Source organism: Canis lupus, chromosome 8, assembly GCF_011100685.1.
Source record: "Canis lupus familiaris isolate Mischka breed German Shepherd chromosome 8, alternate assembly UU_Cfam_GSD_1.0, whole genome shotgun sequence".
In the NCBI taxonomy this organism is placed as follows: domain Eukaryota; kingdom Metazoa; phylum Chordata; class Mammalia; order Carnivora; family Canidae; genus Canis; species Canis lupus.
The window spans coordinates 69,858,288-70,002,466 of record NC_049229.1 but is presented as its reverse complement, the minus strand read 5'-3'; the positions used below and the strand labels follow the sequence as shown (position 1 = coordinate 70,002,466).

At 44.9% G+C, this 144,179-nt stretch overlaps 3 long non-coding RNA genes across 6 annotated transcripts; 2 read left to right on the top strand and 1 right to left on the bottom strand.

Annotated features, from left to right (window-relative positions):
- The first annotated feature begins 37,753 nt into the window (after positions 1 to 37,753).
- Positions 37,754 to 39,334, top strand: LOC111097251. The gene is made up of 2 exons (XR_005362971.1): positions 37,754 to 38,026; positions 38,613 to 39,334. It is a non-coding gene; the product is annotated as an uncharacterized LOC111097251 (long non-coding RNA).
- A 1,348-nt stretch (positions 39,335 to 40,682) lies between these two features.
- On the bottom strand, positions 40,683 to 41,847 carry LOC111097250. Its single transcript, XR_005362970.1, has 2 exons — positions 41,647 to 41,847; positions 40,683 to 40,917 (listed from the first exon to the last, which is right to left on the bottom strand). It is a non-coding gene; the product is annotated as an uncharacterized LOC111097250 (long non-coding RNA).
- Positions 41,848 to 70,064: 28,217 nt separating this feature from the next.
- Positions 70,065 to 124,346, top strand: LOC102152551. 4 transcript variants are annotated; one of them, XR_005363795.1, is made up of 5 exons: positions 70,065 to 70,185; positions 91,932 to 92,040; positions 95,292 to 95,435; positions 96,078 to 96,307; positions 102,091 to 104,783. It is a non-coding gene; the product is annotated as an uncharacterized LOC102152551 (long non-coding RNA). The 4 variants fall into 4 exon arrangements; XR_005363796.1 differs by lacking the exons at positions 70,065 to 70,185; positions 91,932 to 92,040; positions 102,091 to 104,783 and adding an exon at positions 123,646 to 124,346 and having other exon boundaries at positions 95,207 to 95,435; XR_005363793.1 differs by lacking the exons at positions 70,065 to 70,185; positions 91,932 to 92,040 and having other exon boundaries at positions 95,207 to 95,435.
- Positions 124,347 to 144,179: the final 19,833 nt, after the last annotated feature.

Sequence of the window (144,179 nt, the reverse complement as noted above, 5' to 3'; positions counted from 1 at the left end):
CACAACGTTACATTAATATGCAGAGTAGCGATTGGACAACTGTGTATGTTAGGCTGTGCCCACCGTGCGACATCATTATGGTATCAATGACCATGTTCCCTGTGCTGGGCCTTTCACTCTTATCACTAGGTGCCTACATCTCCCACTCTCCTTCACCCATTTTTGTCCCCTCCCCACTCCTACCCTTTGGCAACCATCAGTCTATTCTCTGCATTTATGGGTCTGATTCTACTTGTTGTTTGCTTACTCGTTTGTTTTTCTGGAATCCACATAGGAGTGAAATCATACGGTGTTGGTCTTTCTCAGCCTGATTTATCTTACTTAGCGTGATGCCATCTAGGTCCGTCTACATTGCCTCAAATGGCAAGATCTCATCCTTTTTAGGGCTGTGTGGTATTCCACTGTATCTATCCACCACATCTTCCTTATCCATTTGTCTACCGGTGGACACCTGGGCTGCTTGCACATCTCGGCTACTGTAAATAATGCTGCAATAAACGCGGGGGTGTGCATATCTTTTCACATCAGTGTTTTCATTTTCTCTGGTAAATACCCAGTAGTGCAAGTAGTGGATTGTATGGTATTTCCATTTTTAATTTTTGGAGACAGGTCCATCCTCTTTTCCACTGGGGCTATAATCTATGACAAAAGAGACAGCAACATACAGTGAGGGGAAAGACAGTCTCTTCAAGAAATGGTGCTGGGAGCCCTCAAAAGCTGCATGCAGAAGAATGCATGTGGACCAATTTCTTACACCATGCATCAAAGTAAACCCAAAATGGATTAGAGACCTAAATGTGAGACCTGAAATCATAAAATTCATAGAAGAGAGCACAAGCCATAATCTCTCTGTCATGGGCCATAGCAACATTTTTCTAGGTATGTCTCCCCAAAATCCAATTTTAATTAAAGAAAAATTATTCTGTGTATCGCGTGTCCCTCACAGGCCAGGTGCCGAGGCTTCTTTGAGGAGCTCCCAGGCTGGTCTGGCGGGAGGGAGAACCACACGAGGAGCGGACAGAAGCATCTGGATAGACGTGAAGACCGGCAAATGTAAAAGTGATACCCTAGAGGCCTAAAAAGTGGCCGTTTCCAAATAACAGCCTCTGTTCCTTAAGAAGACCAGTAGTTTCAGAGGTAACCGCTGCACATCTGCGAGGGGAGCGCGAGTGCAGGGGAGTGACGCTCCATGGAGCATTCATTGGTGACTGCATGCTTTCGAAACTGGGATGGCTCCCAGGGGCTCCGTTGCACAACCCGGGACCCAGGCCGCCCAGCAGGCCGTCCAGTGAGTAGCGGGGCACTGCGTTTCTGGCATTCGCGTATGTCAGCACATTTGATTTATTGGGTAAGTGAGTCACAGACGATCAGATGTCCTGGAAGGGACCCCACCCCCATTCCTCTGCCTTGGAGAGTCCCAGGAGCCTGCGAGGACGGAGGGTGGAGATGCAGTGCGTTCAGAGCCCCGGTCTGGCTCATCAGGGGATCAAACGAGTCTGTGCTCATTTCAAAGCAGAAGAAACACACTTTCAGAGGAAGAAGAGAAACCCAGCTCCAATCCTGCCCACTGGAGCCCATGGCATAACTTCCAGATGGTGATATTCAAATTCTTTTGATATTCCTCCAGCTAGGAATATGAAATACATATGAGGAAAAAAAAACTTATGCCCTGGAAGAAATGATAAACACATCCTGACTACTGACAATCTCTGGTGTGTATTTCATGAAATGATCACCTTGTGGTGGGAATGGCACGAAGTCAGCTGTGGGTGATATTAGAGTATAAACTGCCTACGGTCCCTCATGGATCCGTGACCTGCCTGTAGGCTCAGCGTCCTTCGTGTCCCCGAAGAAGGTCTGGGGTGTCGCAGATGCTCAGAGATGTTGATGCCCAAGTGGCTTAATGGTTGGCAGGGGTAAATCTCGAGTGGGAGGCTTTCGATGGAGAAGTGCATTTTTGGGCAATCAGTTTAATCATTGAGAACTTCATGGCAGGGTCGGATGGTGCAATGCCCTCGAGCCCTTCCCTAGGCTCTCAAACAACTGAAGACGAACGAGGGCGACCTGGGGAGGCAGCAGCAAGAGCGAGGCAGCATGGTGCAGAACTCCGGCAGCGCTAGAGACCGCGGGAGCCCAAAAACAAATCAGGAAGTGGGCTCCCCGCGAGCACGCAAGCGGCATTTGTATTTCAGAAGTCGTTGTGGAGAGTTAATTTTGGGAGGGAAGAAGGATTTTCCTTTACTTTCTTATGCAAGATGGTTCTCCATCATGAACTGTTTTAACAACTAAAGAGTTTGTTTGGCACAAATTGGCTGAAAACTCAAAGGAAGGAAAAAAAAAAAAGCAAAGTCGCCTTAAGGATGTCAGCCCCAGACTACCGGAGTCAGTTGGAAATATCTTAGTTTCAAGAAGGTGGAAGAATTACATAATTATTTTCACAACTCATAAGAAATTAAAATACCTCTTCCAAATGTGAAGTTGTGAGATAACACAAGCCACAAATCCTAGACTCGCCGAGTGTGTGCATCTCTTACTCTCCCACACAGAAACCCACATCGGAGTGTCTGGGCTGAGAACACATGGCTGCGCGGCCGCACGTCCCTCGGCTCGGCCGGGGAGAGTCTCTGCGAGCCGCTCCCGCCAGCGCGGGCTTCAGGGGTCGGGGCGGCCGCCGCCACCCACAGCAAGCCTCCAGAGGAGGCAGAGCCGGGAGGGTCCTAAGACGAGGGTGCTGCGAGGTGGGAGGCAGTCGGGGCCTCTGGACAAATGGCCCAACGAGCCCAGGCAAGGTGGCATCCTGGCCGGGAGACCCCCCACTCCTCCTGCTTGGGAATATCTTTGAAAAGCATTTCGCGTGGCCTGACTTATTTGGAAGGCAAGCGTGTACTACCTGTTAAAAACCCAAGGGAGTTACTTTGGTATATACACAGGCGTCTCTCACTTAGTCCCATGTTAAGGACCCATCCTGCCTCTTGCCCTATACAAGGCCCTGGGCGGGGGGTGGGGGGAGCGGCTGGGTTACTTCCCTCAAGGCATTCATCACCAGCGGGCAGCCAGCTGAGTGCAAACGCCTGGTCGGGTGCAGCACACGGTGCCAAGGACTAGAGGAGAGGAAATGCAGGAGGGGGGACCCCCTGAAACAGGAGGGGGTGAGCCTGGAGTGCGAATGGGCATGAGCTCAGACCTCGAGGAAGCATCTTGAGCAGAGATGAACAGTTCGAGTGGGGGGGGGGGGGCGATCGAGGTTGCCATGGTCATGAGGTTGGGGGAAACCTCATGACCATGGGGGGCTTTGGGTGCAGTGCTGAGGAGCTGGCTGGCTGCAGGGAGGGGCGAGGACCCAGGATGCCTCCCAGGGAGCCACAGGTGTGTGGAGGCTCAAGGTGGGCCCCCTACTGGGGAAGGATGAATGGGCACCTGGGAGAAAGTTTGGAGACCCAGAGGTCAAGGCATCTGCACGCAGGCGGGAGCTGCGTCTGTGGAATTCTCTCACTTGGGAGGTCCTGGTAGGGGCCGCTGAAGGAATTTGTTGGAAACTGAAGCCTTACTGCCTTGGGCAGAGTGAGTGGGGGATGGAGGATGTGGATTCTTGAGGACGGAGCTGTGACTTACTCATCTTGGGGTCCACTGAGTTGCGCAAACTCTGTGCCCAATCAAGACATTTTAACCAGAAGTACTTGCCTCTCTTTCTAGAGACCTTCATGAGCAAGGCTCTTTCACCAACCTTATCTCACTCAATTTTTATAAAAGTACATCATCCTGACCATAGGAAACAGGCTTATGAACGTGACCAGGGAGGAGTAAGGGATGTACCCCCGTCTGTCCAGTTTGTGCTTTCACCCTGGTCCCAGCTGTCCTTCACAGAGTCCCCTCCCCTGCGAAAGAGTTCGTGTTAACCTAGGACACTAAATTCAAGCAATGACTTCCACCGAGCTGTACCGCGTCCCTACCGTCTACCTAAGCACATAGATGGTGTGTGGCTGCTGCCCTTCGGCGACCTGTGGTCTGGTTTCTTTGGTTGATTAAGGTGGTGGAGATTGGGCACGATCGAATTCTCTGAAAAAGTGATACCCACAGAGGAGTCGGGAGCAGAGAAGCATCAGTGGTGCTGCGTTTGGAAACCCTGTAGGAGACCCAGGAATGAGGGGAACCTGGGTTGGGACCACCATTCTAAGGAGCCCAAGAGAGCCGTCTCTAGTACCTCCTGCTCGCCTCGCCAGCGGCTGACAGCGAAGGGGTTAAAATAACAAATAAATGACTTTATTTAGACTTGAGCATTTCTGGCATTTTTTCTAGATTTTTTTTTTCCCCTGCAGTATTTGATGTGACAGCTTTTGTTTGCTCACACTTGTCTGTCTTTTAAATTTCTCATATCAGCGGTAAAAGCTATTTCTTTTTCCTGTAACATCTTGAGCTTGGTATCCAATGAAGGGAGAAATTGCTCTTGCATTACTTGAAATTATAATATTATACCTAATTTTTGGGGAGAAAAATTAGAGTAATTTAGATCTCAAGGCACTGAAGATTTTTGCAGATGGGTCATTTGCAGCATTATTGCTGATTAGCCATCCATAAAAGTGTTTTTTCCTGCGGGGGAGGCTCCATCATTTCTTGGTATTCTTTAGAAACGCTGATTTTGAGGCCCATCCAGGCAAGGGAAGGACGGTCACCATCCATTTTGAGGCGATGGCCTGGCTTTGATGGAGCTCTGGCTGGGGTGGGGGTGGGGGGTTGCAGAGCCTCTCAGTGGGATAATTTGTTCAAGTGGCTAATGAGAAATCTTAACTGACATCTCTTGGGGGGCAGGGAGAGGGTGAAATGCATCCTCATTTTCAGGGCAGAGGGGCCAATCACCGGATCTATGCGTTCTCCAGCAAGGGGCTGGTACTCCTCAACTTTTCTGTGCGTATCGCTGAAAGCACAGCCTTCGCCTCCAAAGAAGGACACGGAGGAGCCAAAATCCGTGGAATTCTGTAATGCGGGCTGCAGTGTAAACAGCGGTACAGTTGAACCGAGGGCTGCTCTCGCAAAGCCTGTAAGTAATTAAGCGCTCCCTCCAGCAAGGTAAAAGCCGAGACCGAAGTATATTAGTACAAAAAAAGAGTGAAACCTTGGTTAGTGGATGTACTATTTTTTTTTTTTTGCCTTTTTTTAATGTAAATAAATAAAGACTTCTGGCAAGACGGAAACCTCTCGGATCTCGTTACTGACCTAAGGAGAAGAAAACAAAGGATACAGACATTGTTGGTTGCGTGTTTTAAATTGCTGAGGTCAGAACAAACTTAGATTACCCTGCTTCAGCAGCTCCCAAGCCACGTTCCAGGGAAGAGAGGATACTTGGGCAAGCGGGGGGAGGGCCCGGGGTCCACTCGGGTTCAGAAAGCTCGCCCGTGTTTCCCTGCCCTGGAGTCACGGTGCGCGTCAGCCTGGTAAGAGAATCTTGGTTTCCTTTGCTTCCCCAACACTTGTCATCCTGGGTGACAGCCACAGAACCTTCGCAGAGGGGCACCGGCTAACATCCGTGGGAAACGCTGTGGATGTCCCCCAAGAAGGAATGGCCACCTGCGAGCAGCTGCTCTGCCGTCCACCCTCTCTGTCCTCAGGCCTTGCCCCGAGCCCTTGCTCCGTGTTGGTGGAACCAACAATCCTCTGGGATGTGTGTGGGTCCAGGTCTAGGGACAGACTGCACACTCCTCCTGTCTCATCCCCTGTATTCACAAAGTGCTCAGTGCAAGGAGGGGGGTCCCCCTGCCGCCTGTTGACGCCCACCCGACGATGGACCACGGAAGGACCTAGGCCCTGTTAGGACCTGCTGGTGGCGATGGAGGTTAGAAAGAAGAGCTTGAGAAGCAGGGAAGCAGTGGAAGTAAAGACACAGAGCTGGCCCACATCCAGTGCTCCCCACTTTTGGATTCTGTTTCCTTGGGTTGGGGAGCCGGGTGGAGGTGCTGGGCAGACATCTTTCCCGGAGTCTTGATCGGTATTTGAACTCGCAAGAATAAAAGCATAAAGAAAACTTTTTGGGGGCGCCTGGGCAGCTCAGCGGTTGAGCATCCCCCTTTGGCTCAGGGCATGATCCCGGGGTCCTGGGACTGAGTCCTGTATCGGCCTCCCCGCAGGAAGCCTGCTTCTCCTTCTGCCTATGTCTCTGCCTCTCTCTCTCTCTGTCTCTCATTAATAAATAAATAAAATCTTTAAAAAAAAGAAAGCTTTTTGTTGTAAAATTAGGAAGAGAACTAATGTGGTGCACTAAGACCCAGAGCAGATGCAAATTAAGTTCACTGGTGAGGTTGAGTGGGGAGCACCAGGTTTTCACAAAGGCTCTGAGCAGAGAGCACAGGCCCTGACCACTTGAGTCTCCACTTCCACGAGCCGTCAGAATGGGTGACAGTCCCCTGGAAGGAGACTCAGGGCTGTCACCAAGAAGGAGGCAGAGAGACAGTGCAGCGACCGTGGCTCAGCGTCCTGGGAAAAGTGTGGGCTCTGCAGTCTGACAGTCTTGGCTCCGAATACCAACAGCTCCACTTCCTTGTCACATGAGATCTTGAACCAGGGTTTCTGTTTCTTTATTTTTAAATATTTAAAAACCCTTATTTTAAATTTTATGAACTTTCTATAAATTAAAGATGTATTAAATGCTTAAAAATATTTAAAATTTGAGTGTTACTAATACCTATCTCGTAAGTCGTCTGCATAGGTACATCATGTCTCTATTTGTACATGTTCATATAAGCGTGGAACAAAAAAGAGAAGGTTGTTAACACGAGTGATCTGGGGAGGTGGCCCTTGCAGGAGGCGGTGATCGAGGGCCCACTGTCCAGGAAGGCCTCTGGGGAGCCTCCAGCATTCACACCTTGGTACAGCCCCTACGTACAGTGAACAGGGCTGACCCGGGTACCCAGTAGTGCAGCACAAAAATGAAGATGGGTGACTTCCGAGGCTGGCTCATGAAAGACATCACAGCTTCCACTGTGTTCTCCCCTTTTGCCAAGAGAGAAACCACCTACCATGTTGTGAGGACACTCAAGCAGCCTTCTAGAAAGGCCCATGTGGTGAGGGACACAGGCCTCCTGTCACCAGCTAGCACCCGCCTGCCAACCACATGGGCTCTCCAAGCTCCTGGCCCCAGTCAAGCCTTCAGATGACAGCAGCCCCGCCCAACCTCCGGACCACAACCCGATGAGAGACTCGCCACCCGGAACCATCCAGCTCAGCACTCCCAGACTCCTGACCTCCTGAAGCTCTGAGACAATAAACGTGTTGTTTTAAGCTGCTGGGGTCGGAGTTATCTTGTTATGTAGTGAAGGGTAAGTAAGACAAGTTGGAGAGACGAGGAGGCGGACAAGAGGGGACGGCTGTGCCAAAGCACCATGACGTGCACGATGTGAGTTCATTCACATACGATTTTATAGAAAAGCATATAAAGAAACTGGAAAAACATGTAGTCACAGACTTGTAGGAATGTCTGTGTTGCAGTGTCAATTGCCAAGTGACAAATATAAATTACGGAATAATGTGTGTAGAATGATTCTATTTTGGTATAAAGCAAGCAATAAATCAGCCCTCGTGTGTTTGTAGAAGCAAGGGGAAGGGTGTGGTGGGTTTCTTCAGGGCATAGACGATGAGGGGCATGGAGGAGGTAACTGTATCGACTTCTGTGTCATCTTTTTGCCTTGTTTCACTGGTTCACGTAGCCTTAAGTTATTCTTGTAATTTGAGTATATGTAAATAAATATATATATTTTTTAAAGCAAAAGGGGAAAGTGGTTGAAAATGAGAAGAAATAAGAAATAAACACAACTAATGGCGTTACAGAGGTGTTCATCGGAGGTCCTTGTCTAGGCCACGGGCCTGTTTGCTGGCCCACGTCGTTGCTCTGGGGAAGCCTACAGACCCAGCTCACTCACGTTTTTAAATGAGTAAATTTTATGTAGGCTTACAAAGGAAATTCATTCTATTGAAATAAAGTTGCAATATATTAAAAGGCAGACTTGTGATGTAGTCATATATGTGCTTTTTTTAAAAAAAAAGATTTTATTTATGAGAGAGAGAGAGAGAGAGAGAGAATGAGCAGTGGGGAGGGGCAGAGGGAGAGGGAGAGAGACGCAGACTCTCTGCTGAGCAGGGAGCCGGATGTGGGGCTTGATCCCAGGATCCCAGGATCATGACCTGAGCCAAAGGCAGATGCTTCACCGACTGAGCCACCCAGGTGCCCTTCAGATGTGTGCTTTTATTTTTAATAAGATCTGGTGGTCAATGTAGCCACTACCACAATTTCAAGGCAGCAATGAGCGTAAGTGGTATTTTGAGATGCCTGCGACACCGAATGCGGTAAGAGACCACTCGTGGTTTCCGTTGATGACGGGGTCACCAGGCCTGTCGTGCTCTGGAGATTTGCTGCCTGCCCTCCCACTGGAAGGGAGCACAGGGGTGTCTGTCAGAGGAGCGAACCGGAAGCTGTAACTTCTCCCAACTCAGGTTCACAGCCTCCTTGGTAGTCAACTGTAATTACAAGTAGGTCAAGGTCCAGGTTGCTTCATCTGGGGAATGTTGGTTGATAATATGGGAAATCAAGTGTCCGTGGGTGATGGGGTCACGGAGGGGCAGACCCAGAGATGCTCAGGTTTATCGCTGGGGCTGGGCCCAGCTGCGATGCAGTTGGAAGGTGGTGGGTGGTGGGTGGTAGGTGGTGGGTGGCGGGTGGCGGGTGGCAGGCAGGATGAAGGGCAGCGGCCTGCGGCTCGGCAGTGGGCCCAGCACACAGCTCTCCTGCCGCCGTTCTATGCTGTTCTTTCCTCTTTCTTTTTAGAATCTTGCAAAGCCACCACAGTTGGAAAAAAGCACGCGGACCACCACATTGGACCCGAGTCCCCTATTTCCACCGTCACCCAGGAGCCCTTGGATTTGGGAGGGATCACGCACTGGCCCAGCTAATAATGAAGTAGCTCCTTCCCTCATTTATGTATTTATTTATTTTTAATGTGTGTGTCTTCTTCAGGAGCCCACAGAGAGGACCAGTGCTTTCCAGATGACGCTTGGCAGCCTGACATCCTAGAGTGATGGCATCAAACGCTCTCACCGCCTTCTTTGCCGCTTTACATTTTTATTTATTTATTTATTTTTAAAATTTTTCCGCTTCCGTTCATGACTCCCCTTTTACTCACTTGCAACCTCTTTTGGCGGTTGTTCTCTGGAGGTAATACTTTGTGCTAATTTCTGGTCTTTGCTGGCCTTCTTGAATTTGTCACCATTTCTCTATTTCTAAAACTACAAGACTTGTTGAGGAGCACACACACCATCAAGGGCCCTGTGGATTGGCCCCTGCCCCTCCCAGAATCCCCCAAGGGGCCTCACCATCTGTGAAGGTAAATCATGGAACTTCCCAGGAAGTCTAACAAATTGGAAAGATCCGAAGACCCAGAGCCAAAGGTCAAGGCCTTTCCAGACTGTTAGTTGGATATTCTCATAACCAGCCAATCGCTTAATCATTCATAAAATATTTATGGAGTACCTCTTATGTGTGAGTCACTTTGCTAAGCGTTGCAGACAGCGTTTTTCAAACTGTATGTCATGCACATTACTGAGTTAGTAAAATTAATTTAGGGAGTCGTGACCAACTGATTTTTTAGGTTTTATTTAAATTCAAGTTAGTTAATATATACTGTCTTATTAGTTTTAAAGGTACAATTTAGAAATTCATCAGTTGCATATAACACCCAGTGCTCATTCCATGACATGTCCTTCATGCCCGTCACCCAGTTACTCCATCACCCCACCACCCCCTCCCCTCCAGCAATCCTCAGGTTGTTCCCTAGAGCTAAGAGTCTCTTACAGTTTGCCTCCCTGTCTGTTTTTATCTTAGTGACCAACATTTTAAAAATGAAATGGAAAGCAGTAGTAGTAAAGGTAGATACTACTTCATGAAATGAACATCTGAGATGTGCACACACGCACGCAGGTGTATACTAGATTATAACATACAGCACATTGATTTCTTGTTTTGAGTCATTGTCAAAAAATCGGAAAGTCCTAGCTGTAGGGGATATTCAGTAAACATTACATATTAGAGTGTTCCTGTCCTTGAAGTCATGGTCAGGTGGAGTTATTATTTCTTTTAAAGATTTATTTATTTATTCGTGTGAGACACAGAGAGAGAGGTAGAGACATAGCCAGAGGGAGAAGAAGGTTCCCTGTGGGGAGCCCAATTCGGGACTCAATCCCAGGACCCGGGGGTCACGACTTGAGCCAAAGGCAGATGCTCAACCACTGAGCCATTCAAGGGCCCCTCAAGTGGAGTTATAAACACATGAAGTGTGTATACGAGAAAAGCTAAGAGCACAGGGCAGCTGCATGATTCTGTTTAACTCCGGGGGGAGCACCTACCATGGGTAGGCATGCAGCCAACCTCAGGGTTGGTCTTGCCTGGAGGTAAGGGAGGAATCTCTCAAATCCCAGTATTGGTCTGTCTTTGGACAGCCTCTGGGGAGGGGCATTACCTCTCAGATGTATGTCTCCTGTGTGGTGGATGGAGGAGACTCTCGGGAGAAGGGGGCAGCGGGGGGACGGGTCCACTGACCTGGTAAATGAATCTGGGTGGGTCACCAGCAGCGTCCGCTTCCTGGAGCTCAGACTTCATAACAAAGGTTCCAGCTCTCTTGGAGGATGCAATGAGATCCCTAAATAAATTCCATTGGAAGATCCAAGGATTTAAGGTATGTTATTGGAGGAGGGGAGGCTGCTCCCTATTTCTTTTCTTAGTTATCTGCTGCCAGCTCTTAATAGGCCGGATATGACACAGTGCCACACAAATGTTACCTTCTATGTGCAATCTGGCAAGAGAGCCAATTTGTTGTCTATTGCCTGATAGAATTTCAGACTTATTTCTGGGAATAGGTTATGTCCTAGTTCAGCCAAATGGAGAGGCTGTCTCTTGGTACCTTCCGGTGGTGTTGAGGAGGGCTGTCCCTGGGCCTCTGGTTGGCTGGCACACATCCTTGGCCAGCAGGTGTTGTCAGAACATTGAGGTTACTATGGCTCATGAACTTGCCTTTGTTAAATATTTGCAGGCTCTGTGTGTTTGAAGTCATTTTGCCTCTCTAGGACCTATGGGGAGGCAGTGGCATTCCAGGGAAGGTTTCTACTGAAAACGGAATGTGAACAGAAATGGCTTTTGACATTGGAGGAGCTGGAGAGGAGCTCTCCTGAATGAAAACACCCTGATTCTCTGTGTGCTCAGCCTCTGCCACCCTGGGTGTAATAAAAACACTGAGATTCTGTGCCCTCTGAGCATAAACGTGTGTTGGTTTTCACTGTGATTTGTACCCAGTCTTGCTGTGTGTAACGTAACCCATGGTTGTGAGGAAAGTGTGACAGAAAAAGCAAGGCCAGCCTAGGAAAATCTGGGGCTGGACAGTCTGTCTTTTTGGAGGAGTTCAAAGTTCTGGTGTGCAGAGCACGGTACATGCTGTCCCAAACTGTCCCAGGCCAAACTGGGTAGATCCCATCACTTGGGTGCTACGTGCTGTGTGTCCATTGATGAGACTCTTTGGAATCCAGGGTGCCAGTGTCTTGCCATCTCTAATGTGGGACACCGCCAGTTGAATGTCAGGGTCATTGCACTGCGCCCAGAGCAGTGCAATTTGTCATTTGTCTAATTAATTGGTCAGTTATCTGATTAATTTTTCAGTCATCCGATAATGAAGACTGCTTACATGAAAATCACTACAGGCTATCAGTGTTCTGGTTCATCAATTTCTAGAGAAAAACAAAGCAAGAAAAGGGTAGTTACAAAATCCTCATTTTCATTTATTTCTTTTTGACAGTGTAAGAAGTACCTAGTGAAGAACACTAACCATTGCAGGCAAACGCAGTCCTGTTACTTAGCGGGGTGGAGAGTAGACCGTTGCCATCCATCTGTAGAGGGGAAGCTCATTTTGAGCAAAGAGGGGATTTTTCCTTATTTGTTTGCAGGAGAAATCAAGGAAGGATGTGTGCTCTTCGAGAGAGGTGAGGGGTGGAATGGAGAAAATATTGTTCAGAGCAGTATTCTCAATCCTGCCTGACCCAATGTCCCTTTTTATAACGTGTATTTTGCAATGCTCTTTGATTAATTACGAAATATGGCTACAAATTCCCCCATCTGTGCATGTACTCCCTTTGCAATGGGATGTTGCCGCTGCTCTCATCAAGAAGTGGTATCTATTTTTCTATCTCCTTAAATCCCAGCTAGCCTTGTGATTAACTGTGACCAATAAAACAAAGCATAGGTGATGTGTGGCTTCAGAGCCAAGGTCTTGAAAGGCCTTGCCGTTTCTACCTTCTCCCTCTTGGGAACAAATCACCATGTGGGGAAGCCTGACCCTGCCCCCTGGAGAGGCCACATGAAGGAGAACCTAGCTGCCATAGCTGGCAGTCCTGGCCAACCATCAGACATATTGCTGTCCAGGACTAGCCAGTCCCGGGATAATCAGCCAACTCATCCCAAAGGCACAGTGCACTCAGCCAGCATGCTGTGGCTGAGCTTTCCCCAGATTGCCAGCCCACAGAATTGTCAGCAAAGAAATAATTGTTGCTTGAAGCCACTAAGTTTGGGGTAGCTTGTTAGGCACCAATAGAGAACTGGTACTGACCCTTCATTATCTTTGAAATTCATAGGTTATATAGACGACCACACATATAATTAAAAAGAAAAATGTCCTACCTTAACTGTAATACAAAAGAAAACAATAGAAAAGTAATTAATCATAAATAACATGCGAATGCTGGAGCACATGTGCACAGAAGTCATAATGAGGCAGCAGCAGGTACCAGGAGTCATGTGAACCTATCTCTGTCAGATGCGCCACTGTGCAGATGAGAGTCAGATGCATAGAGCTGGTGCTACCATCAGTGATGTGGTTTTCTGAAATGGTGATCAATTCTTGGCTGAGTTCAGAAAAACAAAAAAATAATATTTCACCTCAATTGACCTAGCAGTCAGATTCCTAGAGAATTAACTTTATGTTAAACTGTACCCCATGCCCTCTTTGTGCTTATCCATTAAATGGAGTTACATTCTAGATTCAAGATAAATATACACACAATAAAAAGCTGAAAGAATTCATCACCAATAAACTTGCACCACAAGAATGGTTATAGGAAGTCCTTCAGGCAGAAGGCTACTGAAATCATATAGAAATATGGATTACATGCATGAATGAGTGGTCCCAGAAATGGGAACTACATGGGCAAATATTTAATATACAATTTTTAATTATTTGGATCTCTTTGAAAGACAGTTGAGTGTTTAAAAAAATGTAGCATGAGCTTTATAACAAATGTAAAAGTAAAATGCATGACCACAGTAGCACAAAAAGTTGGTGGGAAACAGAGAGGTATACTATTTTAAGATTCATATCCTGTATGCAAAGTGATATAATACCTGTTGAAGGTAGACTGTGAGAAGGTAGAAATGCATACTGTACATTCCAAAGCCACCACTGAAATAGCAAAACAAAGACATATTGCTCATAAGCTAACAAAAAAGATAAAATAGAATCATAAAAAAGTATACAATCAATTTAAAAGAAGAGAAAAAGAACAGATGGAATGAATAGAAAACAATGAGTTTATAGATTTAAACCTAACCATACCAATAATCACATTAAATGTAAATATAAAATACCCCAATTAAAAGTTAGAGATTGTTAGAGGACAAAAAAAGCAATACTCAACTGTATGCTGCCTGCAAAAAATAAAGCAAAACAAAATGCAGCTTAACTACAAAGACACAAAGAGATGGGAAAAGATTTACTGTGATAATAATAATCAAGAGAAAATTGGACTGGCTATATTAATATCAGAAAAAGAATATATCAGAGTAAAGGGATAAAGGAGGTCATTTTGTAAGGATATTGAAGTCAATTCAGCAAGAGGACATCTTAACAATTTATGCACCTAATAAAAGAACTTCAAAACAAATAAAGCAAAATCTGATAGACCTGCAACAGAAATGGAAAAATCCACAATTATGGTCAGGGATTTCAATGCCCTCTCTTCATAATTGATAAGACTTGAACAACTTGACCATTTAATTGACATTTGTAGAGTACTCCATTCAGCAAGAGAAGAATGCACATTCTTTGAATTGGACATGACCTATTTACCAAAATAGATCATATTCTGGGCCATAAAACAAGTCTCAATAAATTAAAGAGGTTTTAGGTTATATGAAGAGCATTCTCTGACCACAATGGAGCCAAATTAGAAATTAACAACAGAAGGCTATAGAGACAATCCCCAAGTACTTGGAAACTGAAAAGCACACTTATAAATAACCCATGGGTTAAAGAAAAAAAATCAGGATAGAGCTCAGAAAGTGTTGTGAACTGAATTAAAACCAAAATACTACACATCAGAATTTGTGGATGTGCTCTGATGGAGAACTGCAGGGGATGAGATGCATGAAACTTCTATGTTAGAATAGAAGATCAACCTCAAATCAATGATTTCAGGCTCCACCATAAGAAGCACGAAGAAGAGGGACACCTGGGTGGCTCAGTGGTTGAGCATCTGCCTTCGGCTCAGGTCGTGATCCTGGGGTCCTGGGATCGAGTCCCACACTGGGCTCCTTGCAGGGAGTCTGCTTCTCCCTCTGCCTGTGTCTCTGCCTCTCTCTGTGTCTCTCATGAATAAATAAATAAAATCTTAAAAAAAAAGCATGAAGAAGAGGGACAAAGTAAACCTAAATTAAGTAGAAGAAAGGAAAAAGAAAAGATCAGAGTAGAAATCCATTAAACACACACAAAAACCTCAAAAAGGCAATAGAGAAAATCACTGAAACCAAAAGCTGATTCTTTAATAGGTCAATAATACTGATAACCCCTATATGGACAAAAAGAGAGAAGCAACAAATAACTGGGGTCAGAAATGAGTAAGATGACATCACCGTGGGTTATACCATCATATAAAATAAGGAAATAATGTGAAAAACTATGCCAGTAAATTTGAAACTTGATGAATGAACACTTTGAAAGACAGCAGTGCTCACTCATTACAAATGAAGTAATCTAAATAACCCTATATCTATTGACAAAAATGAGTTTGTGGTCAAATACGTTTTCACAAAGAAAATGTCAACCTTAAAGGACTTTGCTGGTCAATTCTACCAAACATTCAAAGAGGAAATCATACCAATTATATAGAAACATTTAAAAAATGTTTAAACAATTAAAAATTTATTTAAAAACAAGACAAAGGCATTATAAAAAAGAATTCTAGAGCAATGTCCTTTATGACCATAGATGCAAAAATTCTAAAGATTTTAGCAAAGTGTTCAAACAATCTATAAAAAAGGATCGTGCATAATGACTGTGTGTGGTTTATCTCAGGAATGCACAGTTGATTTAATATTATAAAATGAATCAATGCATTATATTATACTAAACAGAAAAAAGAACCGCACAGTCATTCAAATAGAGGGCATCCTCCTTTCCCATCAAAAAGCATTGAACAAAATCCAGTATCCATTCCTAATAAATACTATTGGCAAACAGGAATTGAAAGGATTTCCACAGTGTTTTATAGGGCATCTGCAAAAAACCTTCAGCTAACATCAAAGACTGTTTTTCCTCCAGGATCAGGAGGACCAGGACCAGGGTGTGTTCTCTCACCACTTTGGTTCTTATACTGGGAGTTCTAGCCAGGGCAATCAGGAAAGAAAAAAGCAATAAAAGGCGACTAGTTTGGAAAAGAAGATGTAAAACTGACCTTATTCACAAAGGATGAGAATGTCTATAATAGAAATCCGATGGAATCTACAAAAAAGCTGCCAGAACTGATGCGTTAGCTTAACAAGGTTGTAGGATACAAAATCAATGAGCAAATAGTAATTATATTTCTATAGATTAACGATGAAAAACCACAGAAGTTTAAAGATCTCCTTTACAACAGCATCAGAAATATGAAATATGTTAAGGATAAATTTACCAAACGATGTGTGGTTTCTGCAACCTACAGAAATTACTGAGAGAAATCAAGGGAGACAACTGGAAAGATGTACTCTGTCCGCATGTCCGAAGAGTCTACGAGTTGCATGTGAAATCTCCCACATTGACTATATGGCTTTAATGCAATCCCAGCCAAAGATCCCAGCCCGAAGCCTCTTTTGCAGCATTCGACAAACTGACCCGAAGAGTCCTATGGAAATGTAAAGGGCCTAGAATAGCCAAAACAACTCTGAAAATGAAGATGAACATTTTAAAATCTCAGTGTCGTAAAATAACAGTAATCAAGGCAGGGGATGTACTAGCTTTAAAAACGCCATCAGTGTGTTTAGAACAAAGGACAAAGGACAAAGTTTAAGAACAAACCTACACATGTATAAATGGCTCCACAGAGGCTCAAAGGCAAGTCAACAGAGAAAGGGTAATCTTGTTGATAGTTGGTGCTGGGGCTTTGACACAAGCATGTACAAAACATTAATGCATGTGAATGCTAGTCCTCATCATAAAACTAAACTTACAGAACCTGGAGGAGAAAAGTGGAAAAAACTAACTTTTTTGAGTTTGGATTAGCTGAGGATTTCTTTGGTACAATTAAAAAAAAAAAAGCATGATCCGCAAAAGAGCAAGTTGGTAAACTGGATGTGATCAGAACTTAAAACTGCTCTTCACAAGACATTCTTAGGAGAATGAGCCACTGGAGGAGATGATGTATCCGATAAAAGATGTAAGCAGATTATATAAAGAATTTTAAAGGCTCGGTGATAAGAAAATAAATAATCTCACTAAAAACTAGGCAAACGGTTTGAACAGACAGACGCCTGGCTAAAGAGGATACATGGATGTAAACACGGGCATATGGAAAGATGCTCAACACCATCAGTCATTAGGGAACGATACATTAAAAACAATGAGCTGCCACCACACACCCATTAAAATGGATAAATTGAAAAAACCCATCATAGCAAGTGCTGGCAAGAATGGGGGGCATTTGAAACTCTCATCCCCTGCAAGTGGGATGTTCGACTGGGGAAGCCACTTTGAAAAGAGAATAGTTTGATGGCCATTCCACTCCACCCAGGAGAAATGACAGATGCATGGGACATATGTCTATACAAAGACTCCTACACGAATGTTCATAGCAGCTTTATTTGTTAATTGCCAATATCTAGAAACAACCCAAATGTCATCCATGGGTGAATGGATAAACTGTAGTATATCCATATGGTGGAATCGATCAATCAATCATTAATAAAAAGACATTATTAACATGTGCTAGGTATGGATAAATTTCAGATTGATTACACTGAGTGAGAGAAGCCAGACAAACAGAGTACATGCAGTATGAGCTCATTTACATGAAGCTCTGGAAAACGGAAACTAATCTATAGTGACAGAAAGCAGATCAGTATTTGCTAAAGGTTGGTGGGGTGGGGAGTGGCTCAGAGGAGCACAAGGAAACTTGTGTGGCTGCGTGATGGTGATGAATCATTTTATTATCTTGATTGCGGTAATAGTTTCAATGATTGATATATGTAAAGACACCAGCTTGCACACTTTAAATATATGCAGATTTTTGTATTTCCTTTTTATGTTGATAGGGTTATTAAAAGTTCAAATAGCATCTCCCAAACAGATTGTTTGCAAAATTTATCAGCAAAATTTCCCCCTGCCCCATTTTTCACAATGCCCCTAAAACTTTTCATGGAGAATGCTGGTTGCGAGCAAGGAAATCATCGCTGATGGTTTACCTTTTTGTTCTTAATCCTCATCACATTGGCCATATCCTAAGAGACATTTTCCTCTAAAACCCCATGCTGTAGTTCGAGTTTGTTCTCTATCTTGGAAGCAGCCAGATTATTATTAAAATCTCAAACAATATCATTGTTATTGCTGTTGGTTTCTTTACCCCCAAACTAAAGATGATATTTAAGGCTATTTCTTTGTTTTCCTTATGCCAATGCAAAACCAACCCACCGTTCAAGGGTCTTAGCTTTCTTGTCCATGAATATTTACCATCTGTGTAAACTCATTGATTTTTCTAGTCTGTTTTAGTGCAGCAGACAATTAGTGGGGATCTCTGTCTCGCCTTTGTTCTGTGTAGTACCAAGAGCTCTTTAAGGCAAGAGTAATGGCTTACTTTTGTGCTTCCAGGGTCTAGCCTAACAAATGCTGAATTAAATTATTAGTTATTCTAGCATGTTACATACTGTATTGTATTATTTGCTAATGATTTTGTGTATTTATGCTCTTCTCTTTTTCTATATTCTAGCCTCTAGCACAGACTTAACACAGAGGAAGTGACTAATGCTTATAGATCAAATGATTTTGCAGGGAGCATAGACAATCCATTAACAGCCAATAAGTAGCCTTAGAACTTTCTTCCATGTGTCAAGACCCACTTATTTAATATGAATGCCTTAATAATGTGCTTGGCTGGATGGAACCATTTCCTCTTGTAAAAAAAGAAAATGAAAAAGGTAATGTCTACTAGGCCTGTGTACACCAATTACTTCATTCCCCAAACATCTGTTGTTGGTATTGGCTGTGGTATGACATGTTTTAAATAATACTGACTAATTAATTTACCTGCAACAGAATCACACTAATAGGTACTCCGAGGTATGTGGTTTATGAGTCCTAGGCACTCCAGATTTACATAGTTGTTTTTATGATATAATCTGAATCACTAAGATTAGCCAGACTTAGATTTATTTACCAAATTCAGAAATACTAGAATCAGAGAGAAGAACTGAGATGGTTTTAGGGTATGTAAAAAAATAGCTGTACTTCACCTGTGGTGCTATTATTATGACACTGTTATGCCCAAGAGACAATGCATCCTAAAATCATGAGATCTCAAAGGGCTTAGGTGAATTTGCTAATGATCCACCTTTAGCTGGGTACTAAGGAGGTTAAAAAATGTTTGAGATCACGTCCTGATCTCTTGGAGAACGATGCCTGGGGAGGCAATGATGCTACTGGAGATAAGTACTGGACTGGAGAGGTCTTTGGCTTATATATTAGCTCCATTATCAATTAAAATTTCCTAACTCCTGATTACACACAAAATTCATGCTTATTGCAGTAAAGTGAGAAAATGCTCGAAAGTATGAAGAAATAGAAAAGACTCATTCTTGTTACTTGATGATGATTGCTATGTCTATGCTCTTTTTAATAGGTGTACATTGATTTTTCTATTTTATTATGAAAAATTTCAAGTGTATAGCAAACATTTTCACTAAATGCTCATATATCCACACATAGATTTGGTCATTGACATTTTGCTATAGTTGCTTTATTATATTTTAATCCATCTATCTGTCCCTCTATACCTTTATCAATCCATCTTATTTTATTGATGCTTTTCAATAATTCTGCATGCATATATAGAGTTCATTCTATTTTTCATTTTGATGTAAGATGCCCAAATCTTAAATCTTCTTTCTCTGGGTGTGTTGGGTACACAGTGAGACTCACCTGGCATTCACACTTTGCATAATCCCCTGTAAACTTGCTTATAACCAATAGCATATGGCAAGGATGCTAAGATGTCACTCCTGTGACTATGTTGTATTATTTAAGAGTCCATCATGCTGGTAGACTGGAGCTGGACTTCTTGTGGGCTTGATGAAGTAGGAGCCCTATTGGAGGAGCCCACATCACAAGGAGGTGTGGGTGGCATCTAGAGTCTGAGAGTGGTCTCCAACCAAGCCCAGCAGAAACTTTGGGCCCTCAGCCATTCAACAAGGAAGTAATTCTTGAAACACCTATGAGAGTGAACTCAGAAATGAAGGAATGAATTCTTCATGGTCTTGCGGAACCCTGAACTGAGAACCTAGCTTAGCTCAAGCTTTTGACCTATAGAAACTATGAAATAATGAATGTGTGTTGTTTTAAGTTGCTAAGTTTGTGGCTATCTGTTATGTGGCAATAAAAAAACTAGCATAGGTATTGGTACCTGGAAGCAGGTGCTGTTGTAATGAATACCTAAAAATGTGGAATGGTTTTGGAGTTCACCAGTGGCTAGGGAAGCATGATAGTGAAAGCCTACATCTTCCCGAAAAGACTGTTATTAATAGAAACCTGGACTTTTAAGGGGCTGCTGGTGAGACCCATAAGGAAGTGAGAAATGTGAATTTAGAAATTAAAGGGAGGGAGTCCTTGACAGGTAATGGCAAGAAGTTAAGTGACCTTGCTTCCTGTGGCGATGCAGAAAGCAAGATTTGTAGGTCATGATCCTGGTTATATAGCTACGGAAATGCCAAGCAAAGTATTGAAGGCATCCCCTAGTTTCTTCTGGCTGCTTACTGGAAAATGTGGGAGGAGAGAGAATTGATGCAGGAACTGTCAAACAGAAAGGAAGCAGCCCTGGGAGATTTTAAAAATTCTGCACATCTCCAGATGACAGTAGATGCTTAAATCCAGACAGCATGGTCTACAGAAGATTCTGAGGGTGTGGCAGTACAACCTCTTGCTAAAACCCTCCAAAATCAAAAGATTAGATTATTCAGTCCAGGAGACTTTGAGAGGGTATGCCTCGCAGATCCTCTCCATCAAACCAGAACACCTTTGGAAGGTGTAAGCGCATGGACCCCCAGCATCTCCCTCTTGCTAGCAGACAGGACCAGAGTGTCTTCACGTGAGCTTGATGGAATAAGGGGCCGTGTTGCAGAATCCCACATAACAAGGAGCCCGGGGCACCTGGGAACTGTGGAAGTGTGGGACATAAGGCAGTCTCCAGGTGCTAGACAGCTAAAACTCACATCAGTCTAAGAGCTGCCAGGACGTGAATTCTGATAACAGCTCGAGTGAGCATGGAAGCAGCTTCTTCCCCGGGCAAACTTCACATGAGAACACAGCCTGGCTGGCCCATCGATTGCAGCTCCACGAGACCCTGAGAAGAATATCCAGTTATGTGTAGACCTCCAACTAACAAAAACTATGAGATAATAAATGTGTGTGGTTTCAAGCCTCAAAGTTTGTGGTAACTTGTTATGCAACACTAGAAAACAAATACGCTGAGTTTTGACAAATTCATACTCTGCAGTCCAAACTTCTGCCCAGTGAGAGAACATTACCATCACCCTAGAAAGTTTCCTGCTGCTACTTCCCAGTCTCCACCCTCAAACCCCAAGAGGCAGAAACTCTTCTGACATATTTTTACACTATGGATTAATTTTTCCTGTTCTATAATTTCATATAAATAGAACCATACTGTGTGTATTCTTCTGTTGTTTGGCTTCCTGCACTTAGCCTAATTTTTATTGTTTATCCATGTTGTATCGGGAGTTTTTCTGTTGTGGAATGTTATTCTGTGATGTGAATATATCACAATTTGTCCACATTTTTGTTGACGAACATAGGGATAGTTTCTGGTTTTAGGCCATTATGAATAAACCTGCTATAAACATTTTTTTTTGCATAAGTCTTTTTGTGAGTGAATATATATTTTTATTTCCTTAGGTAAACACCCACTTGTGGAATTGCTAAGTCATAGGATATGTGTATGATTAATTTATGGAAAAGTTACAGGTATGTTTCCAAAGTAGCTGTATTATTGTACATTCTCCCCGTCAATGTACAAGAGTTCCAGTTGCATTGCCTTCTCATCGACATTTGGTGTTTCTTCTTTTAAAATTTTATCTCTTCTAATGGATGTATAGTAGTATATCATTGTGATTTTAATTTAGAATTTCCTGATTTCTAATGATTTTGAGTGCTTTTTCTTGTGTTTATTGAAATTTTGCATATTTTCCTTTGGAAAATCTTTTTAAAACCTTTGCCTCCTGCTCCCTTTTTGAGCTGTTGTTTTTGCTTTACTATAATTGTTGAATTGTAGGGGTTTTTTATATATCCTGGATGCTGGTCCTGTTTCAGTTGTTTGTTTTACAAATATTTTCTCTCCTATGGCGGCTTGCCTATTAATTTTCCTTATGATGTCTTTTGACGAACACAAACATTTAATTTCATTAACTCTGATTTATCTTATGGTTATTGTTTTATGTGATTTGTTAGAGAAAACTTGCCTATCCTTAAGTCATGAACATATTATTCTTCTCTGTTTTTTTATGGAAATACCACAATATTTGGGTTACCACAATATCGGGTTATATAGCTTTATAGTAAGTTTTGAAATCAGGTAGTGAAAATCCTCTTATTTAATTTTTTTCAAAGTTACTTTGAATATTCAAGGTCACTGCTGACCAATAGAACTTTGTGCAGTGATAAAAATATATATCTACACTGTTTAAGGAAGTAACCACTAGCCACATGTGAGTATATAGCCCTTGAAATATGGCTAGTGCAACTAAGGAACAGAATTTTTAATTGTACTTAATTTTAATTAATCTAAATATAAATTTAAGTAGCCACATGTGGCAGGTGACTAATGTACAGTGAAGTTATTGGTCTTTTGAATTTCCATATACATTTTAGAATAAGCTTGCCAATTTCTATTGAAAAAAGGCATTCGCATTATAATTGGGATCACATTGAATCTAGAGATCAATTTGAGCAGAACTGACATTTCAGCAATGGTTAGTCTTTTGATCTATTATCATGGTATATTTCTCCATTTGTGTGTAAACTTCTTTAATTTCTCTCAAAATGTTTTGTAGTTTTCAGTGTACTGGTATTGCACATATCTTGTTAAATTTACCCTGAAGGAGCCCAGATGTCCATCTTCATCTAATGAATAAGGATGTAGGGGATGGATATATATATAGATATATCTATATCTATCTATATATATCTATATATAGATAGATAAATAGATGTATATATGTATATATATAAATAGTTATATATATGTATATATGTATGTATATATACATCCATATATATTTATATATATATATATAACTCAGTCATCAAAAAAGAAAGAAATCTTGCCATTTGCAATGATATGGATGGAACTAGAGTGTATTATGCTAAGTAAAATAAATCAATCAGAGAAAGACAAATACCATATGATTTCATTCATATGTGGAATTTAAGAAACAAAACAGATGATCATAGGGGAAGGGAAGGAAAAATAAAATAAGATAAAAACAGAGAGAGGGGCAAACCAGAAGGGACTTTTAACTATAGGGAACAAACTGAGGGTTGCTGGAGGGGAAGTGGATGGGGGATGGGGTAACTGGGTGATAGGCATTAAGAAGGGCATATGATGTGATGAGCACTGGGTGTTATTTTTTTTTAAGATTTTATTTTATTTATTCATGAGAGGCACAGAGAGAGAGAGAGAGGCAGAGACACAGAGAGAGGGAGAAGCAGACTCCATGCAGGGAACCGGACGCGGGACTCCATCCCAGGTCTCCAGGATCAGGCCCTGGCCGAAGGCAGCACTACACCACCGGGCCACCGGGGCTGCCCCACTCACTGGGTGTTATATAAGACTGATGAATCACTACACTCTACCCTGAAATTATAATACACTATAGGTTAACCATCTTGAATTAAAAAAAATAAATTTACCCTGATGTATGTTATGTTTTTGATGGTATTATAAATGGAATTATTTTTTAAACTTTTTTTTTCAAATGTTTGCTGCAATTAACTTTTGTATATTTACCTTCTATCCTTCAACATTGCTAAATTCACTAATGAGTTCTAGTAGCAGTTTTGTTGATTCCTTTGGATTTTCTGTGTAAACAATCATGTCATCTGAAAATAGAGACAATTTTACTTCTTCCTTTCCAATCTGGATGATATTTATTTATTTAATTCTTTATTTATTTTTATTGGCTTATTGTACTGGCTAGAACCTTAAGCACAGTGCTGAGTAAGAATAGTGAGAATAGATATTCTTGCCTTGTTCCTAACCTTAACAGGAAAAATTTCACTCTTTCATCATTAAATATATTAGCTATATATATGTGATCTTATTTATAGTTTTTGTCATGAATGAGTTTTGAGTTTTGTAAAATGCCTTTTAGGCATTTATTGAAATGATCATATGATTTATCTCCTTTAGTCTGTTAATATTATGAATTGCATTGATTGATTTTTCAATGTTAATAAAACCTTAAATTTCTGGGATAACTCCTACTTTGTCATGATGTATTATCCTTTTTATATTTTGTTGTATTCTTTTTGCTAATATTTTGTTAAGGATTTTTGCATCTATGTTCATGAGGCATATTATCTATATTATTATTTTACAATGTCTCTGTCAGACTTTGACTTTAGGGTTTCAGTGGCCTCATAAAATAAGCTGGGAAGTGTTTCCTCCTTCTCTATATTTTAAAATTTAATTTAAAAAATATTTTATTTATTTATTTGAGAAATAAAGGAAGAGAGAGAGTGACCCCTGAGCAGGGGGAGGGGCAGAAGGAGAGGGAGAAGTGGACTGCTGCTGCAGGGAGCCCCATGCTGGGCTCCATCTCAGGCTGAGGAGATCATGATCTGAGCTGAAGGCAAATGCTCACCTGACTAAGCCACCCAGGCACCCCTTCTTCTCTATTTTTAGAAAGAGTTTATATGTGGTTGGCGCTATTATTTCCTTAAATGTTGTGAACTATTGAAGAAGCTATCTAGGTCTGCAATTTTCTTTGTGGGCATGTGTTTGATAAAGAAACTATTTTCTTTTGTAGCTATATGACAGTTGAATATTCTGTTATAAAGGATTTGTCCATTTTATCTAAATTGTCATATTTGTTAAATTGGCATAATCTCTACTATCTGTAGGATCTGTCCTGATGTCCCCATGTCATTCTTTATATTATTACTTTGTTTCTCCTCTCTTCATTTTCTTGATCAGAATATCTAGAAGTGTATCAATCATATTTATTTTTCCAAGAACAGCTTTCAGTTACATTGATTTTTCTTTGCTTTTTGTTTTATATTCCATTGATTTCTGCTCTTATGTGTATCTCTCTGTGTATCTACTTTGGGTGTTCTTTGCTTCTTTTCTTAGTGTCTTAAGTTGGAACCTTGGATCATTGGTTTTAGATCTAATGTAAGTATTTTGAGCCTGTTTTTCCTCCAAGCACTGCTCTAGATCACTTCCACAAATTTTGATACGTATTTCCGTAATCATTTCCTATTTTCTCTTGTTCTTTATTGTTTGACTGATGACATTACTTAGCAATGTGTTATTTAACTTTCAAATATTGGAGATTTTCTAAATATTTTGTTTTTTATTTCTAATTCCATTGTGGTCAGAGATCATATTTTGTGTGGTTTTAGTGTGATTTATTTCATGTTTTGATGAATATATCATGTGCATTTGAAAAGAAAGTATTTTCCATGGATTTTGGGTGTGGCATTTTATAAATATCAGTTAGGTCATGGTAGTTGATAGTATTGTTCAAATCATCTGTGTCTTCACCAATTACATTTGTTTGTTCATTTGGTTGCTTTATTAATAGTTGAGTGAGGGGTGTTAAAATCTCCAACTATGATTTTGGAATTATATATTTCTTCTCAATTCTGTCAATATTTGCTTTATACACTTGAAGATCTGCTGTTAGATGCAAACATTTTATGGATTGTTATGTTGTTATGATGAGTTATAATTTTATCATTGTGAAATATATTCCTCCTTTATCTGTCAATATGCCACTTTTGAAATCTATTTTATCTGATTCATAAGAATGAATTTTAAGCAAAAACAAAAGAGCTGTACCCAACTATATTCCATCTACAAGAGGAGCACATTAAAAAAATAAATTTATTTATTCATGAGCGACAGAGCAGAGACAGGTGCAGAGGGAGAAGCAGGCTCCATGCAGGGAGCCCTATGTGGGACTCGATCGCGAGACTTCAGGATCTTGCTCTAGGCTGAAGGCAGATGCTCAACTGTTGAGCCACCCAGGGGTCCGAAAAGGGGCACATTTTAAGAAACGAAAGTAACCGAGTATAAAAATATGTATCGTGAAAACAGTAAGCATAAGAAGGCTGGCAGGACTATTCTCAGAATAGATTTCTTTTAATTAGATACTTAGTTTAGTGAACATTTAAAAAATTTTTTAAAAGATTATTAGAGTGAGAGAATGGGGGAGGGGCAGAGGGAGAGAGAGAATCCCAGGTCGACTCCCTGTTAAGCACAGAGAGTCCAAACTGGGGCTCAATCCCATCACCCAGGTGCCCCTAGTCAGTGTATTTTCTTGTATAGTTAGATTTAGGCTTACCATTGTATTATATGTTTTCTGTTTGTCCCAGATGTTTTTTGCTCATGTTTGCATTTTTTAGTGGTTTCTCCAAACATTGCAATATGTATCCTTCACTTATTATTGTCTACTTAGTGTTAATATTGTAGCTCATGGAAAATGTAGAAACTTTGCAATTGCATGCATTTCTTTACACTTCCCTTCCTTTTATGTTATAGTTGTTACATATTTTACATATGCATTGTAAATCCATCCAGACAATGCTATAGTTTTTCAATGAAATTGTTGTATTTTTTAAGCACATTGAGAAAATAGTTTTTTACAGTTATCTAGATATTTTGCATAGTTGTCATTTTCCCCAGGAGGTCTGAATTTCCATGGGGCATCATTTCCCTTCAGAATGAAGAAAAGGGCAGGTCTGTTGTCAGCAAGTTCTCAATTATCTTTTATTTGAAATTGTTATTATTTTGTCCTGATTCTTTGCTTTTAAAGAATTTATTTATTTATTCATGAGAGACATACAGAGAGAGGCAGAGACACAGGCAGAGGGAGAAGCAGGCGCTGTGTGGAAAGCCTGATGTGGGACTCTATCCCAGGACCCTGGGGTCATGACCTGAACTGAAGGCAGATGCTCATCCCCTGAGCCACCCGGTTCCCCCATTTTGTCTTGATTCTTAAAGGATATATTCATGGGGTATAGAATTCTGAGTGAGGGGGATCCCTGGGTGGCTCAGTGGTTTGGCGCCTGCCTTTGGCCCAGGGTGTGATCCTGGAGACCCGAGATCAAGTCCCACGTCGGGCTCCTGGCATGGAGCCTGCCTCTCCCTCCTCCTGTGTCTCTGCCTCTCTCTCTCTCTCTAGGCCTATCACAAATAAATAAATCTTTTAAAAAAAGAATTCTGAGTGAGCAGGTTTTTAATTTATTTTTTATTTAGGATTTTAAATATGTCATTCTCATGTATTCTGGACTGTCATGATAAATTAGATGTCATTTGAATTGTTTTTCTTCTGGATGTGACATTTGGCTTTTCTCTGATTCCTTTCATGTTTTTTTTTTTCCTATCTTTGATTTGGAACTATTGCCTCTGCATGCTTGGGTGTGGTTTTCTCAAAAGTTTTTCTTTTGGAGGCTCTCTGACTTCCTTATCTGTAAATGTGTATTTTTATCAAATATGGGACATTCTTGACCATTGTTTACAAAAAAATTTTTTACTACTCTCTCCTCTTCATTCCACCAATTTTGACATACTTGTTAGTATTGTCCCATAGATTCCTGGGAGTCTATTAATCTTTTTCTAATATTTTCTTTATATTTCTCAGATTGGGTAATTTTTGTTGGCACATCTCCAAGCTCACTGATGTTCTTCTCTCATATCCGTTGCACTGTTAAGCATATACAATGAGCATTTTATTTCATATATTGTATTTTGCTCCTTTAGAATTTGCATTTGATCATTTTTTATAGTTTTTATTTATCTGCTGGCATTTCCTATCTTTATGTGTGTGGAGAGCTATTTTCATTTTTGTCCTTGTTTTTAAATCCTTGTCTTATAATTTTGACATTTAGATAATTTTGGAATTGGTCTCCAAGCATTATTATTTTTTTCTCTTGAGAAGAGGTCACATTTTTTTGTTTCTTCTGTGTTGCATAATTTTGGAATAATCATGGACATTGTGAACGCCATCTGGATTCTGTTATATTTCTCTGAAGAAGGTTGATTTAAAAAAATCAGACTATTAACTTGATTGGACTTAAACTGCCAACTCTTTCTCTTGGAACAGCTAAAATCTCCATTCAGTTCTTTGTACTTAGTTTGGCTGCTTTGAATCCACCGGTCACACTATGGTTCAGGTGTCACCTAGAGAATTTGGAGTGGCTCTTCTCTGGTTCTCCTTCTCTCAGAATTACCCTCTCACTTTCCAGTGTCCCTGGTTGCCCTCAACTCTGTCCTTTTGTTCTTCAGGACAGAAAATTGGTTGGTTTTCTTCAGGGATTTAGTCACTTCTGTGGTGACAAGTTTGAGTTGCCTTCAGGCTGAAAACTATAAAAATGGGAATGTCATCTTATGCTATTTTTTTTTCTTCTGAATGTGGGTTTCCTCTAGAGTCTGCCTACATTTTGTTCATCTTCCAGTAAACAAAAGTCTTGTTTTATGTTCTTGTTCAGAGTTGATAGTTGTTATCTGCAGGACAATGGGGTCTAGGAGAAGTTTACTTAGCCATACTATGAGGAAAAAGTCCTCCCTCCCACTTTTTCTTGAAGGTATATGCATTTTATTTTTAGACAACCTACATGACATATGTATGTGTTTTTCTTAGGCTCCAAGTAAATCAAGGTCAAAATAGATGAGGAGCTCAAGATGACATCTGTCCATTTGTCTAATCCCTGGCGCACTTTTAATTTTATAAGAAAGATACTCGGTACCAATTTTGTTTCAAAACTTATAAAATGTTCTATTGCTGAGTAAATATTGAATGAATAAACATTATCATGTCACAGGCATGTTAAGTATCATAAAATCATTTTAAAAATATAGCTTTTAATATCTACATACCATTATATCACATATATACTATATTAACATATGTATTTATATATAATGTATATGTGTGTTTTTTGCACATTCATCATATGGATATATTGTATGTTTCCATATTTTTTGCCTGTATCAGTTACTATTCCAATAAACATTTTTGTACATAAATGTTTGATGACATATTTGACTATTGAAGAAATCTCTTCACTACCTCTCCACTTAATTGTTTGGCTAGATTAATTGATGTTTTCCATGCGTTCTGCAGGGCTGACGACACAGTGAACATGCACTTTTCTCCTGCTCCCACTGTTTGGGATGTGTGTCTACCAAGAATAATACTATTTGTTTCCAAACTTGTTTATGCCAGTTGCTGTTGTGATTTAGTTGATTGGAATACTAACTTACAAAATATGAATGAAAAATAGAAAGAGCATGGTCGCTTCGCCAAAAACTATAAAAATGAACTCGAATCCTTTGGGGAGGACTCAATGAAGTGAAATAATGAGATTGCTACCAAATAATGTTACGGGCAAGGCCCTGTAATCAATTGAGAAAGAATTGTAAACTACAGAAAGAGTCTGTTTTCATGCTGATACCCAAATATCTTTCTGTGTGTGCCCCATCTCATCAATAAGAACATGAATTACGCAGGTGTGGTTTGCGCAAGAAAGACATCACAGGATTCTAATCAGGGATCAAAACTCTGAGAAAGGCCTTGGTGTTTCCTTATAAGACTGATGAATGAATCCGCAGTGTATAACTTACAATAAAACTTTTATAGTGTGCTCTTGCCATTGTTTGTGATTTCCCCATTTAACTGACTTTTTAATGAACTGACCCAATTGTCCAGCTGCCGATCTCAAAAGCGTGAGAAAAGCAGACTTTGGTTGTATTTCCTCAGGACAGATTTTTCGAGCTGTAATTACTGTGTATTTTTTAGATTATCCATGTTACCTAATTGCCCATTAGAGAGATTATGTGGATGTACATTCCCACTTAGGGCTGGTTCCTAAGTTTGAAATTTCAGTCCAGTGATGTCTTTTCCCCAGCTCTGATCAGCCGTCATATGGTGGCCTTGAGTGTCTGTGGCCTGAAAAGCCTTGACAAATGTCCCAGGATTATCCTTTGCTATAATAAAACAGAATGTGATTCTTTCCTTATTAATACCAGATTTTTGTGACTCCTACCCTCAAAATGCCATAAAAGCATTGGGATTGTATGCCAAACACACCCCAAATTCTATCACTTATAATATTCAGACAATCACTTTTTTTTCCTGCTAGAAAGTTCACAGGGATCAGCTTATTAAACCCTTCCTTTTACAAATTGGGCCCTGGAACGGGTGACAGGAAAAGTGACTGAAGCTCAGTGGTATCTCGGCTGCGCTTAGAGCTCAAGTCTCTGGAGCCCGGGCTAATCCGGCTCTTTCACATGCATCACTTTGCTTCTGATTGCGAAGGGTAGCGATGCAAAACTTCACCACGCGGAACTCCGTATTATCAAGGGGGAGGTGTGCAGAGTGTTATCCGATTATGTCTATAATGTGAGCTAACATTTATTGAATGCTTACAGTGCCAGATCCTACTTTAAGTGCTTTAGTGGGATCAAATCATTTTATTATCCCACTTAAACTTCATAATGACTCTCCGAGGCCCCATTTTATAGATAAGGAAACTGAGCACAGAGCAGTGCCTGGGGTTTTACAGCCAGTAAGCGGTGGCGTCAGAATCTGATTACCTCCAGCCCTGCTTGGGCTCCTACCCTTCCTGCTAAATTGCCTCTCTATACGTAAGGAGAATGAAAAGTAAGTGGCATTTATCAGATGTCTGCCCCTAGCCTGGCAGTTTTAGATACTTTACATAAAAAGATTAATCTGGGGCACTGGGGCGGCTCAGTTGGTTAATCATCCGCCTCTTAATTCCCACTCAGGTCATGATCTCAGGGTCGTGGGATTGAGCCCTGCGTCATCAGGTTCTGTGCTCAGCGCAGAGTCTGCTTTTCTCTCTCCCTCTGTTCTCCACCCCCCCCATTTTCTCTCTCTCTCTCTCAAAATAAATAAATAAATAAAATCTTTAAAAAAAGATTAATCTAACATTTTCAAGTTGAAAAAGTAAGTATCAGGCAAATTACATGACTTGCCCGAGGACACGGTTAGCAGGTAGCAAAGCCAGAAATCAAACCAAGAGTTGACTGACCCTGAAGCCCATGATTCTGTTAGAAACCCTATTGCAGCAGCACAGAGATCAGTGGTTCTTGAGGCCTTTGCTGTACGCTGCAAACACCCAGGGGGCGTTAAAAAATACTCCTGTTTTGGTCTCACGTCCAGAGCTTCTGATTTAATTGGGTTAGGGTACAGATCAGGCCGGGGCACTTGCAGCAGACTGCGGGGGAGGATGCCACCCACTGCAGAAGATTCCGGATGGTTCTGGTCATACCATACGATTTCATTTCTTTGTCCAAATATGGGACCAGAGATAAATCACATCACTAAAAGACGTGTTTCGACAGCGTATTAGTTTCCTAGGCCTGCCGTGACAAATTACCACAAATCACCACAAATCGGGTGGCTTAGGACAAGAGGAACTTATTCTCACATGGTTCTGGAGGCCAGAAGTCTGGAGTTAAAGTAACAACAGGGCTGTGCTCCCTCGGAGGGCCCTAGGGAAGAATCCTTCTCTGCCTCTTGCAGCTTCTGGTGGTGGCAATGATCCTTGTCATTCCTTGGTGTGTAGACACGTCACTCCAACCTCTGCCTCCTTCCCTCTGTGGTCACGCAGCCCCATTCCCTCTGCGTGTCTGTGTTTCTCTGTCTGTCTCCTTGAGAAATAATCGAAAATACATACGTTGGTCTCTGCTCCTGGTTCCCAGCACACAGCTTCTAAAACCATTGGAATTTCCTACGTGATAAGAGCACCAGGAGCATCTTTTGTTCTAGTATTTGCTCTTTGACCCATCCTTGACCCAGGGCTCCTAAAACTCTTGGAATTTCCTGAGAGATAGGAGTGTGTTTTGTTGTAAGGAGGCGAGTCTGTGTGGGCTCCTGCATGGGGGCTGGTTGGCCAACCTGGAAGCTCTCCAAACCCCATACTGTTGGGATCTTTCTGGAGGCCATCTCACGTAGGCATGAACATGCACACGTACCGGGACGATGACGCACCCCAGCTCCATGGGAACAGAAGCGCTTGCACTTAGGACACCCCCCGGACCTTGCCCTATATGCCTCTGTGTCTGGATGTTCATCTGGATCCTTTATCACATACTTTAATTTGTAATCAATTGGTAAACATAACTGTTGCCTTGAGTTCTGAGAGCTGTTCTAGCAAACAGTCGAATCCAAGGAGAGGGTCTGTGGAACCTCTGATTTGTAGCTGAGGCGGGTACAGCTTGCGGGGAACCTGGAGAACCATTACTTTTGATTGGCATCGGGAGTGGGGGACTCTGGTGTGAGACTGAGCCTTTCACCCGGGGGGGTCTGCGCTCTCTCCAGATCGTGTCTGAATCGAGTTGAATTGTGGCTCGCTGGTGCCTCGGAGAATTGCGTGGTGTGGGAAAAACCGCACACACACCCCCGGTGTCCGGGGCGTTGGGCGTGTGGTAGTAGTGTGAGAGGTCCAAGGGGCACTCAGGAGACCTGGGCTCTCCACACTCACTTCTCCACTTACAAGGGCCCAGTCAAGTCCACTAGGACCTCATTTCAAATAATCACATCTGCAAAGACCCTAAACCCAAATCAGGTCACATTCTGAGGTTCCAGATGGGTGGACGTGAATTTGGGGGTGGGGGAGGTGGGAACGCTCTTCAACCCAGGACCAGTGGAAAATGAGCCAGCAACACATTCTTAAGGAAACATAAATCTCAGGACGCCTGGGTGGCTCAGCAGGTGAGTGCCTGCCTTTGGCTCAGGGCGTGATCCCGGGGTCCTGGTTTCGAGTCCCATATTGAGCTCCTTGTGTGGAGCCTGCTTCTCCCTCTGCCTGTGTCTCTGCCTCTCTCTGTGTGTCTCTCATGAATAAATAAATAAAATCTTAAAAAAAAAAAGGAAACATAAATCTCTAGGGATGGCAAATGAAATTCTGTGGCTTTTGGATCTCATTTTTTTGAAAGATATTTTAAATGTTCTTAAATATAGCATCCTCCCCCCTCCCCAAAAAGCACCCAGCCCTAGTAGGTGTATCACTAAATTATAGAAAGATCTGTATAGGCCGGGTCCCTGTAGCATGCTTGGAAGTATAGGGACACCAGAAGCCTCAGCTGATTTGTCCAGTGGTGTGTGGGTATGCACAGAAATTTCTGGAAAAGGTAGGTCGCTCCCATTGGGATCTTCCTTCCACTGTAAGCTGACACAACAGATGGACGGCACTTTGTGAGGCACCCAGGAGCCATCCACCATCTTTTCAAATATGGTTCATGGGATGTTATGAGCCAAAGCAACCAAAGCTTGGAGTTTGGTTCTGGGACCACTATTTTAATCAGACATTTCCTTTCTTTGTCTATAATGAAAACTGGGTAATAGGAAGGATCTTTAAGAATCAGAGTGCCAGATTTTCAATGACCATTTTGACCTCCCCCCACCAGCTTGAAAACAAATACCTTCACCCCTGTTGCCTTACTCTCGCAGTCTGTTGAGAAGACCAGCTACCCAATTATTTCTATCTTGGATTGATCTTGCTAGTCAGGTTCTATGACATTTTGACAAAAATCACAGTTTTCATTTTAGAAATAACAGAAAGGACGCAGTTGTAAGAAGAGGCAAATTTCCCTCTGAGGTTATCACTGAAACCCCCCAACCACTCCCCGCTGTCACCCTCCCTGGCATCCTGAGCACGCCAAAAGCTTTTTCCCAGATCCTGCTTATTTGTGATGCTTCTCCTGACCCTGGGCAGGGCCATGTAGACAGATATGACTCACAGATTGGTAATTTACCCAGGATAAACAGAATAATTGGTACAGAATCCATGGACTAGCCTTTTTCCCCCCTGTGAGACTTTATAAAGCCTCAATAGCGACATTAAGGCAATTTCTTAAATAATAAATCTCCATTTCCACTTGGAGAAAAGTCCTGGCTTTTCTGTCTCAATTTAGCCTTCCTTAAAAAGGTTATGCTTGGCTCTAACTTGTATTTAGCTGCATCCTAGGGCAAAAATTCAAGGAAAGTCAACAATTTATTCTTCAGTAAGTGCCACAGAATCAAATCCTTAAAGGCTACCGGGTGATGTTGTTGCGAACAAGTCGTCTGCTGTGTGTGTGATACTGCGAGGGTGAGGATTGGCTTATGCGCTTATGAACTGCTACCCGAGGATGGACTCGGTGGCTATTTGCACCGGGGAAGTGGAGATGCTGTTGTCACCGGCTGCATGCCTCCTCTTGATAGCATGCAGCATTATTAAGAGTAACCATAAATACCTAAAAAGCCACAATTTACGGGGGAGTTTCAAATTGCTTGCCCATATAAAAATGACATCATGTCATAGTTGTGGAGCATTCTCCTTCTGCGCCTCTGAGAAATCATGAAACAAACACCCATTCATTGCATTAGAGAAACAATTAGCCAATGTAATATGTAATAAAAAAAAACACAGAAAAATATATTTGTGTAGCTTTTCATTTAGTGAGTTCATTACAGACCTATGTTGGTGAGCTGGGGGAAATGAACTGGCTTTCTGTGTCTAAAATAGGACTCCTCGGAGTCTTTGGGGGCTCAGGCAAGTGCTGAGTCCCCTGCCTGCGTACGTGCACACACACACACGCGCTCGGTGCTTGGAAGACAGACACGAAGTGGATTGGAATTTGGCTGATTCCAACCAGCTCAAGGTCATTGCTGGCCAGTGGAATTGGTGAATACTAGCATTCTGGCATCCACAAACATGGTTTTGACGAAGTCCTAGGATGACCCTCAGAGGTGGTCCCTCGGACACCTGCAGGACACGCAAACACATGAACCTGAAGCAGCCGGGATCGGCAGCCGTCCCAGGCCTGACCCTGGCGGACTCGGGATGCTCTGAAAACACGGAGGCTGGACCCCAAAATAGCGATCCTCCTGAAAGTCTGGCTCTTTCTCTTCGACTGTGAAAAATAACATCCTATGGGGGTTGGGTGTCACACAGTTAAATTGTGGCAGATAAGCCTGTTGGCTGCTTCTAAAAACTTTGCTCTTGATGAGATGAACACTGGGTGTTATACTATATGTTGGCAAATTGAATTTAAATAAAATAAAATTTTTAAAAAATTGAGTTCAAAATAAAATCTTCACTCTTCAGGGTGACTTGCAGTACCCTGTGCAGCCAGCCGGTGAGGCCAGAGCGGGGGCTGTGGCTTCAGAGCAGTCACTGGCCGGTCATCCACTCTTCCTCTATGCCCTCACGCCCTGCTCACAGATCGGGGGCCGGGGCCTTGGTGAGCACCTGTGCCTGTCCGTTACCTTCTGGGCGGAACACCTGGTGGGCTGGGCCTTGCCCAGGGGTTAGGGCTGTGAGCACGAGGAGGGCTGCCTCCTTCCCAGGGAAACCAGTCCCCAAGAGGGGCTCCCTCACTTTGGTGGAACCAGCCTTCCTAACCTTGGTTTTAGTGACATTGCGGGATGTCTTCGGTCAAGTCCGAGCGGCTTACATATTCCTTTGGACTGACTTGTGAAAAAGCCTGCATTTCAGAAGAAGGATGCATGTCCTAAAACCAAACGACCCGTGTTGGCACGGTTGTAGGGAGTAGCGAGGGTGGGTGTGAGGAGCACGTGTTGCATGATGCTTTCTTTCTTTCTTTTCTTTTTTTTTTAAAGATTTTATTTATTTATTCATGAGACACACACACACACACACACACACACACATACACACACACAGAGAGAGAGAGAGAGAGAGAGAGAGACAGGCAGAGGGAGAAGCAGGCTCCATGTAGGGAGCTTGACATGGGACTCGATCCCAGGACTCCAGGATCAGGCCCTGGACTGGAGGCAGAAGGGTAACTGCTGAGCCACCCGGGCTGCCCCACATGATGCTTTCACCAGGGGCAGCTCGGAACTCCAGGACGGCCGGAAGCTCAGGGCTGAGTTCGAATCCCGGTCCTATCATTGCCTGTGATGGGGAGTATCCCGGGTACCTGCCAGAGTCTGGAGGATTGAATGAGGTAGGAGGACGCATGGGGCCCTAAACGCTGACCTTTATCTCTGTTGCTACCAGCCAATGACCACCTGCCCTAATGCCTGTCCTTAACTAGTCCTACGTATCTCGTGCAGATTCTGAAAACATTCTCTCATATACTCAACCAATTGGATAAGAACGCAGCCAACTGAATAAAGAAGAAACAGACCTGTAGACACAGACGCCCACAGACTGTCTGCCCGGACCGTAAAGGGGGAGTCTTCCAAGATTGCCCTGATCCCCCTCGACTCTAACCAGCCTGCCGGCTCCGCGGGGAGCACAGGGCCCTTTGAAGAGGGAGCAGGCCTCAGACGGGAAGTTAAGTGGATTTAAATGTAAGCAGGTCTAAAAAAGAAGACAAAATTCCACTTTAAAGACTTAGGAAAACAGCTTGAAATAAACGAGGCCAGAAATCAAAGTTTATAACGAGAGGATGGAGCGAGAAAAGAAAGCCCGCCCAGTCATTCTGACCCTGCCGTTGAATCCCTGGGCTCTCACAGCAACACATCCTTCCTCCTGCGGGAATTTTTCAAGTCGCCACTCCACGGAAATGTTTGCTCTGCCACCGAGCAGAAGATCCTTTCTCTGGTGGCCAGAGGGGGCCGGGGCCACTCGCCGTCCCTGCAGCTCTGCGGAGGTGCGAGGCCAGGACGCCGCTGTCACGTCTCATGAGCAGGATTCAGATACCACAAATATGTTTCTGTTTAAGCAGAAAGATGTGCATGATGCTGTCATTAGAGGCCAGGATGTCATTTTTCTGTCCTGATGGTGCGTGGGTGCCTGTCATCGCGCACCACCAGGTGAGCATCATGGCTCTGTTCTCGTGGAGAGCACATGCGGCAGGAAAAGGAAAGACGTGATGGAGAGCAGTTGGCTCTCTTTGGGGAGGCCTTGTTCTTGGGGCTGTCTCTTGGGTGGATTCAGGCACTCTCCTCTGGGTCCTGGGGCCCCTGGCGAGGTCCGTCGAGTACAGAGTGGTCATGTGCTGGCCACTCTGGAGCCTCGTTCCTGGCGTCGTCATCGGAAGTTGAGCCCCTCAAAGACGGGGACTGGATTTCAGGCACCAGCCGTGCCCCCAAGTAGAAACTCAATCACAATTCCTGACTGAATGTTGGAGGCATCTGGCTTCTCATTTCAAAAGGTTAGGAAAATGACCTTCTAGAAACTTCTGAGGAGTCGGAGAAGCGCAGGCAAGCCGGTTTCTCACCATACTCTTTTCTTGCCTTGTCCGTGTTTGTGGCTGTGGCTTTTCTGGCCGTGCCAGGAGAGGCCTCTGGAGGTCGGCGGAGGCCCTGGTGCCCTGGCCAGCTCCATGCTGCTGAGCAGAGTATGGCTTCTTCAGCCTCACATGAGTTCCCCACGTGTCACCCATGCCACGGATCTTGGCTCGTGGCTTTCCTAGTGGATCTCGTCTTCTGCTGCTCTTTGCCCGTGGAGTTGATCTAGGTCAACCAAGAGTGGGTAGGTGACCGTGACAGCCATCTGCTCCACATCCCCCAGGATCCTCCACCTGAGGATGACAAGGCGCTCTGCAAAAACCTATCGGTGTCTCCATTCAACGCAGGGGAGATCACGACGCAGACAAATGGGTTGGCGCCGGTCGTGCGGAGTAGCTCAGCAACTAGGCCAGGGGAATGATTGATGTCAGTGGCTCTCTGTTCTGGACTTTCTGCAGCACTCTGTGCTCTGGAGAAGGGGGAGAACCGGATCGCGCGGTTCCCCAGTCCAAGGCAGCTTTGTAGGACTGCCGCTCCATGACCCCTGACAAATGGTTATATTCATTACACCAAAGGCTGGAAGGAGCCACAACATGGGATACATATTTGAGGAAATATGCACACAACTCGGTTTATTTTTCTTATCTGATTTTTTTTTTCCTGGTGCAACATGAGTACTGTTGACCACTTGGCAGCCGCCTTTCCATACTTGAGTTGTTTGTCATTTCTGTTCATTTCCCTTTTGGGAGGAATTTACAGGCACATGTTGACCCAGCTGAATGGGAACAGGGAGCAACAGGAACCCCATTGAACAGGACCGCTGCAGAGCAGAGGCCCTTCTCGCCGCCGGGCCCGGAGCTGCTGCCCACGCCGGCGGGCCGGCCACCTAACGCGCCACGACTCCAGTCCGGAAAACCCAGGTCCTCTCATGGCCTGGCCTTGAAATAAACCCACTTTCCTTCCAACACTCTCTGGGACTGGTAGGCAGTTGGCGCTTCATTGTTGGAGTATCAGGAAGGCGCCCTCCATAGCAGCTGTTGCTAGGTGAGGCCTGGTTTCCCAGGGACCAGCTGGGAGGGGGGGTGATGGGGAGGCCTGCTGGTGGGGGGCCCGCCTTCTCCTCCCAGGCCCCCTCTGGGAGCCTCTGAGGCACCTCTCTCCCCCAGAGCCTGAGCCCGTGTCTCATTCCCACGGACCCATTTGCACCCTCACCCACCCCGTTTTCTGGACATTTCCAACCTGCCAGGCATTGGGATATATGAGATAAATTGGCAGCGGCGGCAGGCTCTGCCGTCCAGGAGCTCAGAGTCCTGCGGACAAGGCTGGCCCTGTGATCGGTGAACCACACCCCACCCCGTGTGGCTGAGGTCACTGCAGTCACGATGCATACTGCTGGCACCTGGCCTGCGTCCCTCTGGTCAGCTGCGGCGGGCGGGGGTGGTGGTGGTGCGAGGTGCACCTGCCGGGTGCAGTGACCACCTCCTCTTTGTACCTGAGAATGTCCTCTGGCCGCGGGAGTTAATACCCCAGGGAGGACCTTCAACCCCTGAAGCTTGAGAGTTGGTAGGACAATTCCTAAAATTGATAAAAATAGTAAAACTGCTGTTTTGTCCCTATTATCATGACTCAGCATGGGGCGAGGAGAGGGAGACGGCAACGGCTCTTGGAGGAAGCTGAGCGCACAGGCCTTGGCCACAGCCCTGCTGCTGACCTGTAGCCAAGGCTCGGCCTCCGGGGCCCCCACTCCGCCCCGGGGAGAGAGCCCCTGCGAGTGCCCCGCGTGGAGCTGCTGCCGAGGGGAAGTGGCTGGTTGCTGCAAAGCAGCTGGTGCGGTGCGCGGCACCTGTAAGTTTTGGGCAGAATGTCTCTGTTCCCCGTGGCTTCCCGATGCTTCCCTTCCTGTCTCTGCCAAGGGGTCCCGCATGCACCTCCCTTGATCTGAGCTGCCCAGATCTGAGCTGCTGGTGGGTGACTGCCCACGGCCATGTCACAGGTGTCCCCCAGGCCTCTAAGCCTCACGACACAGTGAGCTCCTCCGCTGGTGAGGAGGGAAGAGCAGAGCAGGGAAGCAGCACCAGACTGCCAGTCAGTGTGTGTCCCTCGGTCCCCCACCCCGCAGGCTCTTGGTCCCCTTCAGTGGGCAGCCCGTTGCTCCCAGCTGCTCTCGTAAGACAGGGAGGATGATTGTTGATTACTTTGCAGTGGCTTTTCTCGAACTTTCTCCTACTCTTTTTGCCTAAATGGATTATTTTCAGGAAATCTATGTTGTAAGACGGGACTCGGCAAACTATGGTCTTGCGGCCAAGTCCCTCCCACAGCTTGTCCTTGTAAATAAAGTTTTATTGGCACATAGCCAAGCCCATTCATTACTGCGTCACCGGCTGGCGGCTCTGAGCTTCCACAGCGGAGCCTGGTAGTTGCGACAGGGGTCATGTGACCTGCAAGGCCAAAAATATTTACTATCTGACTCTTTGCAGCAAACTCTGCCAACATCCTGTTGTAAGAGATACTCAAATGATATTCTTTAATTCTTGAGGATTGGGGCACATAATTAAGTTGCCCTTTTTTTAAAAAAAAAAATTCCAACATGTTAAAAGAAAGAAAATTGATTTGCTATAACATGTCCTGACATAGTCATGAAATAGTCTCATGAAGTCTCCTAGAGTAGTTCTTACTTTTTCGATGAGTCTCGGCCACATTTTAGGAAAACCTAAGAGAGGATCTAGAAAGAAGACAGTGAAATAGTCCATCAGATTTCTCCTGACCCAATGGCTGGGAGATAGTGGGAGATAGACTAGTATATGAAAACAATCACAAAAAAAAAAAAAAGAAAACAATCACATCAAAAGACCTTTGGCGATATTATCTGCAGCCCTAAAGGTTCATATGCAGACGTTTGTGGGGAGGGAATCTTTTTGCTTGGAAATTCTTGCTAAATTTAGACATAGGTATAATTAATTGTGCAGTTTTTGCCTTGTTCTTGTTTTAATTCTACCTGAAATGACATCATGAATCTGGAGCATCAGGAGGAATGAAGGAAACAGGTTTTATGTGCATTTAACTCCTAATGGGCATCTGTGGGCCGGGAGGATTCAAATGGAGCCCCTCCACTCCCTGTGGTTACAGATTAAAAATCTCACATGATTTCCGATCCACCGGACCAGAGTTTCTCAACTGCAGCACTACTGACCTGTGGGGATAATTGCTCATTGTAGGGCCTGACTTGTGCTCTGGGACTTCCAGCAGCATCCCTGGCCTCGCCCATCAGATGCCAGCAGTAAGCACTACCTCTCCCCACCTGCCCCGTCATGACAACCCACAGGGTCTCCAGACATTGCCAAATGTCCCCTAGGTGGCCACATCACCCTCAGTCGGGAACCACGGAATTCATCCAGGGAGAAGCAGCGTGGGTGCTGCTTCCGGGTGAGAGGCTCTCGCAGGTGCCTCTGGGGGAGGAGCCCAGAGCCCCTCTGCTCTGACAGCTCTGGACTTGAGCACTGAGGTCTGGCTCGGTGCTCTTACTCATCCTGAGCACATTCCTCCATCTGCCAGGTGAGCACTGCTCCTTTCCTGGCTGGGGCCCCCTCCAAAGCTCTGGGGAAAGAATGAGCATCTCTTCTGTTCAAACCCAGTGTGCTCGAATGTTCTTTCTGGAGGGGCATGTGGTTCTACCACAGTGCACACACACATACACACACACTTCTAAAATCATGGATATTTAAAAAGTTGGAAATACTTTCACAAGGAAGATGACAATCTGCGATACAAAGTGCATCAACTTCAGGGTGAAATATTTGGCGGGACAGGCCAGAGCTGAAAGGCTGGAGCGCCTAACGCTGCGGGGAGACTGGCAAGGATGCGACTCCGAAAAACTTCGCTCCCCTCCGAGTGCCATTTTATGTGATTCTCTGCCATCCACACAACAGCACTTCTCCCTGTTAAGAAAAAAAATCGGTCGCACCTCACAATCAACAGAATCATGGTTTCGACTAATCTCTATAATCAGCAGCTAATGTGCCTGAAGAATAGTAACAGAATATGCCCGTTATGAAAGAGCGTGCTTTTCTCATTTTATTTGCCTGTGATTATGTAAATTCCAGATATAGGGTGAAGGGAAGGGAAGCTGTGGGAGCCAGGGGGAGGTGCAGAGAAGGGCCTTCTGCTAACGAAGGGAGCCAGCTTTCACCCCCTGTGGAAGGAATGTATTTTCTGCAGATTGGCTGAAGCAGTTGATGGTTGAAATACGATGTGTTGGAAAGAGTGCAGAGCAGAGAGCCCTCTCCCGCTTTCTGATGTGGGGCGTCAGGGGGGTCCTCCCGAGCCTGGCGCCTGGCCGGAGGGGCCCCGCACCCTGAGGGTCTCAGGCCATCCATCCCTACCACGGCCCATAGCAGGGTGTTTCCCGGGGATCTCAACCTTTGCTCTCTCTCGACCTCCCTGTGTCACCCCCAGAAGGAGGAGGAGGAGGACCCCGAGGCTACTCTCCCGCATGCCTGGAGGGTGAGCCCCAGGGCCCAGGACACCCCCCTACCCCTGCCCCCCCTCCCCAGCCAGGGCACAGGTGGTCTGGTCTGCCTCTTAATTTTCCATGTGCAACTTTCACAGGAGGAGCGTTCAAAATGCACGTGGCTAAACTAATTGTGCAAATGGCTGTTCTCACTCACGGATGTCTCCTATTCCAAGGGCTCTGCAAATAGTTCTCTTGTGATGATGAGCTCTCTGGCTCTGGTGGACTCCTCGCTCTCCCGGCACAGATGTGTCCCGTCTGTGATCAGGACAGGTGGGCTGTGGACAGGTGAGCCGTTGCGTCTTGGCTCTGTGACTCCGGCTGTGTAGACAGGTTACTCAACACCTTTGTGTCTCCATTTGCTTCTCTGTGACATGGGAATAATCACCCTATTTCATGGGCGGTTTGTTGGCGGGGACGGGGGAGGGGAGGCCTCCATACACGCTAGCACCTGCCACTGTGGTGGGTCACTGCCAGGCCCAGGGGCCTATATGCCCAGGTGAAGGAATGCCAGTCCCATTCACCTCATTATTGCCTGATTCCAGGTCAACAACAGCTCTGAGGTCGTACTGAAGAGTGATTTACTGTGGGATTTCACCTCAAGTTGTGTGGACACTTGAATATTAAAGAGTGTTCTCTACATTCCAGCCACCGTTCCCAGCACTTTACCTGTATTACCTGGCTTGGTTGACAAAGAGGAGGCAGGATGCTGTTACTGGCTCCATTTTACAGATGAGGAAACAGAGACAGGCTCAGAGAGGGTCTCTGGTTGCTCGATGTCACACAGTCTTTAGCGGCCGGCAGAGCAGATCCCAGATGCGGAAGGAGCCTCCCTGTCCACCCCGGCGTGTCAGCCACAGTGGATTTGTGTGCTTGAGCCTTGAGTGTCCAAAAAGGCTGAGTTCTTCAGTTTTCCATAAATCCTCTCTATTTTGAGCCACTCTTCTATCAATGACAGAAAATTCTGGGTGTAGTTACATCAGAGATGGGGGCACATACATTTTATTTTATTTTTTTTTTTTTTTAAATTTTTATTTATATATGATAGTCTCACAGAGAGAGAGAGAGAGGCAGAGACACAGGCAGAGGGAGAAGCAGGCTCCATGCACCGGGAGCCCGACGTGGGATTCGATCCCGGGTCTTCCAGGATCGCGCCCTGGGCCAAAGGCAGGCGCCAAAGCGCTGCGCCACCCAGGGATCCCTACATTTTAGAACTAAATACCCCAGCTCAGCTTTTTGTTCCACCCAATCTTGTTTTAAATCTCTGGGGCCAGGTGCCTTTCTCTCCCCTTCTCTCCCCTTGGTACGTCACGCACCTGTTCTAGAGGTGAGACATCCTATCGCTCTGCTCATGTCCTAGTATCTCAAGAAAAAAAAAAAAACAGCCTGCACGCTTCCCTTTATTTGGTTGTTGGGCAGTTTGCACTGGTCCCTAAAATAGCTGAAGGACCAGATCATTCTTCGGACCTAGAGGTGAGGGTCCCGTGAATTCACTCTCGGCTTGGGTGTGTTTAAGTGCAGAGCTCAGCTGGCTGACTTTCCCAGCTGCTAGAAAACACTTCATGGAAGCAAATATTTGGCGAAACAGCACTTCACCAAAGACAACTCGAGCTCTCAAGACAATTTTCTTTGCGAAGGCTGAAAACCACATTTCCCCAAACCAAACGAAATGAAGGTAAACCGAAGAAGCCCCACTTTCGTTGCAAATTTGACTTCAGGGTATAATTTTGAAGTCGAGAGCAGTTTGAGAGTGTTTGGGGGAAAAAAAAATTTCTAATTACAGAAAACAGCATAGGCACAGAGGGAAATTTGTAAAAACCTGGACTGGCCAGCTAGAGAAGTCAAGCTACTGAATCACATCCCCAAAGCTGCAAGTTGCTCAAGGCTGGTGAGTTATCTCAGCGCGTTTTATCTTCCCTGGGGATTTTAGAGTAGTCGTAGGATGGTTCGAGTCCCTGCCCACTTATCAGAGCGGTCCCTCTGAAGGGGACTGTCATCTGCTAAGTGGACAAAGGGCGTCCGTTGGCTGTTTGTGCAGATGCACGGTGGGAAATGCAGCCACAGGTTTCTCGCAATCCCTGGGCGGCTGGAGGCTGGATTCTGAAGTTCGCTCGTGCGCACAGAGAGGCATTCAGGGACAGGAGTGCTGAGGATTACTCACGTTATCTTTAAGATACCGCCTCGCGCTGCTCTGCAATTAGGAGGAGCCTTCCCGAAGCTGGTCTGGGTTGGGAGAAAGCTGGATGGCAAAGCAACAAGATAATTAGGCACAATTGAATTAACTAAAGAGTCACTGTCAGCCTTAGCTGCGATCCCCCTCATTTCATGATCCCCAACTCTGGAAGGTCTTTGTTTTTGTTTCATTGCATCATTTTCAAGCAGTACCCACAACACCCAAGAAGGCAGCGCAAGCGTGAACATGAGTGGGGACAATGGATGCTCCGCTAGCTTGATCTGGAAAATATTTTGTTGGGTTGGCTTCGTCCACACGCCACTCAGGTGGGCTTGTTACCTTACACGCAGGTCACACGACGTGCCCTCGTGGCCGTCTTGCTCTTTTTCTCTCTCAGTTCTGCGTCTGACTTGGAGGGTGTGGAAAACGTGAGCAGAAGAGATTTTCTGCAAAGGGTGGAAGTCCACACCCGAGGGCGTCTTCTGGTGCTCAGGCTTTCCAGCAGGGACAAGAGCTGGACTTGGAAGAGACGTCAGGGGTGTCTAAGTTGGCGTGATCCGATCAGCCGTGCGCACAGGTGCCCAGCTGAGAGGCGATCCGGGGCTGAACCCCCCCACTCCGTCCCACTCGCCAGGCTGGGGTCTCACGCTGCCTCTGCCCAAGGAGGAAGCGCGAGTGTGCTTGGGTTATGGGGGCACAAGTCAAGGCCTTTGTCTGCTCGCTGAGCCCGTATGTGGGAGCCGTGGCCACCCAGAGAGGACACCATTTACTAACTCCCATGGAGGTGCTGTGACGGCCAACAGTGGCCCGGAGGGCAAGCGACGTGCTTCGGGACAGTTAGCATTTGCTCAGCGCCTTTGTGAGTGCCGGTGGGCACGCAGGGGCTTCAGGGATGTTTAGTCAAAGTGGGATCCCATGTTCTCAACTACCTGTCCCTCTCGTTCCCTCCCTATCTCCCCTCTCTTCCTTCCTTCCAATTCAGTTCTGTTTAAGGGACATTTATTAAGGTTTTCTTTGTACCAGGTCCTGTGCTGCTTGTTGGGAAAGAGTCAAATTCAGTGAGGCCCAACTCTCTGGGTTGTGAAAAGCCAAGTGGTGTAGAGTGGAGGTGCCCATTGAGGCTACAGCTTTATTTGGAAGTAGGCTCAGCAGACCCAGCAGACCAGTGTTCTTGAGAGTCTATGGCCAGCAAGGGGCTGTGGGGAATACAGACATTGTCCTGACATGTCCTTCTTTGAGTTTGCAGTGTTACCTGGAAAGCAATCTCTGGCTTCCCCGTGGGTGTTAGTGCTCCTTTGGCCTTACATATTTCTCAATGATTTTACTTTTTCAATACACAAACTTTTGTGTATTGTTTGGCAGGATGATGGCCCCAACTTTGAGGCAGGGTTGACAGATGCAGCGGAATAAACAGACAAAATTAAAATAATAACATACCCCCCTCCAAGGATGCCTGGTTAAATTTGAATGTTAAATAACCATAAATAATTTATTATTATTATTATTATTATTATTATTATTATTATTATTATTATTTAGTATAAGGAGGCCCCATGCAACATTTGGGATATACTGAAAAATCTTTTTCTGTTTATCTGCTATTTAAACTGAACTGGGGGACGCCTGGGTGGTTCAGTGGCTGAGAGTCTGCCTTCAGCTCAGGGCATGATCCCGGGCTCCTAGGATCGAGTCCCACATCGGGCTACCTGCATGGGGCCTGCTTCTCCCTCTGCCTGTGTCCCCGCCTCTCTCTCTGTGTGTCTCTCATGAATGAATGATTGAATGAATGAATTAAAAAAATAAATAAATAAAGTGAACTGAATGTCTGGTATATTATCTGGTGCCTCTTCTCTAAGGAACTCAGTAGACGTGACTTAAAGTCAGGTATGGGTAAAGAGCTAATTATGTTTTAGGCCACAGTCCTTAAAAAAACAAAGAGGCCAAAATACTTAATATTTGAACTTCTAAAATTAAAAGCAGTAGTGCAACCACAGAGTTTGTGTGGCAGAGTGGAAAGGACATAGGCTGTGAGCTCAGATAGACACAGATCCTACTTCTGGCTCTGAGATACGGTTTATCTAGTGGGGCGTCCTGGCTCGCTCGCGCTCTCTCAGGGCAAGGCACACGGTAGGATTGCCTTTCTTGGCCTGATCTTAATGGGCTGTGCCCAGTGGAATGGGATGACATCAGTCATTTCCAGGTGGCAGCAGGAAGAGCCAGGGCACCCCCGGCCAGGCTCTGTCTCTCTGCCGCGGTGACCCGCAGCACTCCACGTGGGGCTGCGCCTCGGTCCTAGGCTGGTACTCTGGAGAAAGAATGACACCAGCTCAGAGAAGAGCTCCCAGGCCACCTGCAAAGGGGCATCATTGTAAGTCTCCGGGACTGGGGATTGTTTTGTGCAGCAGGATCAAGCCTCTCCTACAGATGCCCGGTGTCGGGGTACCTTGGGCGAGCCTCTCACCTTCCATGACACTTGATGTCCATATTTGAAAAGATAATATAACCAATCCTTTTCTATACAAACTTTTAATTTTGAAGTAGTTTAAGACTCGCAAGAAGTTGCAAAAATAGCACCGTGTAGGCTGAGGCTCCAGTAAAGAGCACTTAACATAGTTTGTGGAAAATCCTGGTTTGGTCACCTGAGGCATAAATGTTCCCGGGAAGGAAGGGATACTCTTAAAGCCAAATGGCTGCAAGTTGATTCTGAGCGAAGTCCACGTAGTCATCCTGGGAAAACAGGCCGCCCTCTGACGGGGTAACCAGCCTGCTGCCTGGCCCACCATCCCTTGTCCGGCCTGGTAGAGAGGCGTTGGCTCTTCGTGAACCGCAGGCTGACAGTTAAGCTTTCTTCTCTCCTTAGGGAACTGGTCCAAAGGGTTATGTAAGTTTTCTCTCTTACACACATTCAAAAAAACATGTTAAAACAATACAAAATGTCTACTGTAACCACATGAGAGCTGAAAAAGCAGGCAGGAGCTCTTCTTTCCATTTATAACATGTCCTCCACGGGCCAAGGATTTTGGCTACGTCTTTTTAGAAAGTTTTGTCCTGTTTCTGGGGCTGCCTGATGGCAAGTCATCCTCTGCCACATTTTGGCCAAATGGGATTTGCTGATTCTCCTCCTGGTAAGAGGAGCTGTAAAGATAGGGACAGCTCAGCAGGGTCCCGGTGAGCTCAGGACAGAGCCTTAGACAGGGATGAGACCCTTCATACTCTCATTGGAGCCCACCTCCAGAAACAACCTCCTTGTCACCACACGTTTATTAAGCATCTGTCCATCTCTGACTGCAGACTTTAAAACGAAAGGTTGGGATGCTTTGCTTTCCAAGCTTCCTTCAAATTCAGGAGCTCTGTGTTTGCGGGTCCTTGTCGTTTGGAAAATCATCCCCATCTCCTCCCACCAAACCAGGTCTCTAACTGCGTACAAAGCCTTGTCAGGAATTGGTCACCTGCTACGTGGCCCTTAGGGAAGATTCGGGCTCTCTTAGGACCTGATTACCTTATCAGACTGATTTCACTGGCATTTAAATCATTTCAGTATTTAAGATTTTTGTTATTTAAAGATAAGGCCAGACCCTTGAACAAGAAAGAGGAAGAGAAACCGAGACGAGAATAATTTTTACTAGGAGCTGTGTGTTTAAAGTGACAAATGGAGTCCCTTACCATATTGGTTTACCTTTTAGCGACATTTCAGTGCCTGCAATGGATGGATTTATTGGTCCCCAGGCTTCGGTTCCCATGGCGCAGAGACCATAGCCCGTTTCTTGGACTAATTTCCATGTATTATATAATTTTTTTTTCTGGATACACTTATTTAATGCCATGTCTCAATTCAGAGCTTGGTCTCTGAAGCTGCCAACGATTGCTTGTTCTGCTCTTGGATTCATTTCAAGTTGCTGAGAGCAGGAATTTCTGAGGCTGCGTGAGGATTCTGACACAGGTAGTGGGGAGCGGAGGACAGAACCGGTAGGGATTGGAAACAAACCGTCTCCATGAAAACAGTCTGATATTTAATGCGATCCATTTAATGATCTGATGTGCTTGGGGCATGAGAAAGGAGGAGCTGGTGGATGGTCACGTTGTTCTTGAGAACCTTGGACTTGTACACTTAGATGTGACTGCACGGCCCCTCACCCCCAGCTCCTGGCAGGTTTTCATGGCAGCCCCACACGCCGAATGGCATTTTCTTCCTGTCTTAGTCAGTTTGGGCTGCTATAACAAAATACCATAGACTTGTGGCTTGAAACAAAACAAAACAAAACAAAACAAAACACATTTATTTCTCAGAGTTCTAGAGGCTAGAAAGTCTAAGATCAGGGTGCAGGCAGATCTGATGTCTGGGGAGAGTTCTCCTGGCTTTCAGGGGGTTCCCTTTTTGCCCTGTCCTCACATGATGGAAAAAGAGAGAGCTCCTGTCTTTTCATCTCTTTAGAAGGATGCCAGTCCCATCATGGGGGCCACACTCTCATGACAACTAAACCTCACTTCCCAAAGGCCTGCCCCCAGATCCCATCACATTGGAGATTAGGGCGTGAATATATGGCTTTGGGGGGCGAGGGACACACATTCAGTTCATAGTATTTCCCCCATTCCTCCCACATTAGCTGAGCACTGACTTTATGCCCAGCTGGAGGTGGAGGCTCCACATGCTGAGAAGACCTGATTCCTGCCCTCCTCTCATAGGGACAGATGGTAAACAAGTCTTCATGAATTGGTGCAGCAAGGGCTGAGCTGGAGGTATGTGCTGATTGCTAGTGGTCCATCTTGGAGGCATGAAACGAACCCTTGAGCTCTCTAGGAAGCAGGGAAATTAAAGGGGCCTCAGATGAAACCACAGAACTGTGAGAGAGCACGGTGTGTTCAAGGAAGCAAGACTGAACTGTGTTGGGTTACAGGGAAGGAGCAGCAGACGAACTGGGACATATCAACCAAAGTTTGGAGATGGGGATCCTTAAATGCTGAACCTGATCTGGGAGGCAAGGGGGGCAGCTCACTGGTTTTTTTCTCATATTATGTTTTTTGAGTGTGGAAGTAATGCATTTTTAGTTACATCTCAGGATGAATGCCTTGGTGTGTTGGGCTGCTGGAGAAGGGACCAGGTCACTGCTTGGCAAGGTGGTCAGCGTGACATTCCCTGAGATGAGCAGGACACACTGTGACCCCCTGGGAAGAAGCTCTAGTTGATCCAGCCTCTGACTAGCTTCTCAGGAGAGATGTGCTCTTTGGCTGTAGCACAAACAACTTGGGTGGCCATTCAAATCCAATCCAGCCCATTCTGTTAAGTGAGCATCTTTAATGTACTTCAAATACCCAGGGATGCTTATACTCACACGTGTTCTGTGAAAGGTAAATATACTTCTGTCTTGTTTTAGCTCTGTTATCCTGGGTTGTTTTTGGAGTGGCTGACTTCACATCCTAAATAAGCTCTCATCAGGTTTGCACTGCCCTTCACAGCCAGTCTTTTCCTGGGGTCTTCCCCAAAGCATCTGTCCACCACTGTCGAATTGCTCTCTTTGGTTGCCCAGGTATGGATCCACACCCACCCCCAGCTATCCATAGTTGGTCAAGCTCTCAAGGCCCAGCTCATACCATCTCTTCTTTCAGAAGGGAAATTCCAGCTGCGTTATTTGGCCAGGTTACCTGACCTGTCCAAGCTTGAGTTTTTCCATTGTGCAATGTGAATAACAATAGTGTGTTATTTTAGGCACTGGGTGAAATGATTGGCATGTATTCACACATTGCATTTAAACCCTATACCAACTCCATGGGTTGGGTTTTATTTTTATGCCCATTTCACAGGTGAGGTAATGGAAGCACAGAGAGGTAAAGTAAGGAGAAAATAGCTATACTGAGATGTGGAGAGAAAAAAAGAGGCAAGGAATAAAGAAAAAAGCATGAGATATTTGAGAAATGGCAAAAATGCCTCATACTTGGGTAATTTTCATCTGAGAAGAAGAGAGAGAATGGGGAATGGCAATATTTGTAGCTATAACAGCTACACACCTGTCAAAAAGCAATGAAAGATATTACACCACAGATTCAAGAATGCCTGGGAACTCCACAAAATACACACACAAGAAGACTCCATTGAGGCACAGTAAAAGTGCTGAAAAGCAGTGCCAAAGAGAAAACTCTAGGGAAGGCAGAGACATAAAAACACATTCCCTTCAAAGTAACAACAATATGATTGAACAGTTTAGTAAGATTTAATAACAGAGTTATCTTCAGAATTAAACATAGAGGTGAACGTTCCTTGTCGACGATAAAATGCCACATGCTTATTTATATTATGCACTTATGCAAAATAATACATATTTGTGCCACTGATAACAACTGACATAATTCTGAGCACATGACAGAAGCTCACCTTCTGAATGAAATGACATCTTCTCTATTTTCTTTCTGAAAGTCTGCTTCACATCTTGTATTGCTTTAAAGACTCTGACATCTGACTTTTGCCTCTATGAGGGAGTAATGTGTCTGAATTTAGACAAAATATGTGCAACAACCTTTCTATGCATTAGACATCAGTAAATAAGTAAATAGTCTCCTAGGACTATGATCCCAGGTGAAGAGGAGCACATGGAATGAGCCCCATGATTGCCCTGGCTTTCTGCATGGAAGCAATTTGGGGTCATGCTGCAGAGAGGGAGAATCTAAACAGTACCAGGTGGTCTTACTAAGTTGAGAGAGACATAACTGAGTTGGGGGAGGCAGATAGAATGTATGGGGAAGAGCACCAGAGAGGAGGGAGTTACACAGAGAAAGACTGCCAGAAATAGCACAGAAGTTCCTTGAGTATTTGGCTAACTGCTGTTCTGCACTTACATAAGGCTAAGCACCATGAGGCTGGGCTGAGAATGGCTTCTAGGAAAGGATACTTACTAGGGAGCTGTAAGGTGAACAGTCCCTGGATCTTATACAGGATCAGGAATGATCCAAGATCCTATCAACCAGAGGAGAGAGACCTCATTGGATATGAGTGACATTTCGTAAAGAACCAGAAAGGTCTTGCCATAGCAATGAAGCTAAACATGTCCTTGAAGAAAGGGATATTCTATACCACCTTAAAATAGCTTCAAAATTCACAGTTCTAGCATCTGATCAAGATTTATTAGATGTGCCAACAAGCAGGAAAATATGACCCATTAACAGGAGAAAAGTCAGACAGTATAAGCAGATCCAGAAATGACAAGGATGATGACATTGGTATAAAAAGACATTGGAACAGCCCTAATAAACATGGGCAAGATGTTTCAGGGTGTGAAAGAAAACATGAGTGTAATGGGAAGAAAACGGAAGATATATGCATATGAACCAAATGAAAGTTTAGATATGGGAAATACAATATTGGGAATAAAAAAATTCATGGGATAGAATAAACAGTAGATTTAATGTGATAGGGGGAAGAAAAGATGAGTTTGCTTGAATTTTTAGGAACATAAGCCATCTCAACTGAAAGACAGAAAGAAAAATAAACAGAGTATCAGTGACCTGTGGGAAAGTAGCAGCTGGTTTAGCATACATATAATTAAATTCCTAGGAGAAGAAGAGAAGGGACCAGAAAAACATTTGAGGTAATAATGGTTAAAAATTGTCAGCTTTGATAAAAATTATAAACACATTAGATACAAGGATCTTTACAAACCAACAAGGATAAACACACACACAAACTCAAAGGCACAAAAAAATCATAATCGAACTACTGAAAAGATATCTTAAAAGAAAACATCTTAAAAGCAGCTAAAGAGTGAGGACACGTTACATTTCAAGGAACAAAGTAACTATATTGAAGACTTCTTATCAGGAATTAGGCAAGTTAGAGACAGTGGAACGGCATCTTTATTTTATTTATTTTTTTATTTTTTATTTTTTTTAAATGTTTATTTATTTATGATAGTCACAGAGAGAGAAAGAGAGAGAGGCAGAGACACAGGCAGAGGGAGAAGCAGGCTCCATGCACCAGAAGCCCGATGTGGGATTCGATCCCGGGTCTCCAGGATCGCGCCCTGGGCCAAAGGCAGGCGCCAAACCGCTGCGCCACCCAGGGATCCCGGAACGGCATCTTTAAAGTGCCAAAAGAAAAGCCAGCAAAATACTGTTAACCCAGAACTGCATACCCAAAGAAAATATATCACAGAACTGAATATGAAATATGCACTTTTGCAGAAAAACAAAACTTGTATGAATTTGCTGCAAGTAGAAATAAGAAATGTTCCGCTGTATAGGAAATGTTAAAAGAAGGTCTTCAAGCAAAAGGATGATGATACCAGATAGAAACTTAGATCTACACAACTTAATGGGGAATGGTGGAAGTGGTAAATACACAAGAAGGTATAAAAATTTTCTTCTTGCTTTTAAATTTCTTTATGGACAAATTAATTACTTAGCTATTTGCTATGGATCACCCACGAGGCCACCTGAGTTGATGTTTTTGTGGGAAAGTATTTAATTAGAAACCCAACTTCAGTAATAGACAAGAGCTATGCAGTAGTTCTGTTTCTTCTTACATCAGCTTCGATTATTTGTGTTTTCCAGAAAATTTGTCCATTTCACCCAGGTTGTAGAATATTTAGCCTAAACTTATTGATTGTGGTGTTTTGTTATCTTTTTAATGTCTGTAAAATTTTTAGTGAAAGAAAAATTTTCTTTCATTTCTAATATTAGAAATCTGTACCTTTTCTTTATCAGTCTTATCAGATGTTTATTAATTGTATTGATCTTTTCAAAGAATTAACTTTTGGTTACATGGATTTTCTGTTTTTTTAATTTTGTTTTGTTTTGCTTTTGTTCCCATTTCATTTATTTGTGCTTTCCACTTTATTGTTTTCTCCTTTCTACTTACTTTGCTTATTTACTTTCTCTTTTCTACTTCAATTTGCTTTGTCCCTCTAGCTCAAAGTGCTAACTGGTTTAGCACCTCTCTGCTTCTCTAATATGAACATTTAGAGTGAGAACACCCGCTAGTCAGTATTTTAGTTGTCCTTGAGAGATTATAATGCATTATGGTTATAGTTTCACTCAGTTCAAAGTATTTTTTAACTGTCCCTGTGGACTTTTTTTTTTTTGGTCCTATAGATTATTTAAAACTGTGGCTTATATTTAAAATTCTGACATCTTGAAGATTTTAAAGATTTCTTTCTGTTACTGATATATAATATAATCTCACTTAGGTCAGAAAACATATTCTGTATGTTTTCCTTCCTTTTTTAAATTTAATTAAGTTTGCTTTATGACCCTGGTTACAGTCTATCATGCTGAATGCTCCTTGTGTATTTAATGAGAATATGTTCTACAGATTTGGGATAGAGTATTTTATAGATATCAGTTAGGTCAAGTTGGTCAATAGTATTCTTCAAGTCTTCTCTATCCCAATTAGTTTTCTGTATACTCCTTCTATCAATACTAAAAAAAAGCATGTTGAAATCTTCAGCAGGTTGTGAATCTGTTTCTCTTCCCAGTACTTTCAAGGTTTCCTTAATTTATGTTGAAGTTTTGTTATCAAGTTTTGAATAAGGATGTTGGAAGACTTTAGCTGGCTGATTTTAGGACTTAAGGTAAAGCTATAAGAATCAATGTAGTATAGTATTAGTGTGAGGACATATATAGATCAACAGAACAGAATAGAGAATGGACCAGGCATATTCAGTCAATTGCATTTTTGTAATAGTACCAACTTCAATGGGGAAGGGGATGACTTTTCAACAAGCAGTGCTCAAATAGCTGCTATCCATATGGGAAACTATGAAACTTGACTCTTGTCTCATGATATATTTAAAAACGTTAACTCCAAGAGGAGCATAGACTCACCCCTAAAATCTGAAAGAATAAACCTTCCAGAAGAAAACATTGGAAAAATCGTTTTGCCTTGGAGTAGGCAAAGTTTTCTTAGGTAGAACACATAAGTACAAATCAAAAACCTATGTGTCAACTATACTCAAAAAATTATAAACATTAATTTGGACTTTATTGAGTGAATAAAGTGAATAACTTGCTCTTCAGAGTACACTATTAAGAAAAGGAACAGGTAAGACAAAGAATGGGAGAAAGCATTTATCATACATACCTTATAAAACCCTATATCTGGAATATATAAAGAACTTTAAAAACTAGGTAATATGGAGGCAAATCCCATTAATATTGAGGAAACGTAAAACAGGCTTATTTTGTTGTATGTAAGTTACACTTTTAATCCCCAGAATGGATGCAAGTATTTCTTTTGACAGTTCTGTTCCCACACAAGATGGAATGAGTACTGGGGGCTAGATTTATCCCCTGAAACAACCACAAAACTACAAAATAAAAACCAGGCAAGAGATGTACAACAGTTTTCAAGGCACTGGGTACCAGGCAGCAGAGGACATGGATCCCTGGAAATGGGAAATGATCGAGTGAGCCCTAGGATTGCTCCAGTTCTTTTTTTTTTTTTTTTTTTTTTGACATTTTGTTTATTCATGAGAGACATACAGAGAGGCAGAGACATAGAGGGAGAAGCAGGGTCCCGGTAGGGAACCTGATGCAGGTCTCGATCCCAGGACCCCGAATCATGACCTGAGCCAAGGGTAGTCACTCAACCACTGAGCCACCCAGGTGTCCCTGCTCCAGTTTACTGATGTTTTAAGTTCCTGGACTGTAGCACAAGGAAGGGGAACCCAGATGGAGCCTAATTGGTTTGATGTGTCGAAGACAAGGATCGAGAGTCTGGGAAGACCATCATGGCAGAGGTTAGAGGAGCAGAATAGTGGAGAGCACAGAGCTACACAGAGTGAATCCAGAGAACTGCAGAAGTGCCTCCTGGAGTATTCAGTAGGGCATGATTAGTACATGCATGTGAGGAATTACCTGAAGTTGAGGAAAAATACATCCAGAGGGCACAGGATCGGGAATAGTGCCTGTTTGCACCTGCCAGACTGGAAAAACTCATAACTCACAGGCATTGGTGGTATTCTCAGGAGGGTCTTGCCACACTAGTGGGAAATAGTTAGACTGAACTATGTTCTAGACCCACCTAATTAGTCATAGAAACTATTCCTGAAAAATCAACTTTTTCCAAGTAACTTACTATCATCTTTACATTATGCCAAGAAAACCCAAAAATATTTATAGAAATAAAAGAAATCCAGTGCCCAACAGGGTAAAATTCACAATGTCTGGTATCTAATCACAAATTACCATATATGCAAAGGATCAGGAATATACAACCCAAAACGAGGAGAATAATCCATCAGATTTGACCTAGAACTCACACAGGTGTCGTATTTAGCAGACAAAAGCATCGATTGACATGGTTAGTATAACTGTATTCTGTATGTTAAAAAAATTAGGTGGAGACATGGAATATATAAAAATGACCCAAATTCAATTTGTAGAGACAGATATTGCACCATGTGAGATGAAAAATATGCTGGATTAGACAAGAGATTAGACACTCCAGAAAAAAAGATTAAGGACCTTTAAGACATAGCAATAGAAACTGTCCAAAAGGAAGTACACAGAGAAAAAAAATGTTAAAATGTCCAAAAGGAAGTACACAGAGAAAAAAAATGTTAAAAAAAAACAGCCTCAGTAATCTGTGAGAAAACTTCCAGTGACCTAATATAAGTGGAACTAGCAGCTCTGAAAATGGGGGAGGGAAAGAAGACAGGGAAGCCATACCCAGAAATAATAGACCCCAAATATCCAAATTCTATGAAAACTATGAATCTACAGATCCAAGAAGCTCAATGAACCTTAAATACAAGAAAATATGGGGCCACCAGGGTGGCTCAGTGGTTGAACATCTGTCTTCGGCTCAGGTCTTGATCCTGGGGTCTTGGGATCGAGTCCCACATCAGGCTCCCCTCAGGGAGCCTGCTTCTTCCTCTGCCTGTGTCTCTGCTCCTCTCTCTGTGTCGCTCATGAATAAGTAAATTAAATCTTAAAAAAAAAAAAAACCCACAAGAAAATATGGTGAAAACCACATCAAGGTACCTCATAATCAAATTGGTCAAAGCCAATAAAGAGAAAGTATTACAAGGAACCAGAGAAGAAAAGCACATTGTATACAGAGGATGACAGCATATTTCTCATTGGGAACGAGAAGAGCAGTATCTTTAAAGGACGGAAAGATGGTGTTCTCAACCTAGCATTCTCTACCTAGAGAGAGTATTTTTCAAATCTGAAGGAGATTTCAGACATAAAAAGTCCAAAAGAATTTATCAACAGGAAACGTACAAGAAAGTCCTTTAGGCAAAGGGAAAAAGATACCGGCTGAAAAAGAGGTCCACACAGGGAATGAAAAGCACCAGAAAAGCAAACTACCTGGGTAAATACAGAAGATATTTTCTTGCTATTTCCATCTCTTTAGGAGAGAGCTGGCTGTTTAAACAAAAATTGTCACAGTGTGTTTTAGGGTTTCTGACAGTGTGTAAGTTAAATGTATGAAGCAATAGCATAAAGATTAGGTCGGGAGAAATGAAAGTAATGCTCTTCTGTGTGAAGTGGCGTAATATCGCTTGAAGGTGATCCTATAATGTGAAAAAGGTGTATACTACATACCCTAAAACAACCATTAAAGTAAAAGAACAAAGACATGTAGCTAAGCGGCCAGGAAATGAGGATAAAATGGAATTCTTTGTAGGAGTCCCTGTAAAAGACCGATCGAACACATAATGATAATGTATACTTGTTGCCTGGGGCTGTCGTCGCAAGGGGGGAAGATCAGTTGGCCGAAAGTGGGTCCAAGGAAAACTTTTAGGGCGCCAGAAATATTCTATACCTGGTTACTTGAGTGCTTTTGGTCCAAGCTCATTTGGAGACTTAGAAGGAGTCCGCTTTCTTGTACATAATTGATCCCTTTAATCCCCAAAGTGTATCACAGGTATTTCTCATGTCATCATCATGGCCATCACCATCCTCACCACCATCACCACCATCACCACCATGACACTGACACTATTCAGTGCTCATTATGTGCCAGGAACCAAGTTAATTGATTCGTGCGTGTTGGGTCTTTTCAATTGTTATTGTGTAACCACATGAGTCACAAGCTTTTATTATCCTCAACTTATTGATGAAGAAATGTGGGTTTACAGAAAATCAAGCCTGGGATTTAATTTCTGGCAGTCCAGCTCAAGAGGCCAGTTGATGAATCTCTGGTACTGCTGTTCTTCCGTTTTCCACATGAATGACAGTTACATTTCTACATGAAAATGGGTCATATAGCTCAAACCACTATACAAATGCAAATTGCTGTTCTTGTCATTGCAATTCTTCCCTAACATGCCTGGGATAAAGTCCTGGGAGAGCTCTTCTGATTTGTACTTGACTAAGGATGGTGTCTCATCTGGAGAACGGTGATTAAATTAAGGAAACAGGGACCGTCACAAAGTCCTTTATGGAGCTATTACCACCCAAGTGCCAGTGAGGGTATAGCTGAGGTGGTCCTGGGTTCAGAAGAGAAAAAGCATAAAGCGTTATCTTTGAAATGAGGGGGAGGATCAATGTTTTCTTTAGTCAGTCAAAAGCACTCAGGGACTGTATATTCAATAAGATCTCAGTTAAGTAGAAAAATCTTAAGTACAAACACGCACATAAATGAAGAGTTACACATCCACAGGAAAAAGGACTGGAAAGAAAGGCACCAACTGATAAAGCTATTATTTTTATGAGTGGGGATTGTGTGTGCTTTATACTCCTTTCTTCTGTGTGCTTATCTGGGTTTTTCATATTTTCTATAGAAACACATGTTACTTGTATCATCAGAAAAGCACTGGGTTTTTAAGGAGATGAAAAGTGCTTTTAAAATGAAGAACTCAAGCACTATGGATACAGGATTCCAGTCCTAGATACGGGGCTTATAGAGAATGAAGGCTTTCTTAGCCCACAGAGCTGTGGAATCTCTGACGCAGTCTTTCCAAAGCCTCGGTTGGACCCTGCCCGGGGAGCACTTCTGATGGGGTTTGGGCGTGTCATCTTGTTTACAGCTGCCAGTGCTCGGTGTTCTTCTCAAAAGGACTCTTCAGGAGCTGGGGACTAACTATTTAGAGAAATCACCACTTTCCCCACAAACCTAAAGGGCTGGTTACACGCAGGTTACACGTTTTACCCATCACTGGCAGTGGGAAGTCTTGGGATGGCAGGTTTGAGAACACCATCCAGGGGCTGCAGCACACTCATTTGTGTTTCCTCTGTTCGTTTTCTCTTCTGTTCTGCTAGTTTGGCCTCTTGGTGTTAAATGAGAAGATATTTGTCAGTCATAGAATTTCATTGTTCTTCCCACTGCATGGCACTTTGTCTGGAGAGCTCACTGAGTCCATATATGAAGCCGTGTGCAGGGGATGGAGCAGAGCAGTAGCCAAGAACCTTGATATCCCAGCTCCGCCCACTCTTCTATCCTTGACCTTGAACACTTATGTAAACTCCCTGTGCCTTGGTTTATTTTTAATGGATTTTTTCTTTATTAAAATACAAAAATCATTCAAAAGATTATGTATAACATACATTTAGGTTAAAAAGAAGAATGATAAACAACCCATGAGCCAATAATTTGCTTTTACCTGTTCTCTCCCTGCCTCTCTCAGAGACAGCTACCATCTCAAATCAGTTTCTTATACTCTTATTTAAAAAAAAAAAAACCTCACACATGTATTTATGCCTAACACCATATTGCTTAATTTTATTTGCTTTTGGACTCATATTTTGCTTTATGTTGCTGCAGATAGCTATAGTTTATTTATCTTCATTGCTCCATAATATTTCATTGTAGAGGATGTTTGGGTTAGTTTCTCTCATTCATATACCCAGGAGCAACATGGTTGGGTCATTCAATATGTGAATGGTCAACTTTGCAAATAATACCAGAGTATTTCACAAATTCCAAAGTGTTTGTGCTCATTCATACTCTGTTCATCTGTATACTCTCCAACACTTGGTGTAGTCAGACTTAATTGTTGCCAATAAAGAATAAAGTAATAGCTTACTGATGACCTGAATTTGCATTTTTCTAATTACTAAAGAGATTAATCTGCCTTTCACATATGTATTAGAATCTATGCTTCTTCTGCAGAATGCCTATTCATGTATTTTTAAAATTTGACTTATTCTCTTTTGGTTTGGAGTTCCTAATATATTTTGGGCACTAATTATTTATTTTTTATATGTGTTTCAAACATTATATCGCAGTTTGTGGCGGCTTTTGGTGAACGTAAGTTATTAATTGAAATAACTTAAAATGTATTGATATTTTGTTATGTTTAATACGTTTTTTTGTGTCTGAATACTTTCCTACACCAATATAAAAATATATTGTCTTACATACTCTTCCAAAAGTTTTCATTTTTTTTTTCACATTTGAGACTTTAAGTCACTTAGAGTTGAGTTTTGTTAATAGTTTGAGATGGAGATCTAATTTAACCTTCCCCCATAAAAATATCTGTTGATACCAGAACCATTTGCTAAATAGTCCTTCCTCTCTTCACTGATCTTCAGAGCAACCTCTGTCACATGTTAAAGTTCCACATATGGATGGATTTATTTTGAGGTATTCTGCTCTGTTCCAGTGGCCATTTTGACAATCCTTGCAACAATATCACACTATCTTATCTGTCCCAACTTTATGAACAAGTCTTCATATTAGAACATATCTCTAACTTACTCTTCTTTAGGAGTGCCTTAAATATTTTTGACCCTTTGCTTTTTCATAAATATTTTATAATCAGCTTGTCAATTCCATGAAAAACTCAGTTTTATATATATACATATATCTTTATATGTATATATATATACATATGTATATATATTTCAAAATTTGAGTATTTGAGCCCTAATCCTCTTTTTGGGAGACATTGATGTCTCTGTGATAGTGAGTGCTCCTATCCATGAACATGGGCTATCTCTCCATTTACTAAGGTACCCTTTAATATGTTTTTAATAGAACTCAATAATTCTAGAGTTCAATAATTTGAAGCATACAGACCTTATCCATTTCTAATTAGGTTCATTTCTGGATACCTTTTATTTTGGTTGCTATTATAAAAGGTGCCTTTCTTTTTACTAATTGACTCCAAGTATTTGCTGATGCTGTACAGAAATGCAATGTATATTTGTATATGGCCAGCTCCTCACTAAACTTATTAGTCTAATGATATTTATGTAGATTCTTTTGAGATTCCATGTAAATATTTGTCTCATTTTCTCTATTTTAAAATAGATATCATCATCATAATGATAGTTATAATTCACTTTCTGATGAGTTATAAAGGAGTTATACAAATAAAGTGCTTAGAAATATGAGCCAGACATATTGTTGTCATTATATTAATTATTATTTTGAAGTAATGGCTTTATTGTTCTTATGAAAGCTTTACATGCCATTATAAAAACTAAAGCAAAAGAGAGCAGTGCAAATAGGAAACCAAAAAATCACCCATTGCCCAGAGACATAAGGTTCACATTTGGTGAACATCATGCCAGACTTCCCTCTAGGGATACGTAGAAACATCAGTGCATATATAGATAGACAAGATGAAATTATTTCTATAAAAGTAGCATCATATTTTGCATGATTAAAAATACGACGTTTTAATTTTATTTGCGTTTAAGAGAAGAAAAGTAATACAACAGAATAGCTGAACTTTAGATTAATTCCCTCATCACAAGAGATATCAGTCTGTAAAGACTCTACTTAGGAGGTGGAAAAAAAATTTACAAGTCATTAAGCAGACCAATCATTAGGTTTGAAAGTTTTACAGCAGGTCTTGGCTTCCCACCTACACAGATGGGTGAGTGGCTCTGTCACACTACTCGATTGCCCCTTTCTCCGCCTGTTTTTGCTGCTGGCATGGGTTATCCAAGAAGAGACAGATGTGTAAAGGGTGTCTGAGATGCATGGAGGAGTCACACTTGGGAAAGAAAAGGGCAGGTGGAGCAGTCAATCAGGTCAGCTGGTGCTGACGTGGCAAAGCCTCTACCCGTCCTCAGGAGCCCCAGGGTAGAAGTTTCCTTAAGGGGCCACTCTTTCATTCTGTTTATCCAGCCTGATGGGGCTGCTCGGCCCAGTCTTTCTATTTGTGTGACATTTTCTGTCTGAAAGTGTCATTTTACCATCTTACCTGGGCCACTTTTTCTTTCCCTTTGTGAGCTGTACTTTGCAGGCTGCACGTCACCGGCAATCAGACTTCCTGTAGTCTGTGGGATGGAACAGGTAGCAAAGGGGCTCTGCTGAGGCTGAGAGCCCCAGCTCTGGCATCTTGGGGTGTTCATCCCAGGGCCCAGTCAGCCCCACCGAGGGCATGGTTTTGCCTCCCACGGGCATCAGATTGCTGTTCCAAGCCAGCACAGGGCCCTGGTAGGGTTGCCAGATAAAATACGAGATGCCCAGTTGAATGTGAATTTCAGATAAACAACCAATAATCATTTAGGATAAGTATAGCCCAAATAGGACATTTGGACACATTCTATGTGCTAAATCTGGCACCCTCGTGTTTTCCCTCTGCCGAGCTCCCTCTGTGGCATGCAGGGATTTCTACCCTTGAGGTCTGAACGTCACTTTTGCCAGTCTGCCCAAGCCCGCCGCCCACTGCAGGAGCTTTGTGAGAATTCTCAGCATGAATTTCTTTTCTCAGAAAATCTTCCAGGGGTTGAGGGTGGGGTTAGGAATTGCACATCTGTGTGCCAAACCGGAATCTCCGGCTGTTCTCTTGGCTGTCCTTTCAGTGCTTATGGCATTGAGTGTCTATTGACGATGAGTTTTGTTTTAGGATTTTTTTTCCCTCACTTTGTTTGATAGCAGAAGAGGGTGTACCTGTGAACCTTTTCCATTCTGTGGTCTTTACCCGGAAGCATGCCATTTATTTATCTGTCTGTCCATTCATCCATCTCTCTGTCCATTTATTTTTATTGAAATATGGTTGACGTGCAATGTTACATTAGTTTCAGGTGTACCACATAGTGATTCGACAAGTCTATACGTTACTCTGTGCTCACTGCACACGTAGCTGCCACCTGTTACCATATAACACTATTATGATACCACTGGCTTATTCTCCGCGCTTCGTCTTTTGTCCCCGTGACAAATTCACTCCATACCCGGAAGCCTGGACCTCTCTCTCCTCTTCACCCATTTTGCCCATCCCCCTCCCCTCCCCTCTGACCACCATCAGCTTGTTTCTGTATCTATGGGTCTGTTTCTGCTTTGCTTGTCCATTTGTTTTGTTTTTTTCAATTCCACATCTGAAGGAAATCATACAATATTTGTCTGACTTATTTCACCTAGCATTAACACCTCTAGGTCCATCCATGTTGTCACATGTTGTCTATTTTACGGCTGAGTAATATTCTACCGTACGTATATACCACATCTTCTTTATCTGTTCATCCATCGGTGGACGCTTGGGCTGCTTCCATATCTTGGCTACTGTAAATGGTGCTTCAGTAAACACAAGGGGGCTTGTATCTTTTCAAATTAGTGTTTTTGTTTTCTTTGGGTAAATACCCAGTAGTGGAATTACTGGGTCAGATGGGATTTCTATTTTTAATTTTTTTAAGGACTCTCCATGGTGTTTTCCCCAGTGGCCACAACAGCTTACACTCCCACCAACAGTGGAAGTACGCACTTCGCTTGCTTCTTTATTGATCAAACACTTAGTGAGTGGCAGTCTGCCATTGAGGTGGAGGAGATGATACAGAGGTTCTCGATCATTGTGACAAGGCTATCGCAGATGCTGCGAAGGAGGCTTGTGCTTTACGCTTCATATTGGGTTCTCCACCTGCATTCTTATCCCCCATTAGACTGACGGTTCCTTCAAGGCAGGATTGGGGGGGCTCCATTCTCACCTGAAGGGGTCCCAGATATTTGCTGCATGGATGATTGAGGGAAGCCAGGAGATACAGAGCTGCAGGAGTTGAAGAAAAGGAGGGGACTCGAGCATAGAAGAGGTGGGGGGACAGGGACATTAGAGCCCTGGTCCCTCCAACTGCCTGTGCGGGTTGAGCCCACAGAGGTGGAGCCACTCGCTGGTGGAACAGGGCGGGATGAACGCTGACTCAACTTCAGATCTGGTTTAGCCTCTCTTACCTTAAACCAATGGTACAGTACAGAGGTTGAGGGAATCTAGAAACAAACTATCAATGCAAAGATTTAAAGGTAGGAAGAATTTACCAGGCAGCGAGAGCTCAGGGATCAGTGAGACCCCCAATTCAGGGCAATTAGTCATGCGGTGAAGGCGAGGAGAGACAAAGCAAGCGCAAGCCCATTGGGTCACAGGGGTTCAATGGGGCACAGAGGGCCAGGTGACTTTGGTGACTGGCAGGTGGAGACCGGGGAGGTCCAGGCAGTGCTGTGTGGAGGAGATGCTTTTCGAGGAGGGAGCACGGGAGATGGGTGAGGCCTGGGCAGCGGGGCCTGCAGGCCTACTAAGGGCTGGACCAAGCGTGGGGTCCGGACAGGCTGGAGCAGAGGTGATGGGACCCTCCTGCCGCCGCCCTCAGACTACGTGAACAGATTTGCCTGAAATCGCCGGCTTCCATTCTCCCGCTAATCACTAGATGTGCAGGAAAGCAGGAGCGACTCTGGAGCCGGGTTCCTCCGCCCTGGGGAAAGCTGTTACCCCATGTGCTTTTTGAGGTTGAACATGGAGAAGGGAGGTCAGCTGTCTCTGGAACATCTTATCCACTTATCTCGGCCACACTGTCTGTGACCTTTCTGCTTCAATGACTCAGTGGGTATGAGTGGCTAGCCTGTTTTCAGGCGTTCACTTTACCCTTTCGGCTCTGGGTAACCCCAGAATCATCCCAAAGTCATAATTCTTCCCCTCTGCTTCCAGCTAACTGGAAACACATTTTCAGAATCTTCTTTTTGTGTATGCGTAAGATGGCATGATCTTCTCTGAAAATGTGCTCCAGAAAGAAAGCTTGTGAGTCCTCCCGCCTCCTCTGGGTGAGGTCCACCCTGAGAAGTCGCTTGGAATACGTCAGGGCCTGTCGCACGTGATTCTAAGTGAATGTTGTTGAGTGATTCGGTGCATGTTTGGGGGCAGGTATCTGCGCCAGGTTGACGAGCATTCAGTGAGGACCTTCCGCTCTAGGCACTGTGCTGAGCTCAGGACACAGGGGGGCCACGCAGTGTGGGACAGGAGAGCCCTACGTGTGTCCCCATTTTCACGGAGAGCAGGGCCAGCACACTTTCTCTGTAAGACCCAGAGAGATGGTGAAGTATCTTTGGCCCTGGGGCCCTGTCTTAGTCACTTGGGGCTGCTGCAACGGATTACTGCAGACGGGGTGGCTTAGAATCAGCAGAGTTTGCTCACAGCTCTGGAGGCTGGAAATCTGAGATCAAGGTCCTGGCAGATTCAGCCTCTGGTAAGAGCCCACTTTCTGGTTCGTAGATGGCTGTCTTTTTGCTCTGTCCTTGCATGGCAGGAAGGGTAGAGGAGCCCTCTGGGGTTGCGTTTATAAGGGCAGCCATCGCAATCATGAGGGTTCTGTGCTCCCAAGGGCCCCACATCCAAATATCATCACTTTGGGGGGTGGGTAGGGTTTCAACCTATGAATTTGGGAGGGGCACAAACATTCAGATCAAGCCACTGTCACAATCAACATTTCAACAGTAACAACGTAGTTTGAAAGCAGCTGTGGATGGTACATCAAGAAATGGGCACGGCGGTGTGCCAATAAAACTTTATTTATAGGACCAGGCATCAGGCTGGATTTGTTCCTTGGGCTGTAGTTTGTTAAGTTTTATTTCTTGGAGAAGTTGGATATGTGAGATTTTAGTCGTTAGGCGAGGTCACCCGGAAGACACAACTTGCCAACTTGGATGGACCCTTCACTGATGAGTGTGTCTCCCGAAGCGCTACGGGGAACAGTGCGTGGGGTGTGTCTGTGATGATTGATTGGGGGGAGACCCTTGCAGGACAGGGAAGGGCGACTTCCTTTTCTTTCTCACACTGACGTGTCTGTGGGCTGCAGAGGCCTGACAACCAGTGGCCTCTGGAAGGGGAACAGAACGGCTCCTGCAGAGGAATTTTCGATCCTACTCCTCCCCAGGCCTGACCGGGCAGAGGAGCATTTGCCAGGGCCATGGTGGGGCAGGCTGAAGCCGTGGGATAGTTCACACTTGCATTCGCTCACGGACGCCTAGGTCCCCAGGAGGCGTGGGCATGGCTTCCTGGTTAGTCTGAATTCAGGAAACTCTCTCGTGTCACCTTTCCCATCTTTGTCCTTATTGTGGGTATTATGACTAACTAAGGTGGGCATTTTTTCAAGTAGTTTCATGGAGTCAGGTGATATGCTAGGCCCCTTACTTCTACCTCAAATTGTGACAAGAGTTGGGGTAGCCGGCACCAACCTCCGCTACAGCGGAGTCGAGAGAGACTCAAGCGGGGAGGCAGCATTCTGTCCACCAAATGGTGTTTAAGTGATGGGGCTCCCACCCAGATCCCAGAGGCGCCGCTGGTACCACTGCACGGGGAGCCCTCTGGCCTGGGTTTCTGATGGGAAAGACCCTCGCTCTGGGCCCGCCTTGCTTTCTTGTCTGGGTTCCTCTAGATCTCCAGTAGAGGACGGGCAGGGCTAGTTATGCAGAGGTGCGCTGCTGCCTGGACGAGCCTCACTGATCCGTCCAGAAAGTCCTGGATCCCTCACAAGTTGTCCACATGCAAGTGGACGTCACCCAGGAGCTCCGGGGCTGCTGTGCCTTGTGGGGCCCGGGTAGCAGCCTGAAGAGCCTCCCTCTTCCCCGGTGAGCACCTGCTTCACGTCCTGGGTGAAAGCCTTCTGTTCCGCTCTAGCCAGACCGTGGCCGTCCTGCGGCCAGGACCCAGGTCAGGTCAGGCCTCCTTCTGGGTATCGTCAGGCCGTGGCGCTGCATCTAGCACATAGTAGGCTTTCAGCAAACGTCTGATGGATGATTGAACAGATGACTGACTTTAAAATAACTTTCACACGGCTTCTTCAACACTTGTTATAACAGCTCCGTGACGTGGGCAGAGTGTGTACGATCACCTCCCTTAGACTCAAGGAAAAGAGGGCTCCCATCGTCATCCCATCGTCGTGGGATGGACACAAGGTGGGACGGGGGTGTGGTGTGTGTCACTGGTGTTTGTTGGGCACGCTTCACCACTGGGTGCTCGCTGAGCCTTTTCTTCGTCTTCACAAAAAACTGTAGGGGTGTGTGTGGGGTCTTGTCTCGTTCCCATTTCACAGGCGAAGCCACTAAATCACAGAGAAGCATGATGCTGTGCCCTGGTCCTGCAGCGCCTTGGAGTCAATGCCTAGATTAGAGCCCAGGCCCACCTGGGAAGCCTCAGACCTGTTAGCTTCTCCAACAGGAGCTCAGTTCCCCCCTCCACCTGCCAGGGACAGGGGCACTGGGCCTCAGTAGGAGTTGTGGCCCTGGGGGTGCAGTTCAAAGCAAGTTCTAGAAACCTTCTGTCCCCAGATCCCAGAGGAGCCCCCATCCTGCTCAGGGCTGCTGCAGGAAGCCTGTGTGGTTCTGGACCGAGAGGTGCCGAGTAGAGCAAAGGAGAGAGAAGTGACGTGCGAGGCGGGGCCCTCCGGGCTCCTTCGGGAGAATAAGCGCTGCGCTGGGGGGTGGGGATGGGTTGGAAGGAGTGAGGATTGGCTTTGGAACCGGGGCACCTGGCCTCGGACCCTCGCTGCTTTCGTGGCCTCAAGCTCGTTCCTTCACCTCTCGGGGGGCTCAATTTACGGATCAGGGGTGTGAGCCCCTGTGCTGCAGGGTGGTCGCAAGGGTTGGAGGGAGCAGTGGGTGCCCAACAGTTGGCGGCAGTGCCATTGCTGTGTCACCCCGCGGCCTTTGGGGGGGGTGGCCTTTCCTCTGAAAAGATGTCTCAGCAGAAGAACCAAACCCAGAACTTGTCAAGGGAGTGAATGATACCCCTCAAGTGGAGGCAAGTGAGCTGTGAGGATTCTCTGAGACATTCTATTATTATTATTATTATTATTATTATTATTATTAATTATTATTATTTTAGTGTTTACATGTGGTGGTAAAACACACCCACTGCAAGATCTACCTCCTGAGTACTCCCTGGGGCGTGCTGACTTGCGGGCTGGGACCGCAGGCTGGGAGGATGGTTTGCGTGGCCTCAGCAGGTTGGACGTCTTTGTTCGCGAAGGTTGCGCTATCCCTGAGTGCCCTCTCCACGCCATGCATTTCCTCCCGCCCTTCCTCCAGCTTGGGAGGCAGGTGCCGTCATTTCCATGTCACAGGTTTGGGCTTTGATTCCCCAAAACCAAAGAGATGCTCAGGCCTCGTGGGGCCTCGTGGCAGAGCGGAACCCCCCACCCCCCGCCCTGCCTCCCGCCCGCCAGGCCACGTCCCACTCGTGTTTGCCCACTTCCCGTGTGCTCTGAAGTGAGGTGCCGGATGCACTCGGGAGTTTTCATCAGCTGGCTTTTTTTTTTTTCCTGTCTTTCTCAGTTGTTATTTTGCATCAGGGAAAAAAATGAAAAGAATTTAATTCATCGTTAAGTGCTCAGAAGGAAAAATGCCGCAAAGGAACCGTAGCCAAGGAACAGCATGAAACTGGAAGGTGAAGCGGACACAGTCCACCGGGCTGGGTGGCCGGGTGCGGGTCTGTCACTGGACCTTCTTGGCCGCCCCGGAGATCCCTGGCCCGCTGGCTGCGCGGCGGGCGTCCACGGCCAAGGCCGGTGCAGGAGGCGTCCCTGTGCCCACGGCGCCCCAGCGAGGCGGCGGGAGGGGCGGGCAGGCCCCGGGCCGGGGGGTCACCCCGGCCCACGCAGGCTCTAGTCCCGGCCCCGACTCTGTAGCTGCGAACCGCCGCTGCGGTGACCACGGCTCCGTTGCCCGAGGTCCCCGTGTCCACGTCGCAGAAGAGGAAAGGAGGCCGTCACTGCCACAGTGCGGCGCTGACATACACGAGCACGCGTGGATCTGGCCCACGGTGGCCTGGTGCCCGGAGCCTGCGGGGCCGCGTGTGCAGCGAAGGAAGGAGGTCGGACCAGAGGCGTCCCCTCGGCCTGTTCAGGTTGATAGTTCCGTGTCGCGTTCATTCCCACGACGTGAGTTATTTGGCCCAGGGCGACAGGAAAGGGAGTTTAACACTGACAGCGTGTTCTGACAGAGGCAGCCACAGGGGACTGTGGAGTTCCCCCCTCCACTGCCCTCCTCCCATTCCTGCGTGTCCTGTGCGTGTGCGTGTGCGTGTGCACCACAGGCACCTCCCTCCGTGTGCACGTGGGGCCGTGCTCTGGGCCCGGTGTCTGCTCCCCATGTCCAGGAGCTCCCGGGGGACAGGAGCCCGTCTGTGCCCCTCGGTGCTGCTGCGCCCAAGCTCCTGTGCTTGTACCCAGAGTTCGTGGGCAGCGTTCGAGAGGCCACCCGTGTTCTGCACGGTGCCCAGGGCAGAGCCCGGTGCTGACTCTAAGTGGATGTGGGCCCCGTGCCCCGGGGGAGCAGAGCTGCCCCTATATGGTGACGGGGGGTGATGTTCAGAAGCACCGAGGCGGCCACTGCCTCACTACTCGTTGCCTGCCTGCAGGGCCCGGGAACGTGTTGGGGAAGCGGGGGACCAGGGGCTGCACGGGGGGAGTCCTCAGAGCATTCAGGGGGCCCACGTCTCCTTCAGCCGGCTCCCCGCCCTGCACCTCTGCCTCTGCCCCCCACCCCACCCCAGGGCCCAAGTGCACCAAGCGCTCCAGCCCCTGCTCACCCGGCCTCCCCAGGGCCGCCACCACTTCCCTGGAGGACGGGGAGCAGCTCGCCACACGGAGGGGATGGGGGGGCACATGACCGAGAGGGAGGCATCATGACGGCACGAGGTCCATGGAAGGAAGGACGAGGAGGCCCTTGTGCTGCTTGGCTGACCTGTGGGTCGGGGTGGCAGGAACCCAGACGCGGGGAGCCCAGGCGAGCAGCGAGCGTGCCGGGGAGGGTGTGCGTCCCCCAAGGCTTCACATCTTCACGGGAGGGAGTTTCAGCTGCATTCACGGGTCGGCTCGCAGCTGTCTCCGGGCACGGCCGCAGCGACGTGTGTGCGGGACCCCGCGATGGCCAGAGAGTCGAGGAGGGGCGCAGAAGGGAAAGCCAGCACCGCCCACCACCCTCCGCAGCTCGCGCAGCTCCTGGCATCCCCGCATCTCCTCGGCGCCCAAACACTTATTCCTCGGGTGGTTCTGCGATCCCAGGTCATCTGCTGACACCCCCCCCCGCCCGCCGCGCCGGCCCATTTTTGTTCATTATTGTTTTTGTCGCTCTCGGAACTGTAGATAGGTCTACGCAACTTCTATCCAGTTTATATACATGGTGAGTTTGATTCTGCAGGCACTAGAGCACTTTCATGGATACTTCAAATACAGTCCGCCCTTCCTTTCTTCTCTAGGTTTTTAAAATTGTGGTTCATTGTCCACACACAAAATGGACCATTTTAACTATTTTTAAGTGCACGGTGTAGTGGTCTCGAGCGCACCCAGCACTGCCGCTGTTCTCCAGGACTGAGACTGTGTCCACATCAGACACCGACTGCCTGTCCCCCTCTTGTTCTGGGCCTCACTCCAAACAGCTCTGTAGGTGACCTGGTGGATGGGTCAGAGTGACACACCCACGCGGGGACTGCATGGCCTCCACGCTCTGAAGGAGCCCGGGAGGCCTTGCGCCCCTTCCCTGGCTGTAGGCGGGGTCACCCCAGAGGGCACGTCTCGACAAGCCGCCACCGCTGGCCCCAGGACTGCAAGGCCCCTGAATGTTTTTTCAAAATTTTTCTTAATGTGGTAAAAATACCTGTGACCTAACATCCACCAAAACCCAGAGGCACTGAGCACTTTCACGCTGTCGTGTGGCCCTCGCCGCCAACCATTTCCAGAACTTTTCATCTCCCCAAACTGAAATCCCTGCCCCAGCCCACCAGACCACCATTCTACTCTCCATCCCCCTGAGCCTGGCTCCTTCCAGGAGGCTCACGTAGGGGACTGTCCGGGATCCCCCCTCGTGCTCCCAGCCGCGCCAGACAACCCTGCGCCCAGCATCACGGGGTGGCCATGCTGCACTGTCGGGGGTCGGAGGCCGGCCACAGAAGTCCTCCGTGTTGCCATCGTCCTCGGCGGTCTGGGCGTGAACAGGGCTGGCACCTGAGAGGTGGGTGCCGTTGGGCAAGTCCCCATCTTGCAGAGAGACCCGTGGCTTGTGGGGACGTGTCACAGGTGGCGGCTCTGTCCATCGGTCACCCGTGGCCTCCGCGAGGAGGCTGCTGACACAGTGGGATGAGCAGGTCCTCGAGTCCCGGCCTCCCTTCCTGGTGGCTCCAGGCTCCAGGGTGCAGAGCTCCTCAAGGCTCTGGTAGCCCGGGCCTGTGTGTGCAGGGAGTCTCCTCGTTTATGCGACTTTTACCATTCCTCCTGGCAGAGTTTCCCCAGCGGAAGCCAGAGTCATTCTGGGACAGCTGGCCCCCGGGCCCTGCTAAGGAGCCTGGACGCAGCCCTCTGCTCCGAGGAGCAATATTCCTGGCCAGACATGAAAGGAGAGATTATAACAGCCCATTTTCTGCAGGCAGCTTATCCTGAGTAAGTGGGAATCCAGTAAAATCCACACTTGAAGCCCTTCCTTTTCATCTCGCCCCACCAACCACCTCATCCGGACAGGGCCTGACAAGACCTGGGGGTTTTGGGGTTCACCGCACCGTGCACCCAGGTGCTGGGCCGGCTGTTCCCATTCCGCAGGGGGCGGCAGCCGGGGTTGAGGGGGGTGGCGTCTCCTGCCCACGGTGGCTGGTGGCCGGCACTCGAGAGGGGGCTCGGGCTGACCTGGGATCCGCCCGCGGGCAGCATGCAGGTCCCTTCCTCCCTCCTCCTTGTCCTGCGCCGGCCGCGGGGCTGGGCTTCGCCTGGACATGGTGTTCTCTGCAGCAGCAGAGCGCTGTTGTGTAATCCTGTGGCTGCGTGTGGTGTGTGGGACGCTGAGCGTGTGGGCCTCCGCGGGGTCAGGCCGGGTTAAGCTGAGCCCGGGCCTGTGGCGTTGGATGGGAGCGGCCCGCGGCACCCCCTCACCCCCGGTACGCGGGAGCGGGAAGCGCCGGGCAGGGACGCCAGGGCTCGGGGTGATTTATGGAGGGCGGAGCCTTCGGCCGTGCCACTGATACAGCCCTTCAGACTCGGCTCCCAGAGCTGCGGGACCTCGGGCGGCCCTGCTCCCCGCCAGCCAAAACCACACCTATCCTGAGCACTTCCAGCGTTTTCACGGGGACCGTGGGGGCAGATGATTTACGGCCGTCTCTTCCCTTGGTGCCGTGGCACATGCATCTGGAGATGACATGAGAGCATACAGATGGGCGAGAAGGTCTCCCGTGAGGCGGCCCCTGGTCCCACTCGCCTGAATCAGAGGGGTCAGGCCCTGCCTGTCAACCCCGGGCGGGAGCCGGGCTGATCCGCTCTCTGTGATCTTACAAAACCATCGTGCTACCTGTGCAGCACTTGGGCACACCTGGGCCTAGCGAGCGAGGCTGCCGGCACCAGCTCTGAAACGTGAGCGGTCCAGAGGGCAGAGCGGTTGGGCTCGCGTGGGCCACACTGGCTGGCACTCCCTCTGGCCTCTCCACGTGAGAGCAGTAACTCATGGGCAAGTTGGGAACCACCTTGAGATAACCAGAAAACACTGGCTTGCGTGCACATGAACAAAGCAGTTTTAAAAGCAAGGCTCCTTTGGCCGGGGAGCCGGCCACGGCGGCAAGCTCAGCTCGCAGACCGAGCCCCAGGCTGAGCCTCAGCTAGGAGGGGCCTCGCTTGTGGCTGTGTCCTCGTGTGGCGTGCGGGGGTCAGCAGAGCTGCCGCAGAGAAGGGACCTTGGCGGGTGAAGGATGATGGGCCGAGGACAGCGGAGGTGAGGACAGGTGGAGGGGCCGAAGGAGCTGTATATGCAGAGCCTGGAAGCGGAGGGCGGCCCTGAGACGTAGGCTCCGTGTTGAGGACTCGTCCGGGAGCCAGCTGCCAGGTTAGCAACAGCTTCTGAAGCCACACTGACGACCGGTGACCACGGGCCTCGTCCTCAGGACAACAGGGGAGCCATGGCTTTAAAGGAGAGACAGTGCTGTGATCCATTGGGCAGATGCATCCGTGTATCTGACCACATGCTGCGCTCTGGCCCTAGGTCGGGCCCCATGCTAGGGGGTGCTGAGGAAGCCCTTGAGAAGGCCTGCTCTGGCGTTGGCGTGCAAGAAGTCTTGGGGGATTGGAAGGCCAGAGGCTTTGCAGTCATCCTGAAGAGAAAATGGGGGTGGAATTAAGGATCCTACCCACCCTCCCCACCACCAGGTGATAAAAAGGGGAAGACAGATGGACGTTAAAGGAGCAGAGGGAGCTGGCCCGGTGGCCAGGAAGATGGGGCTATGATGGGTGGGATGGGGTGGGGGTGGAGGGTAGACAGAGATGCTGCTGCTCCCAGGCTTAGGCAATCACTAATGAGCCGGCCGTGGCGCTGATGGGCTGTAGGGCATGCAGTGCTCGCAGACCTCATGATGTCAGCTTCCTCCAGTGGAGGCTTAACTCCACTGTCTATAGCCTCAGAGCAGGTAGGACAAACACAGAGCAGACCAGATTATAGCCCTTTATGGGTCCTTTTCCATGCACGCACGCACACTGCCACAGGGGCGGGGAGAGGAGCCTTGGGGCCACGGGGAGCGGCCAGTGCGCCCCGCTGGTGAGAATGGTGAGAATGGATCGTGGTAGTCCAAAGGTCGGGTCCCTGTTTGGAAATGTGTTCTGATTGCTCGGGAGCTTTGGGAGAGATTCACCAATGGGAGGGCTCAGGTTGATCCAGGAGGACTTCCTGGGGAACACGGGACCAGAGAGACTTGGGGAGAGAAGTCCCGGTGCCGAACCAGCACTCGGAGAGCCAGGGCGCCCCGGGACCACCACCGGGCCAGCAGGTGGAATCCAATACACCGCGGGGAGCTCAGGAACCGCGGTGTCACCTCCATGTCCCTGTGCCAGCGGTTCATGGCACTAGAATAGCATTTCAGGTGCCAGGGGAACCCTCGGAAGGGCAGACGGGCGGGAAGGAGCAATCCTGGGCGCTGCATTGACCTACTGGAATGAGCTCGTCACGCCTAGGTCTGGGCTGGTCATCTGGGGAGTCGGGACTCCAGTTCCTGAGTGTCTCGCCAGGGCTCAGGAGGGCAGCAGAAGGGAGACCGTCACGGACCACCCACCCGCTGGAGGGGGCGGCACCGGTGTGAAGGTCTGGAAGTCTGGGTGACTCAAGAGCACTGACGCCAAGGCTGGTTCAACGCCCCATTTTACAGAGAAGGAGCATGAGCCGCTTAATGGAAGTCACAGCTTTGTTCCATGCTCTTCTTGACCTGGCATCTGTGGTGCAAGGTTTCCAGGAATGTCATCCTTCAGGTGGCATGTGGGGACACTCAGGCCCTGGCTGCTCGAGATTTGGCAGAGATTTCTAGGCCCCCTTGGGAGATGGCAGCAGAGCCACCTCACCTGCCTCGAGTCTGCACAGCACCTCCCTTCCTGACTACCGTTAGAAGCTTTCTCCCTGACTCGGACATCGTGGAGCCCCCATTACCCCGGTGGCTGGCGGGCTGGCTAACCCCACTCTGCTGCAGCCATGGTGAATCCATTTCTTCTCTAGCCTCTACTTCCACGGTGATCGTGGGCGTGCGTGTCTCTCCACTACTGTGAGCTTTTCCAAGGCCCACCGCTGCTTGGACAAGCGAGTCTGGGCTGCCGACCCTCACAGCCCAGGGACCCTGGGGCACCCGCCCCCCCCGCCGTTGCTGCGCCCTGCGGAGGGGCTGCACATGGCACGGGCTGCAGAGATCCAGCCGCGAGCCAGCGCGATTCCCCGGGCCCCCAAGTGACTTCTGACCTTAATCCACCCCTGCGGTAAGATTTATTAATCACCGCGCTCGAGACAGCTTTGTGCCAAGAAGTTCAAAGCGTCTTCCAGCCTTAACCCGTTCATCCCAGGAGCATCCCAGGGAGAGCTGAAGGTCTGGCCGGCCTGGGCTGTCATTCATCCGTCGGCTACTGCGCGCACACGTCGGGAGGGGGCCGGGCCGACCCTGGCGGCAGGACTTGGCCTCAGCGCCCTGCTGAGTCAACCCGGCAGGCTGGAAAAGAAGCCCGAGTTCCCCGGCCTGGGCCTGGGGCCACGTTGCCAGCGCAGGCTTCCTTCCTTACAAAACAGCCATTGTCCACAGCTCCAAAGACGCACCCCCCTCCCCACCATGGCCGGGCGCGTAAGTGGTTGTCACTATCTAGGTGCCAGCAGCACCAGGGCGGTGTGCGCCGAGCTCGGAAGAGAGGCGCTTGCTCATCGGGCAGCAAAACACGGCCCTCGCCCTCCGTGAGCATCCGTTCAGAGCCCGGCCTCCCCCACAGAAGGGCTTGGCCTCCGCCGACCTGGCCACCTGTGCGAGAGAGCGCCACAGCTGTGCGATCCCCAGGGGCTACCTACCGGGGCAGGGCTTCTCCCCGGGGTGCTCGGGAGGGCCCCCCCACCCCAAGCAGCTGGATGAGGAAGAAACAACATGTTCTTTCTCCCATCTATCTCGCCCCTGGGTTCTCAAGCTTCTACATTGTTTTTCGTGTTCGGCCTCATTTTCGTCCAAAAACTTGGTAAAGCTGGAGAAGACTCTTAAACCTTTTTCTTTCCCTTTCTTTTTCTTTTCTTCTTTCTTTTCTTTTTTTTTTTTTTTTTTTTTTTCGTAAACAAGTGTGCTTTTCTGGCCAGATGTTTCTTTTTTCCTGGTTCTTACGGGGCTGTGCCATTGAGCTGTCTGGCTGAAACTGAATAAATCTTTGTTTTATGGCTTCTTTGGTCCTTTACAAACTAAGGACCTCAGGGAGGAGTCAGATCTTTTAATCCTTCTGGTCTTAGCCTCGAATGACCTCGCAAGTGCACGGTTAGCTCAAAAGTCTCAGGGATATTTTCGTCGCTGACCTGAGAGAGCCGGAGTCCGGGACCCTCATATTGGAAGGGTTAATCGTACCCGGAATGTAATAACCGGGCACCGCGGGCCCCAGCAGGTGCCCAGAAGATTAGAAAGCATTCCTGTTTCCACCAACGGCAGCGTCTTGCATGATTAGGTGCACCTTAGCGGCGATCCAGGCGGCAGCTGCCCGTCTCCGGCTGGACGCCCCGTTTCCAGCTGAGCCCCAAGTCGAGCGGGCCTCCCCGCGGCCCCTCGAGGCTCCACGCTGTGGTCTCCTAGGGGGTGAGTGGGGGGATAGGATGACACGGCAGTAGGTGAAAGCTTGAGGGATGGCGAAATGTTTTCGTGGTTCCGGGAGAGCGGGCTCATTTCAGCTATTTTTACTTCTCAAAGGACCCTGGCAGAGGGACAGCCTTGTAAAATCTGTTGTGAGCGATGCAGCTGTGGCCAACCGCCGAGCACTCCAAGTGTAGGAGAGAGCAGGCAAGCAATCTGGGCCTGTGTTTTGGACAGGTTTTCATCTGGGAGGAGAAAACGCTATTGCTCAATCTTGGAAGTTGGGTTTTAGATCCCGGCGGCACAGCAGACCGCAGGGCTGGCCCCGGGCCGGCCGCGGGCGAGACTGCAGGCGGGGCTGTGCCCACGGCTTGCCCGCGCCCCTCTGCCTGCGGGTCTGCCCCCCGCCCCGCGGCTGGGACACCCCACGCGTTGGACGTCTCCTTAGAACATTCAGCAAAACGTGCCCGCGTCCTTCTTCCCTGCAAATGCACTGCCACTGTGCCTTTTCCTGTCCCCCTCCCGCAGGCGTGGTGCCCCCGCCCCGCCAGTCCTGTCACCCACCCCTCCCCACCTCCCTCTCCACTCCGTCCTGTCCTCCCACATTGAAGCCACTGTCCAGTCACGTCGACTCTACCTCCGTGGAGTCTCCATCACCCAGGCCCGGTCACCAGCCTCCTGCTGGCGCGTTCCACCTCGGAGCTCTTGGGACATCATCTGTCTGCCCTGCTGTAGACGACGTTTCCTGAGCTTAGCCCTCACTGTGGCACTCCACGCTCATCAGTGGCTCCCTATGACCACGGACATGGGCCAGTCACCTCCCTCATGGTTTCAGGCTCTTCACCACGCCCTAAACTCACCTTTCTGGACAAGAAGTCGCCTTCCTAGGGCCCTGGCCACACCGGACAGAGGCTCCTGCTATCCCCACCCCTGCCTTTGCTCCTTTTAGTTCTTCTACCTGGAGGGGACCCCTGCCCTGACCTTTTGAATGTCTAGAGAGAGGCTGCGAGAGAGGAGGAGGCTCTGCACACGGGCGGAGGAAAGTGGATGACAGGCCTACTTAGCTCTGAAACAAAAAGAAACATAGAGTCCCAAGGAAAACTGAGGAAGATATTTTGATATGGTCCCTCTCGTGCATCCGCCGGGCGTCAGGGACACGGCAGCCCTGAATCGGAAGCTGCTCCATTTCAACTGCAGTGCGGAGAGGATGCCCTGGCCTCCTGCCTGAGTCTGAGGTGGAGGGACAGAGACCACAGGGATCCCGTGGGACCCGGGCACCACCTAGGAAACACATGACAGAAACTGAGCACCCGGGGTCTTCAACACTCTTCGTCCCAGGAGTGCAGGCGGCCGGGTGAATCGCCACGGCAACTTGGCAGCTCCTCCAGTCGGAAATTGGGGTCTATTCCCCGCTCACCCCCATGCTTGAATCTGGGCAGCCTGACCTGCTCTGACCGGTAGGGTGTGGTAGATGAGGCTGTGTCCTTGGAGCCTTGTGCCCCCTCCCCTGTCCCCCCAAGGTCCCCCTCTCCACCTCCCTGCCCAGAGATGAGAGACCACAGGGAACAGAGACCAGCCCCCCTGGCTGAGGCTCCCCAGCCAGCAGGCCCCTGATGGCCCCGCGCAGGGGCACGGCCCCATTCGATCCTGCAGCCTCCAGCGGCCTCCCAGCTGACCAAGGCCACGCGAGGGAACCCAGACCAGAACAGCAGCACGGCCAGCCCACACAATGGTGAGCCTATTTGTCTCAAGCCACTAAATGTCCAAGTGGTTTGTTAAACAGCAAAGCTAATAGTACGGGAGCCACTGCGCATTCAAGGCAGGGTGTGTGCTCATGATCCTTGCTGTGCTCCAGGGATCCTCAGGGGCTGGGCCCCCGTACCTTGTTTCTTAAAAGGTAAAGTTTAAATGACATAAACATTACCATTTTGACTATTTTAAAATGTATGATTCGCTGGCATTCAGTGCATTCGTTATGTGCAGCAATCACTCTTAGTTCCAGACCTTTTTCATGGTCTTCAAAGGAAACCCACATCCATTAAGCACTCACCACCGTCAGCTGCTATCCTGTCCACCCTCTCCAGCCCCCGGCAATTGCTAACTACTTCCTGCCCCTATACATCTGCCAATTCTGGGCATGTCATGTAAATGGAATCATACAACATGTGTTCTTTTGTGACTGGCCGCTTGTACCTCACACAATGATTTCAAGGTTCATCCGTGTTGTAGATGAATCAATACCTTATTCTTTTTTGTGGCTCAAGGGCCACTGTTCCTTTCCAGGCTGTGTGGCTCTGTCCCCTTATTGGTCGTGTGCACAGGGATGGCCCTGATGTGCTGGGTACCCCTTGAGGCGTTTGGCCTCATTGACTCCTGCTGGGCACCTGATGAGCTCGGGCCTTTTCCCAGATGAAGCCCTTGTTGGCTGAGGACAAAAGGCTGCATCTGGATTGGCCCTTATCACTCATGAGAAGTGGAAAAACAACTCTTATATGTCCTGCTCATGGTCTCTGCAACATTTACTTCACTTGATGCTCAGTGAATTTGCTGCCACTGTCTGTATGTTCAGTGGTTTTAAAATGATGTCCAGTCTTCAGCCCCATGAAATGCTTCCTTTGACCAGCCCCTCCTCTGACTCCTGTTTACATTTATAATTATTACAATTTACATTAATGACCAATTTACAATTAATGACTTATTTACATGTGCACATATGAAAGCACAGATAGAAAAAGGAAGCAAGGCATCGAGGCAAGGGTACATGGTAATGAGTCAGAGGAAAAGTTGGTGCACTGACAGACGGGCTGCCTGGTTCATACAGCCGCCAGAGCTGAATTCCTGGCGCCCAAAGCACAGAGAAGACTGTGCATTCACAGGACGGCTTTTCCTATTTGTTTTCCTCTGGCTTTGGGGATTCTCCTCTGTGCCACTGGCTGGAAAATCTGGAGTGTATCCAGGGCCACCAGGTCATGGTTCCACTGACCTATCAGTAACCCAAGCAGGCCATTGGCTGAAGGATGCATGTGTGGTTGTACAGGTGGGGGGGTTCTTAAACTCTTGCTCCACATCACAGGAAATAGGTAGGGCTCTCTGCAAAGACATAGCGGTTCACAGAGCACCAAGGAGGGGAGAGGATCCTAGAGACCAAAATGGGGAAAATCCTTTCATGTGGGGATGGTAGTAGGTACAGAATGAAGAGCCAGAGAGCCCCACAGAGGTTCATGTAGCTTTGGTTGGCTGTTGGTGCATCTGTCAAGTATGAGCCCGCTGGATCTCCTTGAAAATGGATGACATACATGCATGTTTTTCATCTTCCTTTCCATATTTTCTTTTTTAAAATCAAAGTAATATTGTTGTGGACAAGTGGAATTAATGACCAAACTTATTGCCATGAATTAAAAAAAGAAAACATGGGATAATTGCCTCCATATAATAAGAGTTTAAAATGGAGAGGGACCCCAGGGATGTCATGGCAAGAGAAAAAGAAATGAGACATGAACTTGCAGAACTCAGGAAAACGTGGAACAGACAAGAACGGCCATGAGCAGATATGAAGGCCGCGTTGGAAGCAGCACAAGGAGCAGACGCTGCCGAAGCTGACAACACGGGGAGGTGTGTGGAGGACAGGACTGAGGAGAAAGTGAATAATACAAAATGGAAGGAAATAAGGCATTTGGAAGGATATGAGTGTGAGGAGGTGGTAGAGAATATCCCAGATGTTTGTAACCAATGAGACTGAAGAACAAAAAGCTAAGATTATGAAAGAAAAATAATTACAAATGACAATTATAACTTAAGAAGTATTTCTAGAAGTAAAAGGAAAACCCAAGTCTACATATTGAAAGGAAATATCATGTCCCAAGGGAGATAAATATGGTGGTCTACCCTACGGCCTTCCTGATTAAAGTCACTACATGTCAGAGACAAAACAGGAATTGAGGAAAAGCGATCAGGTTAGGTGAAAAACCTGGAAGGGGAAAGGCATCCACGGGCTCTGCTCAAGAAAGCCATTTTATACCTAACCAAACTGTCACGCACGTATAGAGGCAACAGAATGGGTAAGGACCCAGGAAATATGCTTCGTGTAAGCCTTTCTTGAAGAAGCTACTGGAGCTAAGACATTAGCTAACCAAGGGAAGAAAGAAAAGACTTGGCTCTGGGTGTTGAATCCACTTAGCTCTAGGGTTAAGTCATAAGAAGGTGATGAAAATATCCCAGCAGAGAGAGAAAGTGAGTCGTGTGGGAGAGGAGCAGAGAATGTCTGGAGCCATGGCCTGCAGGGGATGTGGAGAGACGGTTCTGGAACACAGGTGGACTTGCCTTCAGGTTGGGGCATGAAAAGTTCATCGCTAGAAGTAAGGGTGAAGACTGAGTGTGTGGGTGTGGTGCTGGCACGTGGTGGAGGCGAGCTTGGCCACGGTGGAAGATTTCTTCTGGTTGCTTCTGATTGCAGTGTCTGCTGAGCTGGAGGGAGAAGGCAGAGGGGCCGGCATTGCAGGAGCGAGGGGAAGGCATGAGACAGTCTTTTCCAGTTGTGGTGTCTCATTTATTGGTTGATCCACCTACCCAGTTAATGATTTCCAAAATTGTGTTTTTCATTTATAGACATTCCTTTTGGTTCTTTTTAAGCCCTGCATGGTCATTCCTCTCACAGGCCCTTGTTTGCTTATCTTTAGGAGTTGATCCTGGTTTTCTTCAAACATGCCCTATGTACCTCTCCTATATTCTGTTTCTACAAATTCTAGTGGCTGCAGGTCTCGGGATCTATGCCACGTTGTCTTTCCTGCTGACTGCCTCACCTGCCTTCTGGGCCTCCTTCCCCCTTTGCCTTTGGTCTCCAGCTGCTCTGGGCTCAGTTCACTGCCAGTTTCCTTTTTATTAGGGTGGGGGTGGGTGGGTGTAGGAGTGGGCATTGGTCTTCCGAGATTTCACCCACTTCCTGTGAGATGAGCAATGCCTCAGAGAGGGTTTCTCCCTTCTTCCTCTGTAGATCTGGGATCTGGCTGTTTCACGGTGTTCCCTACAGTCTTTCAGAAGTGAAAGAAGAGAGCTAGCTTTCACTTTTTACCCATGGAAACTTGTACCATAGCTATGTATCCCCTACCAAGGTAAATAAATAGAATGATCTGTTTAAAACGGCGCATGTTAGCAATCGTGCCCCACTGATTTACAGAACAGTAAGTCAAACGTTGCTCTGAGCAGACTGTGTGGGGTATTTGAACCCACGGCCTCCTCCTCCCATCACACCACACTGTTTATGCGTCTGCTTTGCTCCTCTGCGTCTATGGCCTCACTCACCCTGATGACTTTTCCTGAAACAGGCCTTCTCTGGTCACACCTTGTTCATGGGTAGCCCATTTCTTAAACCCTTGGCTTAGCTCACCTCCTCCAGAAGTTTTTCCTGACCCCCTTGCCTCTTTGCTCTCACTTCCTCTCTGTTCTCCTTGGCGTCCTGCACCACCTGTGGGCTCCCTGGGGCCAGGCTGGAGCTTCCTCTCCTCTCTTACCTTCAGGTAGTGTGGGACCCAACAAAGGGCAAACATATATTTTGGGGGGGATGAATAGAGTATCTAGAGGACTCCTGGTTCCTGTTCAGTTCTACCCACCTCAGATACTCTCTGGTGTTTATGAAACAATTGCCTACAAAAGCAAAACACTGACTCCAGAGCGGCATGCATTCTGGAACTTGCCCGGCCTAGGGAGCTGGGGTTCCTGGCATCCAGAAGGGCGTTGGCAGGTGGTGTAAGCCATATCCCCACGAGGGTTCCTCTGGCGATGCTGATCTGGGGACTGATGGGAATGTGGGGGAGAGAAAGGAATGCTCATTTAGGAAGGACTTGTGGTTACTGGGGGCAGGGTCAGATGGGGCTGCACTCAGTCTTTCTGGAACCTACTGAGGGACCCCATCCAAAAGAGGAGATACTGCATGAGTCAGCGCAGTTCTGGTCAAAAGCTTGGACCCATTGACGTGGACTTTTATCCCCTGTTTGGCATCTCAGGGAGCAAACAAGGGATTATTACAATTGTATCTGCCTGTCCTTGTAGACACTCCTTACTGGGAAGGCTGATGCTGGCCTGACCTTTTCTGTACCCTCTCGCTGTGGGTCTGTGGAGGCCAGAGATGACCATGGCTACCTAAGAAGACCCAATTTCACTCCTGAGCTGGAAAGGGGAAGATGTATCAGGGCTTATTTGGAGATACTAGCTGTTCACTGCTCTGTTTCCCTTTTCTGAGCAGCCGGAGAGGTGGCATCTGGAAGAGATGCAGGGCCATGTTTCCAAGCTCCTGGATCTTTAAGATCAGCTGTGTCTGCATCATCCAGAAGGAAGCATTGTTCCTGCCCTTGTTTGAGACCTATTCCCACCCCCATGCTTATTATCTATTCACCAGGTGTGTTTCTGGGGCCATGCATTGTGCTGTGCACAGAGTTGTCCACAGTGTCCTGGGAGTGACCCACATGATGGGGCTTAGACTAGGCTGATCGTGAGTGCCAGTCAGACTGCAGGCAGGCATCCCAGGTCCTACCATGCATCCCAGGAAGATGTCTAGAAGGAGCTGACTTTTGAGCTGAGTTTCCTCAAACCAACAGCAGTTAGCTGGGCAAACGGGGGTGGCGGGGGGAGGAGAGGAGAAGCTTGTATTAATCTGAGTCCTGTGGAATAGGCAAGGCTGGGTTTTCCAACACCCACAAATATGCCAAGCTGGCCCCAGGAATGCCTCTAAAATCCTGGTTTCCTGCTTAGAGCCTATTTCTTAATCTTCAACATGAGCATAGCATCACTAGTTAACAGAAGCATAGATCTAAGTTTTAAGTTGTGTTTTGTAGTTTTATTGAAATATAACTGAATTATAATAAACTTTCCATATTTAATGTATACAGTGGATGAGTTTTAAGATATGTTTATGAAATCATCACCACAGTCAAATGGTGAACACAACCATCACCTCCTAACTTCCTTGAGCTCCTTTGTAATCCATCCCTCCATGCTCACCCACCCTCGGATAACCACCAATCTACTTTCTGTTGTGATAAATTAGTTTGCATTTCCAGAATTGCTTGTAAATGGAATCATCCAATTTGTATTGGATGGAATCCAATGGAATCCAATTGGATGGAATCATCCAATACATCTGACTTCTTTCATGTAGAATAATTATTTTAAGCTTTATGTGTCTCTGTAGCTCACTCCTTTTTATTCCTGAGTCATATTCCATTGCATGGCTATGCCACAATTTGTTTATGCATTCATCTGTTGGGCATTTGGGCTGTTTCCAATTTTGGCTATCCCAAATAAAGCTGCTGTGAACACTCATATCTAAGACTTTGCATGGACATATGCTTTCATTTCTGTTGGCTTATTACCTAGGAGTGAAATGGCTGGGTCACATGGTACATGTAGGTTTAACTTTTTAAGAAACTGCCAAACTGTTTTCCCAAAGTGGCTTATTTATTGTATAGCTGTGTAGAGTTCCAGAAGCTTCTCCATCCACCCTGGGACTTGGTGTGGTCAGTCGTGTCTTTCCTCTTTCATTTTCTCTCTCACTTTCTCTTTCTGTTTTCGGCATGTGGTACACTTGCTTATTTTAATTAGCCATTGCATTTTCCCCCTTTTTAAAAAATTGAAGTATAATTGCCATACAGTGTTATATTAGTTTCAGGTGGACAGCACAGTGATTCGACAATTCTATACATTACTCAGGGGTCCCCATGGTAAGTTGGCTCGCCATCTGTCGCCAAACAACATGGTTACAATATTATCGACAATATCCCCTATACTGTACTTTTCACCTCTGTGACTTGTTTTATAAATGAAAGTTTGTACCTCTTAATCCAATTCACTTATGTCACCCATCTCCCACCTCTGACAGCCACCAGTTTGTTCTCTGTATTTATGAGCCTGTTTTTATTTATTCATTTGCTTTTTATTTTTAGATTTCACATATAAGTGAAATCATATGATTTGTGTCTTTACCTGTCTGACTTATTTCACGTAGCATTATACCTTGTAGGTCCATCTATGTGGAAGATGCAAGTCAAAACCACAACAAGATTTCAGTTTATATCTATCAGGGTGGCTATGGGACAAAAAATAGCAAGTATTAGTGAGGATGTGGAGAAAAGGGAACTCTCGTGTACTGCTGGTGGCAGTGAAAACTGGTGCAGCCACTGTGGGATATGGAATGGAGGTTCCTCAAAAAATTAAAAATAGGACTGCCATATGATGTGGCAATTCCACTACTGGTATCTACCCAAAGAAAACAAAAACACTAGTTGGAAAACCCAAATATCTACAACATTATCTGCAATAGCCAAGATATGGAAGTAGCCCAAGAGTTGATCAATAGATGAATGGGTAAAGAAAATGTGATACACACACACACACACACACACACACACGATGGGAGTATTACTCAGCCATAAAAAGAAGGAAATCTTGCCATTTACAAAGGTATAGTCATTTTTTTAATTTAGTCATTCTAGTGGGTGTGCAGTGGTATCTCATTATAGTTTTATTTTGCATTTCCATAATAACCAATAATGTTGAGCGTATTTCCATGTGATTATTTGCCATCTATATGGCAAAAATACTTTTGATAAAGTGTGTAATCAGATCTTTTCTTCATTTTTTATTGGTTTGTTTATCTTATTGACTTGTAAGAGTTCTTTATACTTTCTAGATTTGAGTCCATAGATGGATTTATGCTTTCCAGATATTTTCTCTCAGTCTGTGGCTATTAATTAATTAGTAGCTATTAATTTCACAACACTGTTTGAAGAGCAAAAAGTTTTATTTGGATATAGTCCAATTTGTTTTTTCTTTTATGTTCCATACTTAGTGTAGTGTTTAAGAAATCTTTGCCAAACACAAGATCAGTAGAATTTGCTCTTATATTTCCTTCTATTTTTTAAAAAAGATTTTATTTATTTATTCATTAGAGACACAGAGAGAGGCAGAGACACAGGCAGAGGGAGAAGCAGGCTCCATGCAGGGAGCCTGATGTGGGACTTGATCCCAGGACTCCAGGATCATGCCTTGAGCCAAAGGCAGAGCTCAACTGCTGAGCCACCCAGGCATCCCTTATATTTCCTTCTAGAAGGGTTATAGTCTTAACTCTTACATTTAGAACCATGATCCATTTCAGGTTAATTTTTCTTATGGTATGAGATATCAAAGTTCGTTTATTTTTTAACTTTGTATATGGTTGTCTAATTTTCCAGAATTAATTATTTTAAAAACAGTCATTTCTTCAGTACTTTACCTTGGAACTTTTGTTTAAAATCAGTCTATCTCTTTTTTTTTGTTTGTTTTCATGGTGAAGAATACCTATTTATTTTTTAATAATAAATTTGTTTTTTGTTGGTGTTCAATTTGCCAACATACAGAATAACACCCAGTGCTCATCCCATCAAGTGCCCCCCTCAGTGCCTGTCACCCAGTCACCCCTACCCCCTACCCCCCTCCCCTTCCACCACCCCTAGTTCGTTTCCCAGAGTTAGGAGTCTTCATGTTCTGTCTCCCTTTCTGATATTTCCTACCCATTTCTTCTCCCTGCCCTTCTATTTCTGGCCACTTTTTTCTGCTGCACTGACCTGTATATCCATATATATATATTTACATGATACTGTCTTAATTACAGTAACTTTGCAATAAATCTTAAAAACTTATCAGTGTAGGTTTAAGCCTTCTGACCTTATTCTTTTTTTTGAAAGTTGTTGTTTTGTGTGTATGTGTGTGTACGTGTGTGGCTATTCTTAGTTTTGTATTTCAATATAAATTTTTTTAGTTAGCTAATCAATTTCTATAGCAAACCTGCTGAGCTTTGATTGGGATAACATTGAATCCGTACATTAATTTGGGGATGACTGATATCTTAACAACATTGAGTCTTCTCCATGAATGCAGTGCACCTCTCTATTTAATAGGTCTCTGTTTCTCTCAGACTTTCTCTCTATTTCTCTCTCTTGTTGTTTTCAGGGCACATAGTTTGCACATTGTCAAATTTAACCTCATGCATTTAATGTTTTGATGATGTCATAGGTGATTTTATTTTTTAATTTCGATTGCTTTTATTTCTTGTTAATAGGTGGAAATACAATACATTTTTATCAACCTGTATTTTGCAGACTTGGCAAACTCACTTATTAGTTTTAGTCACTTTTGCTTTTCCTGGTGGATTCCTTAGAATTTTCTATGTCATGTCATGAACAAATATGGCAATTTTACTTCAACTTTTTCAATATGCATGCATTTCATGTCTTCCCTTTGCCATTCTGCATTAGCTAGAATTTTGAATACAGTGCTGAATGAAAGTGGTGAGAACAACAGCAAGAGCCAAAGTGGTGAGAACAGACATCCTTGCCTCATTCCTGAAATTAGGGGAAAGCATTCAGCCTTCCACCATTAGTGACATTCCTTGTAGCTTTCCTGCAGGTGCTCTTTCTCACGTTGAGGAGATTCTTCTAATTTTAATTTGCTGAGAATATTTGTAAGGCATAACATGTTAGATTTTGTGAGATGAGTCTCCTGCATTTATTGATGTGATCATATGTCTTTTCTCCTTTATTCTGCCAATATGGTGAATTACATTGATTTTCAAATGTTAAAGCAACTCTGTATTCCTTCATAAACCCCATTTAGCCATGATGTATTATCCTTTCTATATATTGTTGGATTAGATATGCTCAATTTTTAAAAGAAAATTTGCATCTATGTTCATGAGGGATAATACTCTGGAGCTATCTTATAATATCATTTTCTGGTTTTGGTATCAGGGTAATGCTGGCTTCATAGAATAAGTTGGAAAATGTTCCCTCTTCTTTAGTTTTTTGGAAGGATTTCTGTAGAATTAATTTTGCTTCTGTCTTCAATACTTGGTGGAATTCTCCAGTTAAGCCATATGGGCCTGGGATTTTCTCTGTGAGAAAGTTTTTAACTACAAATTCAATTTCTTTAATAGATATAAGACTAGGCCACTCAAAACAAAACAAAACAAAACAAAAAGACTAGGCCATTCAGAATATCTATTTCTTTTTGAGTGAACTCTGAAAATTTATGTCTTCTAAGTAATTTCCTCATTTCATCTAAGTTACTGAATTTAGTTATATAAAGTTGTTCATAATAGTCTCTCATTATTATTATTTTTTGCCTGTAGGATTTGTAGTGATGTCTCTCCTCTCTCTTATTTATGATACTGGTAATTTGTTTCTTCTATCTCTTTTTTCAGATCTGCCTGGCTAGAGATTTATCAACTTGATACATCTTTTCAAATTCCTTGCTTTTGGTTTGGTTGATCTTCTCTACCACTTTTCTCTTCCCTATTTCATTTATTTGTTATTACCTCTATTATTTCATGTTTCTTGCTTAATTTGTGATAAGTTTCCTCTTCTTTTTCTCACTTCCTAAGATGGAAGCTAAGGTCATTGTTTCAAGAACATTCTTATTGCTAATTAGGTGATCAGTACTATAACCTTCACGGTAAGCACTTTCAGCTGGGTCTTACACATTGGGCATGTCATGTTTTAATTTTTCTTCATTTCAGAATGTGCTCTAATATTCTTCATGATTTCTTCTTTGGCATGAGTTATTTAGAAGTATATTATTTAGTTTCCAAATATTTAGGGAATTTTTTCAGATATCTTTCAGGATTGATTTCTAATTTAATTTCATTGTGGCCAGAGAATATTCCTTGTATGACTTGAATTTTTATAAATCTATTCATTTCTTTGTCCCAGAATAAGACCTACCTTGGTAAATGTGTATATGCACTTGAAAAGAACATATTCTTCTGCATTTAGGTAACATACTCTATAGATCTCAAATCAGGTCAAATTGGCTTACAGTATTGCTCAGGATTTCTTTATCTTTATTAATTTTCTGTGTACTTCGTCTATCAGTTATTAAAAGAAATTTCTGAAGTCTCCAACTGTAATTGTTATATTATATCTTCTCGAATCGACTCCTTGATTGTCATTAAATGATTCTCTTAATCCTTGTAATACTCTTCACTTTGAAACCTACTTTGTCTGATACTACTATAGCCACTCCAGCTTTCTTCTGATTATTCTTAGGATGATGTATTGTGTTTCCATCCTTTACTCTTAATTTATCTATGTCTTTTTAATAAAAATGGGTTTATTTTAGACAGTATGCAGTTCTTTTTGCTCCTTTATTCTGACAATCTATGCCTTTTGTTTGAAGTGTTTAGAGCATTTACATTTAATGTGATTATTGATATAATAGAGCTTAAATCTATTATATTTCTTCTTTTTATATATGTCCCACATACTCTTTGTTCTTTTTTTCCTGACTTCCTTTGGATGAATTGAGTGATTTTTATTATATCAGTTTATATACTCTGTTGGCTTATTCATTCTATCTCTGTTTTAAAGAGATAGAAGAAATAGAAGTTGCTCTAGGGTTTATTATATAGATTTTCTTTTTAGCTATAAAGAAAATATAGTTGCTTTAACTTTTACGTCTGCCTGTCGTCTGTCTGCCTGTCGCCGAAACACAACGTGTCAGCTATAGTTGCTTTAACTTTAAAGTTTATTCCTAATTTTGGATTATACACTGTATTTTTTATGTAATAAATGACATGATATCTCATAAGCTTAAAGTATATGCATCTCACACTTTAAATGACTAATGGAGGGGCACCTGGGTGGCTCAGTCCATTAAGCATCCAGCTGTTGGTTTTGGCTCAGGTCATGATCCTGTGGTTGTGGGATCAGGCTTTGCATTGGGCTCTGCATTCACTGTGGAGTCTGCTTGGGATTTTCTTTCTCCCTCTTCCTCTGTCCCTCTCCCACTGCATGTGTGCATTCTCTCTAAGATAAAGCAATAAATTAAAAAAAAGTGACTATTGGATTTCTTGAAAATTTACTTTTTAAAGGTATAAATGTACTTTAAAAGTATAAGTTATTGCAGTCTATCTTTGAGTAATATTAGAACTCTTCACGTGTAGCATAACAATCTTACAAGGCTATACTTCTGTTCCTTCCTTTGCAGCCTCTATGCTAATTGCTATCATGCCTTTATATCTACTTGTCTTTTAAACCCCACAATGTAAAAAAAAAAAAAACCAAAAAAAACCCCACAATGTATTATTATGATGTTTACTTGAAAAAGTCAATTCTCTTTTAAACAATTTTTTTAAGATAAGAGAAAATGTCTTTTGTATTTACCCAGTAATTACCATTTCTGCTGATTTTTTTTTTTTTTGCTATACAACTAAATTTTTGATACCATTTGTTTTTCTGCTCAAAGGACTTTATCATTTCTTGTAGTAAAGGTCTGCTGGTAAAGAATTTCTTTAGCTTTTGTATTCTGAAAAAGTCCTTTTTTTATAACCCTTATTTTTGAAAGATATCTCTATTTCTAGGGAAATAACTCTAGATTGGCAGTTTTTAAACTTTTAGACATTGCTGTATTGTCTCCTGGCATGCATTGTTTCTGATGAGAAATTGGTCCTCACACTTATATTTGTTCCACTGTACGTAATGTGCCCTTCTTCATGACTCCAGCTGCTTTTCAAGTTTTCTCTTTATAAGTGGTTCTGGGAAATTTTATTACAAAGCACTTTTCTGTAGTTTTATTCCTACTTGTTGTATTTGGGGTTCATTTAGTTTCTTGTATTTTGGGGCTTATAGTTTGCACCAAATTTAGAAACATTTTCAACCATAACTTCTTCAAATATGTTTCTTCTCCACCTGCCTCTCCTTCAGGGACTCCAATTAATGTATATTAGACTGAGTTTTTCCCAGTGTTCACTAATACTCTTTAGTTTCTTCTCATTTTTTTACTCTGTTTTATCTTGGATGGCTTCTCTTGCTATTTAGTCTTTAATTGCACTAAATTTTTGTTCTGTAGTGTGTAATCCTAGAACTCATGTTTTTTTTTTTTTTGGTTCCTGCCAATTCCATTTGTATCTTTTATATATATTCCACATATCTTTGCAACATGCTTATGTTCTCCTTTACCCTCCTAACATACAAAATCTAGTAATATAACTATTTAATACCTTTTCTACCAGCTTTATTATCTGTGTTATTTTTGGGTATGTTTCTCTTGGTTGCTTCCCCGTCTCCCCTAATTATGAGTCATGTTTTCCTGTTACTTTGTATTCTTAATATTTTTTTGATTGGAGATTTAATTCTACATTTTATTTTTTTTGGGTGTTGGATATTTTTATATTCCTTTAAACACTCTTGAGCTTTGTTCTAGGAAGCTGTTTTATTATTTGGAAATAGTTCAGTCCTTTTGACCCTTACTCTTTAGCTTTGTTAGATAACACCAGAATGGCCATTAGCACAGGATGGATTTTCTTGAGGCAGTATCCTTCTGAGTATTCATCCTGATGCCCTATGGATTACAAGGTTTCTCTGCTATTTCTAGCTTCAGAGTTGTTTCTGAATTTCCTTCCGGGTGACCCTCTCCAGGCCTCACACGTGAATGCTGACAGGCACTCAGCTGAAGTCTCTGAAGAACTTTCAATCTCTCTCTTCCTGCGACTTGCTCCTCCTCAGTAGCTCCTTCCTCTCTCAAATGCTGCTCTGCAGCTCCAGCCTCCTTGGCTTCCCTGGATTCTGAGCTCCATCTGTTCATATGACAGAGAACCCCAAGCTCTCTTTGGGCAGCCCATCCTGCAGTACGGCCTGGAAATGTAGTAAGTGAGAGCAACCAGAGGGCATACCTCATTTGTTCCCATCTGGCAAGGATTACTGTCCTGTGCTGTTGTCCTACATCTGAAAATTATTATTTTCTAATTTTTTTAGTTGTTTTATCTCATTCTCATTTAATGTGGAAGGGTAAATCTGGGACCTGTGACTGTGTCATGGTCAGAAGCAGAAATTCTACATATGCATTTTTTTAATAGTGATAAAACATATATAAAATCTACCACTTTAGAAAACACTTGAGGGGCACCTGGCTCAATGGTTGAACATCTGCCTTGGGTTCAGATCTTGATCCCGGGGTCCTGGGATCGAGTTCTGCATTGGGGTTCCCGCAGAGAACCTGCTTCTCCTTCAGCCTATGTCTCCGCTTCTCTCTCTGTGTCTCTCATGGATAAATAAATAAAATCTTAAAAGTAAAATAAAAATAAAAACCATTTTAAGTGTGCAGTCCAATGTCATTAAGCACATTCACGCTGTTGTGTTGCCATCACTACCATCCATCTCCAGAACCATTTTTCATCTTCCAAACTAAAACCCTGTCCCCACTAAATACTACCTCCCCATGACTCCCTTCCCCAGCCCCTGATACCCACATCCTACTTCCTGTATCTATGAATTTGACTGTTCTACCTCACGTAAGCAGAATCATAAAATATTTGTCTTTCTATGACTGGCTTATGTAACTCAGCATAATGGCCTCAAGATTCATCTATACTGCATGACATGTTGTGTGTCAAAATCTCCTTTATTAAGTTTAAGCTGAATCAGAGTCCGTTGTATGGACAAACCACAGTTTGTTTATCTGTCTACTGATGGACATTTGGGTTGTTTCTATCTTCTGTCTATTGTGAATAATGCTGCTGTGAATATGGTTTGCAAATATCTGTTTGAATCCTGCTTTCAGTTCTTTGGGGTGTATATCCAGAAGTAGAATTGCTGGATCATGTGGTAATCCTGTTTAATTTTTTGATGAACCACCAGGCTCTTTCACAGCAGCTGCACCATTTTCAGTTCCCACCAGCAATGCCCAAAGTTCTGGTTTCTCTACATCCTTGCCAACATCTATTATTTTATTTTTTTTAATAGTAACTATCATCATAGATGTGAGGCATATCACACGTGTGCAATCTGTAAAATTTTCCCCTGCAAACATGAAAGAATGGCCTCTCAGTTAAGCAGGGCAGGAGGATGATGGTCAGGGTGCTCTCCCAGGGTCAGGGCAGTAGGATCTGAGTGCAGCACCCTACATTACTTTTAACCTAGTGAACTGCAAACTCTCTGTGGCCACAGAGATGTGGCCTCCATCCTTGGCACCCATCACGGTGCCCTGCAAGCCCTAAGTACTCTGTAAGTGTTGCTTGGTGGGAGGAACGGTAACGTAAACAGCAGGCAGCTTTGAGGACTGTGTTGTCCAGTGTGTGGCCACAAAGGAGGTGGGCGGAAAAGAGGGGGCAGATGGTGCTGGACATCTCCTGGAGCCACCTTCCTACAGCCTTCAATGTGAAACTCAGGTGCTTGGTCTTTCCTCCAGGAACTAATGAAGGTTTTTAAGTAGGGGTTCATGGGGCTATACTTGTGTGGTTCAAAAGTCACCCTGGCCACTGCAGTTCGGAGGGCATTTGAGGAGACACTGTAGGAGACCAGTGAGAATACGAGGGGTAGAGAATCGGGTTGGCTCCACGGCAATGAGTGGAAAGATGGGAGAGCCTCCCGTACACGGTGGCCGGGCCCTGGCCCTGGAGATCCTGTCTCCTTGTGCACAGCAGGTGCAGGAAATGCAGTCCGTGTTCGGAAACTCACAGATTATACGAAAACAGACTAACGTGTGAGAGGAGAGAGGAGCCTGTCTCAGCCTGGGCAGAGAGCTCTGGTTTCTAGAATCTGTGAAGGTGTTAAAAGGAATTTCTCAGAAAGTATAGTTGCTCATCTTGGGAGCTCAGCAAATGAGGAGGATGAGATTATCTCTGCTGCTGAAAATGTGTTCGTCGGGTTTCGGGTTTCCCTGTGTCCTCTCCCTATATGAAAATGACAGCTTGACACCGTAGAAAATATGAAGTCGAAAACCAGAAGACTTCCACTTGTCTTTCACTGCGGTGCTAATGGCTTCTTCTGTTCTCAGATTTGTGTCTGCCTCTGGGTAATTGGCAAAGATGGATGTGCCATCTATCTCAAAAAATTAAAAACACTTGAAGTAAATGTGAGTTATAAGTATGCAATTATTATTTAAATGAAATAAACCTTCAAGTTCCAGAAACTGATAATTTTGGATTCATTCAGCAATGCATAACACATATAGCTTTAGGTTGGTGGATTTCTTTAAAAGGATAGTCAAGTTCAAAGAAGGGAACTGGAAAAGATAAGATTACATTGATGGGAAAACGTGCTGCCCCCACTCTGTTGGTTTCCGTTTCAGGGCATTTTACATAATTAAAAGGAGCTCTGTGACAAATCGCACCACCCAGTACACCCGTGACAGACATCTCTGAATTGCCTGGGGGGATGAGCCGGTTCCTCAGTGATGGGTAAGTGGCCCTTTTCCCTCCTTCTATTTGTTCTCTCTCTCAACCAGCCCCTGCCTTCCACCCTTCCTCTCCCCCACTCCCCCCCTTAAGATCCCACTTACCTATTGCTTCATTCTTCTGGAATTATTTCTACCACTTATGAGGACTGGTAGTCATGTTCTCATAGCAATGACAGATGTCCAAACCACTTCCTCCTTGGAGAGTTTCTCTGCTTTTGAGAAAAGGCCTCTGGGTATTTGGAGAAGGCATCATCCGGGGAGTGGTGCAGGGCCGCTAGCACCTTCATTTCTAATGGTGTTTTTGTGATGTTCCCACAGGAAGACGTGGAGCTCTGTTTGGGGGGCGGGGGGAAGGCTTAAAACGTTGCCATTAATGCTGATGGAGCTTTTACTTATAATTGAATGAACAGTCCTAATTTTATAAAATATGGTCATTAGAAGCTCAGAGTTGAAATCTTCTGTGTATTCTGAAGTATAGCTAAAATATAACAAATCTAATTGACCTCTCTCAAACAAGCAGAAACCAGAAAGTTCCATGGAAAACATTTACTGGGAAAAAAATTTTTTTTAATATTGGGAAATGCAAATCAGTTCACTGTTCCTTACAGAAGAAGCATCCCTTTAGGGAAGAGACCTCACTGGATTTGTAAGGCCACATCAAGAGGCCACACGTGATTCTCACATGGAAAACATGGGCTGAACCCTGGACATCTATGATTCAGGGACACTTATGTCTCTTAGGGAGAAGGTGTGGGTCAGACGAGGGGGCTAGTGGCGTGCCCTGGGAGTCAGAAGACCAGGTCCTAGAAATGGGGCATTCAAGCCAGGGGGAGGAGTCAGAACCACATGAGGGGATGTCGAATATTTCTGTGGATGGGGCTTTTAAACCCGTAACTTCTTTCCACCATCAGCCCGCCTTCAGTATGGTCCTTTCTTTGGACCCAACTGATGAACTATTTATTTTAGTAATTTATTAAGTATTTATGGATGCTGGGGGGCACCTGGGTGGTTCAGTGGTTGAGTGTCTGCCTTTGGCTCAGGTCGTGATCCCGGGGTCCTAGGATCGAGTTCTGCATGGGGGCTCCTCAGAGGGAGCCTGCTTCTCCCTCTGCCTCTGTGTGTGTGTGTGTGTCTCATGAATAAATAAATAAAATCTTTTTTTAAAAAAGTCTTTATGGACGCTGCATTAGCACTGGGCAAGTTGTGGTGAACAGGAGAAAGTGAATATGCCGCCATGTGATGGGGCTTACCTTCCAGCCGCAGAAACGCCCCCCACCCAACTAAGTAACAATTAATGACCCTGCCTCCGTTGTCAGTGGTCACCTGCAGGGGAGGCTGGGGTGGCCTGGGTCGAGGGACTCTAGCCCAGATGAGGGTCCAGGAAGGCAGGCAGCCTTCCCTGGGGAGTCTGCATTTGAATAGGGGGTTCATGAGTACAGGGCAGGGAGGGGTGTTCCTGGCAGGTGGCATGACCCCGCAGGGACCCTGATGCAGGGACGAGAGGCCTGGGCGGAGGGAGTGGCTGTGAGCAGGGTAGGCGGGTGGTACATGGAGCCAGCCCGTAGAGGTGCCGCACAGAGGTGCACCTGCCCCACTGGGCTGGCACAACTCCTCCGATTGTACAGTTGGACCAGTTGAGCAGTTTGGCCAGCAGGGTCGGAACATACCTGGGGATAGGATGGCGTGGCCCAGGAGCACAGGACACCTGCACCGGCCTCGCAGCAGCAGCAGGACGCTGGCACTCATCTTCCGGCCACGGCCTCTGTGCTCCGCATGCTGGAGGCCTCTCTCCGGGAGGATACATGGCAGCCGACGAGGAGTCGCAGTGTCTTCTTCGTCCCTGGCATCTGTTCCCGACACGCCATCTGCCCTGTACAGCAAGCCCACGTCTTTCTTCTTGTTCTCTCTTCTCTACTTCTTGTTTGGACCGCGCGTGGAGGAGGTCATTGTGAGCCAGGGAAATGTGTGCGGAGGGAAGGGGGCTCGGGGAGTCACTCCCTGGGCTCTCTTCTCTCCTCTCCTGGGTGTTCTTTGCTTGTGAGGCCCATCTCCGCTTTCCAGACCCAGCCTTCCAGATGGCCAGGATGATGCAGGGAGTCTGTCCTTCCCGACAAAGGCGGGGGGCTCGGCGGCACTCCTCTCGGCACAGGTGAACCCGGCCCCAGCGGGCTGGAAATGTGGGTGAGATTTTACATGGACCCTGGGAATCACCTTATGTTACCTAATACAAAAAAAAAAAAATCCTACAAGCAAACTGGACAAAGATGCTGATGAAACCTGTTTTCTTCTCAAAGCGTTATCAGTGACACGCCATATGGTTTTTGCCAAATCATTTGGCTGCTGTAAGATTTTTCTATTCCCAATTGTAAAACTGAGCTAATAGAATTTGCCACCCCACCGGGACATCACAAGCACTAATCAGAATATCTATAAATGCCTTTGAACTTCTTGGGAAAAACACTCCGCCAAAATACCAAGTGAAATTTATATAAATGTCGTCCTAACCCTGGATCTTCATTTTGAAAGTGGGAATTTAGGGCTTACGTGGACACATTTATTATAGTCCTCACAGAAATTACACAAGACTGGATGCCCTGAGTTTTCATTTTTTTTCTTTAAACAAGACCATGAAATGTTCTAGGCTGAGGCTCAGAAAATGTTCAAACATAAGCCCCATTACAAAACCTAGTTTGCACGTAGGAGGCTTTCTGGGGCGCTGGGGTCCATTCCCTGTGCCATGGCCACTGGGGCCCTGCTGCGGTTCTGGTTCCCTTGAACCAAAGGCAGGACCACCTGGTCTGTCATCCCTGAATCTCTGTGGTGTGCTGAGATGTATCATCGTAAAGCTCAGACATTTCCTTTTCCTTTCTGGCGTGGGGGGCAGGAGGAGAATCAAGGAAAAATTTCTACCGACAGATCTGCAACGGTTCACCCTTTAGGAAGACCCAGGAATGTTTATTTGACTCCCTGATACAGCTTAATTATACTTAAGTCCATGTGTTTACTTCGCAGATCTCCAAAAAGAGTAGAAAAGATCTAGCAACCCCAAATTAGTTTAGGAACCAGCATGTCCCTTGCTTTAAGGAACACAGTAAACATTTCAAAAGAGCATGCCAGCTCATTATCCAACTCTCTCTCTCCAGTGACTTCAGAGAGAACAGCGGTAGTTAAGCAATGTTTGCCAAAAGCAAATCTGGGGACGGGTGTTGATTTTAAAAGAGAAGGAAAGAAGAGCTCGCTGCTCCCCTGCAGGTTTTCCCGGCTCGGCGGCGTGGAGGCGAAGGCCGCGTCTGCAGACTTCACGGGGAACTGCGGCCCCTCCTTGACCTCCCTGCTGTCGGGGTCCCCGATGGTTGAATGAGCGGCCCTGTGATGTGTCAGGACCTTCCCTGAGAGGTGAGACGCTGCTCCCCAAGTCTGGGGACGGAAGAATGGATAAACAGTTTTTACTTGCCCTCAGTAGGTTCTCACACTCGAACCTGGACGGTTGGCCCCGTGCTCGGGAATCCAGGCCCCGTAAGGAGTGAGTATGGCTGTGCTTTGCACCAAGACATCCCCCTGCCCCCAAATATACCCTCCTTACTTATTCTGGAAAAACGTAATGAACACATCCTATGGCTGTTGGAGATTCTGGTTTGTTTAGCAAGAAATAACTTTCTGGCACAGTAGAGTCCCACAGCAAAGAAAAGCTATTTTGCGATACGCGTCTGGATACCGAGGGCAAAAAAAAAAAGAAAAAAAAAAAGAGCATTAGCATTAGCATCCCCCCTCCCAGTAAAAGACCCTACAACCGAAAAATTGTGCAAAGGCTGTTCAAAGTCTGCCCCATTTCTTTCTAGGGCTTCCAGTCTTGTTCTTTCTTCTGCTCTGGGGAGTAGGAAGACTGGAGCAGCTGACCAGCCACCTCTCTCCCTTACCTCCTGGTGATATTTGAAAATCTTCATTTTGTTTCATAGGTCACAGGTCAGCCCGTCCATGTGGATTCTTGTAATTGCACAGGACGGGCTTTGTGTGGGCCGATTACATCTTTTCTTTCAGACCCAAAGGGAGCCATTCATTAGGACGGCGCTTGAGCCTAAAGCTGACCTGCCCCGTCTGAAGGCAGATCGCCCATGAAAGCCCCCGGCGTTACTTTATTCCTGGAATCTTAATTACAAGGCAGCACCAGGACGGATGTATTAAGTAGCTTCAATTCATCCCGGCCCGCGGCCCCGATGCGATGGCGCCCCGAAGGCTTGGTGGCAGATAACCGCTGATGCGGAAGCGAGGTTAGAAACCCACCCCTGGCCTTGAGACCTTTGCAAACTCTTCCCCTCCTGCAGGGCCCGGAGATCAAAGGGAAGCGAGGTCTCAGGTGCACGCTGGATGGGAGTCCATCTCAGCCTCCCCATGTCCTAGAGGACGGACCCTCGGTTTTCCAAGTGGGAGGGCGGGATAGGGCAGGTGACACCCAGTGGGCACCATGCATGTCTCACAGTGGGGCTGTGACCTCGGGCCAGACCTCAAGACCATCAGCAGGGAAGCAGCCCACCTCTTCAGAGTCCTTTTAGACAGACCATCACCTTGGCAGATGTTCTTGGTCTTTTCTTGTCGTTTTTGCCAACTTCTAATTTAAAGTGTGTTAGGCGGGTCCCCGCTGCCTTGGGAGAGGCGACAAGGGGCCTCCCTGGCACTTCAAAGGCCGCCCTCCTTTTCTATGCTGGCTCACAGAGAAGGTTCTGGGGGGAGGTGGGCACGTTCACACAGAAGCTCCGGAATCTCCCATTAGGAGATGGGGTTGAGGTGGGACCCCCTTCCCTTTTGCTGCTCGGGGGTGGACAGGCAGGCCTAGTGCCACCTCGGGCTGCTGACAGGGACAGGAGCTGCTGATGCCAATGGAGGGAATGCAGGATGACACCTGGGGCTCTGTATGGTCACGGCAGCACGTGCTGGACTTGGGAACACTGGCTGCCGTGCAGGGTGACCCAAAAGGGTCCTGCAACTAGGAACCTGCTGAGGGAACATTGGCATGATGCACCTGCAAGGGCATCCTCTTGCTTTGGGCAAACGCCCTTTAGAGCAGGCTGGGACACGATGGTGCTCCCCTCCCCAGGCAGTGGGTGCAGTCGCATCAGCTCCTCACCAAACACAGATTCAGTGTTCACCTTTCTCCCCTTTCCTCTGGGCCACCAGGGAGTTTGAATGTGACAGGTTGCAGACAGGACGCTGCGGCCAAGTGCGAGCGGGGGCTGGTGCGGGGCAGGGGGGCTGCATGTGCCATGGAGAGCAGGGCGTGAGCAAGCAGCTGTCCCCCGCATTTCCCGGAGTGCTTGGCCAGGTGCTGCATGTCATCCTGGTCCCAGCCAGAGCCCCCTAGGGGATGGGGCCCGAGCAGAGCCTGCCAGCTTGCTCACTGTGGCCGATGCTGTGTTTAATGTGGCAAAGGAGTCACCAGGAGCCAAATTCACGGATCACCAGAACCAGGTGGCAAGAGCCAGGCTCAGATGTGGCTTTCTGGAGGTGAATGGCTAATGTGACCAACCTCTGACCTGCCCCTGCCCCCCAAGAGTGCTCCAAAGTTAAGCCGCAATTTCGAAGAGACGGTCTCTGGGGATTTAATTTGAGTAGGAAAGGCATAGCGTTTGGCCCGGTGGGTCTCTAACACCTCTTCTCTCTCCCGTCCAGCCTCCCTTCTCTCCTTCCGTGCTGCTGGTGGGGAAGACCTGCTTTTCTGTGCTAGTGACCCCGCCCCCCATCCTCAGGCACCCCATCCTCACATTATCACGTGCACGGTACCTAAACACGCTGAGCCTCACAGTTTAAAAATAACATGCCTTTGCAAAGAGGTACATCTGGTCTGAGATGCCAGCTGTGAGATCAAATGGGAATTGGGGATTATTTGTGTTTTCCAGTTATTCTGGCCCTTCCCACTAATTGTGGGGTGCAGATCCACTTAACCAAAATGGGTTTTATTTGCCGTATATCCCCTCAAATCTTTCTGGAACAAGAATAAATCACGTAAATGAGGTAATCCGGTAAGAATAAATCAAGTAAATAAATCTCCAACACGGGCAGTTGAACACAGACATCCTCGCAAATGCCTTCTTTCTTGACAACATCTGGAGCCCAGCTCCACGAGGAATGCGTCAAAGGGAAGCGCGGGCCGGGGGAAAGAACTGCACGTCAGCCAATTGAGCCTCTCCATTTACGATTTACGGTGCTTCAAAGTGTTCAAAGTGTCGTTGGCTCTTAATGTCCTTCTGCAGTCGCTGCTGCTGGCAGGGAGTGAGGGAAGGGCTGTTTACACCTGAGCACCACCGGGGGTGGGGTGGGGGGAGCGCCGCTGGCGTGGGGGTCATGCTAGCGACGCCTTCTGAGCCCGCGCTAAGGCTGGCGGTGGAGTGCACCCCAAAGGTGCTTCCTCGTCTCGTTGGTTGCTCATGACGACCCTATAGGCAGGTGCTCCCTTCCCCTCTCTGGGATGACGCGGGCATGTGGCCGGCTGGTGCCGTGACACTTCGGGGTCACGGCAGGGGTGTGACAGAGCGGAGCTGGACTCGAGTTCAGCATTTTTGTTAGATGAACTGTGTCCTCCCCAAATTCGCGTGTTGAAGCCCTAACCCCCGCTGCCTCCGAACGTGACCTTATTCAGAAACAGGGTCGCTGCAGATGTAATGGGTTTCGATGAAGTCATACTGGAACAGGGTGGGTCCCTAATCCGATGTGTCTTTATCGGAAGGGGAAGTCTGCATACACACGCACATGGGGAGATCACCACGTGAAGATGGAGGTGGAGAGCCAGAGTGGGGGGCGGGGGGTGGGACGCTGTCACCAGCTGAAGAATGACAGAGGTCACCAAGAAACAACAGGAGCTGGGGAGAGGCCCAAACAGATCCCCCCTCAGCCCCGGAGGATCCCACCCCCCGGCACCTTGATCTCAGACCTGCAGCCTCCAGAACTGTGGGGGGGCACTTCTGTTATGGAAGTGGCCCGATCTGTGGCACTTGGTTACGTTGGCCTTCTGCACCCTGTGTCCCTGAGCTCAGGTGGGCTAGGTGACAAGGAGACACATCTCCGGAGCTGGCGGGAGGAAGGGAGCAGGTTTGCTGTCCGGGGTCCCGGCAGCAGGAGCAGATCCTTGGTTGCCCTCCACTGTCAGACTCCTCCTCCTCCTCCTCTTCCTCCTCCTCTACCTGGGAGGGGGGCGGCGAATGTCCACTCTGGGGGCTCCCCGAGCATCTATTCCTACCCCTGCACTTGGGTTGAGTTTCTTCAAGGGGGTCCTCCCTGGAGGCTGCTGGCTGTGACCCTGGGCCTGGATGAGGACAGTCAGTGGCCACGCACAGAAGAAAGGCCCAGAAAAGTCATTGAAATGCACCCCACCTAGGGGCTGTTGAAAACGTCTATAGTTTTTAATCATAGAGGGACTTTTTTGTTTGTTTCCTCCAGAAAACTCACCTCTTATTAGAACCAAGTCAACAGGAACTCGCTTGGACTTGGGTGACCTGGGAGGGCCTGGAGACCTGGGTGGGGGTGGGAGGAGGAGCAGGTCCCTGCAGGGGGTTGCCATGCAGGGGTCTGCTGAGCTGCAGGTGCCCTCTGGATGGTGGTGGATCCAGGGTCATCGGGATCCCACGGGGAGCTCCTCAGGGACGGGTTTAGGTTCAGGCATGGAGCTGACGTTCTGAGGCGAGGGCTGCCGTAGTGGGGGTGCTGGCAGGGGCTTCGGGATCTGAGAGGCTACACTTTGGACTCTCGCCTGAACCCCCAGCGGCAAACCCTCCACATGTCACTGCCACCCCACCTGTGCACGGGGCCGGGGGTGCCTGTCCTGGGTTCCTGGGTGTTAGGTGGAAAGCTTCAGGGCCCGGCCCTTACTGTGAACGCTGTGACCCCCTCTCCCTCTGTCTCCCCAGGTGGCCCCTGGAAGGGAGGAGGGGGCAGGTGCAGGCGCAGGCTCCGTCTTTGCCCTGTTGGACTTTTCTCTGAGGCCTTGGACAAACTGCTCGCCCCTCTGGTCTTGTTCCTCACCTCGCCCGTACAACGATGTCTGAGGTTCCTTCGGCTCCAGCAGGGTTCCCCGGGAAATTATGGAGGTGCCGTCTGGGGAGGGGGGCTGGCTCGGGGAAGTCAGGTCCAGGTGCTTCTGGGACTGAACGGAAATCTCCACTTCTAGGGTTAACGGGCCCCCTGGAAGGAGACAGCAGCTCCCCGGGTGCACGTGTGTGCATGTGTGTGTGCGTGTGTGTGTGTGTGTGTGTGCACCGACACCGCGGAGCCCTTCCAGCCACGGCCGCGGAGAGCGGCCACGCTCTCAGGATGCTGATGATGCAGCTAGCATGTCAGGACAAGCTCCATAGTTTTGCAAGCTTAATTCGGTGGTTTTAGTCCTTAACGCTGTTTCAACCCAACAGACTGCTCACTACAGATACGGCGGAGATTCCAGATGTCAGAGTTACTACGTCCCTGGCCTTCGCCTTGAGCCGAGCGTCTGTGGCACAGAGCTAGGGGCTATATTATATATTTTCTCCTGTAGCAAAAATGGGAATCTTTACTAAGATAACTAAATATCGGGTTGCTTGGGTGGCTCAGCGGTTGAGCGTCTGCCTTCGGCTCAGGGCATGATCCCGGGGTCCCGGGATCGAGTCCCGCATCGGGTGCTCCGCAGGGAGCCTGCTTCTCCCTCTGCCTCTCTCTCTCTCTCTCTCTCTGTGTCTCATGAATAAATAAATAAAATCTTTAAAAATAAATAAGTAAAAATAAAAAAACCAACTAAATATTATTTAACATCATGATGCAAAAGTGAGTGCTGTATGGCGCAACTCTTAAAGAAATTTCATATCTAGCTAATTTTGACAGTTTATTAATGGTGGATGGCGTCCACCGTTACACCCCTCGTGTCACATGGCTCTGTGATTCCTGTTCTCCGCAGCTGAAGTGACAGCGATCTTGGGACCTACATGGGAGTCTAGGGGTTGGGGGTGGGAGATTTCTCTCTCCCTAGTCTCTGCTGGTGATATTGGGACATACAGGCCTGTCTTTCCAGCATCTTTGCTCTGAGCCCCCCTAAGCCAGGGGAAAGAGAGAGACAGAGACAGAGATGGATGGAGAGAAGACATAGAAATAGCTACTCCCGGTCACGGGGTACTTCTGTGCCTTTAAGAGCATAAATTCCTGCAGCTTTCCCCCGAGAGGACCGAGCAATTTTCCAGTCTCAGAAAGAAGAAAGAAGATTTCCCGCTCCCAGTAGGAGCTTGCAGGGGCTCTGCGCAGCTCTGGAAATTGCATAAAATGTCAGTGCTGTAGACAGGCATATACATTCAGCGCTTCTAGCTGGTTCCCTAACAACCCCTCTGGGGTCCACGGCCTGCCTTAGCGACACGCCACGTTAGCAGTGCAGCCCAAGATGACAGTTTCAAAACGCTGCGTGTTTGTGGCACAGACCAGCTCGTCAGGACGTGTCGGATTTTAAGGCGGAGTGACTGGGACCGCCTGGGCTGAGCGTGACCAGGGGACACAGTCACCTGGCCCCTCGTGCGGTCTAGCTCGGAGAGTGAGTCGGCCGTGGGGTCCCCTTTCTTCAGCAGGACTCGAAGTCCGTGGGGGCATGTCCTGTCCTGGGCTTCATCGCTCAGCCTCCTCTGCACCCCCGGGACCTGCACCTTAGACGCGGGGAGCCTCAGCTCGTGGCTTTGCTGTCAGGTGCCTGGGTGCGGAGCAAGCGGGCAGAGTGCACCCCCACCCGCAGAACTAGGGGTGATTTTATTCTCACCGTGGGGGACTTCCTGAGGAGGACCACTGCTTTTCCCCCTCTCTCTCTTCTAAACTCTTACTCGAAGTGTGATGTGCAGAAAAGTGCGTATTCGTGCCTGCGACAGCCGGACAGACCTTGGGCACCCGGGTCAGGAGACAGAGCATCCCATAGCCTCAGGACCCCCGGGCTCCCCACAACCCGTTCCCACCCAGGGAAGCCACTAGCCCCACTTCTAACCAGGCAGATGAGCTTTGCCTGTTCTTGTACTTTACATAAGCGAAATTCTACAGTGTGTCCCCTTATGTCTTCCTTCTTCAGTTCCAGCGTTTATGTTTGTGAGATTTGGCCGCATCCTCGCGCGTCGTGCTAGAGCGTTCCTTCCCGTTTTCACACCGCGATCCATTGTGTGGCTGTGCCCCAGCGGGCCTCTGCTGCCAACGACGAGGAGCTACTAGTTTCTACTTTGGGGCCGAACAAATACTGCTGCTGGGAACATTCTAGTTCGTGCTTTTTGTCGAACGTCTGTGAGCCTTTCTGCTTGAGAACGCGCCTGGGAGCCTGCGAGGACCTACTTCAGCTGTAAGGGGTGGACTCAGCCGCGGAGGCTGTGCCCATGACACCCTGCCTGTGGGGAATGACTTGTGTCTGCGGCACCACGACTTGGCCGACGTTGGGTGTTTTCGTGCTAGACCTTTCCATTGCGATCGCCTCCTCTGTTCCCTCCCCTCTCCTCCTCTCGCTTTGCCTTCACAAACATGGCCATTTTGCTTTTGACAAAGGTGTGAAAGCAATTCAGTGAAGAAGGAGTAGTCTGTTCAACAAATGGTGTTTGAACAACGGGACTTCAGTATGTGAAAAAAGAGAGAGAGAGAGAGAGAAAGAAAATGAATCTTGACCTTAACTTTTCTTGTATGCTGCTTGCCTGTGTGCGTTCTTTTCAAACGAGAACGTGTGTTCTTTTCAAAAGTGCTTTCCACTTTTCAATTATAAAAATCGTGTTAGCAACGGAGTCTCAGTAGAGTCCCCAAAGCAGAGCTCATGGGGCTACTTTCTCCGACTTCAGTGAAAAACAATCAGAAATTAGTATAAAAAGAACTTGAGCTCCCAGAGGCAGAGGGTTTCTTTGGTGTTCCGCAGCTGTGTCCCTAGAGTCTAGAATAGTGCTGGAGACCTGTTTTTGAATTAATGAAAAATATAAGCAAGCATATCAGTTAGAATGCATTCAACAGAAATTAGCAGAGGACCTAAGGAAGGACATTTATTGTTCTTTGAGTGTCTAGAGGTGGGTTTTCCAGACTCCATTCAACATCTTCATTGAGGATCCAAGCCCTTTCTTTCCTTCTGCTTTGTGTTCTCTTTATGTTGGCTCTTTGTCCCCACAGTCCCAAGATGACAGCAACGATTATTATAGCATTAATAATTATTAGTATTAACAATTAATTATTAATAATATTAATTATTACTATGGTAATGGCACTTTGCATGACTTCCTTGGTGTCATCCATTGTTTTGAGCCCCTTTTTATATTTTCACTCATTAAATTATCATACACTTCTATAAGGTTTTCCTCTTTAAATGTGGGGAAACTGAGGCAGAGAGCTACGCAGTGACTTGTCCAAGTTATAGAGCCAATAACGGATAGAACGGGAGCTGAGCCCAGGCTTAGCCCACAGTCTGGGTTCACCCTCTAAGCTGTGCTGCGGCACCAGGTATTTACTGTCAGAGCCAAAGCAGGACAAAACGGGCTGGATGGTGTCATGTGGCTGCCCTGGGAAAGCAGGCTGGCACAGTGAGTCGCTGGCGGTGGGAGACAGAAGCCCCAGGATGTCTTCAGACAAACCATGGTCCCTGCCTGAGAGCTGGGCAGACTGCCACCCCGAACAGAACGTGGGTTCCCAACACAAGGGAGAAGTAGGAAATCCAGTCAGCCCTGGGGAATAACACCTCTGCCACCTTAAATTAAAAAAAAAAAAATCCATCCTCTTGCAAATTATGGAACAATTTCCCAGATAACTTGGGTGGAAGAGCAAATGAAAAACAAATGAAAAATTATTTAGGAATCATTGAGAATGGATGAACTAAAGTGGACCCCCACTTTAGGAAAAACCTAAAGAGAAAAATAACCCATGGGAGAAATGGAAGAGGTGACCTGAAGACTTCCCGTGTCAACAGAACAACGATGATTGGCAGAGAACAGACCCAGGCCACTTGGCAGGCGCGCTCTAACTCTTTAAGGAGTGGGCGTCACCTGTACTATATAAACTGCTCTACAGAATAAAAAAAGATGATTTCCAGCTCCTTTGGTGAAGCTAGCATAATCCTGACACCAAATCCAGACAAGACTAGGACAAAAAATATTTTTGGCCACCCCACTTAACAAAAAATTCCAACTGAAACCTATGAGAGAAAACGTGGCCGTGTGTTGGAAGACCACATGTATCCCGGGAATGAAAGGATGGTTCCACTTTGGGGAGTCTCTTCGTGCAGTCCCCAATCGTATCTGGTGAAAGAGAAACGTGATGTGACCATTCCTTCCCCTGACCTTCCAGGGTCTGCCCTATAGCTTGCATTTCCCGGACTTCCCTGCAACCCGGTCCCTGTTTAGTTTCTGCTAACTCACTGGTCTGGGAAACAGGAGAAGCAGCTGGGAGGGGGTGGTCTGGGATGTGGGACAGGGACAATGAGCGCCGTTGAGCAGGCCACAGACCGCCTGACCTTGGTGACACCAATGTAGGGAGACGACATGAAGGTACCCTGGTAGCTGTGCGATTCCTAGACTCCACCCCGAGGGGTTCTGCAACATAGAGCAGAATTCAAAATATTAGGTACCGAGGGTCCCTTCCAAAAGATATACCTCCCTCTGTCAGCCAAAGTAAGGGAGAAGCGTAGGAGTTCCTCTTTCAAAGAATTCTAATTTAGATACTGCTTGTATTTGTGCGTGTGTGCACGCGTGCACAACAGTGTGCATATTTTTCTGAACGTTGTTACAATAAATTCACGTTTTCAACTTTTGTCTGCCTTCTGATTTTGTAGTGATCCCCCTCCCCAAGGAATGATTTACATTTTCATGAAATCAAAGTTATTAATTCTTTCCTTTATGGTATGAGATTTTGTATTTTATTTAGAAAGTTCTTTCTCATCATAGGTCTACGTGCTCTTTAGTTATGTTTTTTTTCTAGTACCTTTATGGCTTTTTCTCTTCAATTACATCTACCTAGGACTTTTGTGGCTTTACTTCTATTCAGATCCATCCAGGATTTAATTGGGAAGAGAGAGTAAGAAAGACATCTAAGGTTTTTTTTTTTTTTTTCCCCTAAATGGCTAGCCAACATGATTTCTTGAAAACCCATCTTTTCACTCAGCTAATTTGAAATGCCACCCATGTGTTTTAAATCATGTTTAAAATTCTCATCTGCATATGGGATACACTCAGATTTTCTTGGGGCTTATGGATAACATTTTTGGAGAGGTGCCTCATTTACTTAAACAGGTTAGTGACTTGTAGGAGCCTCTAGCTCTGTTTTGAATGCTTCTGTGTTCAGTAGTTGGAATATAAAGAAGATCGACACTCCAGCTCAGGTCTCTCCAGGCAATGGTAGACACTATCATTTATTGATATTGAACAACTTTACACTGGCTCAGTTGCTTTACAAACATCATCTAATTTAGTCTTCACTGTTTATTGATTTATTCAGTGAATTTCAGAGGAGACACAGCTACGTGAAAAACACTGGGCTCAGGTCAGTCAGATTAATAAGCTAGACTAGGGGATCCCTGGGTGGCGCAGCGGTTTGGCGCCTGCCTTTGGCCCAGGGCGCGATCCTGGAGACCCGGGATCGAATCCCACGTCGGGCTCCCGGTGCATGGAGCCTGCTTCTCCCTCTGCCTGTGTCTCTGCGCCTCTCTCTCTCTCTCTCTCTGTGACTATCATAAATAAATTAAAAAAAAATAATAATAAGCTAGACTAGGTCTCTGCCCTCACAGAACCTGTGGCATGCCAGGTACCGTAACTGGGACCAAGGTGGGGTAAGCACACGCTGCTGTGTCTCCCACCAATGGATGCTCAAACCTGGAAGTCTGTGTGCAGCAGCTCTCTGAAGATTCCTCAAAGAAATGGCAGCAGGCTGACTGGGGAAAGCTCCCCATCAGGGAGCGCCTATCACCCCCCACTTTCTTCTTTGAGTTCTGGCCTGGAAACTTGGAACAACAACCCTAATGTGAACAGGAAAAGTCCCAAGGAAAGCCTTCTCTTTCTGGTGTGAGGGACCACACGGTCCCTCCCCTCCTGTTGGTGGCTCTGGGTTGGCCCATGTAAGAACTGCAGCTCTGTGACTGCAGACCCTCCCACAGAAACCATGAAGGTCAGGGGCGATGGTACATCCTTAAATTGCTGAAGGAACATAGAACGCACCCACTGAAAACATCCTTTAGGAATGAACATGAAATAAAGACATTCTCAGCAGAGGGAAAACTGGGAGAAGCTCCAATAAGCAGACCTCTTGCTTGTTTGATCCCCATACCTCCCCTTAATGCTCATAAATAAAATCTGCAATGACCACATCATGGCACCTGCTAGCTTCGTCCTTGTTTCTAGGAATATCATTGTATCTTTCAGACCCAGAAGACTGCAAATCTGATGAGCCAGCTTTAACTCACTGGCCTGAGGCCACGCATCCCATTGACGACAGAAGGAGATCGGGACTTTGAGTTTCGAATGTGTCCACCCAGTGATGTTGCTATATGGCCAGGGGCATAGTTGCACACAGTGCAGTCAGGATCTTGTTTTCGTAGATACGCATTTGTCATTTATTGATCAACTCGAAGCCTTTATGTGTAATTTTTATGCATTTGGTTGCTCCTCTAATTTGGCTTTATTGCAGTAAATGCCATAGTGAAGGATTTAATTGCAAGCATAATTATTTGTGGACATTAAGGAACAGAGTTTATTAATTCACTTTGGAGAGACCGTATCCCTTTCGTAAACTATCCATAAATATGGGTCCGAAGTTTTTGTTAATCAAAGATATTAATGTATAGGTCCGTGAGGTTTGACAAATGTAACTTGTGGTAGCCACTGCCACAATCAAGACAGAATACTTTCCCTCCATAGGTCTTTCGTGCCCCCTCCACCTCTTGCCATGACAGCCACTCAACTGCTCTTTGTGCAAAGATGGAATCATATGTTATATATGTTTTCAGCTTGGCTTATTACGTTGAGCATAATATTTTTGGTATACACCCATGTCGCTGTGAGTATCGCTATTTTTCATCTTATTGCTAAGTGTATTCCAAGCATGGATACACTATAATTTGTTTATCTATTCATCCGTGAATGGACATTTGGGTTGTTTCGAGTTTTGGGCTATTGTGAATGAATATACTTCAAATATTTGTGTCTAAATTACTTTGTGGACATATATTTCTCTTTCTCTTGGGCAAATGTCTGTACATGGAATTTCTAGGTCATAGGGTAAGTGTGTATTTAACCATGAAAAAATGATCAAACTGCTTTCTGAGCTGCTTATACTATCTTACATGTACAATAGCACGGACATTTTTGTTTGTTTGTTTGGTTTGTTTGGTTCTGATGGTTCCAGCTTGTCCACCTTTCCAAGATGTAGTATTATGTTGTGGCAGCTCATTGGGGTTTTTACTTGTATTTCACCTAGGAGTCATGATGTTGAGGGTCTTTTCTTTTTTTTTTTTTAATTTTTATTTATTTATGATAGTCACACAGAGAGAGAGAGAGAGAGGCAGAGACATAGGCAGAGGGAGAAGCAGGCTCCATGCACCGAGAGCCCGACGTGGGATTCGATCCTGGGTCTCCAGGATCGTGCCCTGGGCCAAAGGCAGGCGCCAAACCGCTGCGCCACCCAGGGATCCCTGTCTTTTCATGTTGCTTATTAGCCATGTATATATCTTCTCTTGTTAATGTCCTGTGAAAATCTTTCATCCATTTATAAAATTAGCATGTTAGTCCTAAATTTTAGAAAACAACAAGAATAGAGCTGAGACCAGGCTCCGGAGGCCACTCACAGACCCATGGACAGGTGCACTCAGGATCAAAGGAAAGACACCACACAGGCACTTTGACCCTCACACGTCCTCCCTGTGGACACGCAGGGAGACAAAAGGGTACATGCTCTGGGTATGGACAACACACCTTCACACAAGGATGTGCACACTTGCACGTGGACGTGATTAAAGACAAAGTGTTGGTGCTGATGTGAGACCACCATGCTTCAGCTACCTAGGCAAGGGGAAACGGGGATGAGGGGAGAAGGTGTGCAGGTGGTCAAGGACAGGGTGAGATTTCTCACCCTCCTCAGCTACAGACCAGCAGCCCCAAATCCTTTCTGCAGGCCTGGAACAGGCAAGCAGGAAGATCTGACCACAGGAACCACTAAGGAAGAACGACAGAGACATGGAAACATGTTTTCTAGAAGAAAGAAGCCAGCCTAGAGGGGAAGAGGTGTCAAGAGGGAGGTGTTCCAGGAGGCGGAGCCCAGGGAGAACAGGGTTGGGGCAATCACCTCTAGCCTGATACCTGTCACCACTCCCTGGACATCCTCAGGGCAGGGGCAAGTGGGGGCCATCCTTCAGGGATGGTCACATACAGTGAGGACCCTCTGTCTGTGTGGCCACCATGGATGTCAGATAACTCGAATCAGGCTGGGCTGAGGCTGTGCCAGGCCCTGGGCTGGGGATGAACCTTTAAGATTTTTTACTTTAATTAACAGACTGGATATTTTTAGAGCAGTTTTGAATTTACAGATAAATTAATTGGAAAGTAGAGTTCCCATATACTCCCTCTATCTGGCACACAGTTTCCCTATGATTCCCATCTTGCATCAGCGTGGTGCATCACTTACAACCGATGAGCCAGTCTTAGTACATTGTGATGAAGCAAAGTCCATAGTTAACATGAGGGTTCACTCTTGGGGTTGTACATTCTATGGGTCTTGACAAGTGCATAATGGCACGTGGCCACCGTCACGGTGTCGTACAGAATAGTTTTCAATGTCCTGGAAATGCTGTGCTTCACCTACTCATCCCTCCTCTCCCCCCACCAACCCCGGCAACAGCTGATCCTTTTACTCTCTCCATATTTTTGCCTTTTCCAGAATGTCATATAGTTGGAATCATACAGTATGTAGCCTTTCCAGATTGGCTTCTCTCACTTAGCAATACTCATTTACGGTTCCGCCGCGTCTTTTTATGGCTTGATAGCTCATTTCTTTTTTTTTTCCTCTAGTTTTATTGAGAAATAATTGGCATGCATCACTCAGTGAGTTCAAGGCATGCAGCATGATGGTTCAATTTACTTACATTGAGAAATGACTACCACAGTATGTTCAGCTAACATCCATCTTCTCGTAGAGATACAATAAAAAGAAAAGAATAAAGCAAAACAATTCTTTTTTTTTTTTTTTTTTTGTGATGAGGACTCAGGATTTTACTCTCTTACTCAATTTTTTTTAAATTGAGGAATAATATTCCATTCTCTGGATATACTACAGTTTATCCATTCCTCTTTGTATATCTTCTTTGGGGAGGTGTCTGTTCAGATCTCTTGCCCATTTTTAATTGAGTTGTTTGTTTTTTTATGGTTGATTTTAAAAGTTCTCTGTATATTTTGGATACAAGTTTTTTACTAGATAACCATTTTGAAAATATTTTCTCCCAGTCTGTAGCTCATCTTTTTATCTCTTCGTGGTGTCTCTCATAGACCAGGAGTTTTTTCATTTTAGTTAAGTCCAACTTATGGGTATTTTTCTTTCATGGCTTGTGCTTTTAGTATTGTATCCAAAAGGTCGTCACCTTACCCAAGGACGTTTGTATTATCTCCTGTGTTATCTTCTGGAAATCTTATACTTTTGTAGTTTACATTTAGGTCTGTGATCCATATTAAGGTTTTTTTTTTAAGATTTTATTTATTTATTCATGAAAGACACAGGGAGGCAGAGACATAGGCAGAGGGAGAAACAGGATCCCTGCAGGGAACCCAATGTGGAACTCAATCCCAGGACCCTGGGATTATGCTCTGAGCCAAAGGTAGACACTGAACCACTCAGCCACCCAGGTGCCCCCATCTTGAGTTATTTTTTGTGAAGGATGTAAGTCTGTATGTAGGTTTATTTGTTTGTGTGAGGATGCCCAGTTGTTCCAGCACCATTTGCTGAAAAGACCATTTTTCTCCATTGAATTATCTTTGCTCCTTTGTCCAAAATCAGTTAACTGCAGGGACACATGGATAGTTCAGTGGTTGAGTGCCTGCCTTTGACTCAGGCCATGATCCTGGGGTCCTGGGATTAAGTCCTGCATCGGGCTCCCCACAGGGAGCCTGCTTCTCCCTCTGCCTATGTCTCTGCCTCTCTGTGTCTCTCAAGAATAAATAAATAAAATCTAAAAAAATCAGTTAACTGCATTTGTGGGGTCTATTTATAGGCTCTCTATTCTGTTCCATTATCATATTCTGTTCTGTTCTGTTCTGTTCTGTCTGTTCTTTCACCACGCCGTACTATCCTGAGTAGTACAGCTTTATGATAGGTATTGAAGTCCCCTGACTTTGTTCTCCTTAAATATTGAGTTGGCTAGTCTGAGTCTTTTGCTTCTACATATTTTCTTTAGAATTAAATTGTTAATATTCACAAAATAACTTGCTGGGAATTGTGTCTCATCTAAAGATCAAGTTGTAAAGAATCGACAATTTAACAATATTGTCTTTCTATCCGTGAACATGCAGTAGTCCTCCATTTATTTAGATCTTTTACTTCTTTCATTAGAGTTTTGCTGCTTTCCTCATATAGATCTTCAAAATATTTTGTTGGATTTATACCTAAGTATTCCTCTTTTTTTTGGTGCTAATGTAAATAGTATTGGGTTTTTAATATCAAATTCCAATTGTTCATTACTGGCATACAATAAAGCAATATTTTTTGCATATTAATTAAACTTGCTATAGTTGTTTGTTAGTTCCAAAAGGCTTTTGTTGATTCCTTCAGACTTTTTACATACACAATCATGTCGTCTTCAAATAAAGTTTTATTTCTTCCTTCCTATTTTATGACCCTTTTATTTCCTTTTCTTGTCTTATTATATTAGCTAAGACTCCTAGTACAGCATTGTAAGGGAGTCATGAGAGGAAGATATCCTTGACTTGTGCTTCATCTTAGCAGGAAAACTTCTAGTTTTTCACCAGTAAGTATGTTAGCTCTTCATTTTTGGTGCTTGTTAAAAAATGAAGAGCTAACATAAAGAAGTTCCCTTCTATTCCTAGCTCACTGAGAATTTTTGTCATGAATGAGTGTTGGATTTTTTCCCAATGGTTTTTCTGCATCTACTGATATAAATCATAAGATTTGTCTTCTTTAGCCTGTTGATGTGATGGAATTACATTAATTGATTTTCAAATACTGAACCAGTATTGCATTCTGGAATAAATCCCAGCTGGTCACGCTGTATAAGTCTTTTTATACATTGTTGGATTTGATTCGCTGCCATTTTATTGAGGATTTTCCTATCTATGTTCATGATTTGTATTGCTCTGTAGTTTTCTTTTTTGGTAATCAGATCTTTCTCTGGTTTTTGTATCAGGGTGATACTGGTCTCATAGAACTGAGAAGTTAGGAGGTATTCCTTCTATTTCTGCTTTCTGGAAGACATAGTAGAGAACTGGTATAATTTCTTCCTTAATTGTTTGGTAGAATTCATCAGTGAACTCATCTGGACCTGACATTTCCTGTTTTGAAGATTATTATTTACTGATGACTTTTCTTTCATAGATACAAGCCTACTGAGTTTATCTATTGCTGCTTGTATGAGTTTTGGTAAAATGTATATTCAAGGAATCGTCTGTTTGATCTAGGTTACCAAATTTGTGAGAATAGGGTTTTTCGTAATATTCATTATCCCTTTAAGGTTCATGGAATCAATAGTGATGGCCTACCTCTATTTCATTTCTGATGTTAGTCATTTGTATCTTCTTTCTTTTTCTTAATTAGGTTAGCTAGAGTTTAATGAATTTTATTGATCTTTTCAAAGAAGCAAATTTTGGTTTTGTTGATTTTCTCTACTGATTTCCTGTTTTCAATTTTACTGATTTCTGCCCTAGTTTTAATCTTCTTTCTTTTCTACTGCTTACTGTGGATTTGACTTATTCTTTTTCTAGTTTCTAAGGTGAAAACTGAAATTAGTGATTTTAGATTTTCTTTTCTAATATATACATTCTATGCTAAAACATTCCCTCTAGTCACTGCTTTTGCTGCATCCCACAAATTCTGATAAGCTGTATTTTCATTTTCATTTAGTTCAAAATATTTACTGACATCTCCTGAGGCTTCTTTGCCTCATATGTTATTCAGAAGTGTATTGTTTAATGTCCAGGTATTTGGGGGGGCTGGTTTCCAGTGTCTTTCTGTTATTGGTTTCTTGTTTAATCCCACTGTGGTCTGAGAGCGTATAGGTATTATTTCTATTCATTTAAATTTGCTGAGGTATGTTTTATGAAATGGAGTTTGGTCTATTTGTAGACTGGTGAGTATCTCATGAAAAGAATGTGGGATGAAGTATTCTGTAGATATCAGTTAGATCCAGTTGACTGATGGCGTTATTTCAGTTCAACTATGTCCTTGCTGACTTTCTGTCCGTTCCATCTGTCCATTACTGGTAGAATGGTGTTAAAGTCTCCAACTTAATAGTGAATTAATCTATTTCTTCTTGTAGTTTTAGCAGATTTGGCTTTATATGTTTTGACACTCCGTTTTCTAAGTGCATACACATCAAGGATTGCTACATACTCTTGGAGAATTGACCTTGATATCATTATCCGATGCCCCTTCTTAAAAATCTCTGATCATTTCCTTGCTCTGAAGTCCGCTATGTCTGAAACCAATATAGTTCCTTCAGCTTTCCTTTGAAGTGTTAGCATTGTGCAACTTTCTCTATCCCTTCACTTTTAATCTGTCTGAGTCTTTATATTTAAAGTGTGTTCCTTGTAGACAGCTTATAGTGGAACTTGGGTTTATCCATTGTACCCCTCGCGGTCTTTTAATTATATTGCATTCAGACCATCCAGGTTTAAAATGATTATCGATATAGGTTTTAGTCTGTACGGACTGCTGTAACAAAATACCACAGACCGGGTGATTTATAAACAACGGAAATGTATTGCTCTCATTTCTGGAGGCTGGAAGTCTGAAATCTGGTGTCAGCCTGTTTGGGTTCTGTTGAGGGCTGTCTTCCTGGTTCACAGCCAGCCCCTTATCACCATGCCCATGCACAATGAAAGGGGCTACAGATCCCTCTGGAGTCTGTTTCATAAGAGCACTAATCCCACTCATGGGGCTCCATCTTCATGATCTGAGCACTTCTCAAAGACCCATCTCCTAATACCATCATCTCTGAGGCTTAGGAAGGAATTCAACATATGGATTTTAGGGGGACACAAACATGCAAACCATAGCAACCGGACTAATAGCTATCATGTTTGTTCCTGTTTTCTACTCATCGTCCTTGCTCTGTGTTTCTTTTTGTCTTCCAGTCTTTTTCTTGAATTCTGTAGGTTTTTTTTGTTTTGTTTTGTTTTTTAATTTTTATTTATTTATGATAGTCACAGAGAGAGAGAGAGAGAGGCAGAGACACAGGCAGAGGGAGAAGCAGGCTCCATGCACCGGGAGCCCGATGTGGGATTTGATCCCGGGTCTCCAGGATCGCGCCCTGGGCCAAAGGCAGGCACCAAACCGCTGCGCCACCCAGGGATCCCGAATTCTGTAGTTTTAATTGAGCATTTCATGATTCCATTTTCTTCCCTTTTTGCATATTAATTATATTTCTTTCTTTCTCTTTTACTCTTTTAGTGACTATCCCAGAGTTTACAAAATGCATTTGCAACTAGCCAAAGTCCATTTTCCAAATAACACAATACTGTGTATGGAGGACTGCAAGTATTTTGTTAGCAGAGTATTCTCAATCTTTTTTTTTTTTTTTTTTTTTTTTTTTTTGTAGAGTCAAGTTCCTGATCTACATCCTTTTCCTTCTCTGAAGAACCTTTCGAACATATCTTTCAGGATAGGTCGTATAGCAACAAATTCTCTCAGTTTTTGTCTGAGAAGGTGTTTCTACTTCACTTTTGAAGGACAACTTCACTGGACACAGAATTCTCGACTGGTGGATTTCTTTCTTTCTACACCTTAAGTATTTCACTCTCTTCGTGCTTGTATTATTTCTGTTGAGTAGTGCAGTGTGATTCTTATCCTTGCTGCTCAGTGATTTTCTGTGTACTTTTCCTCCCAATTACTGAGAGAGAAATATGGAAATATAAAATAATTGTGCATTTTCACTTCTCTTTCCAGTCTCCTTAGTGCTTTTGCTCACTTATTTTGACACTCTGTTATTAGAAGTGTACATATTTTTGTTTTGTCGTGTCATATTGATGAAATAAGCATTTCATCATTATAGGATGTCCCTTCTGAGGTGCCTGGGTGGCTCAGTGGTTGAGCGTCCGCCTTCAGCTCAGGTCATGATCCCGGGGTCCTGGGATCAAGTCCCGCATCGGGGTCTCTGCAAAGAGCCTGCTTCTCCCTCTGCCTCTCTCTGTGTGTCTCTCATGAATCAATAAATCTTTTTTAAAAAGTCCCTCTTTCCTCTAGGGCTATCTCTTGTTCTGAAGTCTACTACGTCTCCTATTGACATGAACACCCAGTTTTCTTATTATTAGTGTTGCATAATATCTCTTTTTCCATCCTTGGTGACTTTGTACTTAAACTAGGTTTCTTGCAGACAGCATATAGTTTGGTCTTATTTTTTCTTTCTTTTTAGAATGCCTTATAATTATTTTGTCGAAAACCCAACATGATGTATCTGGTAATAATAACTGAGGTGAATAGGCTTTTAGTGTGAGGGTTTATGTTAATCTGGCCAGGAGTTGAGCTGCGTTTGTTGTAGATGTAAGTTCCAAAGGCTTCAAATTCTTCTAGCGTCTTTCTTTTTATTTTTCATGTAGTCTTTGGTTTTCTCCAAGGACTGCTTCCTAAGTAGGGTTTGTGCCTTGCAGCTCTGTAGGCTGTCATCCACTGGCATGATACCCGTTGCTGTGGTGGTGAGGTGTGGAGAAGGGAGAGGGAGAGCATTCTGTAATCTCGTGATTAAATTTTAGTGGACCTGTGTCCCTGGCCTGTGACCCTCACATATGTTTCTTGGCTTTTTTCCCCTTCTCCTGGACTTCAGTGAGACGGGAAGGCTAGAGGGGGCTATTGCATCGTAACCCAGACACAGTTCTGATAAGGTCATTTCTCCTGCTGAGTAGACCTTTGTTATGGAGATGCCCTCAGAGTATTTCAAAGGGTTCATTTCCCCCTCTCCCAGCCTGAGAACAGGAGGGGATTTTTCTTGGCTCTTCAAGGTGAGAACCTGGTGGGACTGGACATAAAATCCACTCAATTGTGCCTCCCCCTGCCCATTCTTATGCTTGTCCACACTCAATCTCAGGCAATTTGTCACAATTACCACTTAAGTATGCCTCCCGGTTTATGGCTGCAGTGGCTTCTGCTCCTCAGGAAAGTGGATCTCAGCTGTGACTGTGTCTCCTGTCTTCCCCCATTTTCAGGTGGTAGTTTGCCCTGTGACCTCAATTCTCTGATGGATGATGGATCCAATAAAAGACATTGATTTTCACTTTGTTCTTTTCTCTTTTTCTTCTTCTTCCTTTTTTTTTTTTTTTTTTAGTAAGGATAGGAATGATTACTTGCAAGCACTTACATGTCAGAGCTGAAATTGGAAGTCTCGATTCTTACTTTTTTTTAATCTAGTCTGACAATCTTTTCTTTGAATCAGTGCATTTAGACCATTTATGTTTTAAATTTAATTATGTAATATTGCTATTTGTTGCCATCCTGTATATTCTTTGTTCCTTTTTCCATTTTTCTGCATTCTTCTGGGTTGAATAATTTTAGCATTTCTTTTTATCTCACGTATAGGCTTATTAGCTGTACCTCTTTACTTCTTTTAAGGTTCACCTAGAGTTTATGATATGCACAATTAATTTATTATAGTCTATCTTCAAAGGATGTATCGATTCATGTATTCAGTAAAAAATATAAACTGTATGTTTCTATTTCTCCCTCATGTATTTTGTGTTACTATTGTCCTATGTATTATTTCTACACGTTAGAGACTCTACAAAGTATTACCAATTTTGCTTTAAGCAATCAGTGATTTTTTTTAAACTTTGTTTTTTAGATAAGTTTTAGGTCCACAGCAAAATTAAGAGGAAGGTACAGAGATTTTTCATATAACCTCTGCTCTCGCACATGCACAGCATTTCCCATTATCAACATCCCCCACCAGAGTAGAATATTTGTTACAATTGATGAACCTGCACTGATGCATCATGATCATCCAAAGTCCATAGTATACCGTGGGGTTCACTCTTGATGTTGTATTGTTGATGGGTCGAGACGGATGTATAATGACATAAATCCATTATTATGGCATCATAAAGAGTATTTTCACTGTCCAAAAATCCTGTGTTCCTCCTATTCATCCCTCCTGCCCCAAGCCCCAGAACCACTGATATTTTATTGTCTTCATACTTTTGCCTTTTCCAGAATATCATAGAGTTGGAATCATACAGGATGCAGCCTTCCCAGATTGGTTTCTTTCACTTGGTAATATGCGCTGAAGTTTCCTTGGCGTTCTTTTGTGGGTCATTAGCCCATTTTTTATATTTTCTCTCTTTTTTTCTTTTTCTTCTTCTTCCTTTTTTTCTTTTTCTTTTTTTAAAAATAAGGATAGGAGTAAGTACTTGCAAGCACTTACATGTCAGAACTGAAATTGGAAGTCTCGATTCTTACTTTTTTTATCCAATCTGACAATCTTTGCTTGGAATCAGTGCATTTAGATCATTGATTTTTAAATTTAATTATGTAATATTGCTATTTGTTGCCATCCTGTATATTATAGCACAGAATTATAGCACAGAATAATATTTCATTGTCTGGTTGTACCCAGTTTATTCAGCCATTCACCTACTGCAGGCCATCTTGGTTGCTCCAGAGTTTTGGAATTATGAATAAAGCTGCTGTAAACTTCTCTGTGCAGGGTTTTTGTGCAGATATAAAATTTTTTTCTCCTTTGGGTAAGTACCAGGAAGCCATGATTGCTGGATCACATAGTAAAATCATATTTAGTTTTGTAAGAAGAGTCCAACTAATTTCCAAAATGACTGTGCCATTTTGGGTTTTCATCAGCAGTGAATGAAAGTTCTTGTTGCTCCATATCTTCAACCAGCATTTGGTATCATCAATGTTCTGGATTTTGGCCGTCTAATAAGTGTGTACTGGAATCTCGTTTCCCTAATGGCATTTGACGTGGAGCATCTTTTCACATGTTTATTTCACACTCGTACATCTTCCCTGGTGAGGAGTCTGTCAAGGCGTTCAGCCCATCTTTTAATGACACTGTTTGTTTTCTTTTTGTTGGGTTTTAAGAGCTTTTTTTTATTTTGGATATAAGCCCTTTATCAGATACATGTTTTGCAAATATTTTCCCCAAGTCTGTGGCTTGTTTTCTCATTCTCTTAACATTGTTTTTTTAGCAGAGCAGAAGTTTTTAATTTTAATGAAGTCCAGCTCATCAATGATTTCTTTCAAGGATTGTACTTTTGGTGTTGTATCTAAAAATTATCTTCGTAACCAAAGCCACCTAGGTCTTCTCCTGTGCTATTGTCTAGGAGTTTTATAGTTTTGTGTTTACATTTAGGTCTATGACCCATTGTGAGTTAATTTTTGCAAAGTGTGTAAGTTCTGCATCCAGATTGATTGTTCTGCTTGTGGACGTCCAGCTGTCCCAGCTCCATTTCCTGAAAAAACTGTTTTTGTTTCATTGTATTGCCTTTGCTTCTCTGTCAAAGATCATTTGACATGATTTACGTGGGTCTTTTTCTGGGTCCTCTATTGTGTTTTGTTGATAGAATAAACAATTTACAGGAGAAAATAAAAATTATTAGGGCATATATACTTAGCCTTCCTAAACATCAGAGGAGTATGATTTAAAACAAACAAGAGAACATTTCATACTAATCAGGTTGACAAAAACTTTAAAAGGCTGACAATATTAAGAGTTAGTGAATACAAGGCATAAAAGGAATTCTCATACTCTGCTGGTAGGAGCGTAGATTAATTCAACCACTTTGGAAAGCAATTTGTCAATATCCAAAGCAAAATTGGAATTGGAAATGCATGTTCGCAAAGACTCAGCAATTCCCATTCTAAATCTATTACCTAGAGAAGCTTGTGCATAATTGCAGCATTGTTTGTAATAGGAAAATAAATTGGAAACAACGTAAGTATGCACACACACACACACACACACACACACACACTCATATCAACAAAGTTCCATCTCAAAAACATAATGTTGAGGGAACAAGCAAGCTTCCTTTGCAATATCATTCAAGAAAATGTGTAAACACACACTGCAAATTATTCATGGATATCTCATTCTGCCCATGTAAACATGAAAACAGCACACTGGAAAAACACACCCGACTCAGGAGGGTGAAATTCAGGTTACCTACTGGGAGACGATGGCCCGGGAGTAAGGACAAGAAGGCAGCATTATCTAATATTCTGTTCCATTTATAAAAATGTCAAGCTGTTGTGACAAAATATTACCATTTGTCAATTCTGGGTGGTGGCCCCACAAGTGTTTGTTGGCCATTATCTTAATCCTTGTGCATCCCCTCAATTTCCTATAAAAGAAAGGAAGAGACAGACCCATCTTGGCCGTATATGAAGTGCAGTGAAAGTCAAATGACAGCAGGGACTGGCATCTGATGGCTTGACTTGCATCCCTGTTGGCTCCTGGCTCTCTGTCAGTTGGCACAGGCTGTTTCCCTTTCTGTGCCTGCCTTGGTTTTCCCAACTGGAATCAGGGCTGTATAGTTTTCCAAATGTAGATCGCTACTGAGTCCTGACCAGCATGTGTTTAATGGAATGGACTCAAAAAGATTCGGAAGGTAGCGGTGAGTCACATTCCCTGGGCCCATGGAGGGAAGATCAGAGTTAGTGTTTAATTGGGAGAGAGCTGCTACTTGGGAAGATGAGAAAGTTCTGGAGATGGATGGTGGTGATGGTAGCACAACAGGGCGGATGCACTTAAATGCCGCTGAAAAAATGCCATTTAAAAATGGCCAAGGTGGGCAGCCTGGGTGGCTCAGTGGTTTAGCGCCACCTTCGGTCCAGGGCATGATCCTGGAGACCCGGGATCGAGTCCCGCATCGAGCTCCCTGTAGGAGCCTGCTTCTCCCTCTGCCTGTGTCTCTGCCTCTCTCTCTCTCTCTCTCTCTCACATAAATAAAAAATAAATAAATTAAATAAATAAATAAATAAATAAATAAATAAATAAATAAATAAAATTAAAATGGCCAAGGTGGTAAATTTTATGTTAGGTGTATTTCAACACAATAAGTGCCTGCATAAAGATCCAGCAAATACCATTTCGTGGACTTTTGCTGCTTATCTACTTAAAAAGACTGGAAACTCAAAACCAGCCAGGGAGGGAGGGGCTGCTTTCAGAAGGGCGAGCCCAGGACCCCAAAACTTTTGTGCTTCTCTGCCTTTCCCCCCTCGGTGACCTGGTGCCCCTGCAGCCACCTCCAGCTGCCCGGAGCCTCCTGCACGCCCGGCTCTGGGGCCCTGCTCTTCTCTCTCCCACTTAGCCAGGCAGCAGGATTTAAATGTCCCCTCTCCCGAGGAAGAAATGCATTCTGTTGAGAGCAGCGCCCGTCACTGTTAAACGCTCATCATAATGATGATAGCCATTAGTCTGCCAAGCTGGAGTGGGGGCAGGAGGAGGTGAGGGGACCAGCCTGCGCGCCCGGGGAGCGGGGCCCACGGAGCAGGAGCACGAATGGGGCCGCAGAGCCTCCGCGCGCCGCTTTGTCAGGGTCCATCAAATAGAAAAACCAGCCTGGGGCTTTTAATGTGCAGTTTGGAGAATTAGTTTCAATTAGCAGAGAGACATTTTAAATCTTGAGAAATATTCAGCCTTCATGTACTCCATTTAGCGCTTAAAACCCACTCTCGGCGTTAATAGAATCATAGCATGGGAAGGCGAAGGGACCTCAGGAAGGATGCGGGGTGACCTTTCCTTGCACCGGGGCCCCGTGAGACTGATGGCATGTGGCAAGGCTGCTGAGAGGCCGAGCGGGCCTTAGAGGTGGGCTGTGGACCCCTCTTCCCTTGGGTGGAGCCGGGGGCTACCTGTGGTCTCTCCCTCTGTGTGCACAGTCGTGTGTGCTTGTGTGTGTGCACATGCCTGTGCGCCTGTATTTGCCAGGGGTGTGGGTAGGAGATAAGGGGCTAATGATCCCCCTGGACACGATCCCACCATGAATCTACCCTTATCTCCAGACCTCTGGGGACTCACTAAGTCATCCGTCGCCTGGGTGCCTCTGAGCTGCACCCAGCTCCAAGTTTTCCCAGCTGTGGATCATACCCAGGCTAGGCCTGAGTGCAATTCTCCTCCCACCTCTCCGCTCTCCCAATCTGCTCCTGGGGCTGCGAGAACCACCTCCATAGCACCTTCCTTACGGGGCATTTTGAAAATGGGATAAAGGATGGAAGCGTGGACTGCATTGCGGGTTCTTAGTAAATAATGATGGCTTTTTATCTGCCCGCAAGAACCCTCCGAAGACGGCCTCATGGCAAGATGTGGCCTCAGCTCCATCCCATCCCATTTTGTGGCATCTGGAAACAACAGGCAGTGGGAAAGCAGATCCAACTTGTCTGCATCACTTACATCACTGGCCCCTCTTGCTAATAGGCTTCATTTTTTCTCTTCTTTTCCTCTTTGCCCAGAGGCAGTAATGCTTGTCTTTAATCAGTGTAAGGTAATTGAGTACCCTCACATCAGCCTGCCAGGAAAAATGAGCCATTAATTTCCTGGAGGTTCCAAGAAAACGCTTTTATTTGTTATACTACAAACATATTGAGGCTGCTGGTCTGGAAAGAAAAATAAAACTCGGCTAAGTCCCCTGTTTACCAAAAGTGGCTTGGTAAAAATTTAACTGCGGTGGCCCAGGCTACCTTTTCTCTGTGTGACACGCTGGTGAACTTCGTTGCAATCGAGAGAGCAAAGTGCGAGCCTGTTTACGACCAATATTTCTGCCGGGGAACCCGTTACACCGTATATGGTTGTGCAATTTTCAGCTCAGGAATCGCGCGGGTAAATAAAAAACAAGACTTAGTATGGGTTTGGGTTTTGTTTTCCCTGTCGTTGGCCCTGGTCCTCTCCCCACCTTCCCCGTCAGACCCGCTCTGTGCTGCTCCCAGTAGAAGCTTCTGGATAAAGCCACCAGTCATTCGTACGGCCCTTAGGGGACACTTTCACCTCTCCCTGACGGGCAGACAGCCTGTTCTGATGACTGGCCCTCATGGCCCGTCCACACCCGTTACTCAGAGTCTTGCTGTCCTACGAGAATCACCAGTGCCAGAAAGTTCCCTGGCTTGCTTGGGAAGAATTGCTGTGTCCTGCCCTTCACCTCCTCGGTCCCTCAGACCTCCCTGGAGAGACCTTGAAGGACCTGTTCACATCAGGGGCTGGAGGCTGGGACAAGGGGGAGCGAAGTGACATTCACTGTGCCGTCTTGGGGCTGCCTCTCGGGTCTGGACGTGGATGATCCAAATGGGACTCCAGCCGCAGGGAGGGGAGAGGCAGGGAGGCCGCGGCTCCTGCACGAATGAATGAGGCTCGGCTTGCAATCCGAGTCGGGTGATCGCTGGCACTCCTCCCTGCTACGGGGAGGCCGTCAGCTCCAGAGCTGCGCCCGGGATGCTGTGACAGCCCCGGCGGCCTGGGAAGGGGCCAGGAACAAGCCAGGCTCCTTTTTTTACCAGTATTGATCAGACGTGGGTGTCGGGCAATGGGGTTTTCAGGGAGCTCATTACACTCAGTTCCAGGTGTGCGCAGCTGTCTCTGCACCCCAGACACGAAGTGGCCCGTCCTGCTGTGTGAGAGAGTGCAGGCTGGTCACCCTTGCAACCGCTGACACCCCCACGGCCCTCCGCTCAGGGTGGGCCACCAATCCCCTGTAGGGAGACCCGGTGAATTGGGGGCCCCTCCAAGGAGCAGCACCACGAGGCCCCTGAATCCCGCTTCCCATCCTCACCATCGACTCCTGGGGATGCAGCATCCACTCGGAGCTCTAGCCTGGCTCCGGGGGCAGAGCCACCTTAATAGAATCTCGTCAAGCCACACTCGGCCCGGAGAGAAGGGAGCACAGGGCATAGACTCTTTTCGTTAATTCTGCAAAAAAGCAAATGGGGGCGAATGTCTCCTGCACATTTCTTGACCTAGCAATTATACTCCTAGGTGTTTACCCCAAAGACACAAATGTAGGGATCTGAGGGAGCACCTGCACCTCAGTATGTACAGCAACAATACCCACAATGGCTAAACTGTGGGAAGAGCCCAGATGTCCACCGACAGATGAATGGATAAAGAAGATGTGATAAATAAATAAATAAATAAATAAATAAATAAATAAATATAGATAGATATATCCACACAATGGAATATTACTCAGCCACTAAAAAGAATGAAATCTTGCTATTTGCAATGACATAGATGGAACTAGAGGCTATGATGCTGAGCAAAATCAGTCAATCAGAGAAAGACAATTATCATGATCTCAATTATATGTGAAATTTAAGAAACAAAACAGAGGATCGTAGGGGAAGGGGAAGGAAAAATAAGATGAAATCAGAGAAGGAGACAAACCATGAGAGACTCAATCATAGGAAACAAACTGAAGTTACTGGAGGGGAGGTGGGTGGGGGGCCAGGGTAACTGGGTGATGGACATTAAGGAAGGCACGTGATGTGATGAGCCCTGGGTGTTGTATGCAACTGATGAGTCACCGACCTCTATCTCTCAGACTAATCATGCGCTGTATGGTACCCAACTTGAATATAAATTTTAAAAAGCAACAGAGGAAAGCAAAGAGGAAATGAGGACAGAAATGCAAATATCATAGCACTGAAATTGCCAGAGCCCATTCGGCAGAGCGTTGGCCCTGCCTAGCGTCCTCCCTGCCTCTGAGAACCCCGCTCGGGACCTTCTCTGGAGCTGGATGCTGGGGATGGGGAGGACCAGGAGTAGGGGGCAGCCCCAAAGCAGGCATGCTGGGGGTCAGCCCAGGGTGCAGGGGGCAGGTGAGGGCACATCTGTCGGGGTACCTGGGTTCAGGGGGTAAGGAAGTCTGGCCCAGGAGCCAGGACACGGGGTGATATAGGAAAGATGTTAGGGTTCAAGTCCACAGCCAAGAAAGAATTCTTGAGATGTCTTTGGTGCAAAAAGGTGGTTTTATTAAAGCACAGGGACAGGACCCGTGGGCAGGAATAGCTGCACTGGAGTCATGAGGGGGCGCCCATTATATACTCTCAGTTGGGAGGGGTCAGGAGAGTGTGAGTCTCTCAGGAATTTTGGAAGTGGGGTTTCCAGGACCTGCAGGGGGCTAGCTGTTGTTGGGCAAAGGTTTATTACTGCCTAATAAAACCTGAGGCATGAGACCCTTCAGCTGTACATCGGTGGGCCATGTGCTGGGGGGATGATCGCCAACGTGCATTTTAGGGGCTTTAGAGATAAAGGAAGTTCCTAAAGGAATGTTTATATGTTAAAGCAGACTTACAGGATCCTTGAGGGGGAGAGGTCGGGCCAAGATTGCCTTTTGACCTCAACAAAGTACTGACATGGAGGCAGGTGAGTCCCTAGAGGAATGTCACTGCCTGTTTCAGGGGCTTGTCAGAGGGCTGTAGGTCGTAAGGAAATTTAATTTAATAATTTCCCTTCTGCCTCTGTTTCCCACACCAGGGGCAGATATGAAATGGCAATGCATTTCAGAGAGCCTGACCCAGAGAGAGAGGCCAGCTTGGAAGCAGTCCTCCATGAGGAGAATGTGATGCCACAGACACCGATGGTCTTCTGAAACCATCTTTTTTGGTTTTGCTAAATTTGTATCGGTTGACTGATTGATTAGTTGATTGATTGACTGATTCATGCATTCACCGAGCCCCTGCTGTGTGTCCGCTCCAGCTCTGAGCACTCAGTGATCAATCAGCCGCTCACCTCGCACCCGGAGAGACGGCAAGACACATGGTTCCAGATGGTGACACCAGAAACAGCCACACACAGCTGTTTCATCACCAGGTGATACAAGCGGCCCCCTCCAGGACCCCCTACCCCAGCTCAGGTCCTCATGGGCTGCCGTGTGCAGGGTTTGGGGGCAGCCTCGGGCCTGTCTGGCTGCAGAGCATCTGTCTTCAGGGAGGAAGTTGGCCCCGTTACTCTTTAGCACGGCCCTGAGATGTGTGGGTGGGTGGAGGACAGAGCGAGGCCAGGGGCAGGGTGAAGGCGGGGACTGGTCTTACTCTATCTGGACACATTTTAAAAGCTATGAGTTGGGACGTCTGGGTGGCTCAGTGGTTGAGCGTCTGCTTTCGACTCAGGTTGTGATCCCGGGGCCCTGGGATCGAGTCCCACATCGGGCTCCCTGTAGGGAGCCTGCTTCTCCCTCTACCTGTGTTTCTGCCTCTCTCTGTGTGTCTCTTATGAAAAAAATAAATAAAATTTAAAAAAGAAGCTATGAGTTTATCAGCTTGCTCTTTCAGCCATGACTGAATGTCCTGTCGAAATAACAGCATCAGGAGATCTCTAAACAATCTGGAACCCACAGAAGGATTGCCTTCTCCCTGTCCTGGGGGAGAAGGCTTTGGTCTTGGGTTCCTCTCGCCAAGACAACGAATCACCACTGACTTGGAGGCCGTAGTACTTTATAGTCTAGAGGCCAGTGGTCTGAGGTGGGTCTCACCGGGCAAAAAGCAAGGGGTTGGCAGGGCCCAGTTCCTTCTGGAGGCTTCAAGGGAGAATCTGTTCCCTTGCTGTTTCCAGCTTCTGGAGGCCACATGTGCCCCTTGGCTCGTGGTCCCTCCTTCATCTCCAAAGCCAGCAGTGGCCGGATCCTGCTCATCCTGCTCGGCCTCCTCTCCTGCCTCCCTGATTCCCATTTATAAGGACCCCAGGGATGCCACAGAGTCCCACTTGGAGAAGCTTGGGTCATCCCCGTATTCTCAGGTCACTTCATCAGCAGACTTAAATCTACTTCAACCTCAGTTTCCCCCTCGCCACGTAAAGAACATATTCACAGTTTCAGGCGGTTCAGAAGGAGGCTCCTTGCAGGGCCGTTAAGCCCACCTCCCAGAGGGGTGGCATTTAAACTGACTCTGGAAGGGAGAGCAGAGCTCGCTGGGGACAGGCCAGGAGGCCAAGTGAGGGCTCCCAACCCTAACAGAGCAGATCCCCCAGGTGTCTCCTTGGGAGGTGGGAGAGGCGGGCGTGGGGGGCGGAGGCTGGACATGGGACAAGTCACACAAAGAGGAGGGGGGCCCTGGGAGAGAGCAGCCTGGGGGCAGGAGGGCAGGGACACAGCGGGGATCCCGGCGAGCCCCCACTCCCAGCAGGTCACCCAGCACCCGTTTGCAGAGGGGAGCTGCCTCTGGGAGCAGGGAAGGGTGCTGGGCAGGGGAAGCCCGCCAGACATCAGGCATCGTGCTGACGGCGTCTACACACATAATAAAGCCAGCCGGGTTGGGTCCAAAGGCACTCACTGTACTCAAGGCATTTTAAATTTTGCCAAAACCCCAGGGTCCGAGCCAGAAAGAAGACCTCCAGTTGGACGCAGGGGGTGGGGGTAGGACGAGGGCGGTGGGCACTGTTGTAATTGTTTCGTAATACACTAAATTAATTTATTTGTTTTGACTTGCGCCTTTTAAATAGGGTTTCATCACATAATGTGCTTTCCATCTTCTCCTGTTACATGGGTAGGAGAGCTTGTATTTGTTTACTTGTGGGATGCCTCCCATCCCCAAAGTCCCATCGAACCAGCTGGACAGGGAGGTAGTATTTTTATAGCCTGTGCTCTCTGGTGCCTCGCTTCCCTTCTCCATTCTCACTGGCCTTGTTGATTTGAACGACCGCCACGACCCCAGAGCAAAGTCCATGCGGGAACATGTGCCTGTCTCCCCCATCCTGTAGACCGCCCCCCCCCCCAGGCCCGTGGCAGCCAGATGACAAGCATCCCCGTAGGCACCAGGTGTGGAGGTGGAGGTGGAGGGCACCGAGGCATCAGCATGGGGGGGGGGGCAGTGAGGTGCATGGGGGAGGGCAGTGAGGTGCAGGGGAGCATCCCGAGGGCCACAGGTCCCAGCCCAAGGCTCAGCCCCCCTCTGTGGCTCCTCCCAGAGCTCAGCAGGCCCACAGACCCCACCTGTCTTCTGCGGGATCTCCAGGGGTAGGTTCAGGGGATGGAGCCGGCCACCCCACGATGGCTTCCCAACCTGCCGCTCCCCCTCCTTCTATAGATGGGGAGATCGAGACCCAGACAAGTGGTTCGCTCTCGTTCGTTCCACTCATAAGCATCGATGGTCACCCTGTGCCCGAATGGAAGAGCGCAAAACCAGGGCCTCCCCGTAGGGACCCTTGCAAGAGCTCACTTTCAGGGACACCCCCGTGGTCTGAGCGCTTCTCTCTGTACAACTGTTCGGTGGGTCCCTGCTGCCCGGAGTTTAGAGCCCCTTTGCTGTCTGACCCCTTTCTTGTCCAGGGCCCTCTCCCCGTGCCCCTTAGTGTCACTCTCAGACCCTAGGGCAGTGGCACTTCCTGCCGTCAGGCACACACACCCCCATGCCTTCTGCAGACCGGCCCCTCTGCCAGGAGTCCTACGGTACTATTTTCAATTTTTTAAGGAAGCTATATACTGTTTTCTACAGCAGCTGCGTCATTATACCCACCAACCGTGCAGGGGGGCTCCACCAATATCTCACATCCTCATCAACACTAGTTACCTTTCATGCTCTTGAGAACAGTCACCCTAACATATGCAGGATGATGTCTTCCTTGGGTTTGATTTGCATTTCCCTGATGATCAGTGATGGTGAGCACAGTTTCATGTACCTGTTGACCGTCTGTATGTTTTCTTTGGAAAAATGTTTTTCTGGGTCCTGTGCCATCCAATTTTTAATTGAATTATTTTGTTCCTGTTTTTTTTTTTTTTTTTTGCTATTGAGTTGTATGAGTTAGAGAGAGAGAGAGAGAGAGAGAGAGAGAGAGAGAGAATTAGCCCCTTATCAGATACTTGCTTTGTAAATATTTTCTCCCATTCTGTAGGTTGCTTTTTTCATTTTGTTTACTCCTTCTTTTCCTCTACAGAGGCTTTTCAGTTTGATGTAGTCCCACGTGTTTATTTTTTCTTTTGTTGCCTGTGCTTTTAGTGTCTTATCCAAAAAAAAAAAAAAAATCATTGCCAAGACCAATGTCATGGTTTTTATTCTGTTTTCTTCTTGGAGTTTTACAATTTCAGGTTTTACATTTGGTCTTTAATCCTTTTGGAGTTAATTTTTGTGAGTGGTATAAGAGAAGGGTCCCCTTACATTCTTTTGCATGTGGATATCCAGTTTTCCCAATACCATTTATTGACGAGACAGTCCTTTCCCAATTGTGTATTCTCAGTGCCCTTGTCAAAGATGAGTTGACCATATATGCATAGGTTTATTTCTGGGCTCTCTGTTCTGTTCCATTGGTTTTTGGTTTGTTTTTATGCCAGTATTATACTGTTTTCATTACTGTAACATTGTAATATAGTTTAAAATCAGGAAGAGTGATGCCTCCCACTTTATTCTTCTCTCTCAAGTTTGCCTTGCCTGTTTGTGGTCTTTTGTGGTTCCATATAAATTGTAGGATTTTTTAGCCAGACTAACTGAGAATGAAAGAGAGAGGACTTACATAAATAAAATTATAAATGAAAAAGGAGGCACTACAGCCAACACCACAGAAACACAAAGGACCATAGAAGACTAATATGAACAACGAACAATATGCCATCAAGTTAGATAATCTAGAAGAAATGGATAAATTCCTAGAAACATAAAATCTACCAAGTCCGAATCAGGAAGAAATAGAAAATCTGAATGGGGATGCCTGGGTGGCTCAGCGGTTCAGCAACTGCCTTCTACCCAGGGCATGATCCTGAAGTCTCGGGATTGAGTCCCACATCGGGCTCCCTGTGTGGAACCTGCTTCTCTCTGCCTGTGTCTTTGCCTCTCTGTCTCTGTGTCTCTCATGAATAAATAAATAAATCTTTTTAAAATTTTTAAAAAAAGAAAAAAAAAGAAAACCTGAACAGATCAAGATGAATAAGGATATTGAAACAGTAATAAAAAAATCTCCCATTAAAGAAAAACCCAGGATCAGATGGCTTCATGAGTGAAGTCTACCAAACATTTAAGAAAGAATTAATGCCAATCCTACTCAAACTCTTCCCCAAAAATAGAAAAGAACACTTTTAAACTCATTTTACAAGACCAGTATTACTCTCATACCAAAGCCAGATAAGAATACTACAAGAAAAGAAAATTATAGGACAATATCCTTTTTAGGCTCAAAAATCCTCAACAAAATACAAGCAAACCATTCAACAGCACATTAAAAGAGCCATACGCTGTGATCAAGTAGGATCAAGTAGGATCAAGCAGGATTTATCCCTAGGATGTGAAGATGGTTTAACATACACAAATCAAATGTGACATACCACTTTAACAGAATGAAGGATAAAAATTTTATGATCATCTCAATCAATACAGAAAAAGTATTTGACAAAATTCAACATCCCTTCATGATAGAAACTCTCAAGAAATTAGGTATAGAAGGAATGTACCTCAGCATAATAAAGGCCATGCATGACAAGCTCACAGCTAACATCATACTCAACAGTGAAAAACTGAAAACAACAATTCCCTTCTAAGAATATTATCTTCCAATCCATGAATATAGTATATGTCTCTATTCAATTTAGGTCCACTTTGATTTCTCTTATCAATGTTTTATACTTTTTAGTGTAAAGGTTTCACATTTCCCTTGTTAAACTTATTCCTAAATATTTCTTATTTTATTTTATTTTTTAAATTCTTTTCTTTGTTTATGATAGTCACAGAGAGAGAGAGAGAGAGAGAGGCAGAGACACAGGCAGAGAGAGAAGCAGACTCCATGCACCGGGAGCCTGATGTGGGATTCGATCCCGGGTCTCCAGGATCACGCCCTGGGCCAAAGGCAGGCGCCAAACCACTGCGCCACCCAGGGATCCCCCTAAATATTTCTTGATGCCTTTTCCAGTGAAATTGTTTCCCCAATTTTATCTTCAGATTCTTCATTGGTGGTCTATAGAGATACAATTGATTTTTTTGGTTTATTGATCTTGTACCTTGTGACCTCACTAAACTAGCTTCTTAGTTCTCACAGTAGTTTCATAGATTCCTTAGTATTTTCTATATGAAAGATCATGTCATCTGAGATAAAAGACAATTTTGCTTCTTCTTTTTTTTTTTTTTTCCAAATTGTATGCTTTAGGTTTCCTTTCCTTCCCTTATTGCAGTGACTAAAACCTCTAGCATAATATTAAATGTAAGTTGTACGAGCAGGTATTCATGTCTTCTTCCCAGCCTTAGACAGAAAACATTCATTTTTCTCACAACGAAGTAGATGCACTTTATCAGGTTGAGGAAGATCTCATCTACTCCTAGTTTTTAAGACTCTAATACAATAAAGGGTATTCGATTTTGTCAAATGATTTTTATTGACTCTATTGATATGATCGCTTCCCCCCTTTATTCTCTTAATATGGTATATCAATTGACTTTTGGATCTCAACCTACCTTGAATTTCCGGGATGAACCCTATTGCTTATCATGCAAAATCATCCTCATTTGTAACTTGGACTAATTTGCTAATATTGTGGCATCAATTGCCACATCAATTTTCATGAGGGATATTGATCTGTGATGGTTTTGGTCTGTGATGTGATATTATCTTGTGATGTTTTTGTCAATCTTGGATACCAGGGGACTATGGCTTCATAAATAGAATTGTGAAGTACTTTATACCCCTCTGTTTTATGAAAGATTTATTGAAGAGTTGGTATTATTTTTTCCTTAAATGTTTGGTAGAAATCATCAGTAAAGCCATCCTGGTTTGGGCTTTATTTTTGGAGTTTTAAAATTACTAATTCAATGAATTTGCTTAGAAATTTTCTTTTCCTTTTTACTGAGTTTAGATATTTTATGTTTTTCTAGGAATTTTTTTCTTTTCATTTAAGTTAAGTGCTTTACATAAAATTGTTCATAATCTTCCCTTAGTTCCTGGAATCCTATAGTTATGTCCCTTCTTTCATTCTTGATTGTGTTAAATTTTTCTTCCTTTCCAATATAAGATTTTAAGTCTAAAAATCTCTCTTTAAACAATTTAATTACATCACATAAATTTTAATGTCATGTTTTCTATTTTTTAAATTCCTTTTTAATTTTTTTCTTTGGCCCATGTATTATTTAGAAATGTGATGTTTGATTTCCAAGTATATCAGTGTTTCTCTTATTTCTTTCTGTTATTGATTTCTAATTTAACTCTGGTATGGGCAGAGAATATACTTCAGAGTATTTCAATTATTTTAAATTTGTTGAGAATTTTGTTATGCCTAGCATATGATATATTGGAGAATGTTACAGGTATGCTTGGAAAAACTGTATTTTCTGCTCTTGGGTGATTTTTCCCACGTGTGTTAGCTAGCTAGGTTCACTGGTGATAAACTACAGCTTTTGTTTATCTGGGAAAGACTTTATTTCTCTTTCTTTCTTTCTTTCTTCTTCTTGATGGGTGAAGGGAGGACGTAGGAAGGAAGGACGGAAGGCAACGTCAGTGACGGAATGCCGAGTGGGGTAGGGGTGGGGTTGCGTTCGTATTTTGATCTTCGTTGAGGTATTTGCTTTTGTACTGTATCCTTCTTTCTTCTTTTCTTCTTTTCTTTCTTTCTTTCTTTCTTTCTTTCTTTCTTTCTTTTTTTCCTTTTCTATTCTCCTTCATTGCTGAAGGACAGCTTTGCCAAGTATTTTTGCTTGGAAGTTGTTTTCTTTGATATATGAAACTACCATTCCTTTTTATTTTTTTATTTTTTTATTTTTTGGTTTGTAAGGTTTCTGCTGAGAAATTTACTGATAGTCTCATGGTTGCTCCCTTGTATGTACTGAGTCACTTTTCTCTTGCTGCTTTCAAAACTCAGGCTCAGAGGAGGGGAAATGAAGAGTGTTGTTCAACTGATGTGAAGTTTCAATTATGCAAGATGTATTAGTTCAAGAGATGCTTTACAGCATAGAGCTGATAGTGGACAATATAGTATACACACTTAAAAATTTGTGAAGAGATTAGACCTCATATTAAGAGTTCTTACCATACACACACAGAGGAACACAAGGACACTTTTGGAGTTGATGGATTTATCTATTACCTTGATTGTGACAGTGGTTTCATAGGTGTATCATATGTCCAAACGCATAAAATTGTATACATTAAATATGTGTATTTTATTGTATATCAAGTATACCTCAGTAAAGTTGTTTAAAAAAAAAAGCAAAAGTGTAAGAGTCCTGAAATAAGGAGAAGGAGGAAGGAGGAGGGAGAAAGGGGAAGAGAAGGAGGAGGAGGAGGAGGAGGAGGAGGAGGAGCAGGAGGAGGAGGAGGAGGAGGAAGAGGAGCACCTGGGTGGCTCAGTGGTTGGGCGTCTGTCTTCGGCTCAAGGTGTAATCCTGGAGTCCCAGGATCGAGTCCCATATCAGGCTCCCTGCATGGGGCTTGCTTCTCCCTCTGCCTATGTCTCTGCCTCTCTCTGTGTGTCTCTCATGAATAAATAAAGAAAATCTTAAAAAAAAAAGATGATGATGAAGAAGAGGAGGCCCCTTGTTTGTTCAGTTGGTTAAGCATCTGCCTTGGCTCAGGTCGTGATCTCAGGGTCCTGGGATTGAGCCCCGTGTTGGGCTCCCTGTTCAGTGGGGGGCCTGTTTCTCCCTCTTCCTCTGTGATCTCTTTCACTCTCACATAAATAAATAAAAATCCTTTAAAAAAGAAGAAAAAGAAAAAGAAGCAGAAATGCCAAAGAAAGTTCTTTAGGATGGATGCATCTATAGATAGAAACTTACACCTAGGGGCACCTGGGTGGCTCAGTGGTTGAGCATCTGCCTTCAGCTCAGGTTGTGATCCTGGGGTCCTGGGTTCGAGTTCCACATGAGGCTTCCTGTGGAGAGCCTACTTCTCCTTCTGTCTATGTCTCTGATTCTCTCTGTGTGTCTCTCATGAATGAATTAATAAAATCTTTAAAAAAAGAAACATACTTACATAAGGGAGTAAAGAGCACTGAAAATAATAAATACTAAGTAAATAAGGAAATTATTTTTCTTAATTTCTTTAAAACTAGTGATTGCTTTTGTAACAATGCAATATGTTTATTACATATAGAAATGAAATATACACAGTGGCACAAAGGATGGGAAAGGGTCATATAAAATGTACTGTTGTAAGATTCTTATATGTGAAATAATGTAATATTAATTCAAGGTGAATGTGACTACATGTTGTAACTCTTATAGTAACCACAAAAAGTATAATGCAGAGATGTGCCCCAAATCCAAAATGTGAGATGGAATGGATTTCTAAATATAGTTGATCAAGGCTGGAAAGAAGGAACAAACAGAAAGAATAAAAGGGATAAGTAGAAAACAAATAGCAAGGTGGTTTATTTAAACCTGACCGTATCCATGGTTGCATTTGATTTAAGTAGTTTCTACCAGAGATAAAGAGGGACACTTCATACCAGAAGTGTCAGCTCATTAAAAGGACACATAATCCTAAGTGCATTTGCACCTTAAAACAGAGCTAAAATTCAGGAAGCAAAAATCAGCCAAGAATAAGTATATCCAAACTTGTAGTTGAGGCCCGTAACTTTCCTCTTCCAGAAATTTATAAAAGATGTAGATCAAAAATCTATAAGCTGTAGAACATTTTAATAACACTCTCAACCACATTGATACAGTTGACATTTATAGACTGCCACATCTAATAAATTCAGAACACACATTCTTTTCAATTGCCCATGAAACATCATCAACAAAGAACATATGCTGCGTCATAAAGCAAATCTCAGTGTATTTCAAAAAGTAGGATTAATGGAGAGTAAGCTCTCTCTGACCACAATGGAATTAAACCAGAAACCAACATTGAAAAGATAACTAGAAGTCCTCTAATGTGAGAAAATGAAACAACACACTTCTAAGTAACCAGTGGGTGGAGGAAAATGGCAACAGAAATTAGAAAAACTCTTAAGTTTGATAGGAATGAAGACACAACATTTCAAAATCTGTGGGGTGCACAGTTATAAAACACCTCACCAGTGTTCCTTAAAACTATCAAGCTCAATAAAAACAAGGGAAATCTGCAATACTTTCACAGTTTAGAAGAGCCTTAGGAGACACGATGACCAAATGTGTGTCCTTGTTGATACATTGGAGCAGAAGGACATTAGGCAAAAATCAAGGACATCCACATAAAGTCCATATAGACTTTGGTTATAATGATATATCAGTATCAGTTTGGTAGTTATGACAAATATTTCTTTTAAAGATTTTATTTATTTATTCATGAGAGACACACAGAGAGAGAGAGGCAGAGACACAGGCAGAGGGAGAAGCAGGCTCTATACAGGGAGCCCGACATGGGACTCGATCCCGGTCTCCAGGATCACACCTTGGGCTGAAGGCGGCGCTAAACCACTGAGCCACCTGGGCTGCCCAGTTATGACAAATCTATCACAGATGTGTATGTGCATTTACATCATACATGTAAGATATTAACAGGGACAGGACATTGGGTATATGGGAGCTCTTTGTACTGTCTTTGCAACATTTTTGGGAAACCTATAAGTATCCTTAAAATTTACAGGTTTATTTCAAAAGATACATGGGATCCAGCTCAACCAATTTTAGAGAAACATCGTAACTTAAAATGCTAATGTTAGAAAAGAATAAAAATTTGAAATCAATGACCAAATTTTCTGTCTTAAGATAGCAGAAGAATGAATTAAATGGAATATGGCCAAGCAATAGAGAAAACCAACAAACCCAAGAGTTGTTTCTTTGAAAATATTAATAAAACTCCTAAACATCCAGCAAGATTGATTTTTTTTTAAATGGAGAAAAAAATCACCAATATCAGGAATGAAAGAGGAATTATCACTATTGTGTTATAGACACTACTAAGACAATAAGAGAATATCATGAGCAGATTTATGCAAATGAATTTAACAACCTACATGAGATGGAAAATTCCCCTGAAAAACTCAGCTTATTAAAGCTAAGACAAGAAGAAACAGAAAACCTGAAAATCCTTACATTTATTTATTATGGAACATGAACTTATAATTTAAGGCTCACAAAACTCCAGGCCCAGATGGCTTCGTGTTTTTTATCTCTATCACACACTTAAAGAAGAAATAATACCAAGACTACACTTTTTCAGAAAATAGGCACAAATGTTTCCCAACTCATCTTATGAGGCTCAGTGTACAACTGATAGCAAGGCCTGAACAGGGTATTAAGGGAAAAAGAAATCTGCAGACCCGTATTACTCAGGAACTAGATGCAAAATTTTCCAACAAAATGCTAGCAAATCAAATCCAACAGTATATAAAATGATAATAAATAATGACCAGATTAAGTTTATTTCTCCTGAAATAAACATGCATGGTGGGTGAGGCTTTTTAAATAATAATTGACATACAACATAATATTAGTCCCAGGTACACAACATAGTGAATTGACAATTGTATGCATTACATATAATAAGTAGTTACCATCTGGCACCACACACAGTTATTACAACATTATTGACTGTATCCACTATGATGTACTTTTTAGCTCCATGACTTTTTTTTATAATTAGAATTTAGTACTTCTCAATCCTCTTCCCCTATTCTTTTTTAAGTTTTTTTTTTTAAGATTTTTATTTATTCATGAGAGACACAGAGAGAGAGGCAGCGGCATAGACAGAGGGAGAAGCAGGCTCCCCATAGGGGATGCAAGACTGATGCAAGACTCGATCCTAGGACCCTGGAGTCATGACCCGAGCCAAAGGCAAACACTCAACCACTGAGCCACCTAGGTGCCCCCCTTTACCTATTTTGCCCATCCACCCACTCATCTCCCCTCTTACAACCACCAGTTTGCTCTTTGTATTTATGAGCCTATTTCTGGGGTTTTTGTCATTAGTTTTTGCTGTTCTTTATTTGTTTCCTTATTTGTTCATTTGTTTTTTAGATTTCACATATAAGTAAAATCATATGGTATTTGTCTTTCTCTGACTTATTTCCCTTAGCATAATGCCTTCTAGGTCCATCCATGTTGTTACAAATGACAAAATTTCATTCTTTTCTATGGCTGAAAAACATTCCACAATACATATATCACATCCTCTTTATACATACATCTATGGATGGACACTTAGGTTGATTCCATATCTTGGCTACTGTAAATAATGCTGCAATAGACATAGGGGGGCATATATCTTTTCAAATCAGTGTTTTTGTTTCCCTTGGGTAAATACCCAGAGGTAGGATTGTTGGATTGTAGGGTAGTTCTATTATCAGTTTTCTGAGGAACCTCCATATTGTTTTCTACAGTGGCTGCACCAATTTGCATTCCCATCAAGAGTACAGGAGTAACACTTGTTACTTGTCTTTTTGATACTACCCATTCTGGAGGTCATAGCCATTGCAATAAAGCAAGGAAAGAACAAAAGACAAAGATTAGAGAGCAAAAAGTAATTTTCTTTATTCTCAGTTGAAATGATTCTATCTGTGATAATCTCTAAAGAATTTATGAAAGAACAAAAAAAATCCTACTAGAACTGGTAAGTAAACATAGCATTCTAAAATTTAAAAATGAAAATTTTAATATAAAAATTTAAATTCAATTTAAAAATGAAATGCAAACAGTATCATTTAAAGTAACATAAGGGACACCTGGATGGCTCAGCAGTTGAGTGTCTGCCTTCGACTCAGGGCGTGATCCTGGAGTCCCGGGATCGAGTCCACATAGGGCTTCCTGCATGGAGCCTACTTCTCCCTCTGCCTGTGTCTCTGCCTCTCTGTGTGTGTGTGTGTGTTTCTCATGAATAAATAAATAAAATCTTAAAAAATAAAATAACATAAATATTAACTTCTTAGGAATAAATTAAACAAAATGAAAACTGAAAATATTGTGTTCATAAATTAAAGAAGACTGGAATAAATGGGGAACTACAGAGTGTGGACTGGGAGACTCCTTGTTATTAAGGTAGTGATGAGTCTCTCTATATTGATCTACAAATTCAACACAATCGTAACCAATATCTCAGCAGACATTCTTTTAGAAATTTATAAATTGATTCCAAAATTTGTATAGAAATAGACTTCCTTTTCCAGCAAAGATCGAATAACAGGGATCAAGTTTACTATTTCATCTGAAATACGGCAACAATAGCAACAACACAAGAAAACACAAAAACATGTTTTTCAAGACTTCAGACATCAGGCAAAGAAAGACAGTGATCCTTGAGAGATGGGACACAAATGAGGTGATTCCCACATTGTCCCAGCTGATGACCTTGAGATAATGTGTAGGTTGTGATGCAGTTTTGGGGAGCCCAGGTGGAGCAACTCAGACTCCCTGAGTTGAGGAGCTCAAGATGAGAGCCCAGGTAGACTGAGGAGCCTCGCAGAGTATCAGAAAGGAGAGGCAGTATCAAGAACCCCAGATGTGCGCACAGGCTCCTGAGTATTCAGCTCAGTGTTGATCAGCATATACATGTGAGGAAACTACCCAAGGGTGGGGACAGTGCCTGGTGCTCCCAAGAACTGGGAATATTGCCTCTTCCAGTGGCCAGGCTGGAAAATTGTTGCAATTCATGGAGCTTTAAAGTATTTGGGTCTTACCTGAGTAGTGGCAAATAATTAGCTCTAATGAGGGCTAGGACTAGGGTGAGGCCCCTAGTGAGCCCCCTACAGCACAACTTTTAAGGAGGTCCTGCACTTGCATGGCCATGAGCACTCGTTAAATTCTGCACCCCAGGCACCTTGCTTTCTTCACCATCATACCAGCCCTGGCCCTTGATTTAATACAGCTCGGGCCGCACCTGACAAATCATAAGACAAAACCCAAAGGATCAAATAGTTTGTAAGCAATTTAACTGCATCTCAGAGCACAGCTGAAGAATATTTATAGAAATCCAGCACCCAACGAGATAAAATCCCCAAGGTCTGGAATCCAACTGAAGTTTATCAGGCATGCAAAGAAGCAGAAAAATAAGTCCCATAGTGAGAAGAATAATCAATCAGTCAAAACCAACGCAGAACTGTCACTGATATTAGAATGAACAGATAAGGGCATCAAAGCAGTTATTATAACTGTATTTCACATGTTTAAAAGTTACCCAGAGGGGTGCCTGGATGGCTCAGTCAGTTAAGCATCTGACTCTTGATTTCAGGTCAGGTCATGATCTTGGGTTGTGAGATCGAGCCCCATAGCGGGCTCTGTGCTGGGCGTGGAGCCTGCTTGGGATTCTCTCTCTCTTTTCCTCTACCCTTCCCTGCCCCTTTGAATGAATGAATGAATGAATGAATGGATGAATGTTAAGTAGAGTCATGGAGAATACGAAAGACCCAAATGGAAAACCTAGATATGACAACTACGATGTCTGTGATGAAAAATATACTGGATGGAATTAACAGCATTTTACACATTGCAGAAGAAAAGAGAGTAAACTTTCAGATATAGCAATTTTAAAAATACCCCAAATGCTTTGTGAAGAGAACTCTAAGTGGAAATTGCTGTACCTTTAAGTAGTTTAATATACATGCAATTGGAGCCCCTGGAAGTGAGGAGGCCCCTCATTCATGGATCAGAAAACTCAATAAAGTTAAAGTTCCAATTGATCCCAAATTCGCCTACAGGTTGAATGCAATCACAATAAAAATCCCAATCAGCTGTGTTTTTAGTTTTTGTTTATTTATTTTGTGGAAATGGAAAGGCCTATTCTAAGACTTACATGGAAATGCAGAGGGGTGAAAATAGCTGAAACATCTTTGAAACATAATAATAAATTCAAGAGGCTAACTCCACCTGATTTCAAGAGCTATTTAAAAACTATAGCGTGATATTGACCACAAGATAGACAAATGGGTTGATGGGACAAAATAGCGAGTTTAGAATTAGACCCACAAATGCATAGAAAATTGATTTTTGACAGAGGTTTAAAAGTGGGGAAATGGATGGTCTTTTCAACGAATGGTGCTGGATCAATTGGACATTCATATCTCATAAATTGAACTTTGATCCATAACCTGCACTGTGTATAAAAATTGACTCAAAATGGGTCTTAAGTCTCAATGCAAAACTTAAACCATTAATCTTCTGGGAAAAATATAAGAGAAAATCTTTGTGACCTCGAGTTAGGCAAAGATTTCTTGGATGTGGCATTAAAAGCATGGTCTATAAAAGAACAAATTGATAAATTGTACTTCATCAAAGTAAAACTGCTCTTCAAAAGACACTGTTAACAGGATGAAAGGACAAGTTGCAGGCAAGGAGAAAACATTTTCAAAGTATGTATCTGAAAAAAGAGCTTGTTATCTAGAATATATAAGAACTCTCAAAACTCAATAATAAGAAAACACAACCTAATTTTTGAAATGGACCAAAGATTTGAATATACTTCAGCAAAGAAGACAGAGATGGCAAATAAATAGTTGAATATATACTCAACATCACTAGTCCTTAGTAAATGGAAAATTAAAAACATCATGAAATACCACTGCACACCTGCTAGCACGGCTGAAATGTAAAAGACTGACCACACCAAATGCTAACAAAACATGTAGAGCAACTGAAACTCTTCTGCACTGCCAGCGGGAATGTGAAATGGTACAACCACTTTGAAACACCATTTGGTACTTCCTTAGAAAGTTAAACATAAAAAAAGAAAGTTAAACATATCGGTGCCATGCGTGTTGGCCACTCCATTCCCAGATATTTACACATCTGAAGAGAAACTATATGTTGACATGAACACTTGTACACGAATGCTCACCCTGCGTCTATTGGTAACACCTTCAAATGGGCAACAACCCAGTTCTCCAGAAAAATGGGAATGGATCAATAAATTTTAGTACATTCATACAATGGAATACCACTGAGTAAGAAAAGAATTATTGATACCCTTAACAATATGCATAAATATTTTTAAAATTATGTGAAAGCCATCAGACCAAAAAAAAAAAAAAGCATACATACAGCATGATCCCATTTATGAGACTTCTAGGAAATACATACTGACTGTAGTGCAGAAAGCAGATCAGTGGTGGCCTGGAGGGAGGGTTGGGAGAAATACAGAGATTACAAAAGGAGCAAAAGAAAATTTTGGGGGGTAATGCACGTGCTAATTTTCCTGACAGTGGTGATGGTTTTACAGGTATATACATATATCCAATCCTGTCAAATTGTACACTTAAAATATACCCAGTTAATTGTACATAAATAACTATACCTCAATGAAGCCATTAAAAATTTACATGGAAATATAAAGGACCGAGAGTAGCCAACACAAGCATGCAAAAGATAAACAGTGTTGTTGGACCCACACAACTTCATTTCAAGAATTGCTATAATGCTACAGTAATTATTTCAGTATGGTATTGGCATGTGGTTAGACAAATAGATCAATGTAACAGCATATAGAGTCTAGAAACAGATTCGCGGGTATATGCCAATTGAAATGTGATAAAAAGCTCCAATGTAGTTCCACGAGAAGAGGAAACTCTTTCCAACAAATGATTCTGGGACAACTTGATATTCATATGGGAAAAAATGAATCTTGATTCCAATGTCATACCATACAGAAATTATTTTGATGTGGATCATAGATCTAAATTTAAAAGATAAATCATTGGAAAATATCTTTGAGACCTTGGTGCAAGCACAACTTCTTGGGTTCCAAAAATGGTAACCATAAAAGGAAAAAATGATAAACGGGCTCTCATAAAAATTAAAGATTTCTGCTCTGCTCATGATAAGACTCCTTTAGTAAAGTGAAAATGCAAGCAACACGTTGGGAGAAAATATTTACAATACATATATTTGAAAAAAGGACTTATATTCAGAATATATACAGAGTTCCTACAAATCAAAACTAAAAAGATAGCCATATAAAATAGGAACAGAAGATTCACATAGACACTTAACCAAAAAAAAAAAAAAAAATACACACACACACACACACACACACACACACACACACGAATGGCCAACATCTTAGGTCCTCAGCATTTTTAGTGATCAGAGAAATGCAATTTAATACTACCATGAGCTGAATCCATTTCATACCCACAGAATGACTAAAATTAAAAACTGACAACATCAAGTGTTGATGAGGATAAGGGAAAACTGGGCTTCTCATAAATTGCTGTGAAGTCTCAAATGATACAACTATTGTGGAAAATCCTTGGATAATTTTTATAAAGTAATATACACTTACCCATGATCAAGCTATTCCATTCTTAGGTATTTACCTAAGGGATATAAAAACACGAAACTGTAAAATATTTGCATAGAGTTATTTGTAGGAGTTTTGTTCCTAATAGCTAAGAACTGGAGACAGCCCGAAGAGCCATCAACAGGAGGATGGATAAGTGAATTGTGGCTAATTCGTACAGTGGGGGAGTACCCTGCAGCGAAAAGGAACGTGTGATTGCTACATGTAACAACATCAGTGAATATCCAAGGCATTATGTTGGGTGAATAAATATAAAAATAAATGAGGGGATCCCTGGGTGGCTCAGCGGTTTAGCGCCTGCCTTCGGACCAGGGCATGATCCTGGAGTCCTGGGATCGAGTCCCATGTCGGGCTCCCTGCATGGAGCCTGCTTCTCCCTCTGCCTGTGTCTCTGCCTCTCTCTCTCTGTGTGTCTCTTGTGAATAAATAAATAAAATATTAAAAAAAAAGAAATGAGTAAATACCATATAAATCCATTCACGTGATGTTTTATGACGGTCAAACTAGCTGTTGTGGTAAAGTTAGGACGGTAGCCAGAAGGGAGCACGTGGCAGCCGTCTGGGGTGACGAACAACGTTTCCGTGTCTTGATTTGCGAGTTAGGTACACGGTGTGTACATTTGTCAAAACTCATTGAGCTGTGCGCATGTAGCCACATGTAAACCAGGCCTCCGTAGAATGAGTATTGTGGGACAAATAGAATAATCACAAACGTGTATTCTTCTAATGAGATAATATCAGAATTCAAGAAGCCACCACCAAAGAAACTGTGGGGAAAACTAGATAAATAGACAATTAAAACTGTCATTAAAAATGTCCCTCTAAGAACCAATAGATCAAGCAGTCAAAAGTGTCAAGCAAAGATACAGGAGGCTGTAAGAACACAATAAACTTGAGTTCTCAGGAAATTGAAATAGCAAAGACATTCCCCTCAAGAAACCTTCAAGCACAGATAGCTTTACATGAAGTTCTGCGGAAACAGTTAATGATCAGATAAACATTCTTAGAGAACTCGTTCCAGAAACAAGAAAATAGAGAAAAAAAAAGGGGGTGGGGGAATCTGCCCAACTCATTTTATGAGGCAAAAATAACATTTATTCCAAGTTCAGATATGGCCAATAGAAGAAAAAACTAGGTCTACTTCACTTATAAAAATAGAGGCACGATTCCAAAGAAGCTGCGAGCTAATTAACCCTGCAGTGCATTCTGAAAAGTGACGTAGTCGAGTTTATTCTAGAAGTGCAAGAACATGTTAACACCAGAAATTCTGTCGCTGTTATTTATGACCGTATTATTGGTCTAAAGGAACAAAATGGCTCTCGATAGACACAGCAGATTATCCGATGAGGTTCAACAGCTTCTTGGGATTTTTAAATATTCTCAGGAAACTCTGAATAGAAATGGGTGTTCGTGATGTGATCGGGTTTTCGTACATTAAAAGTGTACAGGAAATCTGATTCTCCGTAGGTAAACTGTAGATGTCTTTCTGTTAAAGTGAGGAACAAACACGAGAGCTCTGGTTTGTGCTGTAAGGAGGGGTCCAATGGGAAGAGACACAGCTGTCGGTCTGCGTAGACCATCTATCATCTGCACAGAAACCCACCAGAGTGAACAGAAAATCGGTTGGAACTAATAATAGAGTTTAGCGAGATTGCTGAACACAAGACCAACTTACTAAAATTAGTGGCTTTCTACACCAGTATTAACCAATTAGAAATATAATAGAAAAAGAGATACACTCACCAGAGGAACAAAAATCTATGAAGTTATCTAGATATCAAGCCAGAAATAAATGCAGAAAAACTTTACTGGGGAAAACATGAATGTTTGAGAAATGTAGAGGATGAGAAGAAGACACGAGGAAGTTGAGAGAACTGAGAGCATTTGAAGGGTCACATTGGTCTGCCCAGGCAGAGGGGGCCCCCAATAGCAGATGTATTTCTCGCTGCTCTAGAGCTGGAAGTCCACACTGCTGGGTTCTGGTGAGGGCGCCCCTCCTGGTTTGCAGACGGCTGCCTTCTTGCTGGTCCACACTCAATGGGGAGAAAGCTCTTGGGTGTCTCTTCCGGTGAGGGCACCAGTCCCATCGCAGGGGCCCTGACCTCATGACCTCATCTAACCTTTATCACCTCCAGACACATCACATGGGGGATTAGGGCTTCAACATGTGTATGTTGGCAGGTGGTAGGGGAGCTGGGGTTGCGGGGAGGGGGACACACAAACATTTAATCCATTAATAGACATGAATGGCAACATGACTAACATGGAAACATAGGTGCCTTCAATAGAAGCTTAAAGTCGTCACTCATTCTGAGTAGACATAAGCCATTGATGTCCACAAATTACTAAGTTCTGGGAAAGAAGAGCGCAGGGTTGTGGGGTGGTGGTTGTGGCTCGACCTACCTGCTAAAGAGATATCCTACAAAGACAACGGATTCACAAACCACCATAAACTGTAGCGACTTACACTTTAATCTGTCGTGTTGTGGCTCTGTGAGTCAGAAGTCGGGCATGGTTTGGCCAGGTTCTCTGCAGATGTGGGCTCCTCCGTTCCTGTCTGGGAGCCCCCAGGGAAGAACACACTTCCACGCCCATTCACTTTGTTCCCTGAATTCAGTTCCTTCACTGCATTTCCTTGCTGACTGTGGGTCGAGGCTGTCCTGAGCCCCCAGAGGCCACCTGTGTTCTTTGCCAGGTGGGCCCTCCTTCCTCTGAGCCACCAGTGGAGAATCTCCCTCACCTGTGGTCCACTCGCATGGAGAATCAGTCTTCCGGGAAGGGCCCAGGTCTTTTCAAGGGGCTTGCTTGGTCTGGTCAGGCTCCAGTGGAGAACCTCCTTTTTGATTGACTCAAAGACAACTGATTAGTAACCTAATTTCAGGAGTGATACCCCAACAGAGGACACTGGGGAGGGGACTGTGTGCAGCAGATGCACCAGGATGGGCTCTTGGGGCCATCTTAAAATTCCTTATACCTCACCGTAGTAACAAAAACAGAAGAGAGAGCTTAAAACTAGGCCCATTGGATATGGAAACATAGCATTGGATGGAGGTGGGGGTCACAAACCAGAGGGGAGAGGATAAATTATTTAGTTTTCAGCCTAGGGAAAATTGACTCACTATTAGAAGAAAACGTTGGACTGAGTTCCCAGCACCTCGTACCACACATGGTCATCTAGATGGGCTAAATGTAAACATATGTGATATATATAAAAAATATAAATGTATATGTGTGTGTGTGAGGAATAAAATGGTAAAATTAATAGACGGGGGCAGGACTTCTGAAAGGTCCTTTACAAAGCACAACCCGCAGGGTGAGTGGCTCGTGGGTAGGACTGCATTAGGATTGGAGACGTTGGCCAGTGGGAAGCAGACTCAGCAGTCACAGACAGGTGGCACATGGTAATGTGACATTCACAACGTTGGAATTGAGCCGAGATTACCATCTACAACACACAAGGGCCTCTGACGAGTCAGTAAGAAAAAGATGGGTGACCCGCAGAACACAATGGACAGTTCGAAAGAGGAAAAGCCTGGAAAGCTAACAAGTGTACGAAGGGACAGTCACTTTCAGAAGGGATTCGGGGTGGGGGGAATGCAACAATAGTACTAAGACAGCAACTTCATGAAAAGATTGGTTGGGTGATGCAGATGTCATCCGGTCCCTAATGCACAGCTGCGGAGCTGGGAGGCAGGCAGCCGTGTTGGGTGGTCCTGCAGGTGCCTCTGGTCCTGCAGGTGCCTCTGGTCCTGCAGGGTGCCTAGCACTGCACTCGTGTGACCCGTGACTCACCGGTCCCCCTTCTGGGTATCTGCACGGGGCCAGGGACCGGAGGGCGGGTGGAGGGGCCTGTGCTGCAGCCTTGTGATGCAGAGGACAGCCCATGTGCATCTCAGG